Here is a 119436-nt window from a genome sequence, read left to right as displayed (position 1 = left end):
GTTGATAAATTAGTTCATCTTACTGCCGGATTGCAAGTCAATCATTTAAGATACATTTGTATTCTATATTTAACTATTTTTGGGGTTTATCTGCTTAAATTGTTTGCAATTCATGAAGCTAAGATTACGTGCTATTCTTGGCTATAAATTCTATTCTAACATATTAACATATTAAGTATTTAAACGACTATGTGACAAGTTTTTGGAGAGAAGTATCATAACATGTTGGTTGTTTGATTGTAATCAACCATATTTGGTCAGTTAGAGGCAACTTTCTGACAAATTATTATCGCGTTTCCCTTTATAGATGAGTATTTACTGTCAAAGATAGATTTTGCTCTGCTGTATTAAGGATTTTTATAAAAATAAAAATAACCTTTAACAAATATAGAAACTGTCAGTATTTGTTACTAGGAAGATGATTGCGGCTTAGATACAAACAGGAAGCAAGAATAGCGGGAATTAAATTTTATGTATATACAGTATGTATGTATTTTAGATCCTCCTGCAAGCAGGAACTCGCGAAGAAGCCTCATTGGCTTATCGAATTCGGTGTAGGAAATGAACAAAAGGGTGTAGGAGAAAATAAGAGTGTAGGAGAAAATAAAAGTTATAACAATATCAATGTGAAGCACGAATGCGGGGCCTGCCGACTGTGAAAGAAGGAAGTATGAAAAAGTGTACAAATGAAGGTAACAGAGAAGGGATTGTAATATGAGGTGTAAAGTGATATAATATTTTGGCATCGGATGATCATTTTCACTGAAGGCACATCCGAGAGCTGCTTGTTTTTATACTTGAAGATTAAAGACACTGTACACCCTTTCCAGTACATACATTAACAGTGTCTTATACATAACTATATAAACATCGTGTATTGTACTGTACACCCTTGACAGTACATACAATAGCAGTGTCGTATACATAACTATACATCGTGTATTAAACTGTACACCCTTGACAGTACATACATTAACAGTGTCTTATACATAACTATACATCGTGTATTATACTGTAGACCCTTGACAGTACATACATTAACAGTGTCGTTTACATAACTATACATCGTTTATTGTACTGTACACCCTTGACAGTACATACATTAACAGTGTCTTATACATAACTATACATCGTGTATTGATTGTACTGTAGACCCTTGACAGTACATACAATATCAGTGTCTTATACATAACTATACATCGTGTATTGATTGTACTGTAGACCCTTGACAGTACATACAATAACAGTGTCGTATACATAACTATACATCGTGTATTGTACTGTAGACCCTTGACAGTACATACATTAACAGTGTCGTTTACATAACTATACATCGTTTATTGTACTGTACACCCTTGACAGTACATACATTAACAGTGTCTTATACATAACTATACATCGTGTATTGATTGTACTGTAGACCCTTGACAGTACATACAATATCAGTGTCTTATACATAACTATACATCGTGTATTGATTGTACTGTAGACCCTTGACAGTACATACAATAACAGTGTCGTATACATAACTATACATCGTGTATTGTACTGTAGACCCTTGACAGTACATACATTAACAGTGTCTTATACATAACTATACATCGTGTATTGTACTGTACACCCTTGACAGTACATACATTAACAGTGTCTTATACATAACTATACATCGTGTATTGATTGTACTGTAGACCCTTGACAGTACATACAATAACAGTGTCGTATACATAACTATACATCGTGTATTGTACTGTAGACCCTTGACAGTACATACAATAACAGTGTCTTATACATAACTATACATCGTGTATTGTACTGTACACCCTTGACAGTACATACATTAACAGTGTCTTATACATAACTATACATCGTGTATTGTACTGTAGACCCTTGACAGTACATACAATAACAGTGTCTTATACATAACTATACATCGTGTTTTGTACTGTACACCCTTTCCAGTACATACATTAACAGTGTCTTATACATAACTATACATCGTGTATTGTACTGTACACCCTTGACAGTACATACAATAACAGTGTCTCATACATAACTATACATCGTGTATTGTACTGTACACCCTTGACAGTACATACAATAACAGTGTCGTATACATAACTATACATCGTGTATTGTACTGTACACCCTTGACAGTACATACAATAACAGTGTCTTATACATAACTATACATCGTGTATTGTACTGTAGACCCTTGACAGTACATACAATAACAGTGTCTTATACATAACTTTACATCGTGTATTGTACTGTAGACCCTTGACAGTACATACATTAACAGTGTCGTATACATAACTATACATCGTGTATTGTACTGTACACCCTTGACAGTACATACAATAACAGTGTCTTATACATAACTATACATCGTGTTTTGTACTGTAGACCCTTGACAGTACATACAATAACAGTGTCTTATACATAACTATACATCGTGTATTGTACTGTACACCCTTGACAGTACATACAATAACAGTGTCTTATACATAACTATACATCGTGTATTGTACTGTAGACCCTTGACAGTACATACAATAACAGTGTCTTATACATAACTATACATCGTGTATTGTACTGTAGACCCTTGACAGTACATACAATAACAGTGTCGTATACATAACTATACATCGTGTTTTGTACTGTACACCCTTGACAGTACATACATTAACAGTGTCTTATACATAACTATACATCGTGTATTGTACTGTAGACCCTTGACAGTACATACAATAACAGTGTCGTATACATAACTATACATCGTGTATTGTACTGTACACCCTTTCCAGTACATACAATAACAGTGTCGTATACATAACTATACATCGTGTATTGTACTGTACACCCTTGACAGTACATACAATAACAGTGTCTTATACATAACTATACATCGTGTATTGTACTGTACACCCTTGACAGTACATACGTTAACAGTGTCTTATACATAACTATACATCGTGTATTGTACTGTACACCCTTGGCAGTACATACAACAACAGTGTTTTATACATAACTATACATCGTGTATTGTACTGTACACCCTTGACAGTACATACAATAACAGTGTCTTATACATAAGTATACATCGTGTATTGTACTGTACATCCTTGACAGTACATACATTAACAGTGTCGTATACATAACTATACATCGTGTATTGTACTGTAGACCCTTGACAGTACATACAATAACAGTGTCGTATACATAACTATACATCGTGTATTGTACTGTACACCCTTTCCAGTACATACAATAACAGTGTCTCATACATAACTATACATCGTGTATTGTACTGTACACCCTTTCCAGTACATACAATAACAGTGTCGTATACATAACTGTACATCGTGTATTGTACTGTAGACCCTTGACAGTACATACAATAACAGTGTCGTATACATAACTATACATCGTGTTTTGTACTGTACACCCTTGACAGTACATACAATAACAGTGTCTTATACATAACTGTACATCGTGTATTGTACTGTAGACCCTTGACAGTACATACAATAACAGTGTCGTATACATAACTATACATCGTGTATTGTACTGTACACCCTTGACAGTACATACAATAACAGTGTCGTATACATAACTATATAAACATCGTTTATTGTACTGTACACCCTTGACAGTACATACAATTACAGTGTCTTATACATCACTATACATCGTATGATGTTATATATTCTTCCAGCATTCATTCGGTAAACCATGGAGCTATAAACTGGTATAGCTCCATGGGTAAATAGTCTGTGTCTGTGGCCTTGAATCTTCCACACTGAATGATTAGACTATTTTTTATTCCAAGGAGCTTTTGTTTCTACACCGATGTACTAATATACCTTCTATAGGTGGGGATCGAAGATGTAGAAATGTTGATTGATGAGGTCGGTTTTCAAAGACACCATAATGGTATTGACGATTCATGGTATCCGAAATTGTTTTGGTCTTTGTATAAAAATGGGTAAACACGAGTTTATTACTTCTATTTGCTTTTAGTTCATGTATTCTTGTAAATGTAAATATCTGCACTGGTACAAAGATTAATTAGTCAAAGTGGATCGTTTATTACATAACATTATTTTCAGTAAAAAGAATATTTCACTATTTCAATACAAACAACTTACATGTATATTGACGACATGTAAGAAAAGTGTACGGTACCTTTGATAAATTAAAATACTTGCTGTAGAGTTTACATTTTGCTATGTTGAAGTCAGCAAGTTTAGATTTAAGTGATTTATTTCAGTAATATAAACACGTTTTTCACACATCTGTTAGTATTCCTTATTCTGGATTCATAAGGTTTAGAGCAATGCAATTAAGCAAATAGTTTCAAGAACCCATTAATCATTCTACGTTTTGTTTTTCTGCTACATGTTGCTACAACTACTACACGTATATATTGACTCTAATTGATTATGTTAGAATTCAGTCCTATTATAGACTGGTACACCGTCACATAAGCCAATGGTCAGTCTTATGATACGGTTGAACCGTCACATAAGCCAATGGTCAGTCTTATGATATGGTTGAATCATTAATAATAGTTTGATTTGCAAATATAATAACCATGATATAATATATATTATTATTGACAAGTTAAATTATAATATTAATATTATGCCTCGTAGTATAAGATCATTCATTATGATGTTGATATACATGAGGCATAAGAGACATGCAAAAGAGATGGCCCCCATTAGGCGTGCGTATCGTATCGTGTTTCATTTCAACTAAGCAATCACAAATTGTTGACATTAAAAATTAAATCCTTCACGTGTGAAATCCAGACTCAAGCAGCAGTTGTGTAATCATAGAAAAGCGATACCTTAAAATGTTCCTTAAACTAACACCATCCCTCCTCTATTTCAGATGAATATATACTCATCAAATCCTCACCCCCTCCCCCCGCCCTCCCCGAGTAAATGTAGGTGACCTAAACGCGATACGGTATAACAGTTCGTGACGAATCGAAATGGTTTTGGTTCTTCTCCTGTTCAAAGTGGTTAAAACAAGTTGTGACTGGGAGTGTATTGAGGGTTTGGTATGATATATTTGTACATGAAAAGTATTTGCTTTTGGGTGACTATACATCGGTTGCCAATCCTATAACAATTGTTTGTATCAATTTGGTACAACAGCGGAGGTAGTTTACTAATAAGAAGGATCATCCAGCATTCAGGCCTTATATTAAACAAGAACAATGAATTGTCTTAATGAAAAATGTGGAAACTTAATCCCGTATTATCAGACCCGCTGCACACAGCAGCAGCTATCATGATGCGAAGGTACAATTCGTTGGATAAAGCTGTCCTTGGCGATCAGCGAATGATGATATCATTCCTGTCTTCTTCGTTTTTGTTGTATATGAGGCAAGGAGATGCCATAGCTACATCCAAGAGGCAGATACTGGTAATTTTAGTCACGCTACAGAGAAAGTTATTCAAGGATGCTTTGCCAGTTGCCGCATCAGCTCCAGGAATATAATCCATTTCTCTTTGCAATCAAATTGTTGTAAATTTAAGAAATAACAAATTCTGAAGCCTTACAACCAAAGTGAGTAGAAATTACTTGGAGCATTTACACTCTAGAGAGACAATCTTAGGACCAAGTCCTGTAGGCTTTATAGTGTTTCAAGCGTAACATGTAGTGTACTTATTGTTTTACTGTTGTATATTATCGACCTAATCTTACTAATAGATATAAAGCGCGCGGGGGTTTGACCGAAATTGCCAATCCAAGTAGCCTCCAATGTATGGCAATAACATGCTGAAAAGGCTAAAAGTTGATTCATTGGGGACTAATATTTGACTTTCAGACAGCTTAGACTATAATTTTGTAATTTTGACGTATAAAGTCGTAATGCCGACTATCCCTGCACGCAACTAAACATCACTTCAATCTGTAGAACTATATTTTAGTCAAAGGTAGCGCATACTTTACAATGTTATAATCTATATATTACATATGAGTTACTCCGGAGTTTGAAGGTTGAATTATGGATTTTGTTTTGAATTAAAAATGCCGCATTTTTCTGCTCATTTTATTGGAAAAGTGTCAATGGTTGTTTATTGAAGATACAAAGTTATCATTGGCGGTCATATAGAAAAAGTATTTATTGAAAATTGAGTGATATGGTTGGGTTAATAGTGAATCTTGTTCAATATGATCATTAAAACACAATTTGTGCTTTGTATCAGCGGGGGTATACTTTTCTTTCCTCTGATTTTCTTTTCAAATATACTTCAGACAAGGGTACATAGGATTGAACATGTTGGTATTTGTTTTAGCAAAACGATACTTCGAAAGGTCTGACTAGTTATTCATCTCTTCCATATTCTGATGAACCCATTTCTAAAAAAGGAAAAAGTTATTAATTTATAATTTTATGAAATTCATGTACTATACATGGTGATAACACTGTCACTAGTTGACATTACTATTGGATAGACATTACTACAAATAGAAACACTTTATGGGGTGTTCAGGGTGCTGTCTGCACATCTCGTCATAAAATACGACGTATGAAATGAAACTGGTATGATCGTTAGTTTGGTATTGTCTGGTGCTTTCCAAATATCGACACAGGTATGCATCCAAAGCAGATGTACCTCGCTTACTTTGAATATAAGAATGATTTATGACGGTACTCTTGGAACTAACTATTGGGCGGTGGAAGAGGCTGCAATCTGGAGGGAAATGGGGTAGGGGGGGTGGGCTCCGAGGGGAAGTGGGACATATTTTTTGGAATTGAGGGGAAAACCACAAAGATACCTCCAAACTTTCGACAAAATGGTTACTCTGGCCATTCTGTACAACAAATTTTAGTGTTTTAAAGTTTTGTTTTACCAAAAGAGCAATTTTCAAGTAGATAACTCTACATTTTTCAGCAACTATGCATCGTTTAATTACATTATTGTATATTTTGGCAACAAAACGGCACGTTTACATAAAGAAAGTGCAAATTTTAATAAACAAAAATAAAAAAGTACTTTTACCAAGAAAAGATTCAGGTGCACTTTGAGGTTTTTCACAATCCTGGAGCCACCCCTGCCAAATATCACCTTATAGATAAACAGAAACACTGCATAACATTTGTGCCGATGGTAGACCAGGTTTAATTATTGAATATGTAAGGAAGTGCAACCTTCAAATACTTTTAACTTTGAAATGTTAAGATAACATTCACTTCACGTGAAGCGTGTGTATTAGTATTTATGTCTGATATAGTCAGTACGTAATTTGATTTAAACTCTATTCTTTGTAAACCCTATAGGCTCTGCTGAGTCATTTCACCTTATTGATTAATCTCGGCATGGCGCTATAAAGAAAACGGCTGTTCTCTAATATTAATCCCTTTTTTGTCACGTCTCACATAATATAATTATTCATAAACTGCACAAGCCTATCCAATTCTATTACCAAAGCCGTAGCAAAACTGAGAACCAATCAGAGCTCTTTTTAAATTGAGAGAATATGAATAATCAGTTTTTTTAACACTAATGCGTTGCTTGTGACAAAGAATGGCGTACTACAAAGTAAAAGCGTCTCACAATCTCCAATTTATCTTTAAAATTGCAGCAAATCTCTTGGTGTGGAAGCCAAATCACTGAAAGTCAACAAGTTGAAGTTGTTATTTCAGTATTACAGGATAAAGAAACTTGTTTAACCATCCGACTGGAAATTGGTAAAAGTTTAGTTTGTGAGTGTATTCCTTTGTGTACGGCCAGTGCTACCCCGCACGTTGTTCACAAAACGTAATCAGCAATACAGTTGGAACTAGTTCCGCGAAATTAACCTTTTGTACGATCCTGCAGATGGAGGGAAGTTTGAAATATCTATGAGAAGTATTTCGTCGTCATCACAAGAAAAATCGTCAATATCAGTCACATTTTATGTAATTTTTAATTTTATCGATATATAGTATTTTAATATATGTCATACTAGTTTAGTTTTCCGACAAAGGTATGAGTTTTAACAACAAATTACCCTAAGAATCGAACGTACCATGTATACTAAGCATATATGCTTTGAACAGTTTGGTTCTCAACAATCAACACTTCTTCAATCATACCATTGACACAAATATCTGATTATTCATTTGTGCATACACTAACGGCAGTGTCCTAAGGCTTTGAGGCCGACAGATCAATGGACGGGCATGATTAAAGGGAACTCTGGTGGTAAAATTAGTTTATATTCAGAAGCTACACCAGACACATGAACACATATTGCGATATACACATCTAGTTTGCCTCTATTTACAGTCACAATATAATGCCAAAGAGAACAATCTATTATTTCATATTAAGACAATATCGTGTCACTATATTCTACTTGAAGAACTAAAAACCTACCAGCAAGAGGTATATACGTCTATAATTGTGTGCACAATTAACATTCCGGTTATGGAAGATTGACAAGCTACCTTATCCCAATCGTTCTCGAATCAATTGCTTTAAATTCATTAATGTATCAGCTACTTCTACGAAAATATCCACACAAAAAACTGAGACACAAATATTCAAATATTAATTAACCTCCGTATCGGATAACCGAAAGAAACTGCATTTAAACAGCAGAAGTTATTATTACCGTCACCGCCGACTTCATTTCTTACACCTCAACTTTCTAATTCTAATCAAATTTTCACCATGGTGGTATGTCAGAATTAACAACACTTGTCTCCCGTAGCTATAGTTGCCTTTATGTTATTGTTGTGATGTAGAAACAGAAAGTGCAGGCAACGTTCATTCATGTTAGCAGTATATTAGAATATGACCCAATTTGACACTTTGTCAGGGTAGTTTCCATTACTTCACATTAGCTTACATTATCTCATGATTTCCGTTTCACTGCGCCTGAAGTAGCATTGGACTAATCAGTCATTTTAACTTCTCATTAGAAGGTATATATGTTATTCTCTAAGATACGATTGATGCAAGTTGCCCAATCTTTAATCCCCGGGCATTTATAAGACATTTACCACAGCACTCTCGAGGATTCGCAAAGTCTAATTTAAGTCTATGCAAGATGAAACATCTTAAATTTGTATTAAACTAACAACCATCTTGTTCATAAGTAGCCAGTGGCGGGATGAGTGATCATGAGGTATATTCGGTGTGAATGTTGAAGCCATCCTAGGTAAACATGGTTATCATTTTATAAGACGTCACTTTATTACATAGGGTCGTAGTAGCAGTATGGACGGGAGCAGGGGAACCAATTACCCGTCGAGTTTTCTAGACTACAAAATTGAGAATCTGTCATTTCTTTATTGATATTCAAATGAATTGAGTTTTCTGTGTTTGATGTGATTTTAATATTTATATCACTGAGTATAAATCATTTGATCAATAATAGTAGGATTGAAAATATTGATTATTTTTTTTAATTAAGGAAACAGGCAACGAAAAACATTATTCCTTTTTTTCCTTCAAAATTCATGATTATTGTTTTTGTTTCCGTTAAAGTCTGTCATTTCTTTATTGACATTCAAATGAATTGAGTTTTCTGTGTTTGATGTGATTTTAATATTTATATCACTGAGTATAAATCATTTGATCAATAATAGAAGGATTGAAAATATTGATTATTTTTTTAATTAAGGAAACAGGCAACGAAAAACATTATTCCTTTTTTTCCCTTCAAAATTCATGATTATTGTTTTTGTTTCCGTTAAAGCAAAGTTGAGGACGAAAAATAACATTGGTTACAAATTTAAGGTACTGGAAATGGTTAGAATAGACATAAAGTAGACTGTGTGTAAATTATTGTTATAAAAGAGTAACAAGGAAGCAATAAATTATTGCCCAGACAGCTGAACAAACCTTGAAACGTAGTGTTGCGTAACTGATATATGTGCCACGCAGCCTAGTGACATTGAACACAGATGGCCAGAGTATCCTTCTGTATAAATACACGTTAAAACATATAACGAATGTGATTGGCTTTACTGGATGGAAATGAGCTTGTTATTCCTTAGTGTATCTCTGACGATGCTACTTCAAGTCTTCGCAGTAGTACGTGGATCCTATAAGTTTGATGTTTTTTTTTTTTTTTTTTTGTAACGTCATCCCTTCTGCTTGGTAGTATGTTTTGTCAAGCCAAAGCATGATAGTTCAAATCACACCGATACAGGTGTAGCTTAAGTGTATAAATTAAGCAGTTGTTCTAATTATTGCATACAGTCATACAAAATCTGGTCGACCAATTCCAATAGAACACATGTTCATACCTAGATTCAGATTCATCACTATATATCATTATATACTAGATATATTATATCTGGCAATGAGTGCGGTAAAAGTTTCATGATGCCTTGCATAAACCATAAAAAAAAATAAAAAGTAGATTACTTTGGTAAATAGTTAGATAAGGGTGTTATGCTTTGTGTACTTTATAAGATGTTTAGATTTTAGCGTTCCATGTAACAGATACGATTCTTTTCTTTTATGAATCGATGATTTCTTTTTAATTAAGTAGCTCCTTATATATTGCTCACATAATAATAAATTTCCGTCAGTTATCCAGTCATGTATACACGTGCAAAAAAACTGTTGTACGTACATCTGCAGTAAAAATTGCATCTGCAATTTCATCCTGAAAACTGCATTACTTTGGGTCTTCTATACAAAACTTATGAGAAGTAAGCTTTCCTTCTATTATGTTTCTGACATAAAAGCATAAAGGACATTGGTGCCATTTCCGATAACCTGACAAGGTTAATTACGCCAAAGGGTATCGTGGAATATAATGGACGGTTACATACTCTTTAAATGTTTCCGAAAACTTTTGAACCGTAATTGATATCAACATAATTGAAACCAGCATCATTAAAAACTTGTGATTAATTTTAATGTGTTCCACATATTTACACTGACACTTGTATAGTTAATGTCATAATTTCCCACGTTCTATACTAAGAAACTTTTAGTAAGTTACTTTGCATTCCAAAGCAGCATTAACAACACATAGTTGTTATTAATGGCCTCTCAATTGCAATGTTACTAAATTGATGAATGTTGACGTGTAGAAGAATAAACGTTCTGCCCACATCTGATATACATTCGTAGAATATCCATTTCTCTACATTTAATTTGTTGTGACTTCTCACTCAAGCAAATAAGAAAACATTACGTTGTCGATCACATGTACGTATGTATGAGTCAGTGCATGTTTGACTGTTCGCTCTTCTCTTTAAAGTATGAATGATTTCCCAAGATGGCTTGTGGAATTTGGGGAGGGGATGGACGATGCACTGGATAAACAGGCTTCCTCAATGATTTCTTTGAATTACTTTAGTTTCTGTGGGTGGTTGATGTTTTCTTTTTTTACTCAGTTCATTAAACACGAGTCCGTGTAATCCATGTGTGATGTTCCTTTATCTAAAATAATAAGTGTCGATCAACACTAATATGCGCTCTCAAATTATGGAACGCCATGCCAAACTCTGTGCGTGTATGTAATTCTCTTACAGCTTTTCAAACTGCTTTAAAAACATACTTTTTTAGACTCGCTTTTACTGTGTAAATGAATGTGGTTTTAATTTGTAATATGCGTACTACGTTTGGAACTATTTACTTTAACCTTAGCATTTTTTTACTACGTGTAGGGTTCTATCTATTTTCGTTTAAGTATTGGGTGTTTATTACTATCTGTTTAAGGACAATAATTGTCTTTATGTACTATAGTTTCTCATACTTATTTATATTTAATTGTTGACTATGATTTAATCTTTTGTGTATTTTTGGTTTAAAACTATTTTATTATTTATTATATTGTTGCTTTAGGCTTTTACATATTATGTCTTATTGGTTCTATATATTAATATTGAGGTTTATTTTACTATTTGTTTTTAGGTTTTACATTTGTAAAGCACTTTGAGCAGCTTTGCTGTTATGCGTTATATAAATATTACTTAGGCTACTTATTATTATAACAAGAGTTGAAGCATTAATATTTTGATTCATTCAATAAAACAAAACCATTCGGTAGATTAAATTTAAAAAAAGGAACATGCAAATACAAAATACAAAACGAGAAACTGTTCAAGTCAGTTTTTCCGTACCACGTCACTAGACCTGCTGTTGTCACATGTAGAGTAAAACGCTGGTAAACGCGAGATAACAGAATGCAAACCTTAACCCAACTTTGCCCCCAAACAATTACTGCATATCTTACTGCCCGGGGATTTTGTTTTGTTTTATTTTTTATAATGGTTTTGCAATTTTACAACTGTGAATACCCGTAAACCAACTGATATAAGGAAGTCCAAGTAATCGATGGGCTGTCAATGTAACGTTGCTAAAATTTGTTAAGCCACGAGGCAAAATCTCCTGATAAACCAAAGGCATTGGAACGATAGTTAAACATGGGGCCGCTATGATTAAATTCATATTGTACAAAACCTAGACTTGTCAATAATTGGCGCTAAAAGAAGCCGAAAGGCATGTACGGACAACTACGTAACAAAATACAACATACTACTTAAAAGGCTCACGTCGCAAAATTTGGCAATGGTTGTCCTGTTTTGAAACCTTGATACAAAGATGTGTTTTGCAAAGAAGAATTTTCTGTGATTGAAAGATAAACGGAATGGTCACGTTGTAAATGGAAAGGGAGAAGTATGGACTTTTTAAGTAAATTCAAAGGGAAAAAAAGAGGAAAAAGAACGCTCGCAAGTATCAGGTGGAATCGATTGATGGCCAGTTTAACCCATTTAAATGTAAGGATTTCGTAATAATGAGCTTAACATAAACCATGAATACAGATAGATCGGCTTATAAAACAAAAGATAGCTTGTACAGAACGGATCAGAATAAGTTCCCTCTGATTGGAAACACTATATAGTGAGTTATGTATGTGTTTAGTTATACACAGTGCTTTGTAGCACAACGGTACTTAGGTAACACTAGGGAGTTCTATAGGTGTTTAGCTATACACAGTGCAATGTAGCTTAACAGTACTTAGGTAAAACTAGTGAGTTCTGTATGTTTCAATTTATACACAGTGCTTTGTAGCACAACGGTGCTTAGGTAACACTAATGAGTTCTATTGGTTTTAATTTATACACAGTGCTTTGTAGCATAACGGTACTTGGGTAGCACTAAAGAGTTCTATAGTTGATAAGTTAAACACAGTGCTTTGTATAATTTTTCAGTAAAAAGTAACTGTTTACTTAGGCAACTAACACAGAGCGACGCTGTCCTTTCATGTAAAGGAAACACAACTTATGATACAAGTGATAATAATAAACGAATACATGCCATGTTATAATACAGACATGGCGTCGCTTTTCTACCGAAGACATATAACACGGATTATGTTGAGTCAAAATAATGATCAAGATGAAATTCCTTAAATAGAGTAACTTCTTAACTACATAAAAACTCTCTTTAAAAAAATGAAGCGTTTAAAACGTGCGGCATGGACTAGTTGCCCCTCAGACTTGCTTACCTAAACAAATTATTCCACATGTGCGTATGTGAGCCCCATCGTGCTCCCAGTGAATAATTACTAACATGGGATAAAATTCAAGGTTTGTTCCAGGTTTTGTTTTAAAGTCACATCTGAGCTATAACGATGGCAACCTTTCTGAATTGCTACACTTATTATTATAACCATTTTCATATATAATTGTTATTCTGTCTGTATGATAAAACATGATATTAATAGATGCTGATGACGTATTTGCTCAATTTACCCGCTTTCTTGTATTAATTAGCATTGAAAATTGAAAAGTACTTTGACATAAATCGATCAGTAATATTGTGATGTGCTCGTCAAGCATTTCCATGCATCCATTATTCACTTTACGGTAATTTTTTCGAGGTAATCCTGTCAAATGAAAATAATATGATATTCTAATGTCCATGCGTTCAGACGTGGATGATACAAACAGGTAAGAATAAGTCAAGGTAATCTTGGTCTCCATCTCATGGTCATTAACTCGGGTCAATGATGAATATGATAAATCTTAATCACCATCACGTTCAAGGAGCCGTTGTATATTATGTGCCTTAGAGGAAAACCGCGAGACATTTTAACTTCTAATTATGCAGCAGCTGTAAAGATGTCATGATAGTTTTGGGTATGAAACCATCACAAAGTAAGCCTACTAATCCCAAACTTCATTGTCTATATTAGAAAGAATTCTGCACGTTCCACGACTTAGATAAGCTCGAAATTCCAAATGTTTTAGAGCATCAAAAGTGACATGAGGAATTGCAGATATGTTAACTCAAAGAGAACGATGGTTTTAATGAAAGAAAGAACAAGTGAAATCATATTATGACAACATTAAAGGGGATGAATCCAGTGTGAATTTCATCTGTTTGTATCCAATAACAATATATGTGTAGCAGAATGATTCATCAGTATATTCCGTAATAAGATTCCCTTTGTAAAAGTAATATAGGCGCTGAACAACATGTAAAAGAATATGGATGAATGCGCGTTTGGTGAGTACGCATGCGTCATTCTGGGTGCGATTAGAATGTTTCCCATATAACTATATTATGATAGTAATACAGTATGTACTATTGTTTATCATTCTCTTGTCGATTGTTTAGGCAAAGGACAAGTAAACAATACAGAGACAGCAAAATACCAGCTTGCGTAGTCTATTGTGACAGCTAATTACCTTATAAATCAAGATATAGCTATCATTATTAAATTTGTTGCTAACGTAACATGACGTCAGTCTAATTCAAGGGTACGTTAAACCTTGTGTAAATTGAAACCATACAATACAGAACTGTTGTATTTTTTTATATTTCTATGTTTGGTACATGCTTAACGACATCAATGTAACATCCTGCATCAGTTGACAACAATGTCACTAAATGTTTTACTGAACTAAATGTGTTACACCTCTGACGCATTTGTTTTGCATTTGCTGATATCAGTTCAGTTCTTATTCACCTTTGAAATGTCAAAACTAGCTTAATTCATTCATTGGATAAGGGTATACAATTTCTAAAACAGTCTCCTAGAAACTGCATTTAAATTGTGGCTAACTCCGACATTTACACAGGATTGAGTTCGATATAGCCTTTAGCACAAAACGAGTCTGGAGGAAGTCAATTCTCCTTTTTTATCGTAAATAATAGCCAGGAGTCTTTCAGTAGAAAACTCAGTCCATCTTCAAAGTGACACGCTCCGTCATGGTAGAGTTTAATTACAAATCCTCTCCATCATTCTGACAAGCCGAATTGGTGAAAATAAGGGCTATCATTTTATGATGAAACTTCGGAAACTTTAAAGAAGAATGGTCAGGAAAGCCAATAATGTAAACTAAAAAGTGAAACATAGATTTATTACTTGCCCTGAAAGACAAAAAAAGGGATTTAATTACAAGGATACCTTGAGGGTTAAAGACGTTCTTATTAATTGAGGGCTTACTGGAATCTTCCATCATTCTCATCTATCGAGAGAGACAAAAATGACTATTTTCTGTTGAAAAGAGCAAGTTAATACTCTAGTTCAAAATAACCACGGACTGAGTTATTATTAATAATAAAAAAACGTATTTTGGAGTGGAAGGATAACATAAGTCTTGCCAATTGTTAGATAATATTATTGCTTGAAGAAGAAAACACAGTTGAATCATCACCATACATCATCATCATCATCACGCGTGTCGCATCTGGTATTGCTGTATCACCATGATAAAACGTCCTGTTGTGCATGACGTTCTCATTTGATTCTCCTCAATTAAAGAATTACGCTAACATGGTGAAGCATGACGGCAGCATTAAACAAGAAGCTATTCTATATGTCAGTGTTAAATACATTGGAAACTAAATCAAATGAAGAGGGCGGCCATGTAAGGCGTCAGGAAATATTACAAATGTTAATTTGTAGGTCCACTTGTGAAGAACTTGTGATATGTGTATCATAACAATGACTTGCCACTAAACTTTGCGTTTAGTAATATCAAAATAAATAGTAAAAAATCTAAACATAAGGCATGCGAGTGATTGACTTATTATAAATATAATTGCAAGAAGGGAATGTATTTCTCGTCATTGGCAGTCGGTTATGGTAAGTACGCAAATCTACGTTTGAGTAAATATTTTCTGGTGGAAAATTATTTCAATATTTCGTGTCTGACGTAATTGTCTTTATACCTCCATTCGTTGATTTAAACATAAAGTACAGATGTTATATCGTAAAACAGATACGGTAACCACACAAATGCCTACTTGCCAATCTCATGTATACATTGGCAACAAACACCCTTGACTGCACCTGCTTATATAACGTGTCCTGCACGATAGTTAACATTCTCGCTTTCATACACTGATAGCAAACACCCTCTACTACCTATTGTAGTCTATATCGCCTTCTGCACTTGTTGTCAGGAAGCACACCCGGCTGTATATACCGACGGCATTTATCCTTTGCATCAACAATGGCTGGTAGCTTCATGCAGTCAGTCTCCCTGCAGATACTGGCAGAAAACACCTTGGCTGCATGCATCGACTTCAAGTACTCTCCACAACACATAAGAGCAGCAAACACTGTCCACTGCACATGTTTACAGCACACACCCTCGGCTGCACCGGCCTATCCGGAGCCAGTAACTTCTGCACTTAGTGACGATAAGCCCTATCTCATGTGCAGACTTAGGTTAAGCACTGTCTTCTGCGTATACTGATAATATACTTTCGAACTTTCACAATGACGTATAGGCACTTTCTCTTGCACGTAATTGTCTGTTGCAACTCTCTTCACATCCTTGTATGTTGGATATCACCTTTTTTGTTGAGTGTATGTATAAGCACTGTACATTGGTTGTGATCTTCACTAACAAGTATAATGTTGAGTGCAGACCATGTACTAGCAATGAACAATGTCGGTCCCACAAAACATTCTGCAAGTGATGTTTTTGTATTGCAAGTTTTTGGCATGTAGTGTGCCTCTCATTCGTGTTCACCATCAGTTAATTGGGAGGGTAACCGACGTAATAAATTAGTTTGACTAAAACTGCTTTCCCCGAAACAGTGACAATCCACTTAAGATGAATGCATTACGGTGCATGCTGCTAAATGAATATGCACGTTTACCCATCGGGTATTATTCTGTTACTCAATAATGTTCGCTAAAACTCAGTTAAGCCTACAGGATGCACAAAAATGAAAAAAAACTGTATGAAGGAGATGTTAACATTAGTAAAGAGTCGGGTTTAGAGTCGATGGTATACTACAACTTCGTATTGCATCAGCAAAAAAAATTGTAGTTCAAAGGTAAATCCGCCCTTTATTTCAAAAGTTATGTACCTTACATCTTCCCCATGAATACATTTATATCACTATTGTTGGTTGAAACATACTGCACTTCTATTACTGAAATAAAGGAATGCCATTTATGTTACTGGTGCTGTGGCCGAGTGGACAAAGGCGGTGGCATTGGAAGCAATGGGGGTTGGCAGTCGGAAGGTTCGGGGTTCGAACCCTGGCCGGGTGGTAGTAAGGTGGGTTTTTAATACAAGAGAAATCTACTTTTTCACAGTACGAAATGACTTTCTAAACTTAAAATATACAAATATGAGTTCAAAATGTAAAAGTCTTCTCCCGCTCAAGCGTCGGATAAAAAAAAAATGATTAGTATTATTGATTAGGATCATTATAATTGACTTCGGACATGCGCTGTGAAAAGAACATTCTTGGGTGATAATACTTGAACTCCAACAGCTGCCCCTTTGTAAAACAAATATCAGCATACATTTTATGCTGAAATTAATATGACTTTAAAGTTCAGTCCCAAAACTGTAACCTAGTTATAACCTAAAGAAGAAGAAAAATATTTTTTAACATTCCTCTGTACACTATCGTCATGGTCATTTTGATTCTGAATATCACCCATTCTTTGATGGTATACTGGGTTTGGGGCTTATAGGTGTAAACGAGTAGGCGTAAGTTAACCGTTACACAAGCAAATGTATACACATATATAGTTGTATAACAAGTACCAACTGTACATTCTTATAGCAGTGCCTATAGCAGTGCCTGGAAACAAACCCAATGTCGGCACACCTTGTTTTACGGTATTTTACACTGAGTTTAACAAAAGAAAACGTTCATTTCCTTTCATTGTATTGATTGCATATGTCGAGAGTATGTATGTGATACCACGTTTTTTACCTACTTGAAATTCACTAGAGATTTTGAAAGGCAAAAATGAAGGTAAATATAGCATTGACTCAGTTTTCCGTTTCGGATTAATTCAAGAAATGTATTCGCTCACATAATGTCTGCAGTTCATTTACCTTATTATTATTATTACACATTATGTTGTACCTTCTATCCACGTTTAAATTATGACTTGGCTTCCGGGGAATATTCACTTTTGACCTAGTTCTCTTTTGTAAAGTTCTTTTTAAATTCCTTCCTATCAACAACAAGGATAGTGGACATCAACGTATATACACGTATATAGCCATTGGCGTTGCAAGGAATGAACTCACTATCAATGATATATTAATTTCATCACTAAATTAAGTGTTGCGAACCTCATGCTTAGTGCGTTTATGATCTCCCAGTGGCACTTATGATTCCACGGAAACCACAAATCCATTTCTAAAAGAACTTGCATTTTGATCAGCACAACCTTGCATCTTAGAGCTTGATGAGAGATATTTACTGTTGGAGTCGAGTTTTTATTAATGCATGAAAAACTTTCGTCGATATTTCAAAATGTCGTGACTGTGCAGGTGTACATTGTTATGTCGCTATTACGATAGATTAAGATTGACATAGTCCAACATAAAATAAACATCGGAATTTTCATCCCAAACGCACAACCCTATCTCCGTGAAAATGTCAATTTTTTCCCATCACGTTTCACAGAAAATAAGTACCTCAATCAGCTGGCCAGCTGAAAACCAATTCCGTTTAAGTGCATACGTCATCCTTAGTTCGCGCTGCACTGTTGTTAAAGAATTTAATATGTGAAAGGAAACGTGGAAGTCATTATGATGGTTCTCATCAATTTGTAACCACCTATTGGTACAAACTGAAAACAAACCTTTGGCCACTCATGTTCTAATTACGTGCACGGTTTATTTAGGGTTCAGACCACAGTCGTTCCAAAGTTAGCTATCACTAAGCTGGTTTACTGGGAACTTAGTAAAAAATAACTTAGATGCGTTATTGTAATGTTCATAGTACTGTGATTATGTTTAGCAACAAGTCTGAACGAGGTGTACCGATATCCAGGGTGAGCATGAATATGCATTACTGCTCCATATGTTAGGTCACATTACTTACATTAATGTCATTGCGAGTTAGTCGGTATGTAACCCTGAACCTTACAAATATCATATAAACAAGCAGTGGCGTAGGAAGGTACTTTTGAGTGGGGGGGGGGCTGAAGACTGATGGCCGGCCTGGGGGAGGGGTCTAAGGGGAGGGGGTGTCCCCCTCCCCTTTGGAATTTTTTGCATTTCCAGGTGGCCTCAGATGCAATTTGGTGCAATATAGCACACTTCAACACCCACTCCATTTTGTAAACTTAATTTTGTATTTTCACCTGGCCTTAGATGCAATTTGGTGCTCCAAATGAGATTTTTTTTCTCATTTGGAAATGAAAAAGGGGTTTTCTGACTTGCGAAGCGGGGGGCGGAATGATACTTCCGCCCCTCCACATTTTTCACTGGGGGGGGGGGCTGGCGCCCCCCCCCCCCCAGCCCCCCCTGTTCCTACGCCCGTAAACAAGCATAACCATGGAGAGATATATTAAAATGTATTGACTATCTACAGATCAGTAATATGAGCAATATGAGATTCAGCTTTGCAGCTAGACCATGTCATTTAAAAATAACCACTCCATGGAGCAGTCAAATAAATGAATCATGCCATTTTATAAAATGTGAATAAATCAGGTCTAGAAGTGCCGCCCACTATAAAATTGCCTGTTTCTCTCAGCGTGTAGTATACACCTGTGCTGCAAACAATACGCTTTAGCAGAACGTCCGTAAGTAGTAGTTGCACGTTTGCGTCTCGTGCACTCAGAACACAAATGGTTATTTGTACGAACGGATCATCAGTTAATTTGAATGGAACTCAATTTAATGCGCCATCGGTTGTTCGCCCCTTTGTATATTTATGGTAAAGACTGTGTTTTGGTGAAGCTAACCTTCATGCTAGATAAAGTCTATGTAAATATAAGGATATTAGGTTGGGTAATTGTTATCATTCTTTTAAAACGAAGGTCTTTTCAAGTAATGGATAGAAACCTCGGAAAATCAATGATTGGTGAATTTATGACTTCATACATTAATTTCAGCAGAAAATTTAAGACCAGTGTAGAAGTCAAAAAGGAGGAGGAAGAATGACAAGTGTAGGAGAAGGACAAGGCAGCGATAGCCAGGGAAACAAAGAGAACTTCTACAGGATTAAATATATTGTACGTTTGTTGAGTGGTCCAGTCTTGACGGTGGACCAAAAATCTAAATAGTCCTCTTTAATCGTCTTCCAACCAACTATTTGCCTCCTCTCTTTCCTGTCACAGTCCCTCGGTTGCATCGAAAGGAGTTACGCCACTCCAATCATTGCCCGGCCGCAATTTTTTCTTCCCAAACTGAACTGACACTGAAATTATTTCCTCGATTCTGATTGGCTGATCAAAACCGGAATGGTAGTCTGCGTTTATCAATGAATCCGAAGTGATCCTTAGGGCATGGGTTCGAGTCCTCTTTAGGTGGTAGGCCTATTTTTAATTATATATTTTTTATTTCTTTTTTCCCCAATTCTTTTTCTCTTTTCTTCCCATTTTTATTTTATATGATCGAATTTATGATTATAAAACTAAAAGTATTGCACCTCCGAATGTACACAAACACCTTGTACATATGTACATCGGCTACATGTATACAATTACAAATGCACTGTGTTTTATGGTGTTGTATACTATACACAGTACAATAGGCTACATTACATGTGTTGTGTAGAGCGGAGTCAAGCGAGTAAACAAACGATCGAGGACTGCCTATAATGCATGGGCACAGTAGTTGGGAATAGTTGCTTCATTGTGTTAAGAACACTATATACTTTCGTTCATATATACCTACTAAAAATTCTGGAAAGTTGCTAATGTGAATATCTGGAATTTGTTCGTGTTGATCATACTGATATCGACAGAGTATGGAGGGATCCATGTTGAATACTAAAGTATATCACGTGCTCGCTGGGAGCCAATCAGAATCGAGGAAATAATTTCAGTGTCAGTTCAGTTTGGAAAAAAATCGCTGCCCGGCCTTTTGTAACCGACCTCACAGAATATTGCAATCTGTATTCTTCATCTGTTGAGACGTACCTTAAACGAGTTTAACTCATGTGTGACTTAAGAAACATGTCTGAAATAAATTGTGGTGTTCGCATTAATGATTCCTTTTGATGTGAGCGTATAGAAATCATTAAAAATGCCCTACCATGACAAACAACAACGATATCCATCGCCCCTTATTTCATGAGCGCTAAACCATGTACATAAACCATAAACATGTCACTGTTTATCTTCTAAAAACTGACTGAATATTTTTATGAGTTCATAAAAAGGAATCTTCAAATATAGAAATCTGGAGCGTTTGATCAATTTGAGAATTTTGATTGACAGGGTTTATTGTTTCAGCTTTTGTCTATATTTTACCATAGCATTGTGGATTGCTTTTCAGTTATGATACAAGCAGACTCTCGTTATTTTTCATAGGCATTCAGAAGAGAAATGAAATAACCCTTGTCGCGATAATTTTGCAGTTTCATCATTACTGGGCGTTTATTTTCACGGAAGTATAGATGCGTTTAAAGTAGTGTCTTGTTTATTAATTGACTGTAGTTGTACTATTAAAGACAAGAGGACGGTCATCTTAACAAAGAGACATTTTCCGGTGACAAAACTACGTGATTAAGAAAATTGTACGTCGACCGCATCGATAATTGAAAATTATAAACCAGTGGCGCGTTTCGTTAGAAATAATGCCATTGTCTGTTGCTGTTGCGATTTCAGTATTATTAATTTACAGAATTATATATGGTACTGTTTAACACTAGAACAATTAATATCAGTCCATAAATAAACATTTGTATTTTGTTATACCAAGTGGTCCCATGTCATATGAGATATGATATACAAGCAAACAATATACATATGATATAAAGACGCAGGTAGAGAAAGATTCTTTTCTGATCTGCCAAAAGCAAAGTTATAGCTGGATAGATAAATTTACGCGTATATTGTCATTGATTTGATATTTTTATACCAAGTGATGTCATATTATTAGATTTTCTTCACTGCAGTCTTGCACTAAAGCAGGAACCTCTTTATACCACAGTTTCCATGATGATTCTTCTGCTTTTTAAACCATCTAAAGTATTTGAGAAGATATCGATCAATCCCTCTGGAACAAAACATTTATTTAGCGTGGGATATGAACTGATTCTACCATGTATTCTATTTTCACCTCTAATGCATTTACATCTTCGTCCCTTCCAAGCCTGTTATACAGAGCCTATGTTTATAAAAAAAAATCAAAAGTGGGTAATCCAGAGAAGTGATTGTCAATTGTTCAGCCCGTCCCTCTCCTATACCCCTGTTGGGTTGGACACATTTTGTAGGTTGTAATTTTGCAAACTTTGAGAGAAAGTCGCAACAACGTATGATATTGAGTTAACAGTTGAAATGTTGATACCAACAAAAAATTTAACACAACAGGTTTGGTATAAAATTCCGAAGATATATTTGAAATTAGCAATTGGAAAGTCGAAATTTTAGGAACTAATCAAAATTTCAATATGAAAAGCTACAAACTTGAGAAGAGATTTTAGATAAGTACATGAACTCGGGATAAAACAAAGAAGACGAAATAGTATAGAAACTCTATAGATGAGAAAATCTGGGGTAAAAAAGGTTGCAACTTCCAACGTCCCATTTAGGCCAACGTAACTTCTACAAAAATAACATTCAACCCAAATCTCACCAGTTGTCCACCACCTCACAACAGTCTTTAAAAGAAAAGAAAAAATCACAAATAACACACATTCTCTTTCCATATATTAATCTGTTTTGGGAAAGTTCCTTCCTCTGTGCTCCTTTATCAAATGTCACATTCTTCGAGGGACCAGACCGAGGGACCAAACTACTCGACCAGGAACGCATAGTGGCTGCGGTGGGGCTCTGCTGTAATATCTCACTAACAAGGGCCGCATAAATCAGAGAGTCACAGCACAGAAATAAAGGCAAGATGCAGTCCATGTGATTCATTAAATCCAGACACATTGAGTCTGCTATAGGTAACAGTAAAGTCGTCTTCTCTAGTCCCTCACTACGGAACTACGTGAACCTGCCTTAGTGGCAACACTACCACATATGAGGAGAGCCACGTGTTCTATCATAACAATATAAGTATAATAACCAATAAATAACCATTTTAGCATTATGAAACTTATATCCCAATGGACTGTTAAAAGCATTGCTAGCCACGGTATGTTGCTTTGGTTGCTGAGTTTCGTTCGTATCTTGTGTTACTATTTTCACAGGGTAAAAACGGTCATATTTTTCAAATTTGAAATTGTTAACAGTTCCGTTGAAGATATTCTACGCTTCTCTATAAACTGAGATTTGTGGTACGCCTAAAGAATTTAAAACTGAAACTTAGTTTTGTAAGTACAAAAAAATACCATTTTGTGATGTAAACAGTGTAATTAGAAAATGATCTGTTGTTGGTAAACAATCAAATAGTGGAATTGTGGTACATAATGCATGAATGATCCATTTTCTCGGAAAAGTTTTGATTCAACTTAGTGGATTGCCCCCTCAAAGCAAAGTCACATTACCCAATATCCCTCAAAGTTTGAGTCTCTACTGCCCCTCCACTACTTGTACGCACCTTCATAAATTTTATTCATCTTTAACTTTCCAATAATTCGGCTGTCAGGACGCGGGTTTCACTACATACATTCACCCCAGCATATCCCTATTAAACATTGCAGTTCTATAGTGAGAATTACTTTCGAGAACTGGCTTTGCAGCCTGTGAAAGTGTCTGTATTATGAAATAATGAGCGGGTTAAACAGTATTAAATTTGCAAGGATCTACAGTGATAATTACAAATTGTATAAGCTTATCCACCCACACCGTTATTGTGTAGAGTCATTTTGTGGTTTTCTTGACATTGACATATCTTTACGTACTTTTGTGGTCTTTCTAACAGTAGTGTCAAGATTATTTACAGATCCATTTTCGTCCGTGTAGGCGCCAATAAGATGACGTTTAAATCTATCTGCATTTGTTTCGTCTTAGCAACGATTTGAGGCCTACAGACACATTAATTGCATGTTTCAATATCGACTTGTAGATCAACATTCGTTGCTTGATAGTCCCTATAAGTGTACATAATTTATTACAAGATAAAAGGAGGTAGCATTTATTACCGACAAAATAATGTTTATATATTACCATAATGTTAGCACATTACCATGATGTTAGTATATTACCATTACGTTAGTATATTACCATTACGTTGGTATATTACCCAAGGGCGTAGGAACCGGGGGCCTGGGGGGCGCCAGCCCCCCCCAGTGAAAAATGTGGAGGGGCGGAAGTATCATTCCGCCCCCCCCGCTTCGCAAGTCAGAAAACCCCTTTTTCATTTCCAAATGAGAAAAAAAATCTCATTTGGAGCACCAAATTGCATCTAAGGCCAGGTGAAAATACAAAATTAAGTTTACAAAAATGGAGTGAGTGTTGAAGTGTGCTATATTGCACCAAATTGCATCTGAGGCCACCTGGAAATGCAAAAAATTCCAAAGGGGAGGGGGTGTCCCCTCCCCTTAGACCCCTCCCCCAGGCCGGCCATCGATCTTCAGCCCCCCCCCACTCCAAAGTACCTTCCTACGCCACTGATATTACCAGTTTATTGGAATATAACCATTACGTTAGTATATTACAATTAGGTTAATATATTACCATTACGTTAGGATATTACAAATACCATTACTTTAGTTTATTACCATTACCATTACCTTAGTATATTACCATTACGTTAGTGTATTACAATTATATTAGTATATTGCCATTACATTAGTATATTACCATAACATTAGAATATAACCATTACGTTAGTATATTACAATAATGTTAGTATTACCATTACGTTAGGATATTACCATTGCGTTTTCAGATATAACTATTACTTTAGTAGATTACCATTACGTTAGTTTATTACAATTACGTTAGTATATTACCATTAGGTTAGTATATTGCCAGGAGGTTAGTATATTACGTTATACAACCATAACGTTAGTATATACCCATAAGTTTAGAATATTACCATAACGTTAGTATATTACCATTACGTTAGTATATTACCATAAGGTGATTATATATAACCATAAGGTGACTAAAGTACTACGAGGTAAGTATAATACTATAACGTTAATATATTATAATATAGTTGTTTTATTATTATATCAATAAAGGACATTCATATAGCGGTAGTATATTACCATAACATTAACATATATTATAATAACCGTTATTAGTATATATATTTATATATATATTATAACGTTGGTATATTAGTATAACGTTAGTCTATTACTATAACGTCAGTATACTAGAATGACGTGAGTTTATTGCCAGAACAATAACATATTGATGTAACGTTCTAGTCTTTATGACAGTAACGTTATAGTATACTTTTGGAATGATAATATATTACCATTACAGTATTATATAACCATGACATATTTTCTCTACCACAGTCACACTAATCAACTAGCCAACAAAAAAAAACAACACGTCATCACGATTTGGAAACTAAATCACTCTTTCATATTATGTATAAAGCCATTCCGTAAACACCTTCATGGTTCAATCATATTCCACTTCAGTTTAATTCCAAATGTATCTACAGTCTGCTTATCCCTTTCAGCATTTATAGTTTTCCATACTTTGGGCTGAAAAGTCATATCGGATCTGAATCATACAGAATCCATAATAAAAGAGGTTCGCATAGGCCAGATGTAGTCTACTTCCAATCCATGGCTTGATTACTTAATACATTAATTAGTCATAACAAATTTAATACAGCAAGGTGAAAGTTGCCCCACAAATTGATTTTTAAGACGTTGCAATTATCATTAGGTATTCTCGGATTGTTGTGGATAAAGTTATACAGCTTTGGTCAGTCTATGAATAAAGTTAACTCACCATTCTAACAAGACGCATCATGTACCTTTGACATGACAGATTGCTAAACTGTTACGATAAGGTCAATCGCTTAATTAGCTTACAATCAAGGTCGTTGAAGTATTAATCAAGTATGCCGTAGATACGCCAGCTATAAAAACCTTCTACAAACTTGCACATCCCCTTTGATGTAATTAATATATAGTTAATACCTATACCCTAGCACAGTGTGGATGGTTTAATTACAGGGATTCAATAGTTTCTCAGTGCTGTTAAATGTTGATACTAGCTAGGTTAGTTTATTCGTTGTTTCATTTAATGATGGGCATTGGAGCTGCGTATCCATGTTACATAAAACCTATTCTCTGCCCTGTAATGTACGAGGGTCATAATACATAAATGCAGAGTCTAAAAACGCTGCTTATGCGAAACAGATGACGGCTCGTCTTTCTTTCTTTCTATAGTTTCACGTATTTTTACCCTTACATTCATCACGCGCATTGCGATATTCGTCATGCCAAAAGAAGAAGAGAGAACAATCTGTAAAATCAATTAAGTGTTCATATCGGAGAATTTGTAAGGAGAAGTGAATCTTCAAAACAGCCTCGGAAATTGCCAACCTTGTTTAACCCAGAACTGAGTTCTCATTTACGTGTGTTAATCGAGTATTCTTCCCATTTTTATTAGAAAGCGGTTCGGGGTTTTCAGTCGCAATGGCTCCTGCTTCTGCATTAATCTAAAGCCAGGAAGAGTTTGTACTCTGCATTATATCACTTTGAATTGATATCCTGTCTGAATTCCCTCAGGGTCATCAAACAATTGATTAATTTCAATCTTTTAGTACATGTTAAACGACTCTCTGTAAAGTATGAACATGACCCATTAAGAAATAGGGAAGAGTCCTTTTATGAGCAGACTCTCAAAACGTTAATGACATCGAGTGTAATCGATTCGTCCCACTTATGGAAATAAGAAAAAAAACATAATTTTTTTCGTCAGAAGCAAATAATATAAGCAAAGATATTGAAAGGTAACTCACGAAAAGCGAACTTTTGTGCACACTAAGACAAGTGTTCGTGCTTCTCAATTTGTTATTGCACTAACTTAAACTTTTATGGTTTTGAAAGGTGTTCAGGAACGAGAGCAACGCAGGCAAATTACAACGTTAACAAGGATTTCTGTATTGATGTGTGGCATGGTTAGTCGTGTATCACCACATTGTTAACATCGATAAAGGTATCGAAAGGTTGTAGCGTAGGGTGTGTTGGTTCGGCAGCGTAATGTAAATCAAATTTAATTATTCGGTTCTATTGTCATGAAACTGCCAAAGAAAACATTTTTTTATGCCAACTTACAATCACAAGGAGAAGAAGAAAGGTTCGAATTTTATTGTATATAAATTGGTATAAATGTAATATGTGGTGCAGAGAGAACATATGAGATAATAGTATATGCATTAACATGTAACTATATATACATGTACTGTCGTGTGTGCTAGCATTACGCCATAATACCATGGCTGTAATAGAAGTGGATTACAAACTGAATCTATTATGAATACATCGATCATGTGAAAATATGCGTAAGTAAAGTTGTGGGATTTGGGGTTTGTTGACTGGGAAAGTACTGAGTAGCACGTTTTCTATTACGTCATATCTTTGTTTTGACTCTCGCACCTTTAATTTCAGACCTTTACTTTCCAGTTCAATAAGACAACACCGCGGGTGAAAACAAATCTTCAAAAGTCGAACGACATTGTGCATTTGATCCTCCAGATTTGCTTAGTTTATATCTCCTCACTAAATCCTTATACAAACAATAATTAGAGGAATTTGTTTTTCAATATATTTTATTCACGCTTGAATTATGTCAGTAAGTTAACGGCGTGCAGGGACAGAAGAATACAACGACCCCTTGCATTTTTGTTCTCCAGTTTTTGTAACAGTGTCAACATGAAGTCATCTTTAATTCCATTCTTCAATTCTGTGATTTGAAATATACGAAACTGAACAGGAGATAGCAACGATTGCGGACCGAAATCCGATTAACATATTAATTGTGTTTTGCAATATATGAATAGGAAATCAGTTGACCTTGGGGCCCTTAGCTATCATATATATGAAGAATAAAAAACTACTTTATACATAAATAGTTGCAAAACAGTTTCCCTCGTCCATATTTTATTACCTCGTCAAAGACTTGCTTGCAAAACTTACCTTGTTTTGTCATATTTGAATTTCAGAAGGCGGAAAAAATTCATGAGCATTGCAAATGCGTCCTTTCAAGGTGGGTGTCTTTACCACTGAAGCATATGGTTGAAGTGTATAGTTACAAAGAACATTTCAGAATCACTCAGCTAGATAGTAATATGTTCTTGATATAGAAATTGTAAAACATTTTATGCTGTTTGTTTTGTTTTTGGATCCTTTTTATTTTTATTAAATTGTCATCTTTAATGAGGGTAGTCCTGCTTAGTGCAGAAGCACTGCCTTTAACAGAGGAGCCCTCAATATAAAATACATATACAATATTATGCAGTAGAAAAACAGTAAACAGCCATAAGCACTAAAAGGACGGCAAAAAGATAGACAAACAAATATCATACATCTAAACAAATATATAAGTTTTCATATTGCGTTGAAAAATATTAACATTTGGCAAGCATTTAAAATTTGGGGAAGACTGTTCCACGACCTGCCTCCAGAAAAGTTAAAGGACCTTTTACTATATATCTATAGTTTAGTCATGGATTATCTCGACATTCTGGACATCTGTTCTAACATACATATATCATGCAAGAAAGTTGTACAAAAATATTCTAATTATTTCCCATTTAAGTGATTCAAAGGAGATAAAAACCATGATTTTTAACACAAACTATATACTGTAGACAGAGAAGAGCACTGAAGACATCACGAGATATGTTCATAATATGTTCATCAACTTATTGGCGAACAGACGATGATCCCTTTGGGTAAGGGAATTCTTCGGCAGACCTTCGCGTCGCCTGTGATTTATATTTCCTTACTTACGTTGTAGTTTTCACTTTAACAACAATGATTTGTTGAAAAATCGGACAGCATGGTGCATATCAATAATGCCAGAGATGTTCTATGCCGGCTGAATGTTAGATTTTGTTTGAATGCAGCTGCTTTTCTAACTATTCGGAGATGTATACTTTCCTCGTATGTTGCTATGCATTTATTTGTGATATTTGTAAATTAGTGGCGCGATGCATATCTAGAATCATTTTTGAAGGGATATAACAAAATAGGCACATAGGGCAAATGAAACTTCATTGCGTCTTTTATCTATATATGTTATTAGAGATTTTGTATGTGCATTTTGTATTAGAGTATTATCAATATCATTAATTTCATTTGCATATAAATATAGGTGTATGACAGAAACCAATGAAAATATCATGAATTAGAAAGAATCCAACCTAACTTAGTTGTCATGGTGTTTGAATGTTCAGTCGTCAGTAACATATCCGAAAATCCACATTAGCCTTTAAATGGGAATGAGCTAGTTTCATTTATCAATGCACTAAACCACACAGTTTATAATAATAATAATAATAATAATCAGCAGCAGTTATTTTTACGACTCTTAAGCGACCACAAATGTGGGAGAAATCCGCAAGGGCTTATGGATTACAACTTACACGTCCGGTGGCTTCCAATCCACAGTTTAACTCAATTTTGGAATTTTTTCAATTTAGAAAGTTAATTCAGATGGGGAAACCGTAGATTGCTCTTGGATGGAAAAAAACATACTATATGACCCGGCCTGGTATCGAACCCGGAACTTCCCGATAACTCAGCCTCGTTGCTTCCAATGCCTCCGCCTTTATCCACTCGGCCACAGCACCGGTTCAGTTTTGCCTCCGTTTTGTAATTGATTAACAGTAATCCATGCAGGAGTATAGTAATTTGCGTTCTATTTTGGTCAGTGTGTAATGTAACTTGAATATAGATATAGCAGACATGATGTATTGTATGAAGTTCTGTTACTTCGCAAATGGTCTTTCATATTTAGATTACATCATATCTTTAAGACCAGAGAATTAAAGTAATCTAAAGGATATCTTTAAATAACTTACCTGTTCTTTAATGGATATATCACTAATAAGAATTAAATATACCTTTATAACGATTAGAAGATATTCCCCAATACAAATTTATGATATCATTAATTTCAATTACAGATATCACTCATTCAATTTAAAGATGTCTCTTGAAGAAAGATACTTCTTACATCTCTAAATCTCTCTAATTTGAATTAAATATAATTCTTATGGGAAATAAGGAAAGGAATTAATGATTACTAAAACTGGTGATATCATCAAACAAATTAGCAATATTGTGTAATGAAGTAATTCCTGTTTTAGGGATCTTCAAAACAAAATAGTGATACACGTTACTTCCTATTAGGGATATATTTGTTCGTAGAAATATTCTTCAAAACTACTTATGTATCTATAAATGAGTTAGATATCTTCAAGGCCTTAAGGAATTAAAGATAACTGAAATTGGAAATATCTTCAAACAAATAAGTGATATCTTTTAATGAATTAAATGAATTTCTCATATGAATTAATATAATAATAATATAATAATATAAATTATTCCTAATAAGAATTAAATATATATCTACTTCCTTTAGAAGATGTATTAAATATGAATTAAAGCTATAATTTCTTATTCTGATGAAGCATCTCTCTAAATTTAATTAACTATATTAGATAGGACCTAAAGATACTCTCATTTCATTTGAATACATGTTTCATATGAGTAACATTTATATATCTAACTATTTATAATCTGAATATTTATAATCTGATAGCTATCTTTAATTTCTGTTACAGGAAGAGCGTTTATATACATAGATCTGCCATTTGAATTAGAGATATGATATCATTACTTCTTATCATTTTATTTTCGAATGATAGGCATCTTTGAAATGAAATTAAGATATCTTGAAATTAATAACTATGAATAACAATAATAACTGTTGGGCGTTTGAGAACAGATTTTATGTATTAACTATATCTTTAAAATATTTCAGATTAGTTTTAATTTATTTAAAGATACTTTAACTGAGTTGAAGATGTCTTTACATATTTAAAGATATCTTGAATTGGCTTGCCATATGGTTGGTATAGAAAGCAATTCATACCTAGTAAGAACACGTGAACAGCACGACGCGATCGTTATTTGTAATTCTTCCATGTATCTAACTGTCTATGAGTAAACTTTGTTTATCTGAATTTATACATAGCTATTTGCATTTCAAACAGACGAGACTGTTCATCTCGACTCTCTATCAATGTTGAAGAACCCTTTCAATTTTACTAAGTAATCAACTTGCAATCCTAAAAATAAAACATTTCAAGCAGGGTTTGTAATGTGATAAATGATAGACAACAGGCGAAATACGTGTTAAATGCGGATGCCAAGAAGAGGACCTCACAAGTTTTAGCTTTCGTTTGAGACTATGATTTGAGTTTTTGCACTCCGTGATTTGATTGAAACATTAAAGACATTCACAAGCAAGAAAACAAAAACAACTGTAATGATCTCAATTTTCCATATATTTTTTTGCTCTTACTTAAGAATATTTACTTTGAAAGTAAGTAATTGCTAGATTTACAACAATATGTTTTGATAGACTTTACATATAAAAAGTTGAAAGAAATAGATTAGTTTTCTACTGATGCATTTTGAATGATAATTTATATTTGCCCTAGTTTTGTAATAAATGCATTGGTAAGCAAACTCCGGCATCCACAATAAACCATGGAACCGCTTTATGATTGTACATATATGAAGTAAATCGTACAGCTATGTGTCTATGGTTGTCTTATATTGATTTATATTATATATTTTGGTTTGATCTGAAATAAAACAAAACGGTCAACACTTTAAAAAAAGAAGAAACTTCTAGTGCTTACCTTTGTCTTTCTTAGTTCTTTAACAAATATAACTCTATATGATAATATGTTATCTTTATATCATTGTATGACTGCGACTAAATATCAACAATAAATGTTCACATTATCATGTGTATTTAGAATGTACGTCTTTTGCTCTCTTGTGGGTGAATGTCTCGGGAAATAAAAGATATAGATGTATTATATCAATTGAAAACATCAAGTGTCTTATTGAACGAAAACGACAGTTTTAGTATGTGGTGTTACACATTGTTGTATGTTTCTCCACTGTCGCCAACTCGCTTGTCATGCATCTTCCGTCGTTGCCTACAAAGGTTTGTAATCGGGGCAACTCAAAATATTTCTTCCAATTAGAAGCAGCGAAGCAAAGCTTAGTTGTAGGTGGTTGGGGTTTCGGGTTCATCAGTTCGGGAATAGATTTTGGCTAAGGACTGTAAATAACACATGGAAGTCATCCTTATATGTCAGAAATTCTTGAGAAGCCAGGTAAGTTAACGATTTTATGACAAAGGGGTTCGTTTCCTAAAGAGACAAATGGCGGTGTTCGTTGTCCGTTTCCTGCCCTCATAAGCTCTATACAACACTGTTGGTACAACTTGATGAAAGTACTGAGCACTATGTTATCGAGTGACTTAACGGCTCAAAGTCCAGGTGAATAGCATAGCGTTGTTGGCCCTGCTCGCTGGCGTCGATCTTCACTCTGTTTCAGTTACTCATTCGGTAACTCAGGGCCACGTAACCTACGTCCAGTCTCCTCCATTTGCTACTTTTGTAATTCTTCCACTTCCATTCAGCATGTAAGTGGTTTCCAGTGGGCAAGTTGATGTACTTGTTTCAGAGTCCATTAGTATCTTCTCGGTTGCCCTCGCGGCTTCTGCCATCGCTGTTAGTTTTTTCGAAAGATGCGGATTTCCGGCTACCATATTTTTTGTTTTCAACAGTTCTAATTGGGTGTAAAGCCTCCTCAGTTCTTCCTGCAAGAACGTGAAAAAGTTGATGAATTAATGAAACAATCTTTAAAAATGTTGCAAGACAGTTGTAGAGATGGTTTACTTTGCACGTATGCATACACGAATAACTGTTAAGTTGGTAAAATGCTTTTATTTCTTTTCTTAGGAGAACTTTTCTTCAATCAACAGAGACGTGACCAGAGTATCCTTCAAACAATTCGTTAGATAAATGGGCTGCAGAGATCTCGTCTTGCATTTTGCAAGTAACAATTTAATATTGCTTTGTAAAATAATATATACATGAACCACAGAGAAATAAAAAGAACATTCACAGACCTGCATATCAAGTTGGTTAAGATTTTTTCCTTCAAATGTCATTAACCCTTGCGAAGAAGTTGAGTTAGCCTCTCGATCCCATGTCCGTTGGCGAAAACCGACGGAAGTGCCACCCATAACGCGGTGATCTGTTTTATCACCCTTACCCTGTAGAACCAAGTGTATCTGTGGAAAGGAATGTTATAAAAAAAATGATCTCATTCCAAACTGAAGGGATAACATGGAAACAAACGACAGGTGGAATAACCTCCTGTAAATAAGAGAATGCAGCCGAGGCGTGTTGATATCATTCCTGTAATTGTGTCGGAATGTTTTATTTTGAGCTGTCTTATGGAGTCGGACCTCCCCCCCGCCCCAATAAAAATGTCAATTTTTTGTATAAGCACTGCTCAATGCAGTTAGTCATGTATTACAATAAATAGCCATTTTTTGTCTAATCGTGCAATTCTTTCAGATTATGTATGGTCTGTAACTTTTTTATAAGAAAGGAACATGATTCTCACTGAAACATTCAAACTAGTTAGAGTTACCTTCCAACTGAAACACAATCAGACAAATGGCATTCAGAATTCATCTGGTTTGGAAGACATTTGCGCCACCTGAATGCTTAACATATATAAGTAATATATCCTCTCTATATCACTATCAGAATATAACGTTGTTCTTCGTTTTTGACAAGGAGCAATTCGTATACCAAAGTAAATAATCGAGAGACAAATAGTTGGGAGCATATCGAAGTACAGTAATCTAACGTACTTCTAGTTTTAGCCTAAGGATTCAAAGGGACTCATAATTGCATCTGTCTGTAATGATATACGATTTCGTTGAGTGGTGTGAATTATTAATCAAATTGAGGTGAATTCCGTGAAGCTATTGGTAAAAAACACATATTGAATTATTTTGTTGTTGTGTAGCCTATGTAATGCTCACCGTACGCCATTATATCATATTAATTGAAATCACAGACAAAAATGTTTAAGAACTTCTATTTCGGTATCTACGTACACTTATGGGGCATTATACCTCCCACGGAGTAAAATCAGGGGATACACCATCCCTCTCTTACTGACAGACAGAATATAACAAAAGATTCTAGCGTACAGTAAATAAATCTATATAGGCCTAACATGTATGTGCAAGTTAGGCAACCGTCGTTTCAAACTTGCGAAATTTTGCATCTAATCACCCTCCATGTTACCAAAATGGGGGCGCCCTCCGCTTAGATCCCATTCCCAGGACGACATAACATCTCAAATTAAATTATACACTAACCTTAGAACCAAACAACAGTGCTAAAACTATTGTGGTGGTCAGTTGACTGAACAAGAACCATATCAAGTACAAGACGTCAGGGTTAGCGAGATCTTGTAAAAAGATACTTTTGGAAGAAAGCAAAAACAAGAAGAGTAGTCAATACGCCTGTGAGTGATATACTTATAACTGAGTTTCAAGAGAAGATGTATTTTGTGATATAAAAGCTATCAAGTCTATTCTACCCAATAACCTTTGCGTTATGGACATTTCATATACGATGTTGCTTCTATGATAATCTCCACAATAACCAAACAAAATCAATTCAGTGCGTTGGATATGTCTCTGTAACACCGTTGGCGTACTAGGAGCCATTTGAAGACTACAGCTTCTATGTACAATTTACACACTACTGACATATGCATTGTCATAGAACGCCTATGGGTGCAACACCCGTAAACCCGCCGTTCATTGCACAAGTACTCGGGAAGGCATTCGTTTCCACCAAATCAGACCACGTTTGTTATCTATCGGCATCGTGTTCCATTTTCTCAGGCTAAGCCTTAAATTTGTTGTTCTTCTTTTGCCCGACAGATAGGATTTCTATATTTGATCAGTCCTTTGGGCATCTCATTTCATTCCATCATGATTTTAATGAACAAATAGGTCCACAGTATTTGGATACAGGATGGTATTAAAAAGATAACACCGGGATTTAATACTACTTTACATTTTCTGATAATTCAGGTCTTTTCATTTCTGCCTGATTCCCAAATATATTTGCTGTCTCCTTTAACTATGCAAAGCCCGAGAGCCAACATGGCTAAGGAATCATAGTGATTGCATTTCAGCATATTGTGTCCACCCTTGGTTTACTTGTGATTGTAGCATGTATGCATGTTTCAATCATGGATATTCAGGATATTCATTGCATGAGGGCTCATCTAGAAAGAGGACTCCTCTGAAAAGCAGTGCTTCTGCACTGAGCAGGACGACCCTCATCAGTGGCGTAGGAAGTTACTTTTGAGAGGGGGGCTGAAGACTGATGGCCGGCCTGGGGGAGGGGTCTAAGGGGAGGGGGTTTCCCCCTCCCGTTTGGATTTTTTTTGCATTTCCAGGTGGCCTCAGATGCAATTTGGTGCAATATAGCACACTTCAACCCACCCACTCCATTTTGTATATAATTTTGCATTTTCACCTGGCCTTAGATGCAATTTGGTGCTCCAAATGAGATTTTCTTCTCATTTGGAAATGAAAAAGGGGTTTTCTGACTTGCGAAGCGGGGGGGCGGAATGATACTTCCGCCCTCCACATTTTTCACTGGGGGGGGCTGGCGCCCCCCCAGCCCCCCCCCCCCCCGGTTCCTACGCCCTTGACCCTCATTAAAGATGACAGTAATAAAAAATATATTAAAAAAAAAAATAAATCATTCTTCTGACATGATTCAATTGATACACATTTCAGAAACTATTTCACAATTGATTATGAATTACACATAGTACCGTAGTATAAATATTACATAAACGCAATGACGAAGGCTCACCGTAACAACATACTCCCTAGACACAGTACGCCTCAACAATTAACCGTAGGTCAATGACTTGCACATATGACCGAAAATCCAGTAGGCTGTTGATTTGACTTAAATGTACTATCCTAATGAGCATGTAAAAACACAATCAAGTGTTAATTATACTGATTCTGTACAAGTATGCAGGAAAATTGACTTGTATATTCAATCCTAGGGTCATAAAAATGTTATCCAATGATCGAAGACTATGTTTGAGATTCAAATGAACTCACACAGACAAACAGATTGATAAATGATGCCCTGTGTTCTCCTTCTCTTTCTCGATCATATTTCCCCTTGAAAACTACTTTTTTTTCTCTATAAACGAACATGATCGTACTCGTGTAGAGTTTTGCATCTGTAGCTAGAGATATATTATATAATAAATGAAATTATTTAAAAGCCATACTGTCTTATATGAAAATGTTCTTGTAGCCGCCAGTTTACATGATTCAGTTTTATTTCATTATTTGCCTCTAAGATGTCTCAAAATCAGCTTGTATATCGATCATTTTCCTCCTGTTGATGCCAAGCCCTTCCTGGCAAATTCCTGTTCCTAGATATTTTCTTATTAATCTGTCTAGCTCTAATGCTTTCACAGTCGATTGTAATGTTCATATGTTAGCAGGAATTGTTGTAGATCATAAAAAGGGACATGCCTTTTCTTTCGAAGGTGTTTCCGGTGAGAAAGTTAAAGTTGACATGAAGCTAACATTCTATATTCAATTATTTTGTTGGATTAAAGTGTTCTCTTCCTGGAAAGCTTTCATATCATATTTCTTCATTTATTCGTTAGCGGAGATGTGTAGAAAAGATAGGAAGGACCTATTTAAGTTTTAGAAGTATTGTGCTAAATCATAGGCCTATACTGCTAGAATGAACATATGGCGGGTCTTGGTCGTTTGTACTGAAATGAAGGTCACGTTTCAAAGTTAGTGACAAATGTCTGGGTCCAAGAGTTGCACTAAGAATAAGAAATCTAGTTTAACTTACAAAAATATCATTTTGATTTTTGGATGGCTTACCGTCTGTTACACCTTATGATTTATGTATGCTTCAATTTAACTCACATCCTATCTCTGAGTTTCACAAAGGAATACACGACCGATAACAAAGATATTATTTTATTTTATTGACACCTTTAATACTAATCGTCTTCCAAGGTTCACGATATAAATATCAATTTTAAGATTAATTAAAAAAAGAATATACTTACATGGCTATAGTATGGAAGAGCGTTATTAATGTTTCATTGTAAATCGCCCAACTAATGAAACGGCTTTCATTAAATTCCGACGGCGCCTTTCTTACGACATAACACAGCCTGACTCCCCATAATAGAAGAAGCAGTTCCGCTGAGAAGGAATAACAAACGGACTCAAAGAGTTGGCTCTTCATTCTAATTACGATTCAATGAATTCTCAAAATAAAGATTTTGTATCGGGTATATGATAGATGGAGCATTTGTCTTGATACGAAACTACCATGCTTCGGTTATTTACTTACGGCAATGAGGCAATAAAGATTAATGGTAGCACATTATGCAAATGTTTACTGCTTCGAGATTTGCCCAGTCTCAGCAAATGTATACTGCAACCGTCGCTGTACAAGCATAGCGGATTATAAACGGGATTGGCAAGAACTGGTCTGCGTATTAAATACTAAATATTAAACTAATTTATCATTTAATGTAGTATGTTGTTAACTGCATTTCTCCAATTGTGATGCTCTTATCCATGAGCTTAGCCATATAATATATCGACACTTAAGACATAGGTAGTAGATTTGTACGTTGAGTTAAGATGAAGTCAAGCAACCTTTGTAGTATAGTTCAAACGAAAGATGAACATCAATTTTGATGATCCGATTGCGAGCGTTCGAAAATTGCTTATCATTCATTGACATGGAATTCAACGACGCAAAAGGACAAATAAGTGGGTTAACAGAAGCTGTATTAGTATTTACAACTGTTTACACGCTTAATACAAGATTGTATAGCAGTGACGAAAACGGAGTTTCATTACCTTGGGAAGTACTGTACGATGTTATCTCAAATTGCGTGTAAAGCTAAACCCATTGGTACTTGAATTATCTTGGTTTATTTCATTTGATGATTACCATTGACTAGCTCTGCAACAAGCAGTCAGATTTAACGGGGCGCTGGGCATGCATTTCATTTAAAACTCTGTTTAGAAGTTTTCGTTTTCCATCTACTTTCCATCTAAAGCAGCCAATATTATTGTAAGAATAAAGTGCTCATAAAGAAAATTTAACGGTATTATGTTGTTATTGATAGGACCTTTAGGCGGCGTAAATACAAGTATGATTCATTTTTGGTTCTAACTCAAGAAGAATCCTTTCGATAAGGCCCTGTACTGAGACGATATTAGCAAGTACGTGTCTCAAATTACTTCAACCAAACTCTACGGCCAGTTCTCTAAACCATTTTCTTTTATTTTCCTTTGAATAATGAAAAAAGTTAAATAACAATTTACGATCGACAAAGCGGCAAATTATCACGCTATATACTTGGAGCTGACTGGTGTAAGTGTAATGCTCAACATAGGATGCTTACGTAATTCACCAAGGTGAATGGCTTGTAAAATGTGCCCTTCGGCCAATGAGGATTTGCCCCAGGTTGAAGTCTTTGCTTAAATATAAGGGCTAGCAGTTTAAATAAGAAGAGGAAATTAAGGCTATTATTAACTCAATAAACTGAAGCCATTCAACCCAGAGTGCGTTATTTGCATATGATGTGTACCTGGATTTATACACAAGATGTTAAATGTTTGTATTAACCTATTCCTTTGCAAACACATCAGTGGCATCATCCTACTAAAAATTAAAATGTGTTCATATGAGTGAAACTAATTTATAGATTCAAAAATGCTACTGTGATTATGTATTCGTAACTTACAAAATAAGACATGTACAACAAGACTTTCGCGCTCTGTAGATTACTTAAATGACAAACTGTGCGATCTCTGTTGTAATCTTTCGAACCTAAGTCACAATCATTTTCCAAACAACGGTGAGTTCAATTGTAATGTTAATGTTTTAAATACTTTTGATATTTATAACTGATTTTCAAGAAATACACTGAATTGTCATAACTTCAATATATTTCTCTTTTACCTATCATCTGTAAGAGAGTATCCGTAGAACATTTAGTGATTATTTAAAGACATTTGGAACTGAGAAGATGGGTATCAACGAATACCTTATTGGGTATACCAAATAAGGTCCTCTCACAATCACCTCAGATAAACACATCTTTGGAAGATTTCAAGCCTTTTAGAATTTCAAACTGATTGATACACAACAGCCAATTCTTCGCTGAAGGTACACTGCTGTTCACAGTCGATTCATATTCACAGTCCCTAATGTATCACGGCTTCCATGCAGATGAGATTCCTGACCTAGTTTATGTTGTTAGAAATTCTTGTTACTATTTTTAGGCCCTCGTTGTGCATATACTTAAGCTGTATTGTGTGCCCTAATTTCGACAAGATTTTGGCAGCTTGGGACACGTGAAAAGTTCAATGTCTTACCATTGGTTAGAATTTCAAGAACAAATTACAACCTGTGCTGTGCACCGCTGGAAGATCAATCTCAATGCAAATGCTAGTGTTACTAGAACAACCTTTGATTCTGCAATGATGTTTTCTCTTAGATATTTTATTGGTCTGATCCAAAAATAACATCTAGGATCTTGTTAGGAAATCATTGACTTTGTTTACTGTATGCTACAAACCATTTTGCCAACGGTAATTCTTATAGCCTACAGTACATGCAATATGTGCAATGTATACTAAAGGGAATTTGATCACATCTAGAGTTTCAAATAAGTGAAAAGACAAATAAGTGAGACATATTGCTGACGTTATTCGCCAATAAATTTGCTCCAAAACATTGTTGAAAAAAGTCTCATTCCTATTCTTGTTTGTATTAAACACTTTTGTCAAGCTATAGATTCGCGGCAGGTTCACGTTTGGAGATCCGTTAGCCGCAACACGATAAGAGCATTCCACTTACCCAAGAAGCAAAGAAAAACACGGCAAACATCGTGCTTTCCGTTAAAACTTATTCAAAATTTAATGTTACTCATAACTCCCGGCTGTCTTAATTTTGTCGGGCGAAAATATTTTGCCCTTGAGTGAAAATCTATAGGATTGATTTTTGCTCCTACTCTTAGCATGTGAACTTTGTTTAAGTTTCTTCAAGATCCCATTAACGACTGGATCTGTTTTCATTGCTCCGACGGAAGATTCCAGTCAAGCATCAACTATCTGCTATATCGCCTTTTAAACTTTAAATTAATCCCTTTCGGTTGGTCTCGTTTTTCTCCGAAGCATGAATTTAGATCATTCGATATAATATTTAAAAATTCATATGCTACGAACATAACATCGTAGTTGCTATTTCTTTCATATATTCAGTAACATAAGATTTCTAAAAAACAAGTCTTCATTATATATCAAGTCAATACGATAACTTCAAAAAAGAAATTGATATTACTTTAAACCATTTTAGCCTTTGAAGTAGATCCTGCTAGGATCGAAACGTCAGGCCAACTTACTTTTACATATACTTTAAAACAAATCAGTCGTGATAAAATGCTTACTAAACAGAGGCTAATTCTAGATCATAGAATGATGTATGTAACATATTTAGACTATAAACTATAGGTCTATAATGATATCTACCCACCTGCCCCCCCCCCTCCTTCCATTCCCGACGCACACCCTTGGTCAGTTTGAAACCATTCATATCGATATGTTGATGAAATCATACTTAATTTGTGTTATTAAACATTTATTCATTTATTCTTTATTATGAATTTATTCGATTGTGTTTTTTTTTATCTATTTGATAATTCATTAGGAATTTGTGTTACTCAATCAGTTGTTTCAATTTTGTATGCTTATTATTATTTAATTTATGTTACTACAGGCATGTCAATATGTTGATGAACTACGGTTTCAATATACATAATCTTTCTTGATTTTCCTTTTCATTAATGATATGGCAAGTAATAGCAGAACGAATGATTTCGATAAACGCGTCACAGCAATTCTTGATTAGGAATTTATTTAGCTTTCTCATGAATAATGCTGTCTAAAAATACTATTGAGACTACATACGACAAATAAAACTTTCCATCTAGTGAAACTGTTACCATGAATTGAGGTCCATTCAATTTCTGAAGGGAACCTCATTTTAATAACATATATTTATTCAAATTTAATGATCACAATAACTCAACTTTTATGTTGTATATTAAGTCTGTCGCTAAGATATAGATGATTAACTGGCTTAGTGTCTACGCTGAACATTTATGAATTTTATGAAGAGGTATTAACGACTGTATGCTACGACTGTATGCATTTAACAATGTTAAATATGACCTAGGGAGAAAATCTATTTCCGGAATATGTGGTCAAGAGTACATAGTGTAAAGTACATAACTTGCCTATGTTAGATGCAATATGTGGACAAGAGTACATAGTGTAAAGTACATAACTTACCTATGTTAAATGCAATATGTGAACAAGAGTACATAGTGTAAAGTACATAACTTACCTATGTTAAATGCAATATGTGGACAAGAGTACATATATGTGTAAGTTACATAACTTACCTATGTTAAATGCAATATGTGGACAAGAGTACATAGTGTAAAGTACATAACTTACCTATGTTAAATGCAATATGTGAACAAGAGTACATAGTGTAAGTTACATAACTTACCTATGTTAAATGCAATATGTGGACAAGAGTACATATATGTGTAAGTTACATAACTTACCTATGTTAAATGCAATATGTGGACAAGAGTACATATATGTGTAAGTTACATAACTTACCTATGTTAAATGCAATATGTGGAGAAGAGTACATAGTGTAAAGTACATAACTTACCTATGTTAAATGCAATATGTGAACAAGAGTACATAGTGTAAAGTACATAACTTACCTATGTTAGCTGCAATATGTGGAGAAGAGTACATAGTGTAAAGTACATAACTTACCTATGTTAGCTGCAATATGTGGAGAAGAGCACATAGTGTAAAGTACATAACTTACCTATGTTAAATGCAATATGTGGAGAAGAGTACATAGTGTAAAGTACATAACTTACCTATGTTAAATGCAATATGTGGAGAAGAGTACATAGTGTAAAGTACATAACTTACCTATGTTAAATGCAATATGTGAACAAGAGTACATAGTGTAAAGTACATAACTTACCTATGTTAGCTGCAATATGTGGACAAGAGTACATAGTGAAAAGTACATAACTTACCTATGTTAGCTGCAATATGTGGAGAAGAGTACATAGTGTAAAGTACATAACTTACCTAGGTTAAATGCAATATGTGAACAAGAGTACATAGTGTAAAGTACATAACTTACCTATGTTAAATGCAATATGTGGAGAAGAGTACATAGTGTAAAGTACATAACTTACCTATGTTAAATGCAATATGTGAACAAGAGTACATAGTGTAAAGTACATAACTTACCTATGTTAAATGCAATATGTGGAGAAGAGTACATAGTGTAAAGTACATAACTTACCTATGTTAAATGCAATATGTGGAGAAGAGTACATAGTGTAAAGTACATAACTTACCTATGTTAGCTGCAATATGTGGACAAGAGTACATAGTGAAAAGTACATAACTTACCTATGTTAAATGCAATATGTGGACAAGAGTACATAGTGTAAAGTACATAACTTACCTATGTTAAATGCAATATGTGGAGAAGAGTACATAGTGTAAAGTACATAACTTACCTATGTTAAATGCAATATGTGAACAAGAGTACATAGTGTAAAGTACATAACTTACCTATGTTAGCTGCAATATGTGGACAAGAGTACATAGTGAAAAGTACATAACTTACCTATGTTAGTTGCAATATGTGGAGAAGAGTACATAGTGTAAAGTACATAACTTACCTAGGTTAAATGCAATATGTGAACAAGAGTACATAGTGTAAAGTACATAACTTACCTATGTTAAATGCAATATGTGAACAAGAGTACATAGTGTAAAGTACATAACTTACCTAGGTTAAATGCAATATGTGAACAAGAGTACATAGTGTAAAGTACATAACTTACCTATGTTAAATGCAATATGTGAACAAGAGTACATAGTGTAAAGTACATAACTTACCTATGTTAAATGCAATATGTGGAGAAGAGCACATAGTGTAAAGTAGATAACTTACCTATGTTAGCTGCGTAGTCCCACCAGTCATAGTGACACTGTGATGTTTTTAATTTTGTGATTGACTCTCCCAATTTCACTTTCGGTCTAGATACGGCCATCCGTATGATAAGATACAGGGCAAATCCACTAATAATAAGACCAAGTCGTTTAATCAAGTCCACATCCGTGATACGTACTCTGGCTGCTGAGCGAACTCGAAATACCACGGATATTCTATGGAAATAATCGAGTGAAATTTAAGTCTCCTGCCAAAAGCTTTGATAGTTGAGCTATGAAATACATAATGCTGATTTTTATTTCTGAGTTAGTAACGCTCAAATTAGAAAACAATATTTAAGTTAGCAGAACAAATACTTTCTAGTAGGCAATACCCAAACCGATAGGTCTTTGTAAATATATATATTTAGACGAGTCTGCTCAAAGTATCTCTTTCCAGATCCGCCTTTAGGAATCACAAATGACTTCGAGTTAGTTAGAATCATGTTGTTCTCTGGAGTAAGGCAAATATGTCACCAAAACAGAACTAGTATTGTTCGATACAGGTGACAAACGCCTACTGTGGAATTACGACCTTCCTTACCGGTTTCGAACCTCTGGACGTACAATCAGCGTCCATAGCCTATTGGTTAGGGTGTCCGCATAAAAAGCGGGATGCCCGGGTTCGAATCCCGGTGGAGGCTGGAAGTTTCTTTCACTGTACTGGATTTTCCAACTCACTACAATTCCAATGATATATAGCTACACACACACACACACACACACACATATGTATATATATATATATATATATATATATATATATATATATATACATACATATATATATTAGAATTACATAAAATATCTAATACATTCAAATACAGATATGACTCATTACTATGATATTAATTGCGACAATGTTGTGTTATTGTGGGAATGCTATGTTATTGTGCTGACTTCAGACAAGTTTCTCAGTTATTCTATTCAACATAATATCATATTATGTCTATAGAAATAAGTTTAGAAGTAGTATTATAAGTTTTCGGAGCCTAGATAGTACTAGGTGTAGCTTAGAAACATTGCTAATGACTCGAAACCGAGGTGTTTTTTTCCTTGCAGCTGTAGAAAAAAAAGACTCCTTAACACGTCTCCGGGCAAACTTGGGAAATTTAAATTCTTTTACAATCTAGAGTAAGTAACCTTGCCAAAAATTATTTTTGCTTGTAAAAAAAAAGAAGAAAAAAAGTTGCCTCGCAATTAAGATGAAAGTACATCCGTATACCTGAAAATTCGTGCGGATCCTGCGAGCAATTATTCACACGTTATTTAATTAAACTCTCATTTAAAAATCCTTCCTGTACCGAAGAGAATTAAAATCTCTTGTCACTACGTGGAAAAGTTTGACCTTGAAATTTAGTGAGTCTATCCCGAGAAAGAAATTTTCTGCGGTGTGGATTCACTATTTGCTTCAAAGTTGAATTGAGTGCTAGCATCAATCGGTTTGAGCAAACTGCCCATTTGATCATGATCAATACTAACTCAATAATCTCTACAGTATGGTTTGCTGACGACAAGAATTCACTATAGAGATAAGGTTTACAACGGAGTTTATCGGCAGACGCAAAGTACGTGCGACGCAAATTATAAATAAAAGGGGAAATAGCAGCGAGTCGAATGAGCCTTGAAGCTAAATTTAAAACGGATATAATCACCACATGAAGTACTAGATTGCGGTACAATGATACCGAATGTGCAATACTGTTGCATATCTTCTTAACGTAACAGAATCAAACATTCTTAATTTATTCTTTGACATACAAACTTCCAGGAAATCTTAATTAAGTTTAAGTGCTCTGTTCTTTCATGGTAATGGTGATATTCATCTCTGAATAAATGGTCACTGCTATATGTTCTTGCATGGAAAATTACGACGTAAGACATACCAGTGGTTATGGAACTTATTTAAATTGAAAAGCTCTTATAAAGTTTCAAAACACGTAACCTTTGTTTTTTAGAGGGAAAGAGGGTGATAACAAGGCGCATGTACTATCGAACTTGGGGAAGTCAACATACTATGCAACAGATTCTTTCGGAATTGGATAGATTCTTTCTGTACAAATCAGTAGCCCACCCCTCCCCCAAACCATACTCTCTCTCTCTCTCTCTCTTACGTCACGCTTAACATATATTCTGACACTTTTCTTTATTGTTTATAAATGTCCATTTACGGCAATATTGCGTGCAATGGATCAACAGGTGCACCGAAAAGTATAAAAACGCTTATTAAGAAATACTTCAGTAGAGGTTACACCCATCCTTCGACGCACCCTGCACCCCTTCTCCTCCCCTTACACTTCAACATCCCATATATAGGCCTGCCCCGCCACTTATGTATATTTGCTTGTAGATATCCATTTACGTCCGCAACATTTCCAATAATGTATCAACAGGTAGCTTGAAATATGCAAGTAAACAATGTGGGTAGCATACCTCCATGTCTTGAGCAAAAGGGCGCCAAACATTGTGGCAAATCCGATTTCTTTAAACCATTGCATTGCAGCACAGCTGATATTGGTGGGTTTTGAGTAACTCACAAGTACCTGAAAATAAGCAAACAAATATATGACATGAAAATTACTCAAATTGATTCATTTTGTCGGAATTATTGATGTTCTTTTCCTAATTTTGCCATTTTTATGGGACGACGATATCGCTCACAAGCTGTATTAACGACATTGCTCGCATTTATGTAAACGATGATACCAATTTGTCACTAATCGCCTAATATTCCGTCGAGTATCGCTACATCTTACCGTTTATATTCCGGAATGAAATTTTTCATGACGTCTGTTTAAATAGCTTTACATTACGCAGCTTTAAAAAAAATGCATTTTTTTCTTCAAAAGTAGGCTACATTTCATAGCATAAATACATAGAGGTGCCTAACAGGTTTCGAAGGTTTACATATACACAAGATTTAACGCCAGTCTATCTTCATTCTAATTTACGATGAGTTTCGAACCAAATGCCATAAATGCCACAAGCGGGACAATTAAATGAAGCTGATTATGTTGACACAGCACATAAAACGGCAAGGATGATTAATACTGAAGTCAGTAATACTTGACAGCTTGTCTTATAGGAACACGATACTTCTATTAATGCATTAAATGTTCAGGGAAAACCAACTTGTAATCAACTGCTCTGGAGAATTATTAGTCATATTTTTACAAACGATGCTACAGGATATTGCACTATAGTTATTGGATTGAGTCTGTTATATAGTTATGCATAATAATGGACAAAGCAGATCCACATTCCATAATTCAAAACCTTATTAAAAATTGTTTACACAATAAGCGAGTTATAAGTAACTTAAAACAACTTGTGCAATCAATACACGTGATGAATTTCGGACTGGCATGCCATTCTCTGTGAAGGCTAACAGAAGCAGTGAACACCTGTCAAGTAATGGCCAGTTATAAAAAAATGGTATTCTTTATCTTATCACTCGGATGTTAAAGTCACTGAGACATTAGTGCATGATAAATCATTGATTCGAGAACCTCAGAGGAAAGTAAAGATGCACTTTTATTTATGTAAGTGATTTCTAATATAACTACTAGAGCATGCACACTGCAAATTTCTGTTTTTCTTCAACGTCAGAAGTCAATTTGTGACGTTTTCACTCAATGTCAGCAGGTCAGTGAAAATTTAGTTTTGAGTATATTGAAAACTTCACAATAGTTTAATACTGCTCAGTATTTCGTGACTTGACATGCCCTCATTGAAACATAAGCCAATATATTAGTGTTGTCACCAAAACAAAATCCCTGTTCCCTTTGTGATTCTGCAGTGATGCATTTCCAACAGTTTAGAAGAACATGTGAGCGGCTGATAAAGTAGTTCCGCGAAGACTGAAACCCATCTCAGCAGAACTTTGAAAGTTTCTACAGCTGATTACATCATCCCTAGTACATTTGTCTTGGACAGAACTAACACAAATGACATTATTATATACAATGGCCGAAACATTTATCTAAAGACTTTGTGGTTCAGTATCTTCTTCAGTTAGCTAAGTTACTGAAACGAAATCATAAACACAAGGATGCATTTAAAGATAGAAAAGAAACTTTAACACTAGTCATTGCGATTGCTATTCATTCAACTAAACGGATTTCATTAGAGAAACAGACTATTACTATTTATTGTCAACATTAAAAAATGATATAGGCGAACGAATATGATATGTATATCCTTACCGGGCAATATAAGAGAAATCCACCAAGAATAATGATCCTCAGGAGAACTGGACTGGCTGCCTTAACAACCTGGAGAGATAAACAACATAAATGAAACCAGTGAACCATAGTCTGACAAGGCAAGTAAAATATTGTACAATAGTAACAGTATTGTAGCATCGTACAACAGTAGCGTCATTGAATAGTATTGCATCATTGGTATTGTATAGAACAGCTTTCTACTAACATAGCGATGTAATATAATGTCGATACAGTACAAACACACACACACCTCTCCCTAGTACACAAATTGAATCCATCAATGTGGCTTTCATGATGGAACTAAGTCCGGAAGAGAAGATATGATAACTTGTACAAGATGTATTTGTTAGTTTTGTAATAATGATTTGACTATGGTTAATTTTGTTATTAATTTCAATATCAAACCGAAAAACATAATGAAAAGCATTGTCTTCATTTTATACCTGGCATCTTATTATCAGTATATAGAAAAATTAGTAATCATCAATGTTCATCTGATACTATGTGTGATGATGCCAAGCCAAAGGATGCGCAAATGAAACTAGAAGGAAGCCAATAGTACCTTATTACGATTGCGTTAATTTGGTTCAATTTATATCCTGCTGGGTCAGAATAGGCATATTGTCAGATAATTTCTTTCAGATGCATTTTTGTATGTTTTTTACTTTCTCCCGATCGTTGTACGATAAATCATTAGTTTGTGATGTAATATTGATTATGCCGTTTGAATGTATTGATCCGCTTTGCGGATATATTAACTGTTTATTCACACTATTTCACCGTATGTTTTGAGTATTTTATGTCAGAAACATTGTTGGTACTAGTTACTTTACTGATCGGGAACTTGTACAATGTGTTATATATGTGTGAAATGTAACTGATAAACAGACAACAGCTTTGCACCAAACACTTTTCTTGATTGACATTCTTTATGTTTTTCTTCCTTATTATTCCAGAAAGAAAATACGTATGGATATCCCTCTAAGTGTTACAATCGGTTTTCCAGTTCAATAACAAATACGGTTCACGAAATTTTAAATATATGTACAAAAATTAATCATTCTTTTTCAAATATCGGTTATTTAATGTCACAATTTAAAATAGAGCAAACCTCTGTAAGTCTGTTGACATTGGAACAACCACTTAGCTTCCCAGTGAACCGTCTGTTCTAGTTATATAATTTAACTGATATTTGAAGATTGGTGGACTAAAGCATATTTCTCACATCCAGCACATAGAATCGTCTATATTGCCTCTATTTCCTCATTTTCATTTCCCATCCAATTTGCTTGTCTTGTGTCTATGTTTTCTCATTGTCACTTCTTAAACCTCTGTAAAGTGCTTCATTTGACATCCTTTGACGTTCACGTCAACTGTAAGTAATATCTAAAATAACTTTAACATGTTGAAATAGTTAAAAATAGATGATATTTGTGTAGATAAATGGGCTGAGGTCTGCAAAACATAAATGTGCCGTTCTTTAGAGTTTACTATGCACATTTTATGGCATTAGCAGCAGTCGTGCTCAAGGAGATCTAATAAGTATTTCCTTCCTTTGGTTGAAATATAACGCAGTAGCGAAGTTTAAATTTACAAATTTACTGATAGTTATCTATCAAATATATATGTCGCTTTTAAAAGGTATTTCAAATATTATACGATTTATCATAATTTGCAAAGCCTATACCGTAAAGTTAATCTGTCAGCGTATTAATGTATACTTAACTTTATTATAAACGTACAATGTATGATATAAAAAAAGGTTCGGTAGCTTTCTCGGTCATGTATTTTTAGATAGATAGATAAGTATATATATATATATATATATATATATATATATATATATATATATATATATATATATATATATATATATATATATATATATATATATATATATACATATACATTAACGCATACAGTGGAATTACGACCTTCCTTACCGGTTTCGAACCTCTGGACATACAATCAGCGTCCATAGCCTAGTGTTTAGGGTGTCCGCATATAAAGCGGGATGCCCGGGTTCGAATCCCGGTGGAGGCTTGAAGTTTTTTCACTGTTCTGGATTTTCCAACTCATTACGTTTTCAATTATTAATATATATTTATATATATATATATATATATTATATATATATTATATTATATTATATATATATATATATACTAGTACTATGTACAAGATTTATATTATATACTATGGACGCCAAAGTTTAGTTGAAATCACTATAGCATAAAACAAAACCTATAATAAGCATGTATGAACAACCCTGTTAACATGATAAACGAAAAAACCACCTTGCAGTTCAATTCAAATGAACATTGCCTAGAACCTTTACTGGAGGACATTTTGGACAATGATGTGAATTTTCATAAGGAATCACTACTGGTTTTGGTGTCTGGTTATGCCTATACCATTTCAGTTACAATTTGCATCAACAGATTCTTATTTAGAGTTGAACTTCACCTAATACCATAGGATCTTTGTTTATTCGAAGACTTCACTTATAGTTGGCATGTTGAAGTAACACTGCAACGGTTCAGTATCTAACTAAACCATAGCATAAAACATATACATGTAATGCCATCTGTTTCTGAAGCAATAATTTTGATACCCAACATACATATGCTAAGTATGTTCAATTTTAAGTACTTGGTTATTTTATTAAAGACTCCTTGAAAACACAAACACGCTTCAAAGAATGATTCTTGCATGAAAAAGTACAAATCGATTAGTTTAATGAAGAAACAAAAGACTATGTGACCTCAAGACGTCCACTGTAATCAACATCACTTATTTAAAATGTATGCATCAATTAAGAAACTCGACTCTTTTCTCGCCATTTTTCATCAACAGCTGAGAAGAAATAGGTTTATCTACCAAAGGTCACGAGCAAATATTGTGTACTATACAAGTAAATTCGATAGCCTAGTGTATCCTTGGGCTGTGCCACGGTTTTAAATTAAGTCACCTAAGAATATGCTGAATTTTGATGGAATGAATCCGAGTAAGTCATCGGTTTAGTATATGGCTTATGTTATTCGAGTATAAACAAGTTTAAAGATAAAGACGGGTAAGATCATATGTGTTATTTATAAACCTCCATATGTAACAAATAAAAGAATCTACATTATGCAACTGATTCGGTATCAATTTGTACTTTACAAACGTATGGATGCAAGTTACAACACAAACAAGATAGCATTGTTCAATCATCTGAAAAAGATATATTATATGTAGATATACAAATAACAAAATAATGAACATTAATTTGATATATTATCTGACGAAAATATGTTATTGTCGTAAATTATACTTTTTTATATTATAGGATGTAACTGATGTATGAGAAAAGAGGTAATGTGTTGTTTACGTTTTATGCAAATGATTTATCATTTGGAGGCGTTGAGTTATTTTGAATCGCTTATATCAAGCCACAAATAACAAACATGCACCATGCATTATTTATCATACAGAGATGATGTGTTATTACTAACCTAATAAATGTAACAAAACTAATAATAATTGTTATAACTTGACATCTTGACACGATCGGTCATCTGGTGGGTGTCTTACCGTTCTTTACAGACGTTAATATAGAAGTCACAAACTTCGATTCTCCATGATATGTTATGTGGCCAATATGTGTCAGTTACAACGCTAATGCGCCAGGAACAGACATGTAGATTGGGTCCAGCCGATGTACAATTATTCATTATTTAAAAAGAACAAAAGTTCCTAATGATTCGTCATATCCAGAATTTACAAACTGTGTGGACTAGTGTATATAGTACACACTGTACATGTATTCTCTGAAAATATATCAAAATTGGTGATTGATTACATTTTTTTAAACCGGATGTATATCAAAACAAGTTCGACAAGTTTACTCCTAACCTAGCCCTATAGATGTTTTTTTCCCCACCAAAATACAGGTTAAGTAAGAGATAGTTAATGAATAATTTGAGTCGATCCTCAATATTTGTTACCAGTCACTTCATGGTATCACACAATTGTAAGCAAAGTGGTAATTTTGTTGTTACTTGACAATGTAAATTAAACTTGGCAAGCAAAGCTAATGATATAAATTCATTGGCTTTGAAATTGAACAGAAACGGTAACATGGTAATAAATAGTTGTAGTCTTATATTTTTGCTAAATATTACTGACGAAGACGTATTTAGTATTCTTGGAAAGCTCATGTGCTGCCTAAAGAGATTGATGCATGTTTTCTCTCGAGCACTAACATATACTGTAGATACGTTCTTACACTGCAGAGATATCCCACTACAAATACGGTTGTATTTCAACTGTGACGTTCAATGCCCAAAGCACTGTAGCTTGATCCTTCTTCCATTTATCGATTTTTAGAATATCCCCAAGCGATTGATTGTTCTATGGAGCCAGTTGTCTACTGTCACATTCAATCCGCTAACCCATCCTACAAAGCTCCTGAATACTATTCTGGTAACTCGCCTTTGTTTGCTTTGAAATTTTAATTTCAAGGCATAATTATTTCGGTAACTGATTCGTTATTTCACTGGATTCATCACCTGCTTTGAATTACATGATTAAAGAATTTCAGCATTATATAGTAAAGTACAACTAACGAACAGTTGAGTAAACAGTCTGCGGTTGAAATTAGAGTGAAATTAATTAAGTATTCCCAATGCTTGAATAAATCACATGCAAAGTTTGTGTTTGTGTAACCTCTCAAATTCTGCAAATGACTTCACGCAATAACATCATTCTGGTTTCAAGAAATCTTTGGTAAGGGTATATGGGATGGCATTATGAACATGAATATTTTATGTTCTTGCTTGTACCATTTATGCTAAACCGTAATATAACATAATATCCAGGTCTGTTGGTTACAGATTTTACTTTGCTATTTTGATTACTTGTCGTTCATTACGAGTAGAACAATATATATATATATATATATATATATATATATATATATATATATATATATATATATATATATATATATATATATATGTATATATATATATACATATATATATATATATATATATATATATATACATATATGTATATATATATATACATATATATATATATTTGTGTACCTACTAAAATATACATGTATTTCTACACGCTGATCGACTTCATTCATTTGAACGCGAATGTAATTTATTTGGAAGTGGGTTTGACGAGAGCAGCATTGACAAGCAGACTATCCCAGGTGTTCTTTCCCTCTATCTTCTGAACTATACCGTCTACCTAAACCTTGAATCAAACCCATTGAGGACGACGTGCAATTTGCTCCCAATGCATATAAATTAAGACTAATTAACTAATGGAAGCTCAAATTCACCTGTTCGGGATCATGGTGACTACCAATGCTGTGGTTCTATACTCTAGTTAGCCAATCGCGAGCAAAATTAACTCTGTGATGAGATACTTCGAGATAGCAGTATAACAGTGTACATCTGAAAAGGTGCCAAGGACATTCGGGCCAGTTAGTGTGTTGTTTATATTAATAATAATCAGTAGTTATTTTTAAGATGCATAAGCTACCACGGGCTTATGGATTACAACCTTACAACACGTCGGATGGCTTCCAATTCCACATTTTTAAACTCAATTTGGAATCTTTTCAATTTAGAAAGTCATTTCATATGGGAAAATCGTTGATTGCTCTTGGATGAAAAACCCACCTTACTTGACCCGGCCGGGTATCGAACCGGAACCTCCCGATTGCTAAGCTTCGTTGCTTCACCGCCTTTTTTCCACTCGGCCACAGAACCGGTTTGAAATATGTTACCCTTTATGATTTTGCATTTTGTCTTTAACATGCTAAAGTACCGTATGAAAGATTGTGCACCGGTGGTAAAGACAATTATTAGTATTTGCTTTTAGTTTTTCTACGTGAGGAAGATTTTTTTCTTTCCATTAAAATGTAAATTGTCTCTTCAATGTATTCAGTTAATTTCTGTGACAAATATTGTTTTGCTTCAATGGAAATAACAGTGAAGCTACAAAGACCTGCTTATGGTTTATTATTGTATTAGTTTAGTCACATACCATGTTAGCAGTGTAATGTATGCACAGAACAGTTAACACTGGCGTAGCAAATGAGTGGCTGATAGGAGAGACCAGTTTATAAAATGAGGGTCTATAAGGAATATGGGGCAGACTGCGTGTTCGTTAACAAGTCAACAAGCCTAGTTTCCTTTTCCATAACACCTTTTAGGGTGCTATAAGTTCATAACCTCGGTCTAGGATACTTTAACTTTAAATGAAGATTGTTAAGTCACAATGCTACTTACAATTAACACCTGGCCATTATATTTTACAAAAGCTACTAAGTTATCTTAAAAGAAGAAGAAAAGGCTATAGGTTTCACAATAGTAGGCCTATATTAGGTCCATTAGCTATTTTTACAGACAAGGTCAAGACTAACATTAGAAACAAATGTTCTACATCGATTTATATTTTGCCATGTCCTATGGTCTTTGCACAAGTTTTGTATCATGTAATGTAGAAACATATCCCCTTGGTAAAGGTTTCATTGGCCTAGGAAAGTACAGGCCCATGCAGGCTGTACATAACCTGTTATAATCGTCAGTTATATGATAATATTAGGACCACCAGTGGTAATAGATTTAAGGTCCTTATACGTAATAAATGTTAACAATTTAAGTAGAGAATAGCGATAACTTATATATGCGTTCATTTCACCATGTCGCCTCGCCTCCTTCCGCCGCCTCCCGATAAAAATGTTATGCAACCTAACGTAGCCCCGTAAAAGCTCTAAGGTTAACGATATGCATTTAATAGCAGACAGACCATAATATTAGTGGACTTTTGATTTTGTTCAATCGGCAAATTTGATACTAAATATAGGTCTTTAATGAACCATGGTACTAACACTATTGTCCCATTTCTGAGGAATTGTACAGCCAAATGCGGAGAGTTATAAAACCGTATGGGCGATCTTCACCGTGATGATGTCCTAAAATACCGCAAATATTGAGTTGTAGTTTTATCACCCGCGTGTACTTTCATATTGTGTTAAAAGGTGACAACTGATATACGAGTACTTCAGAACACCTTGTGTGACGTCATACTCCCATTTTCTATGTACATGGGTAGACAAGCCGCTTACGCAATGACCATTATATATACGTGCCAGCTCTCCTGATAATCTAACTTGCATTTCTTGAAGAAAAAAAATTGACATCGTTTGAGACTATTTCAGGGAGCTCAATATCATTGACAGTTTCTTTCTTAAACTATAGCCTATGGTTGACCATTCAGATACTCATTAAACAATTCCTCTCTCTCTTTCTCACTCTCTCCACCTCTACCTCTCCACCTATCTCTCTCTCGCTCTCTTCAAAGTGTAAAGCATGGTCGCTTGAATGTCGACACGCTCGCAATTCTTTCGTCAGTTTTCAGTTTTTTAAATTAAAAAAAAAGAATTTTGATTGGACAAAATGTTGAAGATGTGATATCAGCATCATAGGGTGACGATGTGGATATCAAGGTGGACATATAAGATTTGTTTTGGTGCTTACAATCACTAACTCTGTGGATACCAGGGTGGATATATTAGATTTGTTTTGGTGCTTATGAAACATATCGATGTGGATATCAAGGTGGACATATTATATTTGTTTTGGTGCTTATGAAACACTTACTCTGTGGATATCAAGGTGGATATGTTAGATTTGTTTTGGTGCTTATGAAACACAAACTATGTGGATATCAAGTTGGATATATTATATTTGTTTTGGTGCTTATGATTCACAAACGATGTGGATATCAAGGTGGATATGTTAGATTTGTTTTGGTGCTTATGAAACATATCGATGTGGATATCAAGGTGGACATATTATATTTGTTTTGGTGCTTATGAAACACTTACTCTGTGGATATCAGGGTGGATATATTATATTTGTTTTGGTGCTTATGAAACACTAACTCTGTGGATATCAGGGTGTATTTATTAGATTTGCTTCGGTGCTTATGAAACACAAACGATGTGGATATCAAGGTGGATATATTAGACTTGTTTTGGTGCTTATGAAACACTAACTCTCTTTTAAAATAATACCTAAGAGTGGAATTTGATTGACAACTGCAATCGTTCAGCCAGGGATATCATTAAAAGATATTCAGTTGAATCTTACCTTGACTTCTCTGAAGTAGACTGTGAATAGCATCAGTGGGAGCAGGCAGATCGTTACCATACACTGAATTACCAGCAGTGTTGTCCTTAAAACCCAGTTGTGTTCAAACATGCATGACCGTCCATCTTCGCAAACTGTGCAGCCGTTGCCGCATGGTAAACAACGCATATCTTTGTACGAGTTCTCAATCCCTGCGATATCTTTGTAAAATTCTGCCTCTATGTCAGTACCGTTGTAGTACCGCAAATCCTTTGGAACACTTATGTTTGGAAAGTAAAAACCGTCTCTACAGACACACTTGTATGACCCTCGACTAAATCCTCTTCCATGGAGGGGTATACACTACGGACAAATCAGAGAGAAATTAATAATATTAACTTACATTCAACCAATCCGTGTTATTTAGCTATTATTGTAGTATAATGAGTAAAGTAGCCACATAGTATATAACTGAGTCAAAATTGAGTGTTAAAGTGTTAATCGGTACTGTCCTCAATATGCTAAAAGTCACAAACTACAACCAGTTTTCTGTGGTTTACTTTTTATTGACAACATATTTGGCATCGGAATTAAAATAATGAAGAATTAATTTCAATTTAATGGTTGCTAATTGCTTTAATGATTATTTTTATAGTAATCGGCTGAACTTAGCCGGGCACATTGAAGAAAGTAATGTCAGTTTCATTAGTTTCCTTAAAAACACTAATCCTAATTGTATGTTTATTTTCTCAACTAACTGTACGGAAATTTCTTCAATTTGAAAAAAAAAGGTTCAGCGGCTGGGACTGACGGTATAACTGTCAATATACTTCGTACTTGCGAAAATCTTCTTGAAGCGCTCACCTATATTTTGCAACCTTTTTCTCTCTATTGGTATTGTTCCTTGTAGTATGAAAGTTGCTAGAATAACGCCTATTTTCAAAACTGTTGCTTTCAAACTACCGACCAATCTCGATTCTTTGTACAATTTCTAAGTTCTCAAGAAAACCTTGCATAAGAAACTCACAGATTTCCTAGACAATAATGATATTATTTCATGACGTCAATTTGGTTTTCGTGGGAATCTTTCCACTTATATGGGGGCAGCAGATATAGTCCAGTACATCGATAAAGGGTTCAGTAACAAAGAATTAACTATTGGTGTGTCTTTCTAAAGCATTCGACACTGTCAACCATAACATCTTGCTTAAAAAAGCTTAGCCATTATGGAATCCGTGGGAATGTATATAATTGGTTCGAAAGCTATCTTTTCAAGAGAGAACCATCAATGATCAAATTTCTAAGACCAGTACAGTAAGCTGCGGAGTCCCCACAGGGTTCTGTACTTGGAACACTACATTATCTTATCTACATAAATGACTTGTGTAACTGTTCTCATATTCTTAACTTTCCACTGTTTGCAGACAACACAAGTATTCTTTATAAGCACAGTGATGTTCTTTGTGCTGCTCGTGTCGATAACTCTGCACTATATTCTGCATCGAACTGGTTTGAAGCAAATAAGTTGTCTTTAAATGTAAGCAAAACAAAGGTTGATACAGGTAACGTTTTTATTGATAAAGGTGATATTACTCTTGTTGACAAAGTTAATTTTTCAGATATTCATCTTGACTCAAATATCACCTGGAAGTATCATATTAACAGTCGTATGCTCCCAAATCTCAAAGATTATTGGAACTTTCTTCATATATAATTCGCTACTTTTGTACCATGGCATACACTTAAAACACTGTACGATTCCCTCGTTAAATCAAAGCTGTCTTATTGCAACATAATTTGGGGAAACCCCTATCCATCTTACCTTAATCGCCTGTTTACAACTGATTACAAATTCTAGTTATCGTGCTGAGAGTAATATCTTATTTTCTAACTTAAAAATCTTAAATATCTTTGATACATGTATACAAAGTCGCTCCAAGTCGCTCTATTTATGTATAAAAATGTTAAATGGACTTTTGGCTTCTAACTTTGATGATTACTATCTTTTCAATTGTGACATTCATAACTACAATAGACGCTTTTATCAAAACTTCCGTACAAATTTGATCACTTCCGAGAGGACTCATCGACTTTTTATCAGTTCTGGAGTTACAATCTGGAATAGTTTGAACAACACAATAAAAACATCCAAAAGTATTCATTGCTTCAAACAAAAAATGAAATTATTTCATTTAACGATTATAATCATTAAGCAGTGATTCTTTCTATCTTCTTTGTTCTTTGTCCTTTGTTCTTTTTTCTTTTCTTCTTCCTCTTACTTATCCTTTGTATTCTTTTGTTTTTGTTTGTAAAGGGGGACTGCTCGTAAAAGCGATGCTTCTTCAGTACTCCTCCACCTCCTGGTAATTTAATTATTCTCCATTGTATTTATATTATATGGAAATAAATCAATCTCAACTCAAACTCAATTACAGTATTTACCTTCGGTATCTAACTATATTTAAATTTTTGGCAATTTTAATTTTATTTTCTGAAAATCAAAGCCACCGTCATGCCCATATGTTTTAATCCACGGATTGAAGTCACAAGTCGTAACCTTTTAACTTCCAGAATTGTTTTAGCAAGTGCGAGGTTTGCTTCAGTAATGTATGATAGAGATATATTATCCGACATCCATTTTTGTCTCTTATAAATTATCGGGATATGAACATTTATACCTCCTGAACACCCCCGTTCTCTCCCTCCCTTCCACTGTTTTCAGTCTGATTTCCATCATATCTAAAACACGGTTACATTTAAAAGAACTTCTCATGCTGTATATTATGCGGTTGTTCGTCAGCCCCAAAATATAAACCTTCCATATTTCTTGGGCCCTCAATTTACGACGTATCTTTAGCTTTGGCTTCTGAGCTTCCCCCTAATCGCTGGTATGTTTCAAGGTTGCAGACAGTTGTACTATCCGTTTTGTAGCTGTTCTTGACAGCCCCTTACCACTTACATTTGAAGATTGCTTGCTGCTTCAGGACCCTTATGGATGCATGTGGTCGGATTACATAGATGGTCTTTCGGACTTTGGTAAGACTTTTTGTTAATGTGATATATTTTGTTTTTACAATAATTCAAAATGAAATAAAAGAAATTACTTAGCAGTAAAGAATGAAATAACTTTCTTTAACATACTAGCGTCAGCCTGTAGTTACAATGCATCCCAAATAGAACACGAGAAAGCAATAATTCATTTCAAAGTATCCATCCATTTACAAAATTAATTATAAAGATCGGTTAGATATGAGAATAAATTGAATTATAAACTTGATTTAAAAGGTTTCGTTAAATCCTAACCTTTTGAGATATATTTTCACATCGAGATGAGTTTGCAAAGATATTTTCGACATCTTCCTCAGTTCCGTTTTCTGTTGGACATTGATTGATATCGATCCCCCTCAAATCAATATCGATACCGCTTGTCCCCCTGTTTAAACAAAAAACACAACAAGTTATGGTTATGCTACGTCTATTGTTTTATCCATCCGTTTTAATTGGGATGCTCTTGTCCATATCTGCTGGGTTATATAACCTGCGCAATGAATATGTCAAACAGAAGCCAGGTTGCATTCACGGACTCAGCTTCAGTAGCTTACAATGATTAACAATAAATATGAAAAGTTTATATATGTCCTCACATCTGTATGTGGCGTTTTTTTCAGCGACGCATATGAGAAAGTTGCAATGTACAGTTCTGAAAACCAGGTAGGGTTTTAATCGTGTCTTAAAATACCAAGTATATGAAGAATTATGCACTTTCTGGAAGAAAGAATTCCAAACTGCTACAACATATGAAGAAAGAGGAAATAGCTCTAGATTACTAACATTTGAATAAATGAACAAATGCTGCCTCTGCCTGATTAATACCTTTTACCTTTGATTCGGAAATTGTTTATGGTTTCAATAAAGGCAACGTTTTATTCAGATAATTTAACGTTGTGAATTTCGGTCATTTGTTATTCAGGTTTGCGTCAAGTCGTTTCACAGACACTCTTGCAAAATGACAGAGAAGCGGTAACAACTTCAGTTAATTTATTTCTTGGTAGTACTGCATATCCTCATAGGAAAATTGCTATATTGCTCACGCAATCTTAGAAAGCAATCCAGCTGTCCAACGAGATCAAGTGATGGTAATCAAGTGACGTCATTAAAATAGAACTATAAAGTGTTCCGACCTGCATCAGACAGTTTAATGTGTTCTCCATTCACGATATCACAAGATATTGTTTAATGATCTTTTCTGAGTGAAATGAATATGTTCAAACTTTTATATGTAATAAGGAACAGTTCCAGCTATAGAGGTAAGAACAATGTGTTTGTCTTTACTTGCTTTGTATAATAAATTAGTTTTGTTCTTAGTGATCCTATATAGATATAGATATATATATATGTATATATGGAATTTTTCTGGAAGTGGAATTTTTCTGGTGTGTGTTGTTCTTTTATTTTTTTTCTTTATTTATTTACTATATATCTGTCAAACCACTTGCTACACATTCATTTAATATTTACGGCTTGGCTTGGCTATAAAAAGTGGTTCAAAGCACCAGGGTGCACTCTGTACAATCAATACACTTGGGTAATACCCCCTCAATGACAGTTATACAAAACCAATTTATACGCATTCACACACCAGTAGACTCACTGTGATCGAGTGGTACGGACTTCGGTCTGTGACACAAGATCCGGGGGTTCGATTCCTACCTTCGCCTGATGAGTCCCAAAAGGACGAAACCGGTCGTGAAGTGGAATTGTTCTGGTGTGTTGTTCTTTATTTATTTACTATATATATATATATATCTATATATCTTTATATATATATATATATATATATATATATATATATTCATTGATCTCGGTATGTCGGAATCGCATTAAATGATAATGGATTATGTATTTTATTGTTCTCGTTGGCATATTTTATACCATGCCAAATTACATTTGTGTAGTTTATGCCACATAAAAGCCAGTATTGCAAAAATTTGTTAATTCTGTTAGTTGTTAGTATTTTCTTCGCTCGAGTACTAATACTCACAAGATTACTAGTATCCACTATTTAAAGCGAACCATAGCGCTTAAGCTATATAGCTAAACAGTTTTGATTAAGCATTTCAAGGTTGTATTTTGGTACAATGCCGCATCGAATGTGAACCAAAAAATAACCCGCTTTGCATCCTGCATGAATTAAAAAAGAAGTTTTGTGTGTACAGTGTATGCACACAACATTAGCAATTACATAAAATCTGAAATGTCTCTTAAAATCCAATATAATTACATGTCAGCTCTCCAATGTTTCCTTCTCTTTTTTCATAAGATCTTGAAAAGCTATTCCATTAAGCATTTTATCAACAATCCTCTGCAAAGTATCGAACAATACATCAATTTAACATTTTTTTGCATGGAACTTTCAATGAGGGCAGATCAATGTGATTTCTGGCTGTCGTTGAAGTCACCTTTGGTCTGTTCTTGATTACATGGTACCTTTCATGTTGAGCGACCGCGACCCAATTTTCACTTACCAGAATGCGGCAAAATTCAATAAGGACTAGTTCTGAAGAGACGATGGCTAACAGCTAGCGTATTGTAGTGGGCTTTTAATTAAAGAAACGTGCCATTCATGTGTATTAGAATAGCAGGCAATTTATTGCACGTAATTTCAGTGTACAAAGAGACGGAAGAACTTCTTCTAAAATCAGTGAATGGATGTCAAATGTAACACCAGAAATGATCAATGGAGAAATTAGAGTAGTGAACTATTTCTCTGTATTTATGATTCAATTCGGTGCATTATTATGCCCGGCCGCTCTCACCATGCTTGTCATAGTACAATACTGAAGTAGGTTTGACGTCAGCTTATCTCTGTTCAGATTTGAGGGAATGTCTATGACACATCAAGTCCCTTTACATCGAGTACTCACCGAGGAAATCCAGCCGGGAACGTGTTAATGAAACGTTCAACATTGGCGAACAAAAATGTCTCACTAAAAAGATGCCAAATATGGTACAATAGTGGGGAAGGTGGCCTCTCATTTCTGAAAGGTCATCAAACGACGGGACATTCAACATTTTGGAACGAATAAGATATTTACCTTTCAACTATTTATCCTATCGATGTATGTATGGTTATTAACGTACCAAATCGTGCAGAAATATTGCCCTATCTGTGAAATGTACGTGATATCCCCTAAAATTACGGTTGGTTAGGACGGGAGGCCCGGAATCGAATCCCGGTGGATGCTGGAAGGTTTTCACAAGTTCTAGATTTTCCATCTCAGTGCCTTCGTCGGTAGTGTGTCCTTCTAAGACATTCATTGACACATGTTGCTCTAGACAGACACACAAAGTAAATTTGTCAAGAAGTTATGCTGTTGTTGTATATGCGGCACTGTATGTGTGTGCTGCTATGTTCTATCTTGTACCTAAGCATATTTTGTAACCAGAATGTGTTTTTTCACTTGAGAGGATTCAATGCAGTGAAATTCAATAACCACGTAACAACGAAAATCCAGAACAGTGAAAAAACTCCCAGCTTCCACCGGGATTCGAACGCGGGCCTCCCGCTTTATATGCGGACACCCTAACCACTAGGCTATGGACGATTGTATGTCCATAGGTTCGAAACCAGTAACGAAGGTCGTAGTTTCACTGTAGGCGCTTGTCACCTGTATAGAAAATACTAATTCTGTTGTGGTGACATATTTGCCTTGCTCTAGAGATCAAACGTGATGCTAACCAACTCGAAATCATTTGTGAAAGAAATACTTTGAACAGACTTTTGTTAATGAAATGGAGGTAAACGACAAAGACAAATGAATATATATATATTAATATATACATTTATATATATATATATATATATATATATATATATATATATAGCATATATAGCATAAAGGCCCATAGAATCACAAAGGCCTAAATAAATATGTTTATTTGTAATGTAATATCCAACCTAGGCAATTGTTAAGCGCTGATTCATCCGGAAACATGGAGTCACGATCATTACATGTGAACTTACGAACATAGCATAAGTGAACGTGTATGATTTAACAAGACGCGTACGTGCTTAACGTCCATGAGATCTGTGTTTATCGATTGAAAGCCGATCACAAGTCTCTTCTTCGGGTATTTGAAACTGAAATGGTCATATATGCTATACACAGATCTTGTTGCAATATGGTAACACACTCATATGTCATTGACCGTTCACCCAGTGCTGAATTTGGCGATAGAAAGTGCACTTAACCACTGGGAACAATTGACCTGACTTGAGGTAAACTAAGCATTCTTAAAGCAAATTTTGTCGTCGACAAACTTCTATTAGATATAAATTTAATCATATTAGACTTGTTATCGGCGGCGTTGGATCATTTTCTTTGGTTCTGAAGGTATTAACACCGCGGTTTAAGTTCGTCCCTGAATACATATTCTAAAAAGCGGATGATATAACTGAACGCAACGGACAACTCTCAAGAAAGTTCATCTCTGAGGCTAATCATTCATGAGAATGACACTCATATAACACAGTGACGTGTGGAACAATCACGTGAACAGCATTTCAATAAATGTTGCGAGTTATCTATGTACAGGTCATATCTGAGATTTGAATGCTAATAAGAATATTATTCAAGAATTCTCTATAGCCAAAATGAGCATTATGCATTCTACCGTATATCACCCGATGTTTTTACACTGGTTATGTAGTTTGTCCAATTAGAAAATCTGTAAAAAGTCACTTGCATTGGGAAGGGTTGGTTTAGGTGCCAGATAGACCAATTTTTTTAATTTAGGATATTTAATTTGTTCCTTTTCATAAAACCCCTCTATAGACGTTGAAAATGTAGTGTTAAAAGTTCCCTCGTCATAATCAGCACCTGTTTTGTGTATTTGTTTTTGATCAGAGACCGTTTAGTTTAGTGTTTAGTGACTAAACACACGTTGTGCAAGCCAACATTGCCAATAGTAATAATCAAACTCTTTTGCCTGGTATTCGTATTTTCAAATGATGGAATCCATTCATCATTTTTCTTCAATCAGGAGATAAAACTGAGAATGCTATACTGCTATTGTTCTAGTCTAAAAATGCCCCCATGGATGCAAGTAAAAGTAATAGCAGCCTTAGGGTCCAGAGGTTAACAAAACCACTTTGTGGGCACACGACATATACGATGATACACTTTCTGGGGAAGGAGGGGTGGTTTCATTCTTGCTTTCGACTCAGTGACCTTGTATAAACGATAATCCATTCACCTAGATACCGTTCTTAGAGGAAATCTTTCTGGCATTTGTTTGCTATGGAGTAGATTGTGCCCCAGTCTTATTTTGTTTATCCTACTTAAATGTGGGATATAATTGACGATCGTGAAAGGTTATACAGGCAAAAAGAAACAATAAAATGATCTAGGTTATTGTCCATTCCAGTCTCTGTTTACCAATCATTCAGTAATAATACCATTTCTATTTTAGGCTGAATACAAACGACCATGGTGTCCATGAGTGATTCTTTAGTACGCAGCAGTCCAAAGAAAGAACGAGATGGGAAGTTTGTTGAAATCTGAATTTCAGCCTATGCTCTGGTCCCTACCTAATACTTACTTAAAGAAATAGGATCCATTACTAGTACTACCAAGGAATGGGACAGAGTAGGTCATCATCCAAATATCACCTCCACCACAATCAAAATAGGGAACACTCCAATGACCATCTTCGTACGTCACCAGAAGGGAATTGGCGTCGATCTCTTTCGAGCTTTCACGATATGTATAGGTCACTGTGAATAAAGAATAAAACACCATCTTACACATATAAATGTTGCCTCATGACGCCGAAAAATAGAGGTTTGGTATACGTTAGCACTGATGTATCTAAAGACAGATTCACCTTAGGCCCTGAGCAATTGGAATAAGAAACTTTCGCACTTCTTAGGTTACTTTACAACGGCACGTTTTTATAAGATATGAACTATAAACAGCACGTGTAAATACATGAACTAAACACGAGGTTGAAAGTCGTGCCTCACACTGCTTTCAACGCTAAGTGCAATAAATAAAATCGAATACTTCAGATGCTTTTGTATAAAGTTTAACATTGCAACTTTGCAAATGGAAAATATTTTCTGCACTTAGCAGTGTAATTTGGCCACATAAACTTATAAAATTGTCCACTGTAGTTATTATTTACTGCCAACTTCATAATCGGGTATCATTTATGGTGTTACAAAGACGCCTGTAATGGTACAATCTGCAGCACACGATGTGTTCGATTATAGCATTAGCTATAGGCTCTTTCAATGTGTCATATGTAACATTGTTTGCAGGCATGCATGCTGTACGTGTAGCAATTGGCAGTCATAACTTGTTATCCAGAGTCCAGTACGTAGTGCGTATCACAGTATAATTGCAGTATCATTTTAACCGCTCTTCAGCATTGTGCAACATGAACGATCAATTCCAGTGGTTTCCACTGGCACACGAATCATCGTTATTATGCAGTATATCTAACTCGACACTTTTTATTGCATGGTAGGATAATTATATACAGCTCCAGAATTGGGAAGTCTAAACCTAAAAAAGACTAATCAAGAATCTAGGAAATATGGGGAAACGTTTACTTTGCTGTGGAGAGTTGTAATATATCAATATAAGGATTGTATCAACTTGCGAGGTTTCCCATCTTTTAACATTAGAAATTTGCTACCCATGTACGTGCTGTCATTGAGTTTTGGATAGCTAATGCAGTGATACCAGCAAAATTCGCTTCTTACTGTTACTCGTCAACGTCAGAAATTCGAAATGTCTGTATCTCCTTTCCGAGACAATCCCTTATCAATGTCAACTTTGCAAAAGATGCATCTGGAATGGAAGAGAGATTGAGTGCCCCGGAGGCTATTCATAGGAGATTGCAGCTTTTCAGATGGCTTGACAAAGACCAGCTATGAAGCAGAAATGTGGCACAAATGAGAATTTCTTTTACGCAATACGTTTCTTTAAACGTCTAATCTAAATTCATTAAACACTTCTTGAATCACACGGTATTACCGACAATGATTGTGACTCATTTAGCCAACAGGATTAAACTTATTCCAATAAAATCAAATCAAATTAAGGATCTTGAACCAACTTCCAAACCTTAGTATGGAAGTTAATGGGCTACATACAGAAAGAGTACAGCATACATTGCGCACAGTCTTTTACAATTTATAGTTTTGGTAACAACGATATTTTGACGTTTCAATTTATCTATTATGGTTTATGATAGGATTTCAAACAAGAAAAATAATGGATTCACCAACTCCAGACAAGACCGCCAGAAGATAAATCTTTCTTAGCAAGTTCGTGCCCCTTGTAAAGCAAATACAAGCTACTGATATTGATTATCGCAGTTTCGCCGGCTGCAAAGACCTCAAAATATAAAAAGCTATTGCTTATATACTAAGTGAAAAATGACTATGTTTCAGGATTCAAATTCATAAGAGGGGCCAACTTCATTTTGATTGTCTGTGTTGATTCAATAAACGGTAGACGTGTTGTAGCTCACTTGACTTTTATATTATGGAAACTTGGAAGGAAACTAGGAATTGATAATATTCGGCAGTCTATATAATGCAATAACGGCGTGGACTAACATTAACGTTTATAAGTGGAAACAAATATTAAAGTCGTTAGGGGACGTATGGTACACTTCCATAAATTTAGTTACAAGATATTTGAAAGGATTGGATTACACACTGGCAGATATTTCGAGTAAATGTCACGTAAATTTAATGTCTGCATTTATTCTGCACATAATCTGCAAAATACTTGCATTGATTTTTTCGAAGATTTTGGCATAGCCTAAGTTATATTGTATACACATATAAATATATGCGTCATCTTGAGCATATAAATTATGCTATCATAAAACGACCAATGATATTAACTCATTAAATCTATACTATCCACGTATTTATTAAGGTCTAATATCTGTTCTGCTTTGTCTGTATTTTATATCTTATTCGTCCATATCTCGGATAAAATGTTAATAACGATCATAGCTCGAGGTACGGTATAGTCAATCAATGATACAAAACATTAATCACTTCTACTTTTAGCCTGTGGAAATCTGTAATAATTCCTTTACAGTGCTTACAACATTTATATTGACTAAAACAAGAACTTAAATGTTTCTACTTTCTGTTCAATCTGCAAATGAAAGGTGGCAACTGGTCCTTGGTATTGCCTGAGCCGTCCCAAAATTCACCTGTTTATATGGATCATATTTCATTGAAATGGCCTGTTGTGTCGACAACTGGATTACAAGGGGAAGCATGAATAATGCCTCTATATCTATGTCTACAAATCTATAGATTATTTGAAGTTTCGGGACATGTACGTTGTGCAGTATGTATAAGTATACGTAACTTCTTCGGTGCTTCGCTTTCTTACAAATATAAACAAACATTGTTTGAACCAGTGGCGTAGGAAGGTACTTTTGTATTTTTTTAGGAAATGTTTTGCATTTCCAGGTGGCCTCAGATGCAATTTGGTGCAATATAGCACACTTCAACACCCACTCCATTTTGTAAATAATTTTGCATTTTCACCTGGCCTTAGATGCAATTTGATGCTCCTAATGAGATGTTTTTCTCATTTGGAAATGAAAAAGGGGTTTTCTGACTTGCGAAGCGGGGGGCGGAATGATACTTCCGCCCCACCATATTTTTCACTGGGGGCTGGCGCCCCCCCAGCCCCCCGGTTCCTACGCCCTTGGTTTGAACTGCAAACGGTGATATATTTAATAACGAGGTGTCGGAGGTGGAAGCGAGGAAGGAATAATCAGTCATAACGTCTCCTCTATATTAATCTGTTGCATCGAATGAATTCCAGATATGAATTCGACCACAGAGTTCGACCTTTCAGCGGTAATTTGATTCAATCTATTTAAAAGAGTGAAATGGTTAATATCAATGAAGTGGTGAATCGCATCCAGCTGATTTTTAATCTTTCCTCTATTTCTTCTCTTCTTTCGTTCTAGTCATGTCAGAGGTAGATAATGCGGTAGTTTTAAGAGATTTAATCAAACAGAAACTTATATTTTGTTGTTCTTGATCATATGTTATGTATATTTAAACTTACGTCATGCACAGCTACGTACAAACTGAGATTTCTGGTTGGTTACAAGGCTATACGAACTTCCGCAGTTATACCCTTACTTTGCTTATTCAAGGGCATGATAGTGCAAATGTAATAGCATTCGCGTCATGTACGTAGCTACAAGAATGCTTTCAAAGGTCATCGAATACCCTTGATAGATTTCACTGATCTCTGCATTGAGCAAACACTGGAGAAATCCCGCACTTATTGTTTGCTGCACGGTTATGCAAAATCAGTTGATTGTGAAATGAATTAATCAACTTATTAATATGCAATCTCAACTGACTCTCACTAGTGTTAGGTTGTTATGACCGAGATATATCTGATTAGTATTCCGGGCATGCTAATGTCACCTTTTACATGATGATTAAAACCACTACACTACACTCACTGTACGTGATCAGTGATGCATATCATGCTGATGACGATGATGACGACGACGACAATGACGACGATAATGGTGACGACGGTGATGACGATAATGGTGACGATTCGCGCGAACTATAACTAACGTTAGCTATAATAAGATAATTTTATTTCTTTTTTCTGTTGGGTCTAAGTGATTGAAACTTAACTTGTACCCAAGCTTTGCACATGACCATAGTTCCTGATAACAAAATAGTACAGTGCGGGGTTTGTCTTGGCTATGAGTGAGGACCGTGATTATAGTTCCTGATAACATAATAGTACAGTGCGGGTATTGCCTTGTCTATGAGGGAGGACCTTCAACTGTAAGCTCAAATGGGAAGGATATGACATGCTCTTAATCGGCCGCGCAGCAAAAGGTGCTGGGCAGGGCCAATGTGACACACATACAGAGAACCTTTCCAGGATGAAACGGGAACGGCTAAAATGACAAAAGAAAACTAAATAGTTATGATATATATGATACATGATAGGCTTCTTGTTTTTATAACACGGTGTGATCTGATTCTTTGAATCTTTCTGCCTTAGACATTCTCAGCACAGAACGAGATTTCATTGGACAAGCCACTGGGAGCATGGGGACACGTGTTTCCTCCCTACCTCGGTCAAAACATTCCTTCAAATGCCATATATTTTTCGAATAGTATACACAAATGTAGTTAATAACGTAAATGAAATGATGGCACCATTTTGCACCTAAGCCTTCCCCAGAAAGGAAGTTAGCCCTCCTAAAATTTGAATTGATATAACAGAGGGTAGAGCCTTTTGTTTCATTAATAGTCATATAGTCATTACAAGCGTTAATTAAACTTTAATTACACGACTCATAACATGGGGATGAAACTCTGTATTTCAACAACGTGGTCGTTGTCTTCAGGTTTTCCATTAACAAAAAATGACAAAACCGGAAAAGTGAATTCAGGCAGCCGCTCACAGGTTTGTTTTATTACTTCACAGAAAAGGGGAGTTTATCGTCTGTAACTTCCACCTAAAATGCTAAATGACTAAACTTTGCATAATAAGTTGTGAAAATAAAACATCATCGATCATGCCATTTAAAGTGTGTCACTAGTTCTATTTCATCCATTTAATGAAAGTTACTTGAGCAAAAACAAAAAGGAAAGGAAATATAGGTATACAAGTGCCGAGTGTTGTTTAAATCTATTGTAATATTTTATGAGAATCGAATGCGAGGGTAAGTCAACTTTTGAAACACTAACACGTTTAATTTAAAATCACAAAGTTCAAAGTTAATACTACAATTACAACCATTGTTAGTTGAATATGCCAAATACTTGACTATATATATATATATATATATATATATATATATATAAATGAAAATCGTAATAAGTTGGAAAATCAAGAACAGTGAAAAAACTTCCAGCCTCCACCGGGATTCGAACCCGGGCCTTCCGCTCTGTACGCGGACACCCTAACCACTAGGCTATGGACGCTGATTGTATGTCCAGAGGTTCGAAACCGGTAAGGAAGGTCGTTATTCCACTGTAGGCATTTGTCACCTGTATCGAACAATACTAGTTCTGTTTTTGGTGACATATTTTGCCTTACTCTAGAGATCAAACATGATGCTAACCAACTCGAAATCATTTGTGATTCCTAAAGCCGGATCTCGAAAGAGATACTTTGAACAGACTTTGTCAGAATCACAACAACTACAATTACACTACTTTACCAGCTGAAACGTGTTGTGTTACGTCACTCACTCTTTCGTTTACAAACGTTTTGTCAGAAGAAGATACGTTGTTCATATCTGAAATCTTGCAAGAAATAAAATGTCTGATATAAAAGATTATTAGCAAGAACGCAATAATTTACCTCATACTTGACAAGAAGTTGCCAATGTCACCAAACGTTAAAGCCAAAAAGAACGTTTCAGGAATTTAAGCAGTCCCATTAGCCACGAAATAGGTTGCTAAGGAACGATCTTTTTAATCTACCTTACGTGGTGTCAAGCTGTTTGAAATTGGGGTCGTTTGTTAACGGCTGTCCAGAGATGATTTGTCCAGCAGCCCCCGTAGAGATAAAACGTTAACCCTTCTTTAAAACAGAACAAAGAGTACAGTCTTAGTCTTTTAATGAGGTCCACACAAGTATTCATACGTGATTGACAGTGAAAGCATGCCAGGATCTACGGAAAGACATTCCAATGACAGTGCGTGTAGTCGTGTATCATTAACAGTGTGAAAGTTAGAACTATACACCCAATTATATGAGAGGTAAAACACTGGAAATATAGCTAAAAAGATTCATTTGATATAAAATAGATAAGTTTATTATGGAAACAATCATTCAGTATTCTTAAAAGTAGAATGTAGTGTGTGCTTGTATATACTTTAAATAAATTGGCACAAAGCAAAGTACATGAACAAAGTAAACACTCCGATACCGAAACTTCAAACGTCATATACACGTCATATAAATTGTGATCGTTGGCTGAACATAAAGTCATCCTTTCCATGATTGGTCATGTGCTATCCTAGGTTAAGACTTATTTTATGAACATTTGTGTGAAAGGTGAACACGAATAAATGATTTTGTCCGATTCTGCATTCCATGGCAGAAACATGTCAGCGACGAAGTCGTTTATTAATACTTTGAAATTTATTCCCGTGATAAATGTTTGCCCTATCATTCAATTGCAAGTGTCGCGAGAATCCTTAGCCTGTTTGCTATAATCAGATGAACAATTATTAATAATCTTTTTGCCTACAACGAAAAATTAGAAAACTTTTTGGAGATGTTCTCTTTGCATTAAATTATCTAAGTTCTTTCAATACAACTGCATTTGAACAACAGACGCATTTGTCTGAAATATAGGGATTAGGGAAAATAAATCACACGTCGCGTGTTTTCATATTCGAAAGAGAATACTCCCCTAGAAAGACGCCGTCGGGAAAGAATAAATGAAGCTTTTGAGACAGTTACTGGGCACATACAATTAAAAGGGGTTTGCGCCCAATATATAAAACTATTGAAAAGGATCTTGCGCAGTCTAAAGCTATCACATTAAACAATAGTCAAAATCCATGATTATGTTCTCGAAGCTTTTGTGACACTAGTTTTCCATTTACATTTTAATCTCATAATTTCTGATCACTATAGAAGTATCACTTCCCTCCATATTAGCTCACGTCACAGGGGAATATCGCGCGCTGTGACGTCAGCGGTTGTAATGTAGGTCACTACATAGATATGCGAACTCGTTACCCTCACTTAATGACTGACTTGGATCATGATAGCATCCATTGAAATGAATATTATTTCTATGGTAAAGTCTATTGTCGGTGACTTAACTAGTGAAGGGGACACTTGAATGGGTCTATGTGCCTAGCATTCATCTTTTGTGATGTGTACCTATCTACATGACCTGTTATGTAGCTGTAATACATCTTGCATGATGTACGGCTGTCTTCCTGCAGGGGTTGCTAAATAACTAGCATATACATCCTGTTTTTGTGTACGTAGCATCATGTGATACACACTCTTTCTATATAACTGCATCTTACTTGATGTGTACGTATCTAGGCTCAAATATATGCTTGACATTCATTCTGCATAATTTGTATCTATTTTCATGGGCTGAAATATATGCTTAACATTCATTGTACAAGATGTGTATCTATTTTCATGGGCTGAAATATATGCTTAACATTGATTGTACAAGATGTGTATCTATCTTCATAGACAGTCCTAGCATCTTTCTCTCTACGCCTTCTTCTTCTTCTTTTTAACTTAACATTGTGAAATATGAGTAAGTGTTATTGTTATCTTTGTAACTTTATTTACATTCACTTCCCCGAACATTTATATTTTTTAATTATGTCGATTAAGATATATAATTGCTACTTATAGTTTTTTTTCTTCACATTTTAGCTATATATTAAATTTTACCTTAAGTTTTAGGAACAATTTCACTTTGTTTGATTTTTAATGATCTTAAATATCAGTAAAGTATATAAACGGCTTCATCGCTTTAAACTTGGATAAGGGATGAAATCAATCATAAAATAACAAATTAGACAATAAAATCATGTAAATCGATTAAATGCAAGGATTTTCAAGGAAAAGTAGGAGCTAATTGGTATATGAAATATCTTCACATACATATTAGCAGTAAATCGTAATAACTTTGTGCACAATTTTTCCTAAAAAAAACATATTTGCCTCATGTAGTGCATGTTGATATCTTTCATCATTTACAATAGGTGACATTTTTTTCTTTTAAAGCTTGACATGGAGTTCTGAAACATATCATCTTAATGGTCGATAATTGCAAGTTAATGAAGGTTTTTCTCCCTCTGTGCGACGTAGGCCTATATTTGGTGGGATGGCCATGAGCTACGAAATATAAGTACATGTTTTATTTTTACTTCTAACTGGGAACTTGTTCTTTAACATTGACGCAAAGAAACTGCATATATGATCTTTGCTTAGTTATTTGTAGATGCAATAGAAATATTATGCCAAGATGGCCACGTCGACACTGTTGAGAGTGAACACCTTAATATATGTTGCTGTTTCTAACAAATAAAAGTGCTCATTATCCTATGCCTTAACATTGTCTAAAATGCAAGAGTTGGTTTTACTTTCAATGAGTATACACATTTCTGGGGAATGATGTCAATTTAAAGGTTCTATTTTATTTGTGGTAAATATTGATATATATATATATCTTTATGGAATGCTTCGTACGAAAAGTAGAAGGAAAATCCTCTTATCTGAAAGAAGCTAAGACTTGATGTAAAGTATTGGAGACATATAAACACATCTAAAGTAGATACACTGATGAACATAAGACAAGGACGCAAGCTTATGTTTCTACTTTCCTTTGAAATTTTGATATTCTAAATCCATATTCAAAGTAAAGAGGCACGTCTTGTTCGCAAAAGAAATTCAATGAAATTCCCTGGAGATTAAAAACCGGCTGTTCATCCATTAGCAAGACCGCGCTCAGAGATGAAAAATCCTAGACAGGTAGAAATTATGTCCCAATATCTCTCTTAACCTTGGGCAAGCAATAACAGACAGAATAAGTAACTATCGATGACTGTAGTTGTCCTAAGAACTCACGTGTAGGCATCAACATTTCAGGGACAACAATATACTTCGAAATTCCTTCTTTTTCTTCAGAAATACAAGTGTTTTCTTTTACCCTAGAGAAACACATGACCTTCATATTTCCAAACGAGCATAATATAAATGAAAAATTTATTTCCCAAGAGGAGGTTCATGCATGTTTTCTTAAGGAAACAGACAAATTGGTCAAGGGAATGAAAGATAGTACACGACATTCAAATATGTTTATAAGCATCCTTCCATACCAAATAAACTTTTCTTTATCATTACATCATAAACACATCATTTACATAATATATATATATATATATATATATGAATGTATATATATATATATATGTATGTATGTATGTATATATATCATAAACAACACACTTATTCATTATTACAGATATAACGAAAACAAATAAAATATCGTAGACACCATATACATTTTATCATCTTTCACATAGACTCATATTATGTTACATAAACACACACAATGCATGTATATTATCTCAAATGTGCATAATGACATCAAACCAAATGCTCGCAACATGATTAAACACCATAAATCCTATATTACTGTGACGATGAAATTAATAATACATGGAAAAAAAAGAAAAAAACACACAATACGCATAATATTATTTGCATAATCATCGTAATAAGGTGACATTAACTTGAAGCATAATCTAAATTACAAGAAAGAATAAAAAGTGGTGTGGCGTTTCATGTGAACATGAACCTAGCAATGTATTAAGCACAAGAGTTCTACGCTTATGATGGACACAAACAATATGGTTGACGAATTCATGTTGTCAAAAATATATTGGGGCATTTATTTATACGTAGTTATCAATTATTTCCCTATTATATTTCCAGTATGACGGCTATAATATTACGTAGGTATTTTGTGTATGAAATAACTAGCGATATGTTACTATATCTCGTGCATATGTTCATGATACTATCTATGCGCATTGTGTATTTCATATGATATACAGGTATATGTGTGTGTGATCTGGTGATCCCAGAAAGAGGCAATCTGCGTATAACATAGATGTAGTAACTGAAGACACATTCAGTATCTGTAGATGTGTGAAAACGTATATATATGTAAGTGCATAGGTTTAACATTGTGTTGAGTGATTGATATCAAATTGTCTCAGAAAGGGTCGTCAGCAACATTGAATGTTAATTAGTCTATTAAAGTTCTTATTCTTATTCTTAAAATTGTATATTTACTGCAAGGCTACGTTAAAACAAATATCCATTAGTACTAGATTATTAATCAGCTTTTCCAATTTAAACTAAAGGGAAAACTTATATATTGTCTTTAAACTAAAGTGCAGCAGATCCCCGATAGATTGACCAAGTTAATTAAAAGCCGATTGCATTTCCAGCATCGCTGATGCAGTGCTCTTGTTGTGATGAAATAATGGCTACAATATAATGAATGCTCACAAATCTATTACGGAAGTAGTCACTTGTAGTCTCTCGTCACAACATATATATATATAGAATTTTGTTTTTAAGACAGGCATAAGCATCGTATCATAGAATGCTTAAAAATTTTGAATTTTTGCGCCGCTGAAAGCAAAATCAATACATCATTTAATTCATCTAGCGTTTATTTCACATCGATCCGAGTTCATGGTTGGAAGGGACCCCGAGGTATATAAGATATGAATCTAGGTCAGATGAATCTCAGCTAATTAAGACTTGCAAATAGCATAGTCCAATCTCTGGCAATCAGTAGGGGAATGAAAACATCAGAGATTCAACATCTAGTTCATAAGTAATATGAAAAGCAATTTACATAAATTGAGATAAGAAGCAATTTACATTATTTGTATTTGAATGTTTATGTCGTAGCTTGATTTGTAGAACAAAAGAAAACAATAAATGAAAAAAGAGGGGGAGGGCTAGAAAGCTTGAGCCACTAGATGTATACCTAATAAAATGGGGGGGGGGACGAATTATAAAGAAACCCCCTTCTGTGTTTCTTATTACTGAGAAGAATATAATAACATAATAACGTCCGAATGTTTGGTGTCTTATTCTGATTCCAAATATAAGAATAACATATTTTCGTCTGACGATTCGTGTATGAGCACTAACTCGGTCCGCTTGACATTGATTTGATCATTTTTCACCATGACACCTCGTGTCGAGTTTTAATCTCCGTTTAAAGAACCGATTAATATAACCGCTTTTAGTTTTAATCACTCTACGTAATATTTATCTGCAATGAGTTGACCGTAATCGAGTTAAATTTCCATTTTACGATATACCCTCACGTCGCAGCAAACGATGAGAGAAGTATAACTAAACTTTTGCTTACGTTCATTCACAGTATGGTATGGGATGAATGAATTTATGCATGCATCATAACCGAAGACAAGATCATTTTCAAAAATATTCTTTTTCATGGTTCCATCTCCATGTATTTATTATTTTATCGGCCGCTATTATAAGCTCGGTAGTAAGAGGGTACCTGACCAGCGAATGATTTGATTAATAAAGGCATGTATTTGCTAATTGTTATGTTAGTAATAGTCAGCGCCACCCATTTTCTGCAAAAGAAGGTGAGATAGACCGAGATGTAGTATATTGGTACAGACAATTTGCTACACAATCTCTTCCAAGAAGAAAAATGAAAGAAAGAGGGGAAAGACTTTTAGACCTCTTGGGTGTTAAAGTTGCTTTCTACATCCAATTTATCTCTCAATGGTGGTAAGGAAACCTCCTCCGATTATACCTTTAAGTTTTTATCGTTGTTAATTCCTAATAAAAAACATATTCCATGAGACTTCGACATTTTTGTATTCCCTATTACATTCCGTCAAGGACAGAAGTTACATCGCATGTAGATAAGCCGACGTCACGGATGGAGAAGTTAGCGGCCAAGATCAGCTTAGCTAACCTCGCAAACGTTACTGGTGCAAAAGGAGATAAGATTCAGTGGTTAACAGATGAATGCCTCAGCAGGAAGGAGAATCGAAATAACCTAAGGACTAAAGACTCAAACTCGACTTCAAAGTAGTAGTAAGGCTCTTAAGAGATTTCCATCGCTCTACGTATGTTACTTGGAATGATAGTCCTCATTGTGTATAACAGTCTTTTCATTCAAGTGTGATCCAATCATCATTAAGCCGTTTTGTCACGTGCACAAAACATGAAAGATGTGGCATTTGCAGATATAACGTCGTGACATTTTAATACCAAATTATATATACTCTTATATTCTGTCAATACAAAAATAAAATAAAATATCACTCACTTTCTGTGTCCCACAAAAGATCATAAAAACATAGGAATTGTTGCAGATCGATACGCACATAGACGTGTCTTACTCTCCCCAGCACACTATCTGAATATTATCGATGCAGGCATTAATCATGAGATGTTAATGCTACGAGGATTTTAGTAAATTCTGCGTTCAGCTATTTATTTATTAGATATTTACCCTACAGCATGAATACCAGACACCATGTACATAACTTACTTCATTTGACGTTTAAAACCCAAAAGGACACTTAATGATCATTAACGTGTTTCATACAGAAATATTCTCCCTCGGTGAAATTGAAGACAATGATACAGGAACATGTCAGCAGCTACTATCTAATCAATCAAGGCTGATATATTTATAGACTTTCCAGGTAGCGATTACAGCTAACACCAGTCAAATCGATTGGGTCATTCATTCCACATTGACGCGTATCTGTCGACTCTCATCTTTAAGGCACTGTACATCATGAGAAAATCTAGAAAGGTGATTTAATTCCTCTCATCTGTAGCAAAGATGAAGATGACTACAATTTGTGGTCATAATGCTTGATTAACCAAATTCTCTTTTAAATTTTACAAGTAGCGACAACTTTCAAGTCATTAGTAAACTGCACTTCTTTATAATTTATATTTGCATGCAAAAAGAAAAGGAGCCACATGTCAAATTTCACGCGCAAATGTTTAATGTGCTAACATAATGCATGTTTATATATATATATATACATATATATATATATATATATATATATATATATATATATATATATATATATATATATATATATATATATACATTTATCATCTTCATCTTTGGTATAGAGTTGGTTAGCATCATGTTTGATCTCTAGAGTCAGGCAAAATATGTCACCAAAAACAGAACTAGTTTGTTCGATACAGGTGTCAAACGCCTACAGTGAAATTACGACCTTCCTTACCGGTTTCGAACCTCTGGATATACAATCAGCGTCCATGGCCTGTTTGGTTAGGGTGTCCGCGTACAAAGCGGGAGGCCTGGGTTCGAATCCCTGTGGAGGCTGGAAGTTTTTTCACTGTTCTGTATTTTCCTTTTCATTACGTCTTCATTTATATATACATATATATATATATATATATATATATATATATATATATATATATATAGATATAGATAAAGCGAACAGATCAATCTTTAGGTCTCCTTGCGGTATGTAAATGACCCTGCTTGCTTTTATTGCATGATCATTGTTCAGCATGCAAAGTTTTCCTTTAAGGCGTTTCAGCCTTGTTGTTTTATTTTAATCTATTTAAAATTACATGAACATAACACCTTTAACAGACCTCCATATATGTTATAAGTTATGAATAGAGGTTACAACATATTCATGGTAATACACGAATTCAATTAATGAACTTATTTGCCCCTTTATAATGAGTCATAACCATCTATAGTTTGAAATATTGTGGTACTTTACAGCATATGAACCAATATTAAAGAGGTAAAGCAGAATTGAATGTGTCAATATCAGTGAACCAATTCGATTAGACTTAACAATAATCATCGTGATCATATAACTTAAGGTGGCTAGCAGTTCATACGGACAAAAATTGACTATTATTGACATATGTTATATCATTTGTCTGCAGCTGACCGGTAGAACTCAGATATAATATGAATAATATACACACAAGGTCAATGCAATTCATTGTTTTCAAGTCATCGTATAATAATACATAACTCGTTTGATACGTTGGTGTTAAAGTATTTAAAACGCTTATCATTTTCCATATACATTATATTATATGCAATGTTGCCTGGAGGCGTGTGCTATGACAGTATTGTTAATATTCGACTATAATCTAACAGGCTATCCTGAAGTGAACACCTGTTGAGAAAGTTGGCATACTGCAACATGTGATCATCTTGCTTGGGGTGAGGGCAGGTTTATATGGTGGGATGGAAAATCGCCCCTTGAGATATGCCACGTTAAATACAAATCCATATGTAATATATCGTTCGTTTTATATACAAACTTTTATTAATATACATTAAATACAGCACGGTATCTCGATCTCACAGATGTAGCAAGCAGATTAACATGTTTTGAGGATTATCCTTAGATTGACAGGAATGAATATCGAAGGAGGAATTCAGAGAGCTTTCCTGCTCGTGATTTTGTATTTTGTTTTGTTGACGAGGACGATATCGACCATGCTTCGTTGATAGGAAACATACATCATGTTTATCGCATTCATCTCAGCTTGACATAACAGTAGGCAAAAACTATTTTCTCAGGCAGTCCATGTGTGCACATCTAAACTAATAATCTTTACAGCTGGGACGATCGGTAGCGGTGCTGCCTTCAAATTTGTGTATGTCACCTTTTCTAAGCTGAATGGTTTAATTAAGATGATGAGAGGCATGGTGAGACGTCCACAAAGATCCCAAGGGGGAGTGCATACCGGAGGGCTGCAGTGTGACGTTGTTACTAGATAACAGCTCACTATAGTATACTCACATGGTGTTTCCTCGCTGTACGTTCAAACAGTCATAAACACATGGGTTGTATTACTTCTATACAGTCACGTTATACGTGCAATATGGAAACTTCGCTTAGAAAAGGATGAATGATGCATCAAAATGTTAAATTGCATTGTAAATGTAATTAATTCATACTTGATTGAGTGTTCAATAATGTCAGAATGATAACAGGGGGTCACCACTTGGTGATTATATATGCGTTATGCCACTAAAATATGACATGCTGCACATCTTCATCAACATTCACTTTCCTTATCTTTCATATGAAGTATAATATTTATCAGGAAAAAATGAACAGTGGTATTCCAAATACAAATGTATTCTTCAATCAGCTTAAATTCTTACTATACAGGTGGAGGAATATCTTCATAAGTGCGAAACTCGCTCTCCCATTTCTTACAATAACCTTTACGCAACATTTTCTAGTTGTTCTTCTCTTTTTGGTGTTTAGGTTTTCGGAGTCACTTTTTATTTGTCCTGATTCAGTTATACCTTGGTTATCTGCTACGTGGGAATGTTTATTATATATTTCGAAATTCGTATTAATCTAATATATACTTGGTTAATCGATCACTTTAATTTTCACAATTATGGTCGCTATTTAAGAAATAGCTATTGTTTATTTACGAAAATGGAAAAACAAAATTGTACATTGAATTCAAATTTGAATAAAGATGGCAAAAAAAAAAACATTCACTGTATGAATATTCTAGATGTTGCAAGCAATCATTTATAAATGATTGCTTTAGATACATACTTTAGATACATTTGACGATATATTTTTTGTCTGGCTACATGTAGAAGAATCGCTCAAGTCTTTCTTTGAACATGTTAATTCATTTATGAGAGAATTAAATTTATGTTGAAGTCTCTAAAACACCAAATATCATTTTTAATCAATTAGGATAGTAATTCCTAAACCACTTCGGTTGATATTCATATGTATTTACACTTTAATAGTTTTCACCAGTGGCGTAGCCAGCAGGGGGCAGGGGCACAATACCCCCCCCCCACCAGAAATGTTTTGGGACGCGATGGGTGACGGTGAAAAATCAAAGGGAGAAAAAACAAATTCTAACTGTACTCGAACCTGGGTATGGGGCCGAGGAGGGGGGGGGGCAACTACTAAAGAGAAACTTATGAACGATCACCTCAAAATATTTGCGCTACGCGCGCCGTTGAAGTGTCTCTCTGAGTGGCCATATATTTGTATTCACGCATATCTTTTTTTTCAATATGTGATATAACCGGATGGATTTCGACGGCGCAGACGCGCACATTATTTTTTCGTTTTTTTCCAAAAAAAGTGGCAAAGTGCCAAACAAAGACAATTTTATTACACGAATTGAGTTTAAATATGGAAATGATAGCACCTTTTTGCATCTAAGCCCTTTTCGAAATACACTTTTCAAAATGGGAGGGAGACACTACCTCCCCTTATACCCCTCCCCCAGGACGGCGATCCACCGCAACTTGCCTGAAAATGGGGACAGAAAGTTGACTTTGCCCAAACCCCCCCCCCCCCCAACCTTACTGGCTACGCCCCTGGTTTTCACCCACATAGTCTCAAGAATTATATTGTTTACAGCCAATGCCTTAGACTCAAAAGCATTTGCTCCGACCCACATGCATATGAACACCAGGTATCCAGTTGAACCGATTATTTCTTGAAGGTCGGATACCCCATACCCCATACATTTAAGCAGACAGGGTATTCCTATGGCCGAAAATTGATCTGTGAGGACTCACTATAATACAAGTTCAAAACTCCTAACACACGCATTCCGTTCGTGAATAATTCAAACGCCCTCATCGATTCTTTTATGAGCTCTATCAAACGTATTTTGCTTTATTCAAAGACGATCAGTTTTTAAGTGAATCGTTAAAGGTACCCCACCTGCTAGTTATTCGTCACCCCCCCCCCCAACCTTAGATTTCTACTCACTTCCTCCAGACTTCCTTACCCAATTTCCACCTCCGCGGGTAATTTCCGTTGCGGAAAAACCTCCATATTACCCCGGGCACCGTCGTTAATATTGCCAATGTTAACCATGGCCTAGGAGCCCTTTCCAACTCTTGTGATTCTAGCAATGTCACATATTATACTGTGCTATTTGTATAGAGGGCAATTATGTAGGTGCAAAAGGTTCTCGGTTCCGCTTACACTTTAATAATCACAAAAAGAGCAATTCGTGATAATTTGCAGGATTCCCGTTTCCGAACATTTCAACCTTCATAGAAATTCTCTCAAAAACCTTAAATGTATTTTGATTGCCTCGAATTTCAAATCCGCTACTGAACGTAAACGAAAAGAAATCGACTGGATCTTTCGTATATGGTCTCACATCAACGGCCTCATTAAAGTCTTGGGACCCCTGAACAACTATCAGTTCTAAAAACTTATGTAATCTGTTATTTGCTCCTTAATCCGCTACCTGTATAGTCATGGTTTATTTGGTTCTAATTCCATCAATGCAACTTACACTTATCTAGCGAAATACTTTTGTTTTACATTTTGTACTTTTCATTCAACTGCCAAGTATTGATGACGAAGTTTCCAGGAGGACCGAAATATCCAAGATGTTTTCTAAATCAGTACTCCTTATTAATGTAGGTAAGCATCATATATATATATATATATGGAATATATGGAATACATATATACATATATATATATATATATATATATATATATATATATATATATATATATCTATATATATATATATATATATATATATATATAGCCTATATATATAGCCTACATATATAGGCTATATATATAGGCTATATATATATATATATATATTCTGAAAAAGCCAAGTATTGCTGACGAAGGTTCCAGGGGACCGAAAATCCAATATATTTTCTAAAATAATTCTCCTTATTTGTCAATTTTGAGTCATATCTTATTTCTCTGCTATTTTCTTTTAATATTTTCTTTTGGAGTATACGTGGATTTTCTTTATAATATATATAGGCTGTACATGCATACTTATTATGGTGAGCATTTATTGTTTGTACGATAATAAGCCATCCTAGTAAAATGATGATAGCTTCACATCGCCAGCACCTCCACTTATATTGGACTTATTTTCGAGATGGATTTGCAGATTTACATATAGAACAATAAAGAAAAGATTTAACTAAAATATCGATTTTCTTTCCAAGAGCAGTTTATTGGAACGTTTAATCTCTAAAGCAGAACAGTGCGGATTGACCTTTTTCTGATCCTTACTGCAATACATCATTCCTCCACATCAATGTAAATCAGGCTATCAGCTTGTCCATCCATTATTAGATTATAATTTCATTAAGCAACCCACTGGTTATTTTGATTAAAAACTACCTGATGGATTTTGTACGTTAATAGTAACGCTCTGTACGCGCCTCACTTTGCTATAGTGTGTGAGTCAGTGGGCATTTGTCTCAAGAGAGATGTACAGATGTAGCGTAGGTGAGAGTAATTCCGCAGTAATTACGGAGGAGCTATATCGGTCAGTTATGGATATTATCATAGGCATATGGCATACAGCTATAATAATACATTATATATAGCATACAGAAATGAACCTGCCAAAAACGAATCAAACCACCTACTTGCTAAACTGTGTGTGTCATTATTTTAGCATTTTGTAACTTAAATGATGTCATCTTTCCTGCATGCGATTGAATTTCAAATGGAACATTTGAGATATTTATAGCTGAGGCACTGAAGTTTGCAAAGGGTATACAGCTTGTATTGAGATGTTTTACATTCATTTATTGAACAACATCCGTCTTAAGAGACCTTCAGTGGCACTTTGATTGTGTTTGTATTATCATTAATCTTCAGTTTTCGGCCTTTATTGCTTTGCCAACATGACTTTTCATTCCCATGCTGGTCTTATTAATACATTACGTACCATGTTTGTGAGATATGAATACACCAAGTTTTGCTCTTGATGTTACTAAACAAGTTAAGTACTTTAGAGATATACTTTAATAAGAGAAACTTGCTCCCAAATAAATTCACAGTAAGGGCAACTTACATTACTATCTGGCCTCGACAAATACGGTCGCCAACTCGCCAATGGCGACTAGAATTTTGCGACTGGCGAAAAAAAATGCATTACGCTCGACATTAAGGCGAGTGGCTCATTCGCTCACTGCCTTTATACGATAGGCTTACTTTTAACTTGTGAGCCAATCAACAAAGGCCTAATGTTAAACCTGACCAGTGAAAGCTGCAAGTCGGACACTCATTAATCATCGATGATAATAATAATTGTCAGTACCAAGCGTTATCTAACTTGTCAACGATACTAACACATACACTGGTACAATAGTCTGATGTCGTGTCCAGTGAAAGTAACATATGGTCAGCCATGCCATTGCTTATAGGCCTATTTGTGGTCACTCATACAAACCAAGTCATAAACATTGTTTCACTGTTTTATATTTTCATATATATCATGTTTTAAACACTTTGACGAACACAATTTAAATAGATCGTTTTTGCTGTAAACAACTAACAGTAACACTATAACGCGATATCCTAAGTTAGGCCATACTACCTAGGCTTATATCACACAAACATTTAGCGAGAAAAAATGGCGAGTAAATTTAACGTTTTTTGGCGAGTAGAATTTTAGACTCGGTCGCCAGTTGGCGAGTAGTTTTATTTTTTTTTTGTCGAGGCGTGATTACTATTATTATTTTTTTTTCTTTTCTCTTCTACCTCTGGCACGAAACAATAATATACGAAGCACGTAATGTTGTAAACGCTACACGCATTACCCTGCATGCTTCGACGATGAATAGGGCAAAGCATCTCTGCGTTTACTTTCAACCACCATGATAATATTATTATTTCCTCTTTGCTTCTTATTAAGACTCAACCCAAAATCAGCGATGACTTAATATGCCCAAATCAATACCAGTAATTGCAGTTTTAATAAAAGTGTCAATCAAAGGTGGGGTTTTTTATTGCCTAAAAGAAAGAAAGGTAAAAGCAAACGTCCATATTTCAATGAGTGATGCATATTACATTGCACCTCGCAATTTTTGAATCTCCATTTAACGCCAGAAAATACCCACTTCCATTCTTCAAGTATTTTGAGGTCTTTGCAAAATCAATGCTTTGTACTTGAATCCATATATAACAGACACGCCACGATGTTTGAAAACATTTCAATTTACCTGTTTAGTCTTTGTGATTCGTTGTATCTGTATAATCACCTCATCTTTTTGTTATAAAATTAACCATCTGTTGATGCATTTAGGACTATGTGTTTTTTGTTTTAGTTGATAAATAAAATAATGATGATAAATCGTAAGAGAAGGTCTCAAAATGAAAATTAGTTTTCAGATCGACTAGTTCACAAAGGTCACTAGGTGTAAATTAAATCTTACCAGAAGCTAAAGGAACGTTTATTATACTGACAATAAGTTACGTCGTTAATAATCGATTTATAGATTATTACCGAGGCTGAACAGACCTATAAATGATGTTTAAAAATTAGCCTACCTCTTATAGCAGTGCATACTGAATACTTAATTTCAATATTCCTTTGAACAGACAACCAGAGCGCTCATATTATGTGAAAATAAATAGGAACTTTATCACAGATCATTGTTGTATTGTAATAAAAACTCTGCTTTTGTATGATTTAGATACTCATTCAATCTGAATAGCGTAAAGCAGATAGGTCAACATGATTCTAACAACAATGCTTAAACTTAATGAAAGGCTGTCTTAGCCACGGCTGTGTATACTACAACGCTGTTTTTGAATACTCCATACCTACCTAATATTAATCATAGCTCAGATCATATAGCAAACCAGCAATATTTATAACCTTTACAAACCGACATTTATTACTCTGTTCAACGTTTACATATGCTGGTCAGGCAATACATGCACATCAGCAACACAAATGCGTTAAACCAGCAATAACTCCTCAAACAACGTAAAAGCTGCGTGATTTGAGCACAAAAAACAACAATGAGAGGCTTACACGCATGTAATGGTAATTAAACATTCCGAACCATTTATAATGTACATCAATTATTCATAACTTGATGATTACATCGTTTGTAGGATACCAAAACATACACGAACGATAGGTTTATCTGGTTAGCATGAGAGAGGATACGAAAAGTAAAATAGTAAACAATACTTCCGGGACCGGAAACATATTCCATATATGCACAGACTTGAAGCCAGCAAACTACTTCATCTACCGAAAACATAACAATGAAATCGTTGACTAAAATTCTGAAGGTTGGTGACATCAGGAAGTCAATAAGCTGCACTGCAGGAGACACTGGCGGTCTGTGGTTTTGTTAGTAATGATAACCATAATCTCTCTTTTAACCTTCAAAACAACTTTTTCAATCATGAACTTGTTCATCAAGTTCTACTATATGGAAGTGAAATCTTGTAGTCCAAACTCAAATTGAAGCCTTCTAAGTTAAATTCTGCAAACGTATTTCAAATTGAACAGGCATACTCAGAATTGTGCGGTCTATGGCGAATCAGATCGACATAAACGTAAATAAAGGATGAATTATTATGTTTTGTTTTACAGAACAGTTTCAAGTAGTGATAAACAAGCTGGATTTTATTGTTTATAGGTTACATATAGAGTCAGGCATGACCGGTTCCAGCTTGTCCCATTATTGGTAAATACGTAACACAATAAATCAACGTTTAAGTCAATTTTTCATGTAAAATTGACAAATTACAGATGCATACAATAAATGTAATATTGGAACTATTCGCCATTGTCAAGTCATGGGACATTTAATAACATTTATTTCCACGATCGAAACTTCGAACTTAGTAATGAAAATGAGGTGGGGGAATACTGAACTATGTTTTCGATTGCATTTTTTGGGGGAAAACGTCAGAAACCAATTGTTAAGGCCTAATTTTAAGACAAATACATCGTCTTTCAACATGAGACAACTTTTTTTCAAACGGAAAAAAATACTTCATAGCTTTATTAAGTTCAGTTCATCATGTTCATAGGTTTATTAATTGGCTTAATTGCTGAGCTTGCTTCTCTTAGTTCGGATTTTAAAACAGAAATTGGTCTTTTCATTTGATGTCTTTTAATTTTGTTTCTTTGCATAAGAATATTCTTCTTCTGTTAATTTTGACATTTTGGTTATTCAGATATTCAGATATGGAGAATGCTGAAACTGAAAAAGCCAATTGAACACCTTGGATCATAGCGCGGAAACAAGTTCTTGACAGGAACATATCTATAGGTTGAAGCCCCCATACGTCATACGAATAGAATCACCATAACGTCCTCATAAGGATCTTTTGTTAAAGGTTAGGGTACTTGGATTTGAACAATAACAAACAATGGGGGACTCGGGTTGTGAAATACACCTGTGTGCGTGTGTGTGGAGTGTGGTGTGTGGGTTCAATTGTTTCAAGCTAGACTTGCAAAATGTATGTGAAAACAACAAAATATGTAATTTACATATTTTCAGCAGAGTGGTCTTAGAAATTTGAGCCAATTCAAAACGTACTGTGACCAATGAAATAATTTAGACGACTCCCTAAACGGTTCTCCAAATAAACTGCTAATGATTGATAAATCAATAATAAAATACGACCAGACAAATTGTCGGTTGACAGCTGTAGTCAAAGTTATCCGTATTTATCACAATTCCAATCGATCATATAGCAACTTTCATTTAGAAGTAAATCGATTTATATTTTATTATTCCTTTCAAATGTAGTGAGTATCGTCATTTGAGGAATAAAATGAGAATTGAATTCGATGTACCTTCTTTATTTGCAGAAATAAATCAGATTAAACGTGCCACTAAAAAGGAATGTTCAAATGATGGCCAATAGTACCGGGGTGAATATTGTTCATATTTGATTTATTTCTTCTCTCATTTCATCTTGAAGTGATATATATAATCATTCTGCAACAGTCTCGAGTCATAGGCAATGTATGTTCAACTATTATTAAACGAAAAATAACTCAAATGTTCATTTATTTATGCCAGGAACTTATACAATGAATCTAATGAAGTTATGGTTGAAATTAAAAAAAAAAGAAATAATATTCAGTCATATTTAAGTCACTTTCAAATCACTAATTACTTATGAACTTAATGCAATATGTGAATCATCATTATGACTCCTCTTTATCATCATAATTACGGGTTAAAAATAAGCTGAATATATTAATCGTGTGGATATATAGGCCTTGTTTTAGCAAATTAGAGTTATAGTTCTTGTCAAATTGTAATGTTCTATTGTGTGTGTGTTTTTGTTCTTTAGAAGATCTGTAAAATATTACAAACATTTTATGTGATACTGCTATTTGTTTTTAAACATGCCTTGTCCCATGCATAACTGTAACTGCCTAATTTATTGTGCAAGTCACAGAGGTATTGTGTATAGCATGTGAAAAGCGATGATTTTGTTCGTGTGTATTAACTCAAGTTTGTATTACGAAGATATGATAGTTTAACCGTTACATCTAATCCATCTTGTACAAGTTAGTTGGTGCACAAGAATAATAAGTTTCATACTGATTGTGTTGATACAAAGCAATTAGATGAAGACAAAGGATATTCAATCATTTAGTTCTCTCTTACATCCGCCCCCCCCCTTCCCCAACATAAAAGAACAAACACAACACGTACCCGTGGAAAGGGTTGGTAGGCTATCAGAAATCAACATTCAAACGTAATTTCATAATTTTGCAATCACGAAAACAGAATAATGTAGATATGAAAGTACCCGAAAAATTGTCGAAAGACAAATCGAAAAGACACACTAGAACCCTGTAAAAGCCCCATTCGCATCAAATTTTGTAACGATACCTCTACAATTATATAGAGCCACACATAACGTGGTTAATGGCCAGTTAAAAGGACAGATCTAATACGAAATTGAGAAAAGCTGCAGTACCTTCGAAAAATGCTGGCTAGAATTATAAACCATATCGTGATGGGAGATGTTAGAATATGGGTGATTTTTTATCGTTCTCTAATATGAATAAACCCTGGAGCGAAATATGTGGAGTGTACCTTAGTCATTCCTCTCATCAATGAGAAACAGACACTCAAGGGAGGACGTTGTAAGAGGTAACTTGTTTTCTTTAAAGTCAGGTAACCCATCGAAGAGGTATCTTGAAACGGAAATAAAAATAGTAACCTATACTACTATCTTCCTGCGTATGTCGTTGTCATCGTCGGTGAGGTGATAAGGAAAGGGCATTGGTGTAGGATCCTTGTTTTCAATTCAAACAAGTTAAAAGCTAGCCATAATTGAAACAATACTACGGTCAGGATAGGGTCACATATTGCTAATTGGTTTCCTGGTGATAGTTTCCCAGGCATTTCTTATATACCAAACATGAAATCTAGTGTGAATGGTACACCATCCTAGAGCTAATCTCTCGACATTGAAACACAGAAGTGAAATAGTGGTTATGTCTATGTACCCTGTTAGCTTTATTCTACCACCGTAGCTCAATGTAATCTTGACTATCTCAGACCCCTAATGATTCCTCTCAAATATATGGTTGTAGGTACCCCTCCCTCCCCTCTCTTGTGGTAGTCCTATGAAGTACACTCTTTTCGTTGCTTACTTCTACGGCAACTGTGTTGACGTGTTGTTATAGCAACGGCAACAGGTAACTGGATAAAACCTTACGGTTTATGAATATTACTCGAGTAGGAACTTTATTGTACTATCGCAATTAAGCAGATGAAAGACTTAGAACCTAAACTTTGACAACCTGTTAATTAAGTTGAGAGATTTATTGATTATGATGATATCGTCCTTACTGTCTTGAAACCTTCTGTTATACAGTGAACCTTTGAACCATCAGTTTTAGTGATTTAATGTATTTAGTCACCTTGTGACATAATTAGAAGCTATTGATTCAAGTTCTGAGAGAGAAATACAAGGCTTTGTGCATCTTCTAGAATTACGTTCAGAAAAGCATGGAATCATTAAGAGGTGTGTGTGTGGGGAGGAGGGGGGTAAGAAAAGTACAAAGCATTGCATCTAACTGATAGGATACATTTGGATGTAGTGGAGACGAGTTGGGAAAGAAGAGTAGTGTTCTTCTCGGGTAAAAGGAGATACTCGAAGCATTAAAATATATCATACGCCATCAACATCATTTAGTTCGGTTTGCTATCATAAGCTAGTAGATGTGGTCCATGTGGGATATAAAACTGCTATTTACACTGACCAGAACTATCAAGCAGGAAGTGTTCTTGCAATTTTCACAAAAGATATATAAATTTGACATGAAGTAGTATTGTAATACCTGCTGATATATAAAGGATACATTGTCAAGACATATCAGTTCATATCATTCTCAATAATGTCGTAAAATTAAGAATTGTCGTTATATTGTCGTAAAATTGCATACCATGATCCTGTGTTGTGACGCGCTCGTAACAATGAGGCCATGTACAATGCTCTATCACAGTTTAGGCTCAATTGTAAGGGTATATGGGTATAAGGGTATGCATTTGGTGAACAAAAGAATGTATTCCTGCAAGCATATATCCTTCACACACACAAGAAGGTTTCGTATGAATATATACGATCGGGAAATTGGATAATAATTGGATGGTACTTTTTAAGAAAAAGTCGCCCAGGAAAGAACCTGGGCACGAAAACCAAACTACTGAACGACTGATCCGCTTCTAACCCCAGTCCCCTTGCATCGGGACTGTGACTGTGTGATCATCGTCAGGTGTGCATCACCATTCCCCTCGAAAGGGAACAGATACTACACATAATTGGATGGTATGTTACTTATAGTCATGAATAATAAATAAGGATCCTTCACGTAATAGATATTCCCCTTTTAACACCATCTGTCACTATATGCCGCTGTGAAAACATATATGTAAATTAAACAAAAATATAAGCATTGATTAGATTGACGTTGTTGTTACACTTTAAATTTGTGAACTAAAATTCCTGCTCATACAAAGTAATTAGGCCTAAATAAAATTAACTGAATGACGCAGATAATTCAAGTTTACGTTATTCGAGTATGCAATATTAGGCACAAAATGAAACCACGGAGTGATGCTTTAACGTTTAAGAGCTGGCAATAATATGAACACGTAATGAAGAATGTTACTCAAAAAACAAACTGCTATTAGACATTAAGACCTCCAGAACACCATGTAAAGGCATTGATATAAGTAGTGTATTAATGCTAGACCTTCAGATCACCAACTCAATGCATTGATATAAGTAGTGTATTAATGTAAGACCTCCAGAACACCATCTAAAGGCATTGATATAAGTAGTGTATTAATGTAAGACCTCCAGAACACCATCTAAATGCATTGATATAAGTAATGTATTAATGTAAGACCTCCAGAACACCATCTAAAGGCATTGATATAAGTAGTGTATTGATGTTAGACATCCAGAACACCATCTATAGGCATTGATATAAGTATTGTATAAATGTAAGACCTCCAAAACACGATCTAAAGGCATTGATATAAGTAGTGTATTAATGTAAGACCTCCAGAACACCATCTAGAGGCAGTGATATAAGTATTGTATTAATGCAAGACCTGCAGAACACCATCTAAAGGCATTGATATAAGTAGTGTATTAATGTAAGACCTCCAGAACACCATCTAAAGGCATTGATATAAGTGTTGTATTAATGTAAGACCTCCAGAACACGACCTAAAAGGCAGTTATATAAGTAGTGTATTAATGTAAGACCTCCAGAGCACCATCTAAAGGCATTGATATAAGTATTGTATTAATGCAAGACCTCCAGAACACCATCTAAAGGCATTGATATAAGTAGTGTATTGATGTTAGACATCCAGAACACTATCTAAAGGCATTGATATAAGTAGTGCATTGATGTTAGACCTCCAGAACACAATCTAAAGGCATTGATATAAGTATTGTGTTAATGCAAGACCTGCAGAACACCATCTAAAGGCATTGATATAAGTAGTGTATTAATGTAAGACCTGCAGAACACCATCTTAAGGCATTGATATAAGTAGTGTATTAATGCAAGACCTGCAGAACACCATCTTAAGGCATTGATATAAGTATTGTATTAATGCAAGACCTGCAGAACACCATCTAAAGGCATTGATATAAGTAGTGCATTGATGTTAGACCCCCAGAACACGACCTAAAGGCATTGATATAAGTATTGTATTAATGTAAGACCTGCAGAACACCATTTATAGGCATTGATATAAGTAGTCTATAATGGAAATGATTACATACAGTAGTATACAACTAAGAGTTCCTGCGTTTAACAAGAAACGTGCAGTGTAATTTCCTTTATTAAAGCTAAATGCATAGTGTAAGGAACTGTAAGTTTGAATGAGCTGCCTGGTGGGATCCTATATTGGATATTACATGCTGTTGTTGTTTTAACTGCTGCAATATTTGCATTATTATATATAGTTGGATAATTCTGCTACAGGCCCATATCCCACCTCATAATATTTATAGGTTTGGAAACCCCACCGTCGCTAAAAGTGCAAACTCATGATATGTGTCTGAAATCCATTCACATCATCTTCAACTGTTTGGACTACACATTCAAAACCAATAAATAAATGAAAAACAATTTGAAGAATTTGTACTCAAAATCTAAACGATTTATACTGCAGTCACAAGTTCGTTTATGTAAAGTTTTAATGGTGTCTATAAAGTCTGCGACGATCAGCGGATGGGATAGTGTAACAACACACCTTAAATGAAGTTAATTGAAATGAATTGTTATAATTCAGTGAGAATGTAGTTTATTATTCACTTCTACATTAATGTCAATCTAAGTTACTCAGTTTTGTTCGTGGAGACTTTGTCACTTGGCGCATCCGATGAAGAACTGCATCCTTAGTTAACATTAGCAAATGACCTATTGCTATATTTCAATCATCTGCATATTCTGCTGTATTTTGTTTCAATCTAAAGCTTTCTTAGTAGGGCTTTTACCGAAGAGTGTTCCATCGTTGTATAGACGCTTGTTTGGAGACTATGGTGTAGCCAGTATTCTGCAGGGCTAATGTCTATTAGTCAGTATATGCAGCGTGCATTATGTCAAAAACAAGTATCTAGTTCATAACACTTTTCTCGATCATTCTCGAGCTCGCCATAACTTAATTCATATATTGACGTCTTGATGTATGGAATCAAATTCTGCCTCATGTGCACGTGGATAAATTATCTCTGAGAGAGAGAGAGAGAGATGGTTAGGAATATTGTACATTTAGGATGGTACTTATCCTAAAGTTAATCCAAATTTGGTGCTCTTGTGTTAAATTACCGTCCCGGGTGATTGCTATGCGCCGAAGATACTTAACCCGCTCCTTGAACAGGAATCAGTTTACCAAATAGCTTGGACATACTGCAATTTCATAGATTGTGGATAGTGTTATGCCCATGGGAAGAGACCTAGGTAGAAATTAAGGTTGCCTTAATTGCAGCAGTGTTTAGCAGTGAATCCCTTGGTGAGGTTGAGACGAGAGGAGAACATGAACTAGCTTAAAGTGCTGCTTATTAAACGGCAATCGGTAAGTTTGACTTTTCTTGATAGAACATAATTCATATAGTCCTCTTTGACAGGTTATTATTTACTCTGTGTAAAGAGATACCATTGCCCTTCGTTTTACCAATAGTAAATGTGGTTATGTAACCGACAGGACACTAAATCATTGCTAGAGGCTTGATATAAGCAAGGTATATTTTAGAAGAAGGTATTGAGATTCACAACATGTACTATTCTTGTTTTAACTTATTAAAACAACTTTTAAGTTGATTTTTTTAATCAAATTTGATCAAATCATTCGAGAACATTGATATTTTACATTTTTTTTTTTACATATGATCTATGTGTGACGAAATATTAATGATTCACTTACTTTTAACAACTGTAAGATTTTTTGAGTTGTATTTAGTAGATTTGGTTAAGCTAATCACTAAATGAAAAAAAGCTGCTATCATTTGAATGTGGAAAGCAATGGTACAGGGTGAAAGAGGACGACTATGGGATTAAGGTTACATGGTTGAATTGTGTGCATTGACTTATGTTAGGACTAAAAAGCAGTCTCTATCAGTGCTATATAAATTATCAATTGTAAGCATTATATATCTACTTCCGACCGATTCCCGATGCGACGAAGCTGACATGATTCTCTCAAGACGGGTTTTATGTCGAAAACGAAACACAAAAGTTCATATTCCCAATGAAGAGGAGTTTGTCAAATGATATATAAACAACTACTTTGAATATGTATAAAACAGCCTTGTTTCTGTCAAGATCAGCTGCGTAAAGAATTCTACTTTCAATTGATTCCTTCCTGTGACTTTATTTGCCCATAGCTGTTGAGTTTCTGTTCGAATGACACACTTCTTGTTCTCTGTTGAAAGGTAAACTTGAAATAATGTCTACTTGATATCATTTAGCTCACGCCTACGGTAACACAACATGATATAGGTGTCCTCATTATGGCCCATTGATAATGCAGTGAGTTCTTCAACAGTCGATAATGGATATAAACGGGCTTCACAATTCAATAAGAGATTGAGGCATTTCCAAAGAGGCACTTCTGACATGAATTTAAAGCACCTCCAATAATGAAAGATGTTATTCGAACCGCCCTACTTCCATCAAGCGCAATTTCTGCCTGATCGACGCAAAGATATACAAGTAACCTTACGCTTGAATGTTTGCAATTTCATGGATAATTATTTGGGATACTCGGAAGAAAAATGACAGTTTTTGTTTTCTCCGATTACCAAAGCATTAGCCATCAAATAAGCTGAAAGAACTACCATCCTGATAATTTAAAGTAACATCATGAAGAAAATAAATCTATTAGATTGTTTGTTGTTGCTTCGTAAAACGCTGTCCAAATGCCTTTCGCTAATTTAAATGAATTTATAATATAGTGGAGTGACGCATTCACAGCCTATCCATACATTAACTATCGCACGCACATCTCCTAACAATATTGAAAAAAAATGAAGAAACTAATATCTACCCGTTTTCGTTATTATTATGTTATTTTGCTGCACAGTAAGCGCCGCAACATAGCATTACAGTTTCATTGAAATTACTATTGATCTACAGCCCCAAATGAATTGAATTCTCGTTATTAACATGAAAATCCCATGTTGACGGTCTAATGTAGTTTCAACCGCAATGTACAGTTTCATGAGCTGTTTCGAAACGTTAAGTTATTATTGACGTAAGCTAGCAGTGAAGGCCATTTCAAGACCTGCCTGGGCTATTTTAGTTTATTCACAGTTAAACTTACTGGATATTTTGCGGCTTTCTTTAAAATTTCGCTCTGCCCGAGGGTTACCCAGACGAAAGCTTCGTGAAACAATACGTTGTGGGTCTTACTCTAAATTAGCCTACCACTGGGCGTGCAGCTGCCATATACCGCTAGCAAACATCGATCAATACATCATATAAAAAATGACATTCCAACCGATTTATTCCACAGTTTTATTTGATCGACCAAAAGCGCTACACAGAATGTACTCGTACAATGACAGGCGATTTGCCACTGTTAGGCTGAGTATATATAGTGTATAGTTTTTACAGTTCTGTGATACTCAAGTTAATCCGGAATTCCATATTTGATGCATATTTCCAGCGAGGGCAGGGTTATTTCATAGGTCTACATAAATAATGAACATTCACTGGTATTTCGGAATTCGGTTACTCCAAGAATTTGGTAAGTGTGGGAAAGCGGATATAAAATTCCTGTGATGGGTCACTTATTTCAACGATGGTTGGTACCTATACCTTTTCAGTATCTTTACGCAGCTACAGTGCTTCTATGAAGATATGGAGAATAAAAACTACTACTTACTCTATCTAACCATGGAAGCAAACGAGATGTTTTTCGCAATGTCATCTCAAGACTCAAATACATTAATCATAAACCAACTCTTGTATAGAAAAAAGTAACATACAATTATTATTATACAATTTAAAAAAAATCCAATGGAACGTATACACACATCCTTAACTGTGACAAGAATTAGTTTAATGAACTACAAATAGGGATTTCAGAAACAAGGCCCCGTCAGTGATTAACTGGAAAAGAAGGTGATATTATCAATCTAATGAACTACAAATAGGGATTTCAGAAACAAGGCCCCGTCAGTGATTAACTGGAAAAGAAGGTGATATTATCAATCTAATGAACTACGAATAGGGATTTCAGAAACAAGGCCCCGTCAGTGATTAACTGGAAAAGAAGGTGATATTATCAATCTAATGAACTACGAATAGGGATTTCAGAAACAAGACCCCGTCAGTGATTAACTGGAAAAGAAGGTGATATTATCAATCTAATGAACTACGAATAGGGATTTCAGAAACAAGGCCCCGTCAGTGATTAACTGGAAAAGAAGGTGATATTATCAATCTAATGAACTACGAATAGGGATTTCAGAAACAAGGCCCCGTCAGTGATTAACTGGAAAAGAAGGTGATTATCAATCTAATGAACTACGAATAGGGATTTCAGAAACAAGGCCCCGTCAGTGATTAACTGGAAAAGAAGGTGATATTATCAATCTAATGAACTACGAATAGGGATTTCAGAAACAAGGCCCCGTCAGTGATTAACTGGAAAAGAAGGTGATATTATCAATCTAATGAACTACGAATAGGGATTTCAGAAACAAGGCCCCGTCAGTGATTAACTGGAAAAGAAGGTGATATTATCAATCTAATGAACTACGAATAGGGATTACAGAAACAAGACCCCGTCAGTGATTAACTGGAAAACAATGTGATATTATCAATCTAATGAACTACGAATAGGGTTTACAGAAACAAGACCCCGTCAGTGATTTAGGGTAAATGAAGGTGGTATAATCAGTCTAATGAACTACGAATAGGGATTACAGAAACAAGACCCCGTCAGTGATTTACTGGAAATAAAGGTGGCATTATCAGTCTAATGAACTACGAATATGGATTACAGAAACAAGACCCATTCAGTGATTAACTGGAAATGAAGGTGGTAATATCAGTCTAATGAACTACAAATAGGGATTACAGAAACAAGACTCCGTTAGTGATTTACTGGAAATGAAGGTGGTAATATCAATCTAATGAACTACAAATAGGGATTACAGAAACAAGACCCCGTCAGTGATTAACTGGAAATGAAGGTGGTATTATCAGTCTAATGAACTACGAATATGGATTACAGAAACAAGACCCCGTCAGTGATTTACTGGAAATGAAGGTGGCATTATCAGTGTAATGAACTACGAATATGGATTACAGAAACAAGACCCTGTCAGTGATTTACTGGAAATGAAGGCGGTATTATCAATCTAATGAAATATAAATAGGGATTACAGAAACAAGACCCCGTCAGTGATTTACTGGAAATGAAGGTGGCATTATCAGTCTAATGAACTACAAATAGGGATTACAGAAACAAGACTCCGTCAGTGATATACTGGAAATGAAGGTGGTAATATCAGTCTAATGAACTACAAATAGGGATTACAGAAACAAGACCCTGTCAGTGATTTACTGGAAAGGAAGGCGGTATTATCAATCTAATGAAATATAAATAGGGATTACAGAAACAAGACCCCGTCAGTGATTTACTGGAAATGAAGGTGGCATTATCAGTCTAATGAACTACAAATAGGGATTACAGAAACAAAACTCCGTCAGTGATTTACTGGATATAAAGGTGGTATTGTCAGATTATAAGGCCTTATTATTTTCTCTTTGGAAAAGTTGCCGTAAGAGTGGGATGTCGGCAGGTTCGTGTTGGTCACCGTTTCCGAAGTCGGGAACCGTAATATTTCATTCTCAGTTTTTGCTTTAACCACTGGAGTGCTCAAAGGAAGTTAATGTCTCCAGCCTATCCATCATTAGTTTGGATACATTATATATCAAGCCCACCGTACCCCGATGACCAAAGGTGATAAGAATTTTACACGGCCCAGACGCTGAAACAGTGATTTTTACGATCAGTGTTGTTATACTCATCTCAAGGTAAAACGATCGCTAACTTCACAACTTTTCGTGTGATGCGGAAAGTTTGCTCAATATGAAGGGCATATGTTATCGATTGATGTGATCTGCGTTTTGCATCAAATAGCTTGTATAATAATCTACATAAGATAACAGGCGAGATTGCACGAAAAATATTATAGCTTTTGAAAGTTTATGATAATGTCTTTTCCCTATTTGTCAACTAGAATGATAATATGATAATGAAACAGTAAATTTCAATTTTAAAGGGTTGCGTCATCGTTGACGTTAGTACGATGCCCTTCTCACGGATGATTAACGTCTGATTTTAGAAGAACAAATAACAGTTTTTTAGGCTCCTTGATCAATCCAATGCAGCGATGAATATTGCATTTCATAAAACATATGGTCATTAAATACCACAATCAACACAACTGGTGCATGTGTGATGACGTTCTGCCTTGATGGCGACCTACTCGTGTTTAGATTTATGAACAGAAAAGTAAGAATTTCAAGGTCTTTTCAAGCACGCTCCGCTGATAAATAGTGCTTCAATAATTCAATGCCAACCTTTGAAGGACTGATCGTTGCAATGACCCCATGGAAGATACTTCGTGCGTAGTAGACTCTTATCACTTTCCTTGTCAACATAATTTCAAAATCAGTCTCTTAATATTGTTTGATAAAACTCAAAACTAGACACTCATCAACAGTTTTACGTTAAATATTCCTTTGTTCAGTTTCGCAAAATATGGCAAGAGTCGGTATTATGTTATCATATTGTTTTTTGTTAAAAAAAACTTGATGAAAACATAAATCATGCAACGTTAAATGTATGTTTCCCTCAATGTAATAAATAATGAGAACAGAAATAACCGTTACTCGTCCATCCGCCGTCCAGGCATCATTGACCCAAAAGTAAATTATTTGTTGTTTGGTGGTCCAATGGTCTGTCACCAATATAACTTGTGTTAGTCTGGGTTTATTCCTCGGAAACAATTTTAACAATCTTGGTAATAAATGATGTATTTCAGTTTGGTCACAGATCCTTCGTGTGTTATTATTGTTGTTATCAATACTCCCTAAATAGATCGTCTCTGACCATGAAACCAAATGCAAGTCACTTTGATAAAGTATCCAACGTCTTAAACCTCATATATACTCTCTGCATATTATCTCAGTCAAGGAATAACGTCTTTCTTTATATGCAGTAGATGACGTAACAATTTAGTCCACTTTATTATCATTCGAAAGTGTCTAGAGTGTATGATGATTACTCATTCAGTATTCATTCCTTCACACCTAAGTCTAACACTGGACCGAACTCATCACAACTGAACGCTGTTCCGTTTAGCACAATTACATACTTACAGACTTAGTCATCCTGAAAAAAAGCATTTTAAAGTTGCATTCAAATCTAAGATGACCTTGAAAGGAGATTTGTTTTAAGCGGCATTGAGCAATAACATGATCTTTAAAGATCAATGCAAGTGAATTTAACAAGGCATAAATGCAACAAAGTTGTACTTAAATAGAGGACTCGGAATATATTTAATGTTAAGTTAGTGTAGATAAAAGAAAGACTTTTATGTCTTTGTTGGTAAGTTTCAGGTTACAGCTTTATCCTTCACATGGCATACTCATTATGTTTTTTGCTAAAGTTACACTTACCATTGGAAATTCTTGATGATTCATTCTGCGCCACGCCCTGTGCTTTAACACGAGCCTGATAAAACCACTCTGCTTGCTCTTCAAGGTAGGGATACTCAAGGGATAAATCTTTCACGTTTATGGTTCCACTTGGTTCCCGATATGCGTATGGACAAAATATCTCATAATTACCAAACCTTTTTTCGTCATGGCAAGATCCTGCCGCAAAAATCTTTTCGTCATTCTCGACTAAAGATGCCACGGTACCATAGAAAAAGTTTTCACCGTTTTCAACTTCGTCAATTTTCAGTGTTTTCCATATACGCGTATACAAGTTAGCCATATCAACTGTCTTTCTAGCCTGGTCCATGTACAACATTGGACCATAACTGACTACCCCTTTCGGTAGCTGCACCTGCCAAGTTCCCTTCTTACAGTTCTCTTTATCTTGCTCTATCTTGTCTACGTATGCAAGAAACCTGGCTACGATGTTCATTTCTGGAATATCAAGCTCACTGTTAATGTATGGTTCTTCATCTGAGTCATCCTTAGGTTCCACGGTGAACGTATCAACATCAGTTGTTGTGAAATCAAGGTCGTTACCGAGTTGATTGAGAAATGTCGGTAAGAAGTCGTCGAATGGTGAAATTGTTGTCGAGATTTCTGCCCTGCAAAATACGTGTAACATAGGAAAAACCACCAAGAGAATCCAACTTTGTTGATTTAAGGAGAATGCCATCTTCATTAGCGGTAGTGGTTTACTTTGATATGCAGGGTCAGTTGTGCATGCGCGTCATTATCTTATATCCTCATCTAACCACCATCGTACCTGTTGAAAAAGATGTAAAACGACAATGAACCTAATGGAATCTTCGTAAATAGAATATTGTTCTATTATTCGTGTGCTATATACTTGTTGCTATAATTAGTTCATAAAATCGGCTAATGGTGCAGGTGTGCAGATTATAACAAGTGTCTGCATCTGCTCTGTTACTATTCCGATAATGAGGAATTTGCGTTAGAAAAAACGAGAACAAACTATACAGTATATAGAATACCACATGATAACGATAACATATGAGAAGAGGTATGTATACCAACGTCTAAATATCATTGAAATTGGAAGCGTTATATGTGAGAAACTACTCAAACACCATGGCAACCATGAGTATCATGTACAAAGAACAGTCATCCAATACTTTGGTGTACGCAACTAGTGATATAATCATGATAGATGTAATGAAACTGTTCCTGATTGTACCCAATCAACTGGTCCAAATGGATTAAGGGAGAAGTAGGGAGGAATGTAGAGAGGTGCAGAAGATCCGTTCTGGGACGCGGTGGTTTTCATGTCATTTTGTTTTCAACTAGAAGTAAACGTTCATATCCAGGATCTTGTATCGTGTCCCCACCCCACCCAACCACACGCAACTAACTCCCGTCGTGCCCTGGCAGTCGTTTTCCAATCATAACTTCGGCAGAAAATAAAGAATAAAACAAGCACTACTTACAACATATATGATATTGATATATATACAACCCACATTTCAAATCTGCTATTTAAAATTGTAATGCTCTTAGCATATATTTTGATTCATCGTTATAGTTGTTATGCATTCATCCGTTTATTTTAACTTTTATAGTAACATATATGCGCAATGCGTAGAAGTAATTGTAATTAGTAAGATTGCTGGAGTACAGAGTAAGATTTTTAACATGTACTATTGGTGAATCATTTGATTGACAGCCTTTACAATAATGTTTGCACAAACTCCAAATTATTCTGCAAAGAACAGACTGTTAACAGTAAAGAGATACAGCTAAATTGCTCTCAAGCTGTTTATGCTGTTAACAATTCGAAAAGCATCTATAGATTTATTTTGATAAAAGGCTGAGCAGTAAATCACTATAGAAAATGTATTTCCTTGGAAGTGTAACATGTCGAGTTGTTTGACTTAAACCTGGCTCGTAAACACACGTACACACTGCACGATTATTGACATACCTTTAAGACAGTGGAGCCGAGTCGGATCGTGTTCAGTCGGTCAACGTGCGGTCGACGTATAACATGCATATCAAATGCAATCAAACTATGTACATCATAAACTGGACAAATCATTTTAAAGCTATGATTTCTTACAGACGGAGAACTTGTTCTTTATTTATTGACGAGACAGTTCATCATAATCATCATGTAAGGGGGAAATGAGCTAAATATGTACTTAATTGTTACGTCACTGCTGTGTACGACATTGTACTTGCAAACAAGTAATATGCATATCAACACGCATAAGGGTTACTTTAATTGCAAAAGTCTTATTTAATCTCTTAAGCCTATTAAATATGAAGCTTGAAAAGATCAAGTCACTCCAACAGCATTTCCCACGCAAGTTAAGCACAACTACTTGTATGTCTATTGATGTACCATAATTGACCTCTTGAATTTTTGCGCAACAAGAAGTATGATGTGAGTTTGCACTTCCTTTGTCACAATATATATATATATATATATATATATATATATATATATATATACATATATGTATATATATATATATTTATATATATATATATCTTTATATATATATATATATATATATATATATATATATATATATATATATATATATGTATATGATTTTATATATATATATTTATACAGATATATATATATGTGATTTAATATGATATATGATATGATATATATGATTTATATATGAGTTTAAGAAAATAAACCAAATGGTAAAACAATGAAATAGTGTTTAATGTTGCACAAATTGTACTTAGTCGAGGAGAACTAAAAAGGACCTTGAGAGTGTCTCACCAGACGTCCAAAACATTACAGTTGCCTTGACGACAATAAATCCATAACAAAAATATTGTTCGCTTCATTGAATCCTTCTGTGATCATTTCGTGAGTAAAATCTAATCAAATTACGCTCAAGTTTTTTGCTGATTTTATTCTTGAAAAACATAATTCTTCTTGGCATGTCTATATTCCGTCCTTGGTTGTAGATGAAGGACCTTTTATGCTCCTTGGGAATTTTAGAATGCGAAAGGGCAGCGTTTTTAGTTTAAGATCCATCAAGTGATTATTTACTAAGTGCAATAAAATTTGTTATCGATTTGGAGATTTTCATCTTACCCAAAACGTCAATAATTACCGTAATTGTAAAAAAGGCTTAAACAACTAGAAATTTGAAAGCTGCATTTTGTGTTGTATGGTAAGTTGCGATTTTGCAATATATTATATTGACAAATATTTAGACACGCCTCAATCTATGTAAGAATGGTTTGTGGTTTCAGCCAACAGAAACATCATGTAGCACGTATTGTCATAAAACTGTATTGTTTTATTGTGCAATTTTCAGTTACGGTACCTTATTTTACCATGTAAGACTAGAATCTCGTGAAATTCCTAAATAGAGCTTTCAATGTATAATATTTCCAATATAACGAAGAAATCTTTAGCAAAACTTTTAGTACAAAACTATAGTGTTTTTAAAATGTGTTTTTCTGTTTCCGTTCATTAAGAGATCGTAATGTTTAATGAGACTTAATATAGTGTTCACCAAATCATTTTCCGTGTGATCCTAATGAACATACTGATAATAAATATCGGTAATGTTCCACCATTTGACTAAAACAAGATATGTACTTTGTAAAGCACATTTTGTTTTTCTATTTTGAAATATACCTTCAAAACTAGAATTTTTTGTTAACTATTGACTGTCGTTGGGGAAAGATTATCCGGGTTGTCCACAATATTTGTGTCCACCTGCTGCTAAAATAACTTCCCACACCTGCTTCGCTGTCAATGAAATAAAACCATTACTTGGTCAGAAAGGTCAGATTGAACCAATTATTATGTTTCCATGCAGGTATACAGATTAGAACTATCTAATCATTACGAACATGCATACAGTATAGCCTTGGACGTAAGGATGGGTCTACAAAAGAGAAACTACATCGTCTTGTAGGTAGAAACGTCCAACAGAAAAAGTTAGCAGTCCAATTTGACTACCATTTTGTTAAAGGTAGTTTTTTTTTATCGATTCCAAACTATATGGGCCTATGGTAAATGGGAAGGACTAATAGTTATTACTCAAATCGTTTGGTACCAACAGGTTTTACAATACATAATAAAATAGCTACTTTTAGGGTCTATATTGAATAGCTAAGGTAGCTAGCAAATTTTGAAGAAAAAAAAAACAGTTTACTAGCATTGGTTTTATACTTAACGATTAGTGATTATTTCCGTACCGAATCTATGAGGCATACCTCGCCCAAACCCCAACGTGTATTGGATTACAAGTTTTAACAATGAGGTTGTTTAATAGTCCATAGTTAATTTATACATGTTAGATCTATAATACGAACACTTACATTGTGGGAAAGTCTACTAAGCTTCGGTTAAATGCTGTATGTGCTCTGAAAAAGGCAGAGTATAATATTTAAGACACAGTATATCAAAATTCATACGAGTAGGGTATTAAATCCATATTGCATTTCATTGTAAATTTTACAATACATTTTGCGCTGTTTTTCATAAGGGACTAGATGATGTAATAAAAAACTTTTCTCTTAGTTATCTTGATCTGATCGGACGTATGTAAAACTGATCAACGCGATGTTGCAGAATCTTTCTGAGTATTACAATGTTAAGTCAATGAGAACATTACTATTGCTAATCAATATATTTATTATCAAATTCAAATGCAGTTTTAATACGATATCTAACTTGACATTGTCATAACTTAAATGGATATGTAAATAATATGCAAATAAAAAAAGAAGCTTCGTAAACAATATGTGCATCATCAATTGGATGCAGGTAGGTCACATGTAAACATTACCAAACCTTTTTGAAAATTAACCAAAAACGAATGTTTAAGGAATGAAATACTTCAGAGGTTTTCTGGACTACTGCATCCATATCAATCAGTAATTATGTGCATATTATATATACTCATAACTCATTTAATTTGAAATATATCTTCGGGCATGTCGTCAAATTTTTATAAGGAAATCATGCAACGGCTTATACATTAACGGCTGAGAATTTAGAATAAAACAGAACTCAACAGTTCTGTTGAATTGAAAAGAATTTTACATATTGAGCTTGTTTTTGCAATTTATGTGGCATTGATGACCCTATATGCATGAAAACTATATCTACGTATCGTATCTATATTTAATATTTATATATTTTTTATATATATTTAAACATTTCTAAGATAAAAAATTTACAGTTATATGGGTATCTTTATATTTAAATCTAGAATACCTTGCAGTCAGCTATCAAAGCAATTACTAAATCAAACTATGACTAGAAATATCATATGCCACACGTAAAGAGGCATAAGTATTATTTTGTTATCGACAAAGGAGAATCCTATATGTTCCTGCTCTTACATTATGATGGTGCCCCGACAATCATTTCAAAAGTATTTGATTTCCTTGGCCTCAAACTTCATTAAAAATGTTAGAACCATCATATCTTGTATATCAAACAGCAGTCTTTACATACCGTTAAACCATAGGTACATAATCAACTATAATTAAATTTATAACATAATTTATTCTGTAATTAAACAGCGCAGCGATTATAATGTTTACCTATTCGTATTCATTTTTATTTTGTTTTCATTTTCGTCAACCGAATTAATAATGATTTATATATAACGCCAATTTTTATGCTTCAATCCTAAAAGATGGTTTCCTTTTTCTGTCCTAATCCCGTTTACTAATTACTTATCTTATAATAAGACCATTTACACACAAATCACTGACAGCGCCTTATTACATAAACAGGTGCCGTTTCATTGACGACACTTCATTGATTCCCTTACATTTAAATTTCTGCTTCATTTTATTAATCGTTGGTTCCTCTGATGTGTTTATCCTCTCAAAATATAGGCAAAAATAATGAGTTTTGTGCTTGTTTTGGGTATTTTCTTTTGACATTGGACAGTAAGGAGTAATGGAGGCATTAAGGTTTTTGGATATTACAAGTAACCGTCTACTGACTTGCTTGTAAATTGTTAATACCTTGACATATAGTGGATACGACTGTACGACTGTCCCAGAGCTAACCATAGACCCCCGCCAGGTAATTAAACAACAAACACGTCAATCTAAAGTAGATTCTTTTTGCTGATCTACATCGTAACACTGAGCTACAGTAAACGTCTCTAGAGGAAAACTCATTGGTTATTTTCCCTCTATTTTGTTGTTTCTTCATTTTTGTCTTACATTCGTTTGCAAGCACCTGCCATCCTGTACACACTATTACTATATCGATTTGCCACACTTGCGGCTGACACTTTCATACACTTATGATGATCATAGATGCAGCCAACATTGGTTATCATTTGCTAATAGCGGACTGTCTGCTAGTCTACCGACGTGCTTTATTGCATATTATATTATACGAAAGCAGGTTTTATGCAGGATTAATAAATTATATACATAGTTTCTGTGCAAGATAGAAGCATTGTTTTCCTGAAGGGCTGAAACCATCCTTGTTGTTTGATGGTTCTAAAGAAGTGCTACTTTGCTTTACTTTCCTTCTAAGTTATTATGTATCAATCATTTAAGAATTTCGCAGTTCCTTGCTTGGGATTGATAACTTTCCTGGTCTATCCTTTTCTTTTCTACCATTAATTGGTGATCTCACGAAAAAATATTTTAGTAAAAAGTAACACAACTTAACATTTAAGGCACAAGGTATATAAGACGATACGGATATGCGACAGGATACGCCTTCTACCACCACTGCTCTACTGAATCCTACAAAAACATCAATATAACACTTTGTACAAAAGTATTATATAGGTATATGAATGTATAGGTTTTGTTTGTTGTTCGTTTTAGTTCCTACAATAAACTTCTCGTTTTCACCATGTACAACATGTTACACAAACATTATTATTTACCGCAAATGCATATGGTATGCCACATTGCCTTTTTTCTTTTGTTTTATTTATATTTATACAATGCAGGTTATCCAGAACTTGCCACATTTTTAAATCAGCTTATGCGTATAAGCGACTTTATTAACCTATTTGTAAATATATGATACACCGAACCACTTTGCTTCAACACTAATTGAACAGCTTCCTAGAAATAAAACGTGCAAGAAACGTTTCCTCTCAAAGATGGGATAACTTAATAATGCAAACATAGCTTGGTGCTTAACACTTGTTTAGCACGGAACCAGGGATGCATATTAATGAACGGTAAGATTATATAATGGAGATCCACTCACCCATGATGTTGGGATTAATACAGACTTTCGTAATATTTCACACACTACTGGTCAAAGGCAGCTTATCGTAATTCGTCAGGAGTATAGATCTCAATATTCTACACTCATTTAAGCAGTTCCCGTCAATCTACCATCAAATACGCTACTTTCTGCAGCACTGAGAAGCCAACCTAGTACACGGACAGTAAAGTTTTGGTAAGAACTGAAGGTGTTTACAAATCTCTTCGGATACCATTTACTGTCTATGCCGAAAGGAAAATATGCTCTTCGGTTGTATTAATTTCCCGTGTCTCGACAAATCCACACAAGCTTAAAACCGCAGGAGGGAAGTATTGATCGAACGGCGTTCATGGTTGATAATCCAAGAAGATAGCTCCTACACAGAATTAGTTGCAGTCCACAAATAAATGAAGATGATTTATTTGAACTATGTTGAAAAGATCCTGCTGACGTACTTTGATCTTAATTCCATAACTGTGAAACGGTAAATCTCTCCATTAGAGGAAACGCGCAATTTACCAGATGAAAGTACACAGCGAACTGAACTGATTGCATCGCTCGCTACTACGACAAAAACTTTGGGTATGGCACTCTGGCTCGTGCATGAGAACAAATATAATTCGAAGAGCGCCCCCAAATAACACTCAGATTTGTTTTCCCTTTTTGCACACGATTGCAACAGGAAATATTTGGACAGACTCATATATACATGAAATTGTCCCTCTCTTATCAAAGACATTCACAAATGCCTCCAAAGAGCCTGGCTTTCCTATAGCTGAGATCATATGTATATGACATTATGTATTTCATATAGTGATTGATGGCTTCAAACAGTTAGGACTTAGATTACTTAACATCATATAGACAACTACTGGATCGTATGTATTTCTGATAATGATAAAAGCCTTCAAACAGTCTGGACTTTTACAAGATGAAATCATATATATCTAATGATTTGTAGTTTGTATAATGCTACATTCCTTGAAAGGGTTTCGAGTTTGATCACATGAAATCATAAACATTTGATCTCTTGTTTTTTCAATAGTGATAAATGCCCTCAAGTGCGGGTCTGAGCTCTGACAAAATCAGATGCTTACAAAGAGATTTTCACCAAAAGAATTAACTGTTTTGCAGATGTTTATTACTTCATCATAGTTTACCTAGTTAATCAACTATTTGATAATCCTATAGAGCTATCCAATAATCCAACAATCCTCTTTATAGGAAAATCCTTTGCAGAATATTGAACGAAACACGACTTTGTGATTTATCCATATTTTCAAAAAATGCATTTAGCGTTTAATTGTAGAATGTTGCACGTAATTGTAGAAACCAGAAAATCAAACAGTGCTACAATTATTTTACAGTTGCTTATTATTAACGAGTAACAAAATGTTTAATCCAGAACATAGGGGTTGAAGTCATACACCTAGTTTCAGGCTTCCTTGTGCAGAGATTAAGTATTTCCGTACCTGTTATTTTTTTCAGGCACTTTTTCTATATTTATATTAATTCAATCGACAAAATAGTCGATTTCTATAAATACCGTAACTTCCGATTTAAAACTTTATACCGAGAGTATGGCCTCACAAGTATCAGCTTCGTTTCATTGCCACATAACCATTTAAGAATAGAACTTAGGATACATATCCATTCAGTTTGAAGCATCATTTCTTTGTATGATAACACTTTACAAAAGAATAATTCAGATGTGAAATGATGCTTTGAAATGCGAAAAGATACAAAGCGCTCTTCCATTATCATCATTTTGGAGTTCATACGTTTTGTCCCGAAAATGGAATTAAAGTAAGCAAGTCCGGTGTCATAGATGCACAGCTACAAACCCATGAACACAGAAAGTCAATACGAGTTAAGAGTAACGACTGAAGTGATTTATACTGTCAATTTTGAAGATTATTCAAAAGAAAATTACTCCACAATCTTTCTCTGAATAGGCTACTTGTAACGAGGGTACGTTAATAAGTAGATAAGGCACGTCAATATGTAGACAAGTTAGATAAACTCAAAATAAAAGGATTTCATCATTCATAATGAAGTGAATCTTCAATATATTTCTCTACACGCAAGCAAGGTGGTTGGGGTCTAAGTGGAAGATGCAACTCCTCACGGAACTATGAATGTTGTTAACTCTAATTTACGTGTGAAGTTATTGGTGGTAAATTTTCATATTTGGCATGCCTCCAAGCCCGTTAACTGATGGATTTGACCTCTGATCTGTCCTGTGATATACTTATATAGTCATCTCAGTTTCGATATACTCATCCCAAGGTTCGACAATGCCCATCCCAAGGTTCGATAGACTTGTTACTGTTGGTACCGGCAAGAGCTCAGCACGACAAATTCATAAACAAATAACAAGTTTGTAATTTTCAGACACGAATTGACATCTTTGTTGTTTGACGATACCTATCCATTAGGGTGGTCTGTGGTTGAAAATTACAAACCTTCTATACCTCTGGGTTTCTTATTTTTATATTTTAATATCATCTTTCTGATTTTCAAATAATCTTTCTCGATATGCTCTTTTCGACTTTGGTATATTAATATTTGCTGTAACATGTCCAGCTCGGCTTTGATGTACTTGTCGTAAAACTTTGGCATAATGCCATCACTATGTTCGACACATCAGTTCTTACATTCTCTCACTAGAAAGCTACCATTTGCCGATGGGCTGTAGTTGACCGGGAGGAGAAGGCATCACCTGGGCAAAATCATTATACAAATTATGAGTGCTACGTTGCCCTATAGGCTGAAAAGTTAGTAAAGAACATAACCAAACCTTGATTGAAGGTCAAATATAATAGGATATCCATCTTAGTCATAGGAGATGCTGCTATGTTAAAACATCATGTTGAATTGATAGTATCACAAAACGATATAATTCATCAGCTTGAATAGGTAAAATTCATTCAAAGCTGTAAATTAAAAGTACATTGTTTTGGAAATCATGAAATTGGCCTTTCACATGTAATTAATTTTCCTATGTGAGACGAAATGAGGAAAATAGACTCCAGTTCATTAATTGCTCATTCATTAACAACAGTTTCTCCATTTTGAGTTATATTTAGTGTAGTATATGATTGCAGACCAAACGCCAAAAGTGCCGTTAAATCAGTATTAACCATTTAAGGAGTGGGCGGTTTTTACTGGCCAACTGAAGTTGGTCTGTTTGCAATAAAAAGTCTACTCTAATTTGCATAAAGCATGTTCGAAGCGTCAAATTATAGACTTAGTACAGCAAGAGAACACTCTACACGTTACGCAGTCATAGCAACTGCACGTTAGTGATTCACGATTAACCCCAGTAGGATATATTGCCATTTGATAATTCAACAATCGTGAACACATGCCTTGAGATTTAACTAACCATCTTGTACGTTTCCCATGATCTGCAAACCTGGTTAACGTAGAAAATTGTAAATCATTCATCATGTAGAGTACCAATCAAACCAACCATAGTCCTATTACTTGAGCTCAATTAATTTGACTAAACGCAAATCTTCAAGGTTGAAGAATATGACAAATGTTGGGTAAAAAATTGGTATTTTGTCTGATTTTCTTCCCTTTCTTAACATGTCACGAACGTTTCTTACCAATGCGTTATTGAAGCTATAAATTATAAGAACTATTGACAAGTTACAGGTTATCAAGACATCCCCTTCTTTTAGCAAAACGCAGACGTACTTGTTCAAATGATTTAACTTTATTTTTCCATAATAAGATGATATACGTGTATGTTGGATGAATAATATTTAGAGCATTACGGTGTTCCATATAATCACATCCCCGGGAGCCTCTAGGGTGTCTCGCACTAACGTTGCCAATGTCCACAAATCAATCTAATTAAGACCATTTAATCAATAAAATATCTGAGATTTAGGTTTAGTATAACTGAGAGGAATTCAATTTCACATCCCTTGGGATTTAGTTGCTTTATTCGCAGAAGGTAAAATCATGACCGATGGGTAGTTCACCTTTTAAAATTTCTGAAAACCGTCTTCAAGAATATTAAAGGTTCTGTATATTAAATTCTGAAACTGAAACAGCCTATGAATAAGAACTTTAATTATAAGACGTTCTTAACATTCCATGCATTTGTACCCTTAATTCCAATTGTGGGCGCAATAGCCACATGATTAAACCGGAGGACTCTCTGTTTAACCAAACTTGTTTGTAGAGATGGCGTAGTTCGTATTTAAAGACTATGCGTAATAGAAAACTCAATGTTATTTATTTTAACATATTAAACTGAAATGTTTATCCTCTAAGCCATCGTTTTATGTTAACATTAAAATGTTTCGGTCCGTGCTGCAAAGGTTTTCTGTCCTGTTTTTAACCAACAGCATGCAGCAAATAGTCCTTATTTTTTTTACTCCAAAATTGCAATTCTAAGTAACATCAATATTTTTGATCGTTGCTAATTTTAAACCTGACGTATATCAAATAATGTTTTTGTAGAGACAATTTATCTTTGTTTGATGTCAAAAACGGACGGGTGCGTATTGTGTACTTAGGAATAATTATATGTGGAATCAGTCAGGCACCAGCTTTCCATATTTGTGGCATGAACATCTATGTAATGTATATTTGGTCTTGGGAAAGTTACACTTTTTTTTCTAATAATATCAGAGGTCTCAAAAGGATGCAAAGGCGATTCCTCGAAGCGGTACGTCGGAAGGTTATTTCTTTGTACAAATGGTCCGAGCAGGTTGCGCAGGCTAACAAGTATATTCCCCTCCTTGACTCTCCATTTCGCCTCTGTGTGCATTGAAGATTCAAATAAACTGAAGGCCATGTTAATCTTACATTTTAGTGACAGAAGTATTATCAATCTTGACTGTTCACTGAACCATGATCAGGAAAGTAATATAAAGAGTGAAACGACTTACAGCAAGTACAGAGAAAGCCGTTACGTAATCAAGTTTGTTTCACTGTTTAGTCCAGAACAATCATGTTGATTCTCGTCAAGCCGCTCTTAATGAAACCTTTGTTCCCTTTTCTTTGTAGCATTCTACCGTTCTCTTGCTGTTTGAGAATAATACAAATCACCCAAGTAGGAGTGGCCTTGGATGATAATGAGCCTTGTCCAAAGCATGTTCTAAAATAATAGAAGAAGTGAAGCAATTTAGTATAAAAAAATAGGAAAACTACACGTAGTAGTATATATGACGTGATTATAAAAGGAGGATACAACCAAGGTTATCATTGAAAATGCTTTTCCAGTATTCAGTATAGAGTAACAGTTCGTGTTACGTCAACAATGTTATCCAACCTGTTACACATTGCACACAATGTGATTTATAATAAATATGTTTACCAATTTAAGAGAAATGAGAGAGTAATTGACACATTTAATGCCATTGTCAGTGTTTTTCTTTGCTCAAAGAAAAAAAAGGAAATAGTATGAAAAAGTTGACAATTTGAAATAACACATTTTTTGTTAAAGAAAGTTCCATCAGGGCCAAAACTAAAAGAGATCCCATACACCCCCCCCCCCCACCCACACACACCGTCCACCACCCCACACACACACACCTTCCAACACCCCACTTGCTAATAGATTCCTGCACCATATATCAAGCAGAGTGATGGTCGGTAAATCATTAATTAAAGTTGCTATCAGAATGTTACAGTTATATATGTGATGCAGTAACATACATATAAGAGTGTGTTCCATGGTCGTCCTTTTTCCAACATTCCAATGACTATTATTTTAAGTTATTAATAATATTATTGATTTCATGTATAATTAACAATATTGTTGATTAAACGAAATACCATTTCCCTACTGTACTATAAGGCATTGCATGTTCAATTACTGATCCATTCAAACCCTCAACTGTACATTTTAGTACACAGATTAATCACTGTTATTGCTGCTCACTGTTATTCCAAGACAAAGACCTCATAACATGGTAAAAATAGATCGTGTGTTGCTGTCAGCAAATAGAAATGACTTTTCTTACAGGCTCACGAGAAGTATGGGATTAATCTTGGAGCAAAATTTTAATGTTACTTTTGGATAATTGAGCCTAAATTAATTCATGAGCAGGCGGGCATAATATCATTTGCCGTGAAGTGCTTTCGCTGGTTTTAATATTGGAGTCGTTGAATGTGAGCGAAATCGATATTAGCAAGCATGTTTTGGAATCTTACAAAGATTCTAGTGTTGTCATTGGAAATACCCAAGATGAAAGATAATACTGCAATCGAACTCTGTAGGCATTGATTTGTACTTTATAATAAGTTTCCTGACATAGTTACCTATGCTGCCTGTAAGCACGTGTACAAAGACGAATAGGCTACTGATGACTGAAACAGTGGCATTAACGCTAGTGTCTTATGATGGTCAGACTAACTGTGAATGGATCGCTTGAGGTTTATGGAAGATAAAATATATCAGGTGAAACTTTGCCTTTATCTTTCCTGGCTGGAGCTAAGCACTGTTTTTCTCCCTCTCTCATTCACACATACACACTGGATGATTTTTCTCCCTAGAGAAGTTGTTAATGTGCCTCTCTGGTCTCATTCTGCACAATCCCAACGCTTTCCTAACATGTTATATTCACTAGACATTGTCAGCAGACCAGGATTGCGATTTCAATCACATCTCTCAGTCACAACTATCTACTACGCAATTACCGAGTCCCGAGTAACGCCGTGACCAAGTAGTAGTACTATAGTGTCCCTTATACGAAGTTCCGGGATTTTTCCTTTTTTTCATTTACATATTCTTGCTCGTTTATCTTTTGTCTTTTTCCTCTTTCCTTTTGCTTGTTTTTAACTCTCTTGTTTCTTTAATCTATTTCTTGAAGATGTTGGCAAATGGTGTTGACAACTCGATATGTTAATAGCTTCGTAAGCTGTTCCTTGTTGCTAACATTATGCAGCTTTTAGCAAAAGTTTGATGTTATTTTACGGTTGCATGAAGTAATTTACACTTGGCAAATGATTTCAGGATTATTTCAAGGCAAAGCGCTTAATCAAATTGTAATTTGTCACCTTCCTTGATGGGAATTGGAAGAGCTACGCTTGCAATAGTTAACTTTTACAGCTCTCATAAATTGGATTTATTAAGAGCTTGCACTGGCGTGAACTTCTAAAACCTTCCAAGGCCACTGCAAGCTTACCGATAGTATTAGGAAAAGGCGTCAAATATGAGTATTGCAATTACACAAGAACAGAAGTGCTTCACTCCTCGGGGTTGCTGTCTAAGAAAATAAAATTACTTCGTCAAATGTACATTAACGCTGAGGGTAAAGGGTGATTGTTTTACGTAAAAACAAGTAACATTTCCATGACAACTACTACTTTCTTTCAAATGCCCAAAAATGGTTTCAGTTTCTATTTGAACATATGACGGATCATTGAATATTCATGAGAGTGATTTAAATAATACTTAACATATTTTCAATACCATATGCATTAATTAGAATACGAAATTGGCTTCCATTGCAAATTGATAAGTCGGCTTAATATTTAACGTCTTACTAATAGACGAGTCCGTGACCCCCCCCCCACCGGTGGGATAGGGGTACACAGCATATACTCCTAATGATTAACATATAAACGATATGACAGGTACTTTTTTGTCATAGTGATATACATCAGAATTAAGAAAAGTATATGGTGTATGTATGTATGAAAGATATTTAATAAATTACTTTTCTTCATGAATAATGTCATAACTACCATTATTAAATGTTTATAACATTGTATAATTGTTAAATGTGTAATTATTATAGCAGTACCTATATATTTGACAATTATTATTAATCAAACAACGTGATTAACCTATCTAAGAGAAGATACAATGTTGACTACAGTTTATTGACGTCACAGGTGGACAGTTTGCAATTTACATGATTAAAAAATATATAAAAAAGTGTTTCTATTTTGCCTAATTGCCTTAACATGTCAGATGTGTTGTCCTTAGCTATTACTAATTGAATGTCACCGGGAACAGTTCAAAATAATATATAGATTTCGTATAAAATCTTAACGATTTTAAAAACCACGGATAAAACTCAGTATGTTACTACTATGCACTTCAGCAAGTCAAGATGAATTTGTATTTCACACTCTGAAGACACCGGCCACTAATGAAATTCAAAAGTTAACTCAATTTACTTGTTTTTCATAGATGTTCCTTCTTAACATTTCAAATACCTTAATTTGCAATGCTCAATTAATTGTTAAGGATATGGTATGTTGTTGAATTCATCTGTCTATTATAGTAAATGTCAAGAGTGGTTTATGCTTTAGTTTGTTGATGTATGTTGTTGATATAGGTTGTTGATATAGTTTGCTGATATAGGTTGTTGGTATAGGTTGTTGATATATGTTGTTGATATAGGTTGTTGATATAGGTTGTTGATATAGGTTGTTGGTATAGGTTGTTGATATATGTTGTTGATATAGGTTGTTGATATAAGTTGTTGATATAGGTTGTTGGTATAGGTTGTTGATATATGTTGTTGAAATAGGTTGTTGATATAGGTTGTTGATATATGTTGTTGATTGATATAGGTTGTTGATACCGGTGTTGATACAGGTTGTTGATACTGGTTGTTGATATATGTTGTTGATATAGGTTGTTGATTGATATATGTTGTTGATTGATATAGGTTGTTGGTATAGGTTGTTGATATATGTTGTTGATATAGGTTGTTGATATATGTTGTTGGTATAGGTTGTTGATATAGGTTGTTGAAATATGTTGTTGATAGATATAGGTTGTTGATTGATATAGGTTGTTGATTGATATAGGTTGTTGATTGATATAGGTTGTTGATTGATATAGGTTGTTGATTGATATAGGTTGTTGATTGATATAGGTTGTTGATACAGGTTGTTGATATAGGTTGTTGGTATAGGTTGTTGATATATGTTGTTGATATAGGTTGTTGATATAAGTTGTTGATATAGGTTGTTGGTATAGGTTGTTGATATATGTTGTTGAAATAGGTTGTTGATATAGGTTGTTGATATATGTTGTTGATTGATATAGGTTGTTGATTGATATATGTTGTTGATTGATATAGGTTGTTGATATAGGTTGTCGATACAGGTTGTTGATACTGGTTGTTGATATATGTTGTTGATTGATATATGTTGTTGATTGATATAGGTTGTTGATACAGGTTGTTGATATAGGTTGTCGATACAGGTTGTTGATATATGTTGTTGGTATAGGTTGTTGATATAGGTTGTTGATATATGTTGTTGATAGATATAGGTTGTTGATTGATATAGGTTGTTGATTGATATAGGTTGTTGATTGATATAGGTTGTTGATACAGGTTGTTGGTATAGGTTGTTGATATAGGTTGTTGATATATGTTGTTGATAGATATAGGTTGTTGATTGATATAGGTTGTTGATTGATATAGGTTGTTGATTGATATAGGTTGTTGATACAGGTTGTTGATATAGGTTGTTGATACAGGTGTTGTTATACGTTGTTGATACAGGTTGTTGAAATAGGTTATTGACGATTGTACATTTATGTAATAAACTCTAGAAGACGGCAGTATAGTAATAATATTTGTGGAAAACATCTCAATTCTATTTCTTGTATTGTGAAAATCACATTCACAGGAGATTAAACGTCGCGCGTTTGATCTAGATGTGACTCGGATCAAATGATACGATGTTGTTGGTGAGAGCGTGGTGGCCAATTGGCTAAGGCGTCGGACTAGTGATTAAGGATTGCTGGTTCGATTCCTGCCTAGTTCATTTACGTTGTGTCCTTGGGCAAGATGCTTTATCTCACTTGCTTCTCTCCATCCAGGGGTTAAATGGGTACCTGTGAGGTAACTTGTCATTGGGCGCAGTATATAACTGCTGCCGACTGGAGGGATTGTTTCTGGGACAGGTTATCATTGACCAGGGGTAATATAACGTCTGTAGAGCGCTTTGAGGCCTATCGCTGGTATAAAGCGCTATATAAATCGAACATTATTATTATTGTATGATTATTGTTACAAAACAAACTTGCGTGATATCATTGGTAAATGCGTCATATATGTTTTTGATTCGAGAGACCTTTGTTTTAGAGAGGTTTTAGTTGAGCCTAACTATAATGTCTGTCATGCACAATTACGATGTCATATCGAGAACAAAGTTACGTTTACATTGATGATGTCCTTGTTGAGCTTTCAGCTATACTGATCTATGCTATTATGAAAGGTTCTAAACTTCAGAAATATCTTCGTTCACATAAAATCCAGTTTGGTGCACAATTGCTCGACTCTCGATGTTAAAACAAAACGCAACATCCATCTTATTTATTGCAAGTTTCATGTTATACCATCTTGAGTTCAATAGAAACACAAGTAAACATAAGAAACTTATCAATCAAAGTAACTTACTGTAGTTTAAAGGACAAATGATTCTTGACTTCATCCGTAATTGTGTTCACTGTTGTTTATGACGGAAACAGGGACTGATTGGCCCACCGGCATACTTGGTCAAACTACACACGATGACATAGAAGTATCAGTAACTAAATTCACACTCTTCAACCACACGTTGTATTTCGACTAAGGTTTCCAGGGCGTCGTTACTGTGACATTGTATTCTGTCATCTTACTATAAATACTTTAACCTTTACTATAATATGCAACATTAAGGATTCTCAGGAGTTTTCCATCTATCGAATAATCTTCAATATACTTACTCAGGGTCGTCATTCGTCTCATGTAACCAAATTGTATATCATATGTAGAAATTAATCCACTTTATCTCAGATTGTCGCGAAACTGAGAGTTCAATGCAGTCGACAATTAAAAGGAGTCACGGAACGATAAAACAACAGAACAAAAACCGTTGTTTTATATCACCTATATAGCTGATGTTGCAGTTATATATCTGGTGTATGCCCTTCATTCATACCACCGTTAGTAATTCAAACACTTCATTCATACTCATTATGCTACAGATTAATCGTTAATGTACATTAACATAGATATATACGCCTAGCAATTTCCATGATTAATATTAATTTCGACCAATCTTTCAGGGAAAGACAATTTATTGAAATCAGTAAATTTAGGAACCATCATCACCAAGTAATATTGTGCTTGTTTGGTGATCTAATTTCAATAACGTTTCGGGTAAACAACATTTAAATGACGGTAAAGTACAGGACAATTAACCAAGCATAGCTAATATATTCTTTCAGGGAATCACTGATTGCCATCAAGGTTTTCTTTGATAGAAAGTTATGTGATATGAAATTAACAGTTAAATAAACTGGATTATATTATCCCATGGGACAAACAGACCCGCGTTGCGGCGCCTCTGTGGATAATCGTTACTTCGGGTAATTTGAATAACGTAATATCTGAAGTGATCTTGAGTCACAAATATATTGATGTAGCTTTCATAGGAAGCAACATCGATTTAAGAGAATGGTAAATGCATAACTTATATAAAAACCAGACTGATACCAATCCAGCTCGAGTTACACTTCGACAATGTGTTTGGCAAAATTACCATAACCAATTTAACGTCGGAAATAGAAATAAAAATATAAATATAAAATAGTACTTACATAGCGCGTTCATCAGCAACGCTGCTCGAAGCGCTTTACAGGAAATGAAACAATTGATATACAGGAAACATTTAAAATACAGGAAACATTCAGAAGCAAATAGTACAAAATTATCGCCTAAAAGGTATACACCATAAAACCTATAATTGGGTAGAAAAATACATTAGAGCTGTGGTGATACAAAAGGAATAAAAATAGGCAGTAACTGCCTGCATGGATCCAAGGAATAGGCAGAAACTAGAGGTCACGTGACAAGTTATGATTGAACTAGTAATCAATGAATGTAACAAGTGGTCTATTTTACAGCGTGCTGAAACCATTATTGCAAATATAGGACATGAACAACGTTAAGAATGCAAACCATTATTATACGTCATCATTTTGTTAAAAATTACACCACCAACGCTTCTAATACGTTTGTCTTTCATACAACATTTTGGAATGAGGCCTCGCATCTGAGTGATCGAACCCTAATTTTGAAATGAGGCCTCACATCTGAGAGTTCGAACCCAGGTCAGGCAACATGTATATTTCCATTGAGAGTTAACTTTGATTTCTTCTGTATAACAAATGTCTGAAGTGTTTAAATTTGCGCGGATGTCAACACAAGCACCAGCATTTAGCCAGACCACGTAGGTCGTATCAAGTCAACACAAGATGATTTCAAATACAAAACACATCGAGTCCAGAGCAGTTGAATATAGGCTTTCAGATGGTGTTATTGCATTTAGTTCCAAACGTTATTACACTTAGTACGTTATTACATTTAAAGCAATGTATACATTTCTGACATCTTGCGTAGGTTTTTATTCTTGTCTTCGTGGGAATCCAATGCTATCAAAATCGTAAAGAGACTGCTGTTTCTCTTTCGTTTATGTCGAAAGTTAAGTAAGTGACGTTAAGTCCAGATGGTCAGTGTTCGGGTTGTCCTTTAGAGAAAAGTACCGAAGAAGTTGACCTACTGTGATATTTGGGATATTTTGAACTCGTGTGTATATAGTTTCATTGATACTCTTCTATATCTGAGACAGTGCTTCCGCAGCAACCTTCGAAGTTGTCCCTAGTATTGATATGCTCGGTGCTATTGTTTCACCTTGGTAGATTAAACACGTTGGAGATAAAATAAATATATATATATAGATAAATTATGTTCGATCTCGATGACAATGGTTAGCTAATCGTTAATATTCAGTAACTAAGTGTAACGGCTATTCATGCATCGTTACATTCGTTTATATAGAACGTTCTGGTCAGAAATTAGAGCAATTATTCCACCACTCAAGTGTGTATGGAATATTTAATGAATGTTTGTCATACAATTTAAGCATAGTTGTAACACATGGGGTAGGTTTTATATAGCAAATAATAACAAAGAGTACTAGCAATAGAATTCCTCAGTGTTGGAAGTTAGATATCTATTTATTAAAAGATAAAATACTGTCATACTGACGTTGAGTACAGAAGGGACCCCGAAATTACAGGAAATATAACAAAATATTGATTTTACAGACTTAAGCCGATGAATGTATTAAACAAACAGCTT

The 119436-nt window shown here is 34.8% G+C and overlaps 1 protein-coding gene and 2 non-coding genes across 3 annotated transcripts; 1 reads left to right on the top strand and 2 right to left on the bottom strand.

The window, feature by feature from the left end:
* Positions 1-31798: 31798 nt before the first annotated feature.
* Positions 31799-106895, bottom strand: LOC139963360 (metabotropic glycine receptor-like). Its single transcript, XM_071964034.1, has 12 exons — positions 106316-106895; positions 99067-99874; positions 64529-64703; positions 59231-59360; positions 55949-56290; positions 47766-47834; positions 45994-46103; positions 43523-43737; positions 37497-37635; positions 34732-34837; positions 33460-33624; positions 31799-33147 (listed from the first exon to the last, which is right to left on the bottom strand). The coding sequence occupies exons 2-12, from the start codon at positions 99788-99790 to the stop codon at positions 32914-32916; spliced, it is 2409 nt and encodes an 802-aa protein (XP_071820135.1). The 5' UTR covers positions 99791-99874; positions 106316-106895; the 3' UTR covers positions 31799-32913.
* Trnaf-aaa (transfer RNA phenylalanine (anticodon AAA)) lies at positions 44133-44204 on the top strand. Its single transcript has one exon. It is a non-coding gene; the product is annotated as a tRNA-Phe (tRNA).
* On the bottom strand, positions 69876-69947 carry Trnac-aca (transfer RNA cysteine (anticodon ACA)). Its single transcript has one exon. It is a non-coding gene; the product is annotated as a tRNA-Cys (tRNA).
* Positions 106896-119436: the final 12541 nt, after the last annotated feature.

Source organism: Apostichopus japonicus, chromosome 3 (assembly GCF_037975245.1).
Source record: "Apostichopus japonicus isolate 1M-3 chromosome 3, ASM3797524v1, whole genome shotgun sequence".
Taxonomy (NCBI): Eukaryota; Metazoa; Echinodermata; class Holothuroidea; order Aspidochirotida; family Stichopodidae; genus Apostichopus; species Apostichopus japonicus.
Note: the sequence above shows the minus strand (reverse complement) of the source record. Positions and strands in the feature narration are given on the sequence as shown.

Coding starts and splice junctions, on each gene's coding strand:
- LOC139963360 (XM_071964034.1), bottom strand. CDS start 99,790: ATGAAGATGGCATTCTCCTTAAATCAACAAAGTTGGATTCTCTTGGTG. Junction 64,704..99,066: donor ATCATCAAGAATTTCCAATG/GTAAGTGTAACT, acceptor CTTTATTCACAG/TGACCTATACATATCGTGAA. Junction 43,738..45,993: donor CTTTTGCTCAAGACATGGAG/GTATGCTACCCA, acceptor TTATTTCCATAG/AATATCCGTGGTATTTCGAG.